The sequence below is a fragment of the Cryptomeria japonica genome, chromosome 6 (assembly GCF_030272615.1).
Source record: "Cryptomeria japonica chromosome 6, Sugi_1.0, whole genome shotgun sequence".
NCBI lineage: Eukaryota > Viridiplantae > Streptophyta > Pinopsida > Cupressales > Cupressaceae > Cryptomeria > Cryptomeria japonica.
The window spans coordinates 453487013-453631191 of record NC_081410.1 but is presented as its reverse complement, the minus strand read 5'-3'; the positions used below and the strand labels follow the sequence as shown (position 1 = coordinate 453631191).

At 36.4% G+C, this 144179-nt stretch overlaps 1 protein-coding gene across 2 annotated transcripts; it reads right to left on the bottom strand.

Moving 5' to 3' along the window:
• Positions 1-42651: 42651 nt before the first annotated feature.
• Positions 42652-130234, bottom strand: LOC131051004 (uncharacterized). 2 transcript variants are annotated; one of them, XR_009107064.2, is made up of 7 exons: positions 129394-130234; positions 72551-72710; positions 71323-71499; positions 71144-71227; positions 45669-45750; positions 45024-45545; positions 42652-42706 (listed from the first exon to the last, which is right to left on the bottom strand). XR_009107064.2 is itself a non-coding variant. In XM_057985327.2 (6 exons), the coding sequence occupies exons 1-6, from the start codon at positions 129753-129755 to the stop codon at positions 45109-45111; spliced, it is 1302 nt and encodes a 433-aa protein (XP_057841310.1). In that variant the 5' UTR covers positions 129756-130234; the 3' UTR covers positions 44893-45108. The 2 variants fall into 2 exon arrangements, 1 of the variants encoding a protein (XP_057841310.1); XM_057985327.2 differs by lacking the exon at positions 42652-42706 and having other exon boundaries at positions 44893-45545.
• Between the last annotated feature and the right edge of the window lie 13945 nt (positions 130235-144179).

Genomic DNA, 144179 nt, shown 5'->3' with positions numbered 1-144179 from the left:
CTAGTCTTCCTATCAAAGTTGACTTGTTCAGCAAATACTTTAGTGGATCGATTTTTGCTATCAGTTTCACAAAATGAGTCAGCATATAATGTCGCAGCTTCTGAGTTGCAAATACAACTGCTAGGCATGTCTTCTCTATTGATGTATAATTCAATTCATAGCTGACAAGTGTTCTACTAATGTAATATAGTGCTCTTTCTTTTCCTTCTTCATCATGTTGTGCTAGGAGAGCTCCTAATGATACATTTGTCGCTAAGATGTAAAGTAACAATGGTTTCCTTTTGATTGGTGATACAAGTACTGGAGGATTCATGAGATATTCTTTGATTTGCATAAAAGCCTCTTCACACTTCTGATCCCATTTAAAATGGAACATTCTTATGTAAAAGATGAGTGAATGGATGACATCTATCTACTAATTGAGAGACAAATCTTCTGATTGATTGTAATGTTCCTTGTAAAGAAATTAATTGACTTGTGTTCCTAGGTGACTCCATTTCCATGATAGCTTTGACCTTCTCTGGATCTACTTCAATTCCACGAGTTGATATAATGTACCCAAGAATTTTTCCAGAGGTTACTCCAAATGCACATTTCTTTGGATTTAATCTTTACTGATACTTCAAGCCTATCAAAGATCTTGCCCAAGATGTTTAAATGTTCTTTTCTTGTATGAGATTTTGCAAGTATATCATCTACATAATGTTTCATAAATGTATGCATCATATCATGAAAAATTGTTGGCATAGCTCTTTGATAAGTTTCTCCTGCATTCTTAAGCCCAAATGGCATAGCATTCCAGTAGTAAGTACCCCATGCATAGGTGAATGTTGTATTTTCTTGATCTTCAAGGGCAATTCTTATTTGATTATTTCTTGAGAATCCATCCATTAATGAAAACATCTCATGTCTTGTTGATAAGTCCACAAATATATCAATGTTGGGTAGTGGGAAATCATCTTTGGGACATGCCTTGTTCAAATCTATGAAATCAATGCAGACTCTTATGCTTTTATCTGGCTTTGACACTGACACAATGCTTGAAACCCATTCTGGATAGGCAACAGGTCTTATTAAACCCACATCTAATAGTTTCTTTAGCTCAACTTTTACAAGGAGAGCGATGTGTGGATGCATCTTCCTTAGCTTTTGTTTAATTGGTTTTGCTTTTAGATCCACATTGAGATGATGCATGATAAGATTTGGATTAAGTCCTGGCATGTTTGCATAGAACCAAGCAAAATTTATCTATCTTTGTCTGAAGAATTCTATGTATTCTTTCATCTCTTTATCTGATAATGATGCAGCAGAATGAAGTATCTTGGTATCCTTTGGTGTGTCAATGTTTATTGCTTATGTTGGTTCTATTAGAATAGCAGATCTCTCCTGAAAATATGCAAGGAGGATGTCAAACTTTCCATCTTCTGGCACCTCAAAGAGGTTTTCATCGTCAGATACGTCCTTTATTTTTTCTCTTGATTGATCTAGTGTTGCCATGAAATTGTTTTCAGCACTAGGTCTTTTTCCTTGTTTTATTTCAATTTTGCGACTGGAAAGTTTGGCATTCTCCCGACTGCATGAAATGTTACTTGATTCTACGATGGAATATATCTTAGGTGTTATGGGTTCGACAGCATGAAGATACACAGATAAGTCATGGTCATTGGAAAAGACATCCAATTCAGGGTTTTCTAGGTTATCCCAATCAATTTGTTCTGGATGAAGAAGGGGTAAGTCTTAGTCAGCGTCATTGTTAGGTGCTTCAAGGTTCATGACATAATAGTCATAATTTGGCGTAGAGTAGGTAATGTCATAGATAGAATGATTTTGAGGATAATATCTCCCAAGTGTTCTCCAATTAGTTCTAACAAAATTAGTATTAGTATTTTGTGGTTCACACTCAAGTGACTCTTCATCTGATGTTTGTCCCTCAAACGAATGGATTATATCAACACACACATATTTAATACTGCAAGTTCCTTCTTGATTAATTTCAATAGATTCATTTGTATTTTGAAGTTGACATACTTGTGCACATGATATAGAGGATTCTTTTGCTAGCTTTTATCTTCTCTCAAACTCAGCTTCTTCTGGACTAATAGTCAATCCTACTTGACTATCTCTTAATTCTTCTATGGTTCTTCCATAACTTGGTACATCTTGCTCCTCATTTGATACAAATCTGATATTTCCTAATGCTTGATCAATATATGTTTGTGCTTCTTGTGGCGTTACTTCTTGGTCTTTTTCATCCTCTTTCTTTTGTTGTCTTGTATATGCCTCTTTTCTCTGGATTATGAGTTCTCCTTGTCTTCTTTCTAATTCTATCTTTTGTTTTGTAAAAGACAAGTCTTCATTTATGATAGTTGCTTTCTCTTCATTCTTTTCTTCACTTGATACACTAGATGATATATTTGGACCCCATTCATAATCATTTGAATCTGTCTCTGAACCATTGTCTAGGATTACACCACTGTACCATACAGGAATATTGTATGGTGCAAATAGTTCTCTGATTTCTGTCATCTCTGCTTTTACTACTTATAGAATATCTTGTTCAGATTTAGCATTTGTTCTTATTCCTTGAACTTGTTTACAAGATTCTTTTTCTCTTTTGATTGCAAGTTCTTGTTGTTTCTCATATTCTTCTTGTTTTTGCTTATTGGCTACTATTTTTGTTGTTTGATGTAGCTTTTCTTGCCATTGTTCTTCTTTAGGGGCTGATTTATTTCTCCTCTTTGGTTGTTGATAATTAAGTTGCTTTTGATTTGGTTTTGAATATCCAAGTCTTGATTTATCTTCTTTAGATTGCGAGCGAGGACAAATAGGTTCTGAAATACCTTGATGTCGCTTACCAATTGGTCATTTTCCTTCATATCTCATTTTCTGCATGATCCTATAACCATTGCCATATTGCTCTATGGGAGTATTGACTTTTGCAACTATTGCTATAGTTTCATTTTCATCTTTGTACAACCAACAAAGAATGTCCTTGTCTTTAGTTTCTTCTGCAAGTGTTCCAGCTCTAACAAATGCTCCATTAAACATTTCTTTTGATTTTTCTGAGATTCGTGGTTGTACATTTGTAGGCTTTCCATATGATTTAGGTGAAAGTGGAAAATTATGCAAAGAATAGTTTCCCATTCCTTCATCATTTAATTTGATCTTTTTCTCGAAGGTTTCCCATAACTTTTCTTGAATTTCTTTGGTAGGATATACTGATTCTCTGTTATGTGGAACTCTTGTATCTTGTGTTGGCTTCAGATTATTGAAATATTGGCTAGAGTCTACAATTATAGTGACCTCTTGTCCCTCATGAGGAAACTTTACACATTGGTGATATGTAGAAGGAATTGCTTCCATGTTGTGAATCCATGGCCTTCCCAAAAGAATGTTATAATAGAGATTCAAATCTAGAACCTGACATAATGTATTCCTTTCCACAAGTCCTATTTTGATTGGTAACACCAAAATTCCTTTAGAAGAACACTCATCTTCATCATAAGCCTTAATGGTTATTTTCTTCTTTGGATCTACTGCATTTTCTAAATATCCCAAAGCCTTTATTAAACTTAATGCACAAATGTTTAAGCCAGCTCCACCATCTATGAGTACGCATTTGACATGAGTTTTGTTAATGGTGACTTCAACATGTAAAGGAGCATTGTGAGGATGTTGCAAGGATGCGTCATCATTTTCAAAAAATGATAAGCAATGAGGGGCTATAAGGTGTCCCACCATGTTTTGGAACTGATCTACATCCAAGTCTTTTGAAACTGTTGTTTCCATTAGAGCTTTTTCTAAAATTTCCTTATGCATAGGTGAAACTTTGAGAAGTTCCAAAATTGATATTTGAGCAGGTATTCTTTGCAATTGTTCCACTAATTTATATTGCCATGAAGTGGAGGTTGATTTATTTGTTATGCCTGGATATGTGACCTTCGCTTTTCTTCTCGTAATAATGTTGATTGGTTCTAAAGGTGTGTTATATTTAACGATGATGATATTTACCATATCATCATATGTATAAGTGTAGTTCACTTTGGCTTTTCCTTTGTCATCTTTTGATTTAGATTGCTCACCATTTTCATAGTTTGGAAGTGAAGTTTTGAAGGCTAGGTGGGATTCATTTGTCTTATGACTATCCACTGTGATAGTTCCATTATCAATTAAATCTTGGATAAGGTGTTTCAATCTTTGACAATCATTAGTTTGGTATCCTTTATTTCGATGGTAATTGCAAAAATGATTGTCATTCCACCAATTAGGTTTGACTTGTGGTTCACAACTTCTTATTTCTGGTAAAATAATCAGTTTGTTTGCAAGAAGAGTTTTCAAAGCTGATTCCAAGGGTTCTCCAATGTTTGTGAATTTCTTGCAAGGATTGGAGAAGAAAGACTTGGATTTATTGTTTTCTTGATTGTTATTGCTTGGGATTTGACTTGATAGATTAAAGATTGGTTGTTGTTTCATAGCATTATTGTTGTCATTTCCTCCATTGATGACATTCCTATTCTTTGACCAGAACTTGAGTTTGTCATTGTCATTGTTGTTGTTGTTGTTGTTGTTGTTGTTGTTGTTGTTGTTGTGGTTGTTGTAAGAATTATTGTAAAGCTTTAGCTCTCCTTTCTTTACCATTGTGTCTTCTATTTTTAGACCATTCTCAATCATCTTGGAGAAAGGAGGACATTGCATTTTTAGACGATAACTCATTTCACTGATAAGATTATCAATGAATATGTCCATCTTTTCTTGATCAGGTACATCTCTTGGATACCTATTAAACATTTGTTTCCATCGCTGCAAGAAGATCATGAAAGATTCACCATTCTTTTGTTTTACATTACATAAATCCAGCATTGTTATCTCATTCCTTACATTGTAGGAGTTGTGAAATGAACCTATTCATGAGTTCTTCAAAAGATTTGATTCCAGATGGTAATCTTGAAAACCATTCCATTGATTGTCCATTTAAACTCCTAGGGAATAGACACATCAGGTAAGTGTCGTTGTGTGCAAATTTCATATCTTGAGGATCAGATTTCCCATCATATTTATCATATTTAGGGATCTCTCAATGTTTGGAAATGGTATCATATTCAAACTTTTATCAAAAGGATAAGGGCAAATATCTTCCAATGAATACTTCTTGGAACTTGTTCCATTCTGCATATCTTGTATTTGTTGTTGTAGAGTTTGCATTTGTTGAGTGAGATTTAACAACGGATTATCCATACAGTTTCTCATTGTCTCTTCATAAGTTCTTCTATCACTATGCTCTCTTCTTGTGTCATCATGCTCTTTTCTTGTTTCTTCATGACTTTCTTTGTTTATATCTTCGTTATTTGGATCATCTGTGTTTTGAGTTTTACTTGTCTCTGAATCTTGTTTCAAGCCTTCTATGTTAAAGTCTTGTGACAATTTAGCTCCTGATTTTTCCAACATCAAAAGATATTTTTCTTTTTGCTTTGCTAATAATTTTTCCATTGGTCTATCAAATTTGAAATCTTGTTCAAGGTTTCTAATGGTGTTATTGATCGCTTCTTCATCAACAACCGTATACCCAAAAGTTTGGAACGTTGAATTATCTTCTTCTTCCATTTGTTTTTGTTGTTTTTTGAGTTGTTTGTATTGAGCTCTAGTCCAAACTGGCATTTGGTTGTTTTGAAATTTTTGAAGTTTTCTAAAGACAACTCAATAGGTGATTATTGGTTTAGGAAGGTATGCTTTGTTGATTTTACCACTGTTGTTTGTTCATTGTGATAAAGCGTCTCTTTGTTGAAAAGCACATCCTTGCAAAATTTCTCCGTCAAATTCTATCTCGCAGCCATGTAAATAGTGACGAAAACGGTATAGGAGTGTCCTATGTTTTAATAAGATCTTGCGATTAATATACAAGAATCTTATCTTTTTTTGAGTAGCTTTATAAGTGGGCTTTCTTTTCTTAAGGTGATACTTAAAATTCATATAAGCATGTGATGGTTTACAAGTTTGCTTGATTCCAATGTGAGTGCAATTCTGATTTTGATATAACCTAGGTTCAAAATAGGAAAGATACATCCAAGGTAATGAACACAAGGTGGATTGATCAAGTTTCGTGATAGAGGATTTGATATATCCTGATGAGAAACTGATAATGATGTTGATTTTTGCACTTAAGATGTTTGAATCAATAGTTTCTTGAATGTTTTATGCTTATGGAAACCTTTTTGGAAATAGCCTGCTGGATTGGTGACCCAGATATCAAACTAGTTTGAAAATGTGTGATAGTTTAAAGACAATTCTACTCAAGAAGTGATTTGATATTGACTTTGAAATTTTGCTTTGATATGCTTTGTCTCATATGTGAGAAAGCATTTGTGCTAACTTTTTGGTCAAAAGTGCTAACTTATGGGACAAATGTGCTATTTTGTTGCTTGAAAGCGAAGCTCTGACTATGTTTCAAGGATTTTTTTATTTTTTTTTCCAGTAAGTTGTTGGATTTTTGCTCATTTTTAGATGATGACTTTCTTCAATTTTTGACCATTCTGAGCATGTTATAGACATAGAAGACAAAGTGTTTGAAAAACAAAATGCACAAACAAGTACAAATCCTATGGCACACTGAGACAATAATTGTTGAATCTCACATGGGGTTTCCCCTGAAGCTACGCTATTCAAAGCGGATATTTAGATTCTTGACCCCACTGGCTCCACCCTCAGCACTCCCTTCTCCGAGGTAGCCAAGCACCAGTTTCCATGAAAACTCCCCATGGCAAACTTTATATCTCTACTAAGAACCGTATGTGTGTGACCCGCTTCAGAGGTCTGACCTCCGCCAACAATTAAAAGAATTTTGAAAACCAGTACAAGTGGTTTTTAGTAAAGGCTTTCAGTCATGTGGCCATTCATGCGGCACTTTCAGCTCTGTAAATACAGAAGGTTCCTAGCCTATAGAGGTTACGCTCCATAGGGTTTATGGGGAAACATAGTGTCAGTATGAACTTATCAACACATGTTGCTTGTGACTTTCGTCACAAACACGATTTATTTAGAGTGAATCGGAAGGACTCGATATTAGCCTGTTTCCACTTTGGGTCATTCCCCTCTCACTGGCCCCCTCAATACAGCTCGGGAAGGCAGACCCTCTAAAGGTTACACATAAAAGAAAGCGGGTCTAGTTTTTTTTATCACCATATGAGGGTGAGTGCATACTTACCTACTATTTCATCAAGCACGAAAAACACAAGTTTATTTTAACCCTCTACAATCTATGTGCAACTACTTTTAAAGAAGTCACTCAAAATGCAAGTTGCATGTTGTCAATTTATCCCCTTAGTTAAGCTAAATGAGCAAGATATGATGTTACTTTTCAAAATAAAACTCTTAATTAACTACGTGAGGAAATGCATGAAATTTGCTTAAAAATAATCTTGCACATAGATATGTCAATAGTTTGAAAATTTTAGTTCTTGGACATTTGGACCTGCAGGAAAAAGTTTGTTAGTTGCAAATAAAAGTGCTATCCTAACAAATGTGTTGTCTTTCACCTCAAAAGCGCTAACCTAAAGGACAGAAGCGTGAACCTGAGATACAAAAGCACTGTTCTGTAGACTAAAATGCGAGAAATCGCTGACAAAAGCGCTAACCAAAATGACACATGCGTTAACCTGTGAGACAAAAGCACTAATCTAAGGATTAAATGCGTTGATTTGCTGACAAAAGTGCTAACCTAAATGCCAAATGCGCTAACCTGCAAGACAAAAGCACTAACCTATTAAATAAAAGCATTGTCAGAACTCACACAGGCGTGAATCTAGATTACAAATGTGTTAAACTTGTTTTTGCGAGAATTAGACATGATATTAGAAAGATATATACGAGGCTCCAGCCCCACGGGGAGCGCCAAAATGTGTCGACTTGAATTTTATCATCAAAATACTACCTGCAACATGTTAGTTTCACAAAATAAAAAGGAAATGCTACAGGAAATCCAAACTCAACCAATGAAACTACATGAAATGAATATTAAAATAAAAATATTATTTTTACATTCATGATTTAAGTTTCATTGTGCCCTAACTCCACTGGTCTTGGTTGCAGATGATTTGCTCTCACACAAGCACTGGTAGCTTCCAAGATGGCATATGAAGAATGGACTAATAACTAATAGTTAACTAATACTATGATATGCAATGCAAATGCTTTAAAGCTAAAATGCTAATTGCTTCAAGATTAAAACTCACAGATGGATAAGTTTTCTCAAATTGTTAACTTGAAAACTCACTTGAAGACTAACTCTTTCTCAACTCAAACTCCTACATTTATAGCCTTTGAGAGGATAAGATGGTGTGGCCTAGATCAACGGTCATGATCAGATCTGCAAATTCGGATGGTTGTGAGCAAAGGTGAAGGTTGAGAGAAAGGGGGAAGGAGAAGACAAGTGTCACTCATCTCACCTTGACTGGGTTGCTGATTGAGAGAATCTAGGGATGGTTGGAGAAGATTTAGGCATGAGAGGACAAGTGGACTCAAGTCCTTCCTAAGATATAGGGATGTTGGAGAGAATATAGAAGAAGGTTAAGAAATATGTGTACGTACACAATATTTTATTTATTTTGGAAGTTGGAGATAAGTGGCTAATAAATGTTTTATTTATTTAATTTTGTTGAATTAATTTAGCCACATGATGGATGAGTTGGCAAAGGAAAGATGAAGTGGAGATGGAAGATGAGTTGGAAAATGAAATTAAATAATTTAAGAAATCATTTAATAATTGAGACTATAGGATAGAGGAATAACCATTAAATATTAGATATTTAATTGATTGAAGGAATAATTAAATATTTAATGTTTAATTAATTGATTAGAAGAAAAGGATAAATGAATTAATTAATAAGATATTTCAATTAAATTAATTAATAGAAAGACATGAAATGAATTAAATTAATTAATCTTTTCAAATCAACTATTTAATAGAAGAATAATTATTAAATAAATATAAAATATTTATTTAATCGCTCATAGCCATTTTTGTGTGTATACATTACCAACTATGTCGATCTGTCACCTTTGGGACTCTAGCGTGACGTGAAGACATCAGCACGACGCTCTAGTGGCTCGTGAATCTGATAGTCCGTAGGTGGTTGTTTCAGCGTTACGTCTGCGTTGGGAAGGAATCGTAACGCCACTCCATGCACCCACCAACATCGGTTTTCATCGAGGGCCTATATCTCTCTCGTTTGAAAGCATTTTGAGGATCTTTTGGCATTTTGAGATCACTTCTTGCAGGTTGGAGCTCTTGGCATTTTTTTTGAGGCATAATCATAGATTTTCCAACATTCTACAGTCCACCATTGTTGCAATCCTTCAAGCAACTCATAGTACTATCTTTGTGAATCTTAGAAGGGGAGTTGCTTTGCCTTTTCCTTGATTCGTTGTTCATTTACATTCATTTATTTTGAATCCATTATCGTTTCTATATGATCTTTATCAACACATATTTCCCTGTGGCTTTAGTTGGGTTGTTCGTGGCAGTGGAAACACCAAAACGAGGGTCTAACTTAGGAAAAATCCAAAACATAACCTCAATTTTTTCCCTTCTTGTTTGTGTGCAAGTACATAATTGTGGGAAAGCTATTTTATTGCGGGAGGCCCCAATCATGGACCGGTCATGAGTTCTTTCCATCTTTTCCTTTTTACTTTATCCTAAATATTTGTATTGTCGATCGCTAGAATTGCTCCTAAGAAAACAACCTTATGGGAAACTCAGTGATGGGGGACCTACATGTTTCCACTGAGTAACCTTTGGGGTTCTAGAAGTTGACTCTTCATTCATTTGGGGGGAGAAAAGGGGAAGAAAGAAAGATGAAAATAAATCTACTCTAAAGAGATGCGATGAATTAATTTGTCTGTCAAACTTAAAACCACAGAGACCTTCAAATACATGTCATTCTGAGGCCCATTCAACAATCTACATGCTCTTAACACTAAGCAAAATACATCAAAAAAATTCTTTAACATAAAGCAACATACACCATGCATCTACTAGACAAAGAGTATAAATACATGATTTAATTAGTAGAATCTTAAGCATATATTGAATCAATAGAAAGTGAAATCTATGTTTTAAATTTTGAAATGATGTAAACTAATAAAATGTATATTCTTTTGTGTATTGTATGTTTGTAATTTATATAAAAATTTAAAAAATTATCTGAATATTGTTTTCTATAAAGTAAACACTATAATTTAGTTGCTGATAAAATGTTGAAATTGAAGTTACACAATCCGCCACACTTTATTTAATAAATTTTACATTTTTTCTTCAAATTTTTTTGCGTATATTGATAACTTGAAACTTTAGTGCATGGATATATTTTTTAATAAATATTAAAAGTTGTGTACTGAAATATAGCTCTTTCTATTTGTCGCCACCTTTTTATTCATTATTTATCCAAATTACAAAAGAATTATATCACCTTGACATAGATTCTTTTCTCCAATGCATCATACTTTTTCCAAAAGTTTTAAATAAATTTTAGTATTTTTTCTTGTCAAGACAATCAATCTTATATTTAAGTGCTGATGACCTACTTTCAATGAAAATAAAATGTAAAATACAAAAAATAATTAAAATATTAAAGAGATATATTTTGGAATATTCACTTGTAGATCTATAAAAGGGTATTTTTACTTTCTTTTTTTAAATATTATTTATAAGAGTTGGAGTTGTTGAAACATCGATTTTTTCAAAAAAGAAGTATTTTTTGGTAATTTGATCCAAAGTGATATAAAATATACATTTAGTAAACACTTTCAATTGTCCATATATAAGTTATCTATAATAAATCTATATAGACAATATGTTTGACTAAAATTATTATTAGTTAGAAAAACTGAAATTCACTTTTGCTAATAACATGGCCTGAAATGTGACACAGTATTGTACTATTACCCCATGAAAGGTTTATGCTTTCTTGATGTTTGTTTCAAGGATTACGTTGTTGTTTTCACAGCTGACATACATCAAAATGATAACACATTCAAGGACCTGCACCATAGCAGTGTAATCCTTTAAACAAACATCAAGAAATCAGAAACCTTTCATGAGAATCAATTTTGCAAGCATGTGTATTTGAGTTGTGAGTTAACATAGCTTCATAATTGAGTAGTTGTGAATTCAATAGAAGAACAAGTCTTTTCAGTCATTGGTGCATCACCTTCTTAGTTTAGTATTTCAGTCCAAGTGCATCTTACTATCTCTTTTCTCAAGAAAAGTCATTAGTGTTTTAGGATATAAAAAGGGGAGCCAACCCATAATCTGGAGGTTCGTCTTCACTATGAGCAACCCACAGGCTCGAAGATGTTCCCCTATTTCACGGGATTGTTGAGCATCACACTTATCTCTCAAGTGCAAATCCTTGTGACAACAGCGCAATCTCAAGTGTACATCTACGCGCGACAAGGGGGATCCAACGACCAACATTCAAACTCACAAGCACGATAAAATTCAAATGGTTGTCCGAGATGGTTGTCAACTTTAATGGATGACAATTAGTTTGTCTCGTCGGCAGCCCAAATCTTATCAGAATCGTTCCCAACCACTTTCAAGCGACTGTGGATGATCGTCATTACTCCATAAATGACTCTGCAGGTTGATTTCAAATGGCACTTGTGCCCATTCAATGCGGAATGGAGACTTTTTGCCCTACAAGTGCATCATGCACAAAGATTTCCCCTTTTTGCAAGGATTCTTCTTCTTCCCAGCAGAAGGATATTTTCAAAGATTGTATACACGCCATCAGATCATTCTTTCGATCTGATCTTCTGATATTTTGTAACCTAACCCTAGTAGAGTTAGGGTTTCTAACTGTAGTTCAATCTGGGTTATGCCTGAACTACAAAGGCAATTTTGTAACCCTTTTTAGGGATCTTCTTCCTTTTCCTTTAGAGAAACTTATATTTTTCTGCAATTGTAAAAATTGTTTTGCCTTTCATTAATAGAATTAGCCTACTTTGCCTTCTTTCAGTTTGAACAACTTGTGTAATGTGTTTACCTTCTTGTTTGAATGCATTCTCTTTTTTTTCCTTATTATTAATTGACTGTGTTTATTCCTATGTGGATGTTGTATGTGAATTAAATTAATTCATTTCTTCATCGTATAGAATTCCAACCTTCACTCATACTTGGGGAGCTAATTAGGATATAAATTTGTGCATACTTGGGGTAGTTTTTTTGATGTTTTGTTCAATTATAAGACAGGAATATCAATTTCAATCGAGGTGCATCACCTTTTCCCCTTTCAAGCATTTATTCTTCCCCTTTTCCCCCTCAAATCGTTAGATTAGAATTTATATGCATTGGGTTGGTCCAACACTTGCATTTGGATTGATAAGGAAGTCGACCTTCTCCGAGGACTCAACATCACACTATGCAAGGTCCTACACTTGGAGTTTGTTTCAATGTTTCACAAGGTTGATAAGCTCAAGAGTTCATCAAGGGTACAAACTTTTGTGACAACAACTACCTCTAAACCGGATATTATGCAAGTTGTTTGTGTAGTTGCAAGATTCAAGCCAATCTGAAGAAATCACATGAGCAAGCAATAAAGAGGATTTTCAGGTATCAAAGGTACCCTAGATTTGGGTCTTTGGTATAAAAAGAATGGAGATTTCATGCTAAATGCATACACAGATGCAGATTGGGTCAGATGTGTTGATGATAGTGTAAGTACTTGAAGAATGAAAAGAAATCATGGATCGTAATAGATTAATTCCAAGCAACCATTAAACTTAGCTCTATCATGAAATTTCAAGATGCAAACCAAAAAGAATATACTACTACAATCAACAATAGAAAAATATTCAAATTAAGAAAACTAAGAAAACTCCATTGTTGACCACAAGCATTGGGACTCCTATTGTTCCTCTGTTCCTTGCAGGAAATTGGCTCTCGAAGTTGTGCTATGAAAACTTGCAATAAGTTGACAAGAATTTGAAGATAGTGGTTTCCGAAATAGAAAGATAGATGTGAAATTCATAGATTTTGAAAGGATTGATTGAACGATTGAGATCGATTTGAGAACAAGATTCATCGATAATTGAGATTCAATGTGACAAGTTGGTGAGAGAGAATTGCTCATCTTGACTGAATCTGATTGAGAGATCAATGTGATTGTTTGAGGAGTTAATAGAGTTGTTTGGGAATTGAACAAGATTAATTGATTAGTTATGAAATTTGATTGAGTAGTCAACTAACTTGAGCGAATAGAAGACTTAATTGATTAAACAGTTAAAAAAAGTTAATCTCTCGTTAATTAGAACTTAGTGGCAATTAGGAATTTTTCAATTTGATACAAGAAATTAAACTAAAATTTCATTTAATTAGATTTTCAAAAAATGAAATAAATTAGAAATTGAAATAAATTCGAATTTGGGGGAAATTTGATAAATTTGAAATGACAGGAAATTAGATTAAATAAATTTAAGAAAATTATTTCATTTGGAGGACATGATTAGATAATTAAATAATTTAAAGAAATTATCTAATTATGGGAAAATAGAAATTGAAAATTAAACAATGAAGATCATTTTATTAAATTGACAAATTGAGATTAATTAAAAAATAAAATTATTTAATTAATTTAAAAGGGAAAAAGGTTGATTGATTAAATGATTAAGAAAGAAATTGAATACTTAATTTGTGATGAAAAAAGCCGATCATTAATTCAAAAGAATAAAATTAGATTAAATAAATAATTAAAATTATTTAATTAATATAGAAGAATAATTAGCGATATTAGTAACGAGACAATTTTGAGTGTCTACATTTTGTCCCTCTTTGAGACAATGGTAAGTGGTTCGACCTATTTTGTCAAATTTTGCCTTAATTTATTAATTGAAAATTGTGTCTAATATGCAAAAAATAAAAAATTTGTATGTGTTTTATTTTTTCACATTTGTTTATTTATTACCACAACCGTTAAATATCCAGCATTTGACTATGTAACTCTGCAATTGTATGACTATTTTTTTGGATTTGTAGTTATTGATTCTGCAATTGTTGTAAATGTTTCGCAACTATTTCAAAGGTTTTGCATTTGTGTAATAGTTTTGTATGTGTATAAGTTGATTTTCGCAATTATTTTTTTTAGCATATTTTTTGCAATTAGGCATGATTTTGGACATGTACATTAGACTATTTAGGATTCTAAGTAGGTTTAGGCTTACAATGATATGGTTTTCCGGGCTATTCTTCTTGTCCTTGGTGCACGCAAGAAGAGGTCTAAGGGCCTTACATTGTGTCATCAACTTGATATTGAGGAGGGAGACTTCTTTCGACATATTGGTCTATACCACATTCTTTACATGCCTGAGGTTACGACCAACAAGGGCTTGATCATAGCGCTCGTGGAGAGGTGGCATTTAGAGATGATCTTGTTTCATTTACCCACAGGCGAGGCATCAGTGACTCTTGAGGATGTATGGCAGATTCTTCATATTTCCATTCATGGAGAGAGAGTCACCTATGATCGACGTTCAGGCATTGTCACATTGTGTCAGTTGTATTAGTGTGAGATGGATGAGCTTGTTGGCAATGGGCCAGCGTCCCTCACGGGGATTCACGACATGGTTTAACAGCCTCCTATGGATTCTATGTCTAGTGGTTGTATCGAGCATTGACAAGTCAATCTTTTGGTGCAACGGCAACCCTATCTTGTAAAAAGTGGTATCAGAGCTTGGTCACAGGTTCGAATCACACAGGTTGCGACGAGTGATGTTGGGAGGGGGATTGTTGGCAGTGGGCCAACATCCCTCGCAAGGATTCGCGACATGGTTTAACAACCTCCTGTGGATTCTATAAGTCTAGTGGTTGTATCAGGCATTGATAGGTCGATATTTTGGTGCAACGGCAACCCTAGCTTGTAACAGAGCTTGGTATGGAGGCTCTGTATGAGATTGATTGGGACACGATGATGAGAGAGTATGATCAAGTCAACATTGTTCTATGCAGCTTGATTGCAAGCCAGTAGTTTCGAATCAATAAAATCATGGATTTCCGATCAGTTAAGGTAGAGTACTAGCTAGGATGATGGATGATAATCGAGTCTATGCTTGGGGTCCTTGTGTTCTTGAGATAATACACTATCTGTTGCATACAATTTTGTATTTGGGTGCTCAGTTGATCAGCTCCGATATCACATTCTTGCAAGTTTGGACTTGGGAGCACATTGTTATGTTCGGGCCAGTAGTGCGTGTACAATTGCAAGATGAGCAGCTATATGCTTACAAGTATGTTAGTGTAGTTCGTAAGAGGTTTATGGGATACACATTATTCTGGAGACGTGATATTGAAGTATTGCAACATTTCACATAGCGGCCATATATAGATTGCATGGGTTGGTCAAATGATGTACAACACCTTTCGTATAGTAGACAATAGTGGTATCTTATTGGTCGAACGATGAGTTTATAGCATATTATAGATGTCCAGTTAGCTGATTGTGTGCTCAGGTAGTTCGAAGAGATCCAAGGTATTCCACAAGGCACAACTTATTTTGCACGATCATCTCGTGAGGTGTCATACTGAGGATCATGTATCAATCCACAGGTTGTTGCTATAGAGTTTGACAGTCTATGTCCCATATAGTGGAGTTGGGGTTTTGGAGTTGTTGATCTCAGGACAACGCCACAGTATGATGTATGGTGAGTTGCACACAGGCCCACTCCATTGACAAATCTGAATATTCCTATTGTTGGAGGGATAGGGCGTAGGTTGAAATAGAGACACGGTGGTCGGGGTGATGGTGGAGATGGTGATGGAGGAGATGAGGGTGGAGGAGGTGATAGGGGTGTTAGGAGAGGAGGGAGGAGAGCTAGGGGCAGAGGTAGGGACAAAGGCAGGGATGGAGGTAGGGATAGAGGGAAGGGGATAGGTAGGGGGAGAGGTGTTGTAGCTACAAACAAAGATTACAGTATGGGGACAAGCGATAAGAGGAGATGCCCCAATTGTGGAACCGACTAGAGGGGAAGATGAGGAGATGGACGTAGAGATCGAGAAGGTCAATGAGTTGAAGGAGGGCAGTGATGACACATCATCAGGATCCTCCAGTTCCTATGATTCAAAGGACTCAGATGGTGCGGATGATGATGATGGTGATGATGATGATAACGATGCAGGGATTGTAGGTGAGGATGTTGTTGCAGATGCGAAGGGTGTTGCAAGTGTTGCAAGTGAGGAGGGTATTGCAAGTGGGGATGTGTCTGATATTTCGATGCCTGGTTTAGAGGATGTGCCAGTTGGAGAGGATATCATGTAGATCTCAGATCCACAAGCAGTTAAGGGACAAATTTGGGCTCTTAAGGGTCAGGTTCATGATTTACAATTGGCGTTATCTGTAGCATGGCCACACAAGGACGAGGATAGAGCCACATTTATGCAGGATCAGGAGGCGTGGATGCAAGAGCATGATGCCATTATCACCAAGACAGATCGAGTAGGAGTTGGTAGTTGCAGAGAGGGATCTATTTTTGTCGTGAGAGGGATGATGCCATGAGTAGGGTACAACAGTGTATTGATTCTAATCAGAGATATTTTGTTGTTGGTATAGCTGCACAAAAGATGGAAGACAGGTTATTTGAGGTTGGTAATGAGACTTTATGAGGCAAGTTAGAGAGCTCCTAGTTACCGGGCAACCAGATCACAAATTTGGTCAAGGAGCTAATCGCAATCTTGGGCCACAACCAACAGTTGTGGTTGGTTGTGGTGGCATGGGTCCACCTCCACCACCTTCAGGATATCCAAGGGTAGGTTCTAGTGGACAACCCAGAGGGACTTATGTTGAGGATAGAGAGAGCAGTAGTTGACATTATTATTATAGACACTTGATTCAGCTTGTGGGCCATTTATATCATGATTTTGTACTCTAATACATTATATATTGTCATGTCCCCCATTTATAGAAGGAATAGTTAATATAAATTTTGTCATATAATATGTTAAAATCATGTTAAGATTATATTATACAATATTACATTGATATTTTAAAAAGATGTCATATTATTATTTTACATTTTATATTTTGGATAATATTATTATATTAATAATGTGTCGAATAATGTTATTATATTAACAATGTACATTGTATTACAATGGTGTAACAATATATATATATATATATATATATATATATATATATATATATATATATATATATATATATATATATATATATATATATATATATATATATATATATATATATATATATATATATATATATATATATATATATATTAATAATAGACATTATATACACTAACAATATGGAATGATGCATTTTATTAAAATATATATTATATTTGTCAAAGTCCAGATGCCATTGTTTAAGTACATAATGTTGGCAAACTTTCTTAAAGTTCTGATTGGCTCCCTCAATGGTATGACTCCCACATCAGCACATGGTGGGTCCCGTGGAGTAAAAAGGTAGCAACCCTTCATTGGGAGAAATTGCCACCCAATGAATCATCATGGCCTTTCACCACGATGGAGGGGGTAGGATAAATACCTCCCTCCCTGTGCCAATCGGGGGATATAAGGAACAGACCAACAATCCAGACATGAAGGAAGAATCATTGAAGCCAGAAATAAGGAAAAAGGAAGCAATTGGAACTAGCGACCAGGTACGTGGATATCTGAAATTAGTATAAAATATACTCCAGTCAATATATTACATCCAAACAGGTGTATAAATGAATATGAACTAATGATAACAGGATAATAACAGTAAATGATTAACACTGACATAATGTAATATGAACATAAATGTGATGATAATTCAATAGAGGGTACTTATGTAATATAATATAATATGGTAATTATATAACTGACTATCATAATGGAATGAATTGAATGAATATAACTTCATTGGAATATCACAAATGATTCATTATAAATGAGGGAGGGGCTCTCTCTTAAGTATGCCACTCCATAGTGGATGCCTAGCACCTGCCACATGGAGTCAAGAGGGATAAAGCATCTGTTCTTGGGCTTAAGAGAGAAAGTAATTGAGATGAGGGAAACCGTGATAGAACACCTTGTTGGGTACGCCACTCCATAACGGATGCCTAACACCTGCCACATAAAGCCAAGGGGGATATGGTATTCTGCCCTTGGACTTAGGAGGGATGGTTTCTTGGACACCCTATCCAACTAATGGACTGAAGGAATTGATTACTAACAGACTTACAAACTGACATTATATAATAATTTGATCTCATCTAAGAAGTATAATAATCTGATTATATGCAACAATTATAATTCTAGCAGTCTTTAATATAGCAGATTTAATTTCATTTAATATAATTTATATTTCATTTTTAAGTATTACTTCATATATGTTCTCTAATTTTGTTGTAGGAAAACAATATACAAAGGTACTCCCTTAAAACTTAATACCGATTTTAGATTAGGGAAAATTTAAGATAATTTAGAGTATAACTAATTAGGGGACATTATATATATATATATATATAGCAATCTACGTGTTTGTGTTTTATGTTTCGTATATACATGATGGTTCCCTTAGTGATGTTTATTAATGAAGTTGATGGGTTATGATGATGTATGATGGTTTATGATATATATGACTATATGATGTTTTCTATCATTGATGTATGCAACTATGTGATGAGCATTTTTACTATATATGCATTTTATGATGATTTGAATGCTCATGTTCCTATATGCCATGTGATTTCTAGTATGGATGCTTTTGTGGATGCAACTTATGTATATATGCGATGTGTACTAACATGAATCTACATGTAGGATGGTGTATCACTTTTGTTGCTTGTGTTTATTATGATGAAGTGGAATACAGATATATTGTCATGATACTGTTGTGATATGCTTATATTTTAACATGAATGCAAGATGAACTTCTTTTTGTGTGTCTAAGTGCTATGGCATCATAACTCGGTGTTTTGATAGAAGAATTGTTAGTGTGGAAGACCAATTAGTATGAGATTTGTAAGACTAAATGATTGATGATATGAAAAGATAGATCATCATGAATTCTTGTACCTTTGAATAGTGCAACAATTTCAGCATTGAGCCTTATTATGTATCAATGGAGTTTTGTACACCAGGGTATGAAAAATCAAGGTGTAAGTGATATCCCATTGTAGTAATAGACACATAGCAGATAAGGAGTGAATCCGTCCATTCTAAGAGTATTGTACTAAGGGTCAAGGTATGTGTGATAGTCACAAGCATAGTTATCCTTGACTTTCATTTTTCAATAGGATACTTGTCGAATGAATGTACCAACACAAACACCCAAAGTACTTGTGCCCCAAAACTTCATAGAAACACATAACAAACAGCAAAAGAAGAAAAAGGATCATGAACCATCCTAGCTTCTCTAGAAACATGATGTGTCATAAATTGATAAAGATGAGACTAACTAGAGCAAAAGTCAATAGCCATACTGATTTGTGTCAATGTTTGATTGCTTGATGTGATGATTGATAAAGATGTTTGATTTCACGGAGTTAATACCTCATATAAGACCAATTTGTTTTTTTTCAAGTGTACCCTTCTATATATAAGACAAGTTGATAACTAATTAATTGATAGGGATTGATGGACTGATTGACAAGAAAATTGATCAATTTGATAGAAGACTTTGATGATAGTTCATCTATTGTTGATTTGATTTTGATTGACAGTCTATGCTTGTTTTGTATTTGCCTAGGTACTTGTTCTGCAAGGGGTAGTTTATTACTTGAATTTTTAGATTATATGATTTTTAGGTCTTTTTTCAAGACTTAATGATTTTTAAGGATTTTTTTCAAAGAATTTTATCATTTTTTTAGATTTTTTAATGATTTTTTTTCTTTTTTTTTTGTATTATTTTCATGATTAAGGATTTTCCCCCAATCAGGACTATAGGAATATGGCACGATGATAAAAAAAAAAAAAAGGGGTGACTGACGCCATGCAATGGGTTATGCTACTGAAAATAATGGATCTCAAGCCAAGGTAGATATCTTTTTATTATCAGAATGAAGGGATATGGGTATGTGTGGCTAGGTAAAATACTAATAGATAACAAAGTTGTAGTCTCTACATATGGTGCTTGTTTGCCAAGTTTTCACCACGACACTTCCCAAATCGCATGTTTACTAGGTTTTCACTATAGGGAAAAAAAAATTCTTTACTTTCTTAATATTTTGATATTTTTTGTGGTCACACAAGATGCATGTTTGCCAGGTTTTCATCAACGTGCCTATTTTCTTGGAAAAAAAATTGATTTTTTTATTTTTCATTTTTGAATAGTTGAGACATGGGATACTATGAACACTAGGTGTATTACTTCTTCGGGTGCATGTATTGATAGGATCTAATGATGGTTCACCTTCAGTTGTAGATAGTTGATATGCACCATTGTCGAAAGCTCCTATGATCACATAGGGTCCCAACTAGTTTGGTTTAAACTTCCCTGGTCTTTCTCTTTCTACAAGGTTTCTCTAACTTTCTCTTAGGACCGGGTCTCCAATTTCGAAGAATCGAACTCTCACCCTCTTGTTGTAGCTTCTCCTTAGGTGGTTCTAATATGCTCGTAGGTGATTAAGGGCACCTTGTCACTTCTCATCAAGCGTCTCTAGTTCTTCCAATCTAACAACCTTGTAGTCTTCTTCTAGAATCAAATATTGCAGTGAAGCCCGAAGGGATGGTAACTCAACCTCAATGGGGAGAATGGCCTCAGATCCATCTGCAAGGGAATAAGGGGTAGCACCTGTGGGGGTGCGGACATAGGTTTGATAGGACCAAAGAGAAGGATTCGGTTGTCGATGCCACAGAAATTAGACTGAAATGTCATTTGATTTAAATTTAGATTTTCAAAAAATGAAATGAAATTGAAATGAATTGAAATTTGGGAAAAAATTGATTAATTTGAAATGAAAGGAAATTAGATTAAATAAATTTAAGAAATCTATTTAATTTGGAGGACATAATTAGATAATTATATAATTTAAAGTAATTATTTAATTATGAAAAAATTGAAATTGAACTTAATTAAAAAATGAAGATCGTTTAATTAAATTGAGAAATCAAGATTAATTAAATAAAACTTATTTAATTAATTTAAAGGGGAAAAGGGTTGATTGATTAAATGATTAACAAGGAAAATTAACAATTAATTTGTGATGAAAAGAAAAGATTCTTAATTCAGAAGAATAAAATTAGATTATAGAAGTATTATTAGCAATATTAGTAATGAGACAATTTTGGGTGTTTACAGATAGGAAAAGTACTAGTGGTGGTGCATTCTTCTTGGGAGACAAGTTGGTCTCGTGGTTAAGTCAGAAATAAGATTTGGTATATCTACTGTTGAACCATAATACATTGCAGCAGCATCTTGTTGCACTCTGGTTATGTGGATCAAATAGACTCTTAAGGATATTAGAGTAATATATGATAAAGCTATACCTATTATATATGATGAAGCTATACCTATTTTATGTGATAATACTAGTGTTATAAACGTTTCAAAGAATCTAGTAATGCATTCAAGAACCAAACATATCTCAATTAGGTAACATTTCTTAAGAGAGAAGGTTATAGAGAAGGAAGTCAAATTGGAGTATGTTTCTACAAAAGAACGGGTTCAGACATTTTTACTAAAGTGTTGGTGAAGGACACTTTTGAGTATCTTAGATTGAAACTAGGGGCCATTGCCCCTTCTCTCTCTAACTAGATGCATAAGTGTGGTGCATCTTTCTAGGGGGAGATTCAAAGTTTATCCCTTGTCTCTTGGATTGATGTTGTTGCTACTCTTAGGGCAAGCAATGGAGTATGTCATGTTGTGGCATTTGTATTTGATGTCAAAGGGGGAGAAATATGGGCAAGTGTTGTCATCAATAACAAAGGGAGAGATTGTTCAAAATATGGGTTGTTTGATTGATATCTAAGTTGTGTTATCATTGATGTCAAACTTGGTTGTCCAGATGGAGTTTGGTCTAGATATGGTTGTGTACTATTGCATATTTCTTTGTCTTGTGTTTGGTGTTGTTAAGTTTGATGCATTGGTGTGGTATTGGTTGTGGCAAGTTCAATATGCAAGAAAGAGTTTGTAATGTATGCAGAAATGTTTAATGCCTCATTGGTAGAATGCTTTGCAAATGGCAAAGATTATGTTTTATGGATGTTGCATCGAATGGTTTTCTAGTTTTATGGTTAGTAGATTTTAGTTGGTTATTATTGCTCTTTGATAGTAAGGGTATCTATTAAACTAGTTTGGAAAATCTTTGGTGGCCTTCGGATATGTTGAATCATATGTTACAATTTCATGGGCATGTTTATGTGGTTTGTGTAGTGTTTCAATTCAATTCTTTGGTGGTGTTTTTGTTTTGGTAGTGATTTGTGTTGGATAATGTTTGGTATGTTTAGTTTTTTGCGTATCTGATTGGATTGTTTTGTTTGGACCATATCTTTTTGGCTCGGATATGCATTGGAGGTTGAGTTAGAATATTGTTATGGGTCTCACCATGGTGTGTATCGATCCATGTTAAGTAATTTGCATTGGAAGATGTCTTTTGGTTGACTAAGTACCAAGCCTTATTATTTATCTACATGTTTCGTTTGGTGGTGACTTTGGAGGATATGTTAGTGTGTGTGATTCATTGGGTTCAACTTGAAAGGATGTATTGTGATGTTTTTGGGTCCCCTCTTTCTCTTAGGGTGGACCACTTTGAGTATTTTTGGTCTGGGTGGCTTATTTTGTGCAATAATGTTTACTCTATTTTAGGTCAACCCTTAATTAGGTTTTTGATGTTCTATCTTATATTTAAGGAGTGCATATGTATGAGTTGAGTGTGTTGGATGGGATAGAGCATGAATTGTTGAGAATCAAATGTATGCAAGCATATTTGAGATTGTGGATGTGTGAAAGTCAATTTTTGAAGAGCTTTGAAGAGGATACATTTAGTGAGACAATGTGTTGAGACAATGTTGATTATCAAAGATGTGTTTCATGATGTTTGTCACTTGACACAGTGGTTCAAAGACAATTTCATGATCAGGATATTCTTCTCATATCAATTTTGCTATTCTTCCTATTTTCGGAAGACAATGGGTCTCTTGGCAGTCTCTTTTGTATGTAGCCCCGAAGCAATGTACCTTAGTTGAGCAAGTCCATGTACCTTGCCCTAAGGTAGTGTTCCTTAGTCTTGCAAGTCCATCAAGTGCATGTTGCTCCTTGATAGTAAGCCTAAAACGTTGTAATCAATTATATTTATAGTGTGAGTATGATTCCCATCGTGGCTTTTCCCCAATTGGGTTTTCCACATAAATTTGGTGTTCATGTGTTGATGGTTGATGTTTTTAGTGTTGTTAAATATTGCTTAATAATTGTTAGATCAGATTTAAAGTGTTCTGGATTGATTCACCCCCCAACCCCCCTCTTAATCTCATTGTGGTTTAACATATACCTCTCTTCCTCTACAAAAATATGCTTTTGCAAAAGAGAACAATAAGAGGAAGTTGAATGACAGACCTAAGAATTCAAATTCTAGTAGTGAAAAGAAAATGGCAAAGAAAGGTAAAGATGACTAGATTATAAAGTGTTTTGACAAACTATAAAAGAATCAGAAAAATCTTCCCTCTGATATGTGTTGCCTTTGGATTTGATTGTGTGAGTTTTTTTGCATCAACGTTTCGGATCACACTCCATGATCCATCATCAAGATGAGAAACATCTATCTCATTTTGATGATGGATCATAGATTGTGATCCAAAACGTTGATGCAAAAACTCTCACACAATCAAATCCAAATGCAGCACATATCAGTCTCATGGATTGTGGAAATCTACTAGCATTAATCTCCCCTTTATTGACCCAAATGATTATAGAGAGAGATTAGATATGTAGAATTGGATGGTTTGGAATCTCCCTAGAGTCTCATGGGTTTGCATTGGGTATTTTAACATGATTATGAATAAACATGATAAGAAAGATGGTAAAGATATGCTATGCAAAGGAGTTGAACTCTTCTTTTGGTCAACAATGAAAAAAATTAACTATTGTTGACCCATTGGAGCAAGGTAAATCTATCTATAAGTCTATCTAGTTTACTTAGTGCAATAACTAGTCTCTTAGCAAAAGGATCTATTGTAGGTTGGATAGGATCTATGGGAACAGAGATCATATTTCATTTAGTAGAAACATTGATCGAAATATTGTTAGTGTCTACCACTCGTCCATGTTTGATCATTCCCCCATTGAAGCCTCTTTCACTCTTGACACCTTAACCCCAAGGTAGATAAATTGTTGATCCTATTCCTTTAAATTGAAAAATTCCCTGCTTGATGACCAAGATTGCCTCTCTTGCCTTAGAATTGCTACTTCTTTATCCAAAAGTTTGAACAGAATCATAAACCATGCCTAGAAATGGGATTCTTTGGTGACTATTTGGAGAAATATGTTTGAAGTGATTGGAAGAAAAAAATAATTGGACATAAATAAGTTTGAAAACCTCTTGCAATAGAAGCTATTGTTATATGAAGCTCAACTCTAGGGTTATAGTCCCAATAGCTAGTTGGAAGTGAATCTTATTAGGACTAAATCCCTTCTCAGGATGTTGCAAAACTATAAAATTCAAAGTCAAAAAGTTATAGCTAGGATAAATTGGCTTCATGAGGGAGATAGAGGTTCCAAGTTTTTTTTTAAAATTTGATCAAACAAACAAGGTTTGGAAGAGATTCGGTTGATTGTTGGTAATGGGTCAATCTCTAAGGAGCCCACATTTATGAAAGAGGCTTTCCATTCCTTTCAAAAGCTATCATCCTCAAAAGTTGTCGAACAAGCTACATAAGCCATAGGATTTTTCCTTAAAATGATCCCAAAAAAAATATGTCTTAGAGATGCCTAAAATCTTGACAAAGACATTACTATTGCAAAAATTGAATTACCATTAAGTCCTTAGAAAATGCAAAATCACCTAGTGTTGAAGGGCTTATTATTGAGTTCTATAAGGCTAACATCAATTGGATTAGGCCAGAACTTTTGTAGATCTATAATACAACCTTCCAAAATACTTCCATGGGACAAAATATGAATAGATGAATCATTAAATTGATTCCTAAAGAGGGAGACAAAACCTTGATAAAAAATTGGAGACACGGTACTCTCCTAAATGTCTCATGCAAGATATTGGCTAAAACTCTAGCTAGAAGGCAAGGAAAGATTTTGAGAAAAAATGTTTCAGCCACCCAGACAAGATTTATAAAAGGAAGATACAAACTGGAAACTTAATCACTAGTTTGGAAGGGATGCAGTGGGTTAAACATGATAGACAAAATGTTGCAATGATCCACTTTGAAAAGGCATATGATTAGAATGAATGGGCTTTGTGATTGATATGTTAAAAGCTTTTGGTTTTCCACCTAAATTTTGCAAATGGGTCGATATTTTTTTCAATGATTCTTCTACTCACATAGAGTTAAATGGAGAACTTATTCAAGCCATTATCCTCCAGAGGTCTATTAAACAAGGCTTCCCAATAGCCCCTGCCTTATTTGTGATTGTATCTAATGCCTTACATTACATCCTAAGAATCAAATCTCATCTCCCCACCAATCAATGGTATTAAACTACCCAACCGGGAGCAATTTTCTGAATGCACAATTTATTGATGACATTCCTTTATTTAGTGAATTAACTAAGAGAAATTTTGATAATATCATCATAATATTAAAAAAAATTGTGTTGCCTCATGCTCAAGAGTCTCTCCTCATTAATCAATTGTGATTGGGTAGACTAAAGAGCCACCTAATTGGCTTGCAAATAAGGGATGGCAATGGGTTGACCCCTATAGGGTCGTAAGGAATTTGGGTATACCAATTGTTGTTTATTGCTCTCTGAAAAAGCATGTGGGAATGGATATTTTAGAAGATTGAAAAAAAAAACAAGCACATCAAATAGCAAACACACCTGTTGTCTCTTGTAGGTTGTGTCCAAGTAGTACAAACAACTATTCCATCTCATGTTATCTATCATTCCTCTGCTTGGTTATTTGTCAATGTTCATTTTGGTAAAATTCAAAAGATTTCGAGAGAAATTTTATGGTCAAATGATAAGGGTAACAAGAAGAGTCACAATGTGAATTGGATTTGGTTTAAAAGTCCTTAGGATTCAAGGGCTTGCCCGAGAATCCAAATGGATATTTAAGGCTCTATATGGGGATGAGCCCTGGGAAACATTGATTAGAAATAATTTGACACGCTCTAGACCAAAGAAGGATAAATAGTGGGGTCCCATGCACATACAAGACATTTTGTTTGGCTATTTGAGGTTTGGCACTCTTTGGAAGGCTTGGACTAAGGTTGGACATACAATTTTGAATGGATTTTCACTCTCCAAGTCCCCTACATATTATGTACAAAATATATCTATTTGGTGGAATGTTTTCCTAAGTGGGAAACCTTTGGGATGGTTTGAAGGTTCCTCTGCTAAAAATTGGAACTCAATGGGGGTTAAAATGATATAGGATATTTTGGTTAATGGAAACTTGAGGACTTGGGAGTAGATGATGACTTACTTTGATATACATATAACACATAAGAAAACATATTTGATGTTGAAAAGTAGACTGGGGGACTAGTTTCCTGGCAAAGTTTTAAAAGACACAGACCTTATCATTTAGTTCGTTGGAAGGATGGATCAAATTTCAATGACATGTTAGTAAATAAATTATATATGATGCTAACTGGCTCAAGAGAGGTATAGAAATGGCTTTACGAGTCCTAGAACCTTGACTAGGTTGATGCCACTTGGTCCAATAATATTCTACATATCTGACAAAACTTTGTTGAATCAAAAAAAGCTAGTTTTCAATGGTTGATTATTCTTAAAAATCTTGTTGTTGGTCATGTTTTACACAAATATTTTGTCCACCAAAATATGGGATATTTGTGTAGTGCCTAAAACTATTGAACGTATTCTTTTTTTTTAACAATAAATATGCACTTAGTATTTGGTCTCTTTTCTTTGGCTTGCTTGTGGTTTGGATTGATAATCTTGGTTTGTCATGGCATGAGATCCTTGCTAGTTATGTTGATGATTTTAGTATTGAATTGATTAAGTTTTGGCTTGTCTTTACTAATGGGATTGTGTGATTTATTTGGAAGAAGAGGAATGAAAAGGTCTTCCAAGACAAAAGGAAGCATCTTACTAAGTTCCACAGTGAACTCACCTATCTCATTGTTATGTTTCAGGTATCAATGGCATTAGAAATTCCCAAGGACTGGTTTATGATACTACTAAAAGAAGACCTCGTGATAGTTTACAAAAAGACAAAATCAGCTCATTTTTTTTACAAGGAAGGAACAATCTGAATAAGGAAGAACTCGAGCTCATAAAGAAATTCATGGAGGAGAAGAAGATTGCAAAACCTACAAAATATGAAGATACTAACAAGGAGAAGACCAACTATTAGCCTATGTTCAAAGATGTGGAACCTAATCTAAGTGTGCCTCCTCTTGGCACATACGAACATGACAAAGAAAAATGCAGCAACAGTGTCATAGGCTCATGGGATTAATAGATCAATAACTTGAAAAACTATGGATATCGGATTTATATGCGAGTACTTTATCATACTATCCTTTGCTAGTTGATCGTTGATACAATTTGGAGTTGTTGCTCCTCATAATGTACTCTTTGTTTTGATAAACTATTTAATATAAAAAATTGGTTAGAGAACGTTTTGATTGTTTGCAAAAGCCCAAGTTCAAATCCCCAAAGGCACATCTAATGTGTTATTCTAAGGTGACTTTTGGTCCTCCATTGTTCACTTCTAGTGCACATATAGAATCTATGTAGATTTCTAAATTATCTCTTGGTATTCCTGTTAACACAAACTAGTTGCCACTACACCAAAAGTTTGAATTGTTAGTGAGAGTACCACCGAAGAGGTTAGGGTGTCAAGGAGGGTTGAGGCTCCCACATGATAATAGTTTAACCCCCTCGACCCAGGAGGTCCATACTAGACACAACCAAGCATGATGCAAGTAAATTGTTGAGGGCAGGAGTCGAACCCTCCCCAACAAAGTCACTAGTTTTGTCAACACAAACCAACTACCACTACACCAAAAGTTTGAACTATTAATGATAGCACCATCAAAGGTTAAAGTGACGAGGAGGGTTGAGGGTCTCACATGACAACAATTCTATTGTTGGCTTCTAGTATGGATATATAAGTTGTTATCTAATGTTAATGCTCAAAAGAAGCTAAGCATTGGTCTTGTTACTTCTTGTAAGGAGCTTAGTATTGATCTCATTACTAACTCTAGCTAGTTATTTCTATCATTGATTTTCGAATTTTCATTTGACTTTTGTGAATCTTTTACTTTTATGCCTCATGTGATTTGAAGTATGAAAAAACATAAATCAATCAAACTCAAAGTTCTTTTAATTTTATTTTTTTTCAAGTTTATTTTCAAATGTTAATTTTTTTGGATTAAGGCACAACAGGTTTTGAAGGGGCCCTGAAACCCTTTACAAAATGATTCTAAGAGGATTAGAATCAGAAAGCAACATCCAAAACAAAACGAGCTGCAAGGATGGGCATAGAAAGCAGCAGTCAAAGAGACAGCAAAAGCCCAGTCGGGCACAAAAAGATAGCAAAAAGACCAAACCTAGACATAGAAAGAACTAGCAACAGAAAGCAACCCAATTACATTAGGCTTCCGAGGGTCTCAGCAACCTCAGCCTCAAGGGCATTCATAGTATCAACAGCACCCTGCATAGCATTATGATCCAAGTTCTGAAAGGCCACCTTCTTCTTCATGTTCCCTCAAGTCCTTTTGCAGGGTCATTCACCACTTTGAGCCGCCTCAGCTTCCTCACCAATAACAACAACAGCCTTATCCGGTTGGTCCAGACTTTTCACCATGGTATTCATAACCATTGTAAACTGTTTAACAATTTTATGACTACTAACCATAATGGTCTTGAGGGTGTTCTGGATTTTTTTGTAGCCATCCTCAACCTGGGTGATGCATTCCTCCAGATTTTTCTTCAGTTGGTCAACCCCTTCCCCTGTTTTCTTGATACAATCCATGGCCAAATTCTTCTCAGCCTCAATCCAATTCCCTTCATTGTGCAGACCAAGAGAAGAACCAGCAGGGAGAGAATCCATTTTGCTACCCAGAGCTCTTTGGTTAATTCGGATCTCTTTAAGTTCGTGAAAAAGTCACTTGAACAAACTAAAGGTGTCGATTGCATGATCACGAGCCAAACCCAGCACATTTTCATAATCCTCCTGCTTATCATTTAGCTCATCACTTCTAAGATTAAGGTCAGCAATACCAGCCACACCCACATTACCAGTCTCCTTAAAGGAAAGAGGAGAGGTCGGGACATTAAGGTTACTAGTGTTCTTAACATCATCTGCCTTCTCAGAAGAAGAGGGGGAGCCAATCTCAGTCGAAGTAGAGGAGGACATAACAATGTTCTTATGACCTATGGAACCCTTCCTCATTTTGGGTTTAGAGCTCGAAGGAATTTCCAATTTAGCTTTTTTCAGGGGAGGGGGAGTCTCCTCAGACCCAGACCCAGACCCAGACCCAGACCCAGAAGCGTCATTCTCAGACTCTCCCGCACTAGTTTCATCATTCTCATAAGAGATATGGATAAAATCCTCAAGGGGAGGAAGAGCATGAAAGTGGGCATCAATAAGAACCAACAGGTCTTCATGCACAATGGGAAACTTAGCAGGGTTCTTATGGTGGTCACTGAAGTTAGCTCTAAGAGCAGACATGAGGTAGAACGGGAAAGATATTTTCACACCCTAGTGGAAATGATTCAGAATAACAAAATGGTGGCCACACACCCTAGTATACCAACCATCCAAAGTGAGATAACTCATAATTACCTTGAGAAGCTTCTGCCAGAAAAGCTTGATGACCGCAATATCATAGTAGCTAGTCGTCTTCTTAACAATTTTAGCCCGCTCCTCCTCCTTAGGGAAACCCTGCACAGCTTGCTCCATGTACACCCTATCTCTGTAATACTTCATGCCATCCATAGATAACCCAGTGACCTGAGCAATAAGGGCTTCATCAACCAGGACCCTCCAACTGTGAAGAATAATTGAACCATCCTTCTAGTTTTTGGCAAAATACCTAGTAACATCTTGATTTCGCCCTTGAAGCCTCTCAATGTAATTCGTGAACCCACCTTTCTTCAGAATGCGCCAAAGCTTCTTTTCATTCTTAAGTTGCACACAGCTAGGCGGCTCAATTCTCTTTTTTGCACCACCCATTTTATCAAGCTCTCTGTAATTCTCTCTGCAACGAATTTCCAGAGTTGAGGCAAACCTCCGGAAAATGTATGAAATCGCCCACAAAGCATGCGAAATAAAATCGAATCGATTCTTATGTCCTCTCCGGCCACCTCTCTCAGAACAGAAGGTATTGGCAGTTCTAAATGTTGGAATCCAATAACACTGAGAGGGGGGGTGAATCAGTGTAATACTGAATGAATAAATTGTAGCCTTATTAAAACATGCATATACCAACCAATATACCAGTACATATAGAATTGAAAGAAGTAAAGCAACCAATAAGCCAATCACATAAATGAGAATCATAACACACAAAATTATACATGGAAAACCTCAAAGAGGAAAAACCACGATGGGATTTGTGACCCACAATATCAATCCACTGGCCATATAAAGAGATACTACAAAATATAAGGGGCATGCACTTGCAGGAAGGCTTACAGCCTAGAGCACACTGCTCAATCACAAATGGAGCCTCACTGACTACATATAAATCCAAACTACAATCCAGAGAAGTGTTGAACTGCTAAGATAACATCTTTTATGCCAGAATACAGTTTTGGTTTAAGTTATGTTTGTTTCGGTTTGAAACCCTAAACCCTTTCCCAGAATAACCCTTACATAAATATCCTCACATACATAATCTCTCTGATATATTTCGCATTATATCACATTCACATAACCATCACCATATCTTATATCAAAATGATCTAATCCAATTGACCTGTATATCCTATACAACTTATCATGTCTTATGTCAGCTTACAAAGATAATTACAATATCAAATTACATGTTGGCTAGATAACATAAATGCATGAATATCAAAAACAATTGCTGATGTCAGATCCAAGAGATGTCGGCCTCCAATACCAATAACCATATTCTAAACCATGTCGGCCTGCATTGTCGGTAACGAGATAAATCCTTCTGTCCTATCGGGTACTGGTGTCCGTGTAGTGTTTGTGAAGTGCCTGTCGGTACACAACTGAACCAAAACATGAAGTCGGAACAAAATACCATGTTCCCATCAATGACAACATAGTGAAACCAACCAATTGAGTGTCAATTGCCAACAATCTCCTCCTTTGGCATTGATGGCAACACTCATGTGAAAAATGGTCAAGGTTTCATCTGTCGGTTCCATCTTGCCTACTCCCCTCAAGCTGAATATTCATTAATGCAAAATACTCCATACTCCCATATCTCCATATCTCCCCTAATGTATACAACTCCTATTCTTTTTCACATCTATATCACTCCCCCTTTGACATCAATGCCATCAAAAATTCAAACAAAATGTCAAAGATCCAAAAAAAGTTGTACAATGAATATCCCAAAGATATCTTACCGGATCTTAACAAATTTCAAAAATTTTGGATAAGCCTTCTCCAATAGCTCAAGATAAGTATCCCAACCAGATTTGAAAGTGTCGAAAAAAGATACAAGTCCATTTAATATATGTGCAAATGACTCTTTCTCACTTACCTCTGTCGGTGTGGGCTTCCCAACCATATCCATACATTCTTTCTTATGTACATTTAGTGAATCCAACGGAGGACTCACCAAGCCTCTCAGACTTCTGGCTCTTCTTATGATTTTGTCTCTTTCCTTCTCAAGAACAAAAATTTGGGCTTCCAAAATCAAAATTTGACCATCAATGGATGTAGTCAATGAAGTCAATCCATCAAAAGAATTAGCTATATTTGCAATTTTCTCCTGAAATTCTTTTATCTTCTTATCCATATTAACTGTAAGTATATATGTGTTACAACATACCCTATAAATATTTGTACACTGCTTCAAAGAATTATCTATCAGTTTCAGTTTTTCATCAATCTTCTTCTTATCAGATTCAATCACCTGATCAAATGCAGCTCTTTTAGCCTGAGTGAACCTTTCCAATGCTTGTCGGTTTGAAATATGTTGTAAGAATCCTTTGAAATGTACTCATTAATTGTCTTAAGCTTGCCGGATGGGCTCGCTTCATTGTCAATCTTGCACTCCAGGACTAGTCTATGTAAAACAGTGATTGACTGGTCAATAATCCCTTTATCTGTAGATCCCTCCTTCATTAATTTTTGTGTTGCCATCATCATGAGTTCAGTAGGACTCATCTAGGTTATGTTTTTCTTTACAACCTGCGAGGTGTCAATTGACAACAATGACGAACCAACAATGTTTAGGACTCATCTATGTAAAACAGTGATTGACTGGTCAATAATCCCTTTATCTGTAGATCCCTCCTTCATTAATTTTTGTGTTGCCATCATCATGAGTTCAGTAGGACTCATCTAGGTTATGTTTTTCTTTACAACCTGCGAGGTGTCAATTGACAACAATGACGAACCAACTACTGGTTCTTTGTCGGTTTCCCCTTTCTTCTCCTCAGATGATTTGTCCTTTATAGCTTCCTCACTTGCACTGGTGGCTTCACCACTTGGTGCAATCTCTGTAACTGTCGGTTCCTCTGTAGGAACTGTAACCTCAACCTACACATTTGTATCCAGAGGACTGTTATCCTCAATATTAGTATCATGTACATCATCAACCTTTTCACTCTCTGTATTAGCCGATATCTCAACATCTGCCTGTACATTTGTATCTACCGGGGGCTTGATTTCCACTATCTTAATGTTTTTCAAAATTGAGGGTGAAGTACCCATAATCCCTTTTCCTTTTCCTTCAATCGAGGTGTCTGCAGTGTCTGTCTTTGATTCCGGTGAAGTAAAGAAACCTTTGTTCTCTCCAAAGAACTCAACCCGTGTCTTTTGAGTCTCATTTATCATCTCATTTACCCTTCCAAGCATCAAACTGGTTATTCTATGTTTGCTATTAAAGACTTTTCTTTTTGCCACCTCAAGTGTCCTTTCCATTTCCTCTGGAGCAATAGTAACACAAATAGATAACAACTCTTGAATTTTAATATGCTTGTCTTCTTGCATTGTTGGTTGTCTTCTAGCATCTAACATATTATACAATTTTGTCGGTATTTGGTTTTCAATTTTTATTAAGGCTTTCTTATAAATATCAAAATATAATAATACCGCTTCCTCTACCTCTCTTTGTTCATCATCCTCTAAGTGTTCATAATAAAACTGTACATTCTTTAACATGCCATCCTTAGTGATTTCATCTACTAACTCTGCACAAGTTTTTGGTGGAATGATAGTCACATTACCAGATTGAATTGTCAAATCGATGTCATTCTTCTTCTTCCTTCTTGCAGTACTGGATGGAGCTGAAGTGGTTACTTTTGGTGCTTGCTTCAGTGCCAGTATTTTGAATGTAACCTTCCTAACAGGTTGCTTTTTAGCCTCTACCTTTGTTTCCTTTGTTTTCTTCCTTACAACCCTCTTGAATGCCAAGGGTGTGTCATCCTCAGATTCAGACTCTATTGTAACATGCTCAATGTGTACTTCTGGATTCTTCCTCTTCCTACCTTTCTTCGAGACAACATCAATTAATGCTTTAATGTCTTGTGAGACCTTCTCAACAAATTTGCTAGCCTTTCCTTCCTACTTTTCTCTCTTCTTCTGGTTGAGCTTTGTTTCAACCTCTTGTGATTTTTGTTTTGCAGTACCTCAGGGCTTCTCTGCCTCATCAATAGGTGCATCAATCAACATTTTTGCATAAGCCTCAAGGATCTGTGCTTCCACTTCATAGCTCATTTCCTCAATCCAAATCTTTAGGGGCTTAACTGCTTCCATAAGTGTTTCATCCTTCTTCACCATGAAGCATATGTCAGTTGAATATTTTTCAACAATATGCTTAGGAACCCTTTCCCTAGACTTCATAGATTTTTGGAACCCCTTAAAATGTCCCCATACTTTATCATCTCTCTGACTACCTAAAGTAGCAATTGATTGTTTCAATTGTCTCCCTACCAAGATATCAAATGCCCATTGCCGCTTTCCAAAATCGGGAGTGTCATTCATGAAAAATAACATTAAGCAAACAATTAAGTTGCCATACCGAAAGGTTCCTTTCTTTTCTCCATTAATCTTTCCTAGGTTTATTAACAGTTCATCTAACATCCAACCGCATAGATCCAATTTCTCATTTTCTCTCATCATTTTGTATGTTGTGAAAATGCAAGAACTGGAAACAGAGTTTAGTCGGTTTGACTGAGTTACCTTATATCTGATGATCATGCTACCGAATCTGATGTATATGTCGGTAATAGTTTATTCTCATAGATCTTCTGTCAGATGTCGCGTCAGTGATTTTATTCACATAATCATTTGAAACCTTCTTGTCTGGATGTTGCCCAACCTGTGGCAAACCAGTGATTGCCCTAATGACTTTCTTGGTGATCTTGTAAGGTCTATCCAACCAGATGAACTCCCCATGTACTCTGCTCAAAACATACCTAATTATCTCATCTTCAAATTTTGGGATGTCCAGAATGTCGGTAAACCCTAAGTCTTCAATGTGCTTGTATGTCGGTTTGATCTTTCCAGATTCTCCCATCAACTCGCTCATGTACATGCCCTTTAATTCATATGTTCTCAAGTCCTCAATGTGACAATGTATGTATGCCCTAACATCTTCAACATAGACAACTCCCTCCGGAACACGGGAAAATGTTCCAATCGAATCTTCTAGGTAGCCACATGCGGATACCGCTTGAAGATTGGCCTGGGGTGGTCCTTGACCTCTACTACAATCGGATTTGCAACAAAGATAGCAATAGATGATGATCTCGCTTCCATGTTTAAAGATAAATACCTGTTGTTCGCTTCCGGTGAAAACCCTTAACAAATTCTTCCAGTCGCCAGTGAAATCGCTCAAGAAGAAATCCGATTGCTCTGAAATGCCTCTGATTGCTCTTAATCACTCTGAAATTGCTCTGAATGCAAGGTGATCAATAATGAAGTGAATTTGACCTTTTAACCTCCGAGAAAAAACCTAATCTTCTATTGACATTAATGACTGTCGGTGAAAGATATCGGATCTCGAACAGAACATATCCATGTCGGATAAGCATCTCCAATGTCTGGAACATCTTTCAGGGGCATATGCAGCGCCTTCATGAATTTTGCCCACCTCTAAGGCATCTGCCTCAGTTATCAGATGAGCTACATGTCCGTGCAAGAGCAACCTCCTCTGTCGGATAAGCAACCGATGCATTTCCATCTAATGATTGTTCTTCAGTCTTCCTAACCCATCTTTGAGTATGATCTTGTCGGATTTCACTAACCTTCTCTTTCCCTTTCTCATTTGATCCTCCATTACCAACCGGTGGATTTGTGCTTCTACAAAATTTAGCAATATGTCCAACCTCATTACATGCATAACATGTAACATTGTTCCTTTGAATTGCTTTGCTAAAACCGGAGAAATTGTTTGACCTGCACTGATGAGCCATATGTCCAAACTTTCCACATGCATAGCATTTGACATTCATTCTACAATCTTTTGTCTTGTGACCATACTTATTGCATTTAGAACATTTATCGAGAACAGAATCAAGGTTTTGATTTGCTTTGTTTCTACATTGTCTAGCCATGTGACCAAATCTATTGCAAATGAAACATTTACCATTAAATTTATAAGCATTAAATTGCCTTATCGGTGCCTTGTGGTTTTGATCTTCATTAGCAGTACCGGAACTCTGTCCTTGCTCAAATCCAAGTCCACTAGAATCTCCAATCTGTCTTTGTCTCTTCAACAACTCATCTAACTGTGCTGAGCTAATCTTGATTTTTCTTTATCCTCACTTGCAGTAGTTAGATCTTCTCTCAGAATTATTATTTTTCTCTCAAGCTCATGTTCATTACTCTGGGATTGTACTAAATCAGTTCTCAACATATCATTCTCATGAACCAACCTACCACATTCTTCAAATTTGTTCTTCAGGGATACATCAAGATTTTCTTCCTTTTTCTTTCGGTCCTCAATCTCCTTAGACATTCTCAAAGTTATAGCTTGCATTTCATTTCTCATAACCATGTTCTCTTGACTCAATTTATGTCATTGTTCCTTAAGTGCATCTATCTCTTCATCATCCTGACTTTGCAAAAGTTCCTTCCTCCTAGCTTGAACAGATGATAACCTCTCTTCTAGGACAAGAATGAATTCCTTAGGAGAATTCAATTCATCTTGTAGCTTTAAGTTCTTCAACCTTTCAGCATCATAACCTTCAAGTGCCATCTCAAGTTGTTTCTCCAAACCCATATCCATGGATTCCGGATTCAAGATCTTCTTCAAGCTATTAAACTTCCTTCGAGGCACAAGGCTCTGATACCAATTGTTGGAATCCAATAACACTAAGAGGGGGGGTGAATCAGTGTTATACCAGATGAATTAATTTTAGCCTTATTAAAACATGCATATACCAACCAGTATACCGGTACATATACAATTGAAAGAAGTAAAGCAACCAATAAGCCAATCACATGAATGAGAATCATAACACACAGAATTATACGTGGAAAACCTCAAAGAGGAAAAACCACGGTGGGATTTGTGACCCACAATATCAATCCACTGGCCATATGAAGAGATACTACAAAATATAAGGGGCCTCCACTTGCAGGAAGGCTTACAGCCTAGAGCACACTGTTCAATCACAAATGGAGCCTCACTAACTACATATAAATGTAGACTACAATCTGGAGAAGTGTTGAACTGCTAAAATAGCATCTTCTATGTCAAAATACAATTCCGATTTAAGCTCTGTCTGGTCCGGTTTGAAACTCTAAACCCTTTATCGGAATAACCCTTACATAAATATCATCGCATACATAATCTCTCTGATATATTTCGCATTATATCACATCACATATCCATCACCATATCTTATATCAAAATGATCTAATCCAACTGACCTATATATCCTATACAACTTATCATGCCTTACTTTGGCTTACAAAGATAATTACAATATCAAATTACATGCCGCCTAGATAACATAAATGCATGAATATCAAAAACAATTGTCGATGTCGGATCCAAGAGATGCCAACCTCCAATACCGATAACCATATTCTAAACCATGTCGGCCTACATTGTCGGTAACCAAAGAAATCTTTCTGTCATGCCGATGTCGGTGCTGGTGTAGTGTATGTAAAGTGCCTGCCCGTACACAACTGAATCAAAACATGAAGCCGGAACAAAATACCATGTTGCCATCAATGACAACAAAGTGAAACCAACCAATTGAATGTCAATTGCCAACACTAAAAACATGCAAAGTCATAATAGCACTAATAATCATTAATTTTCAAATGTTAAATTTTAATGGTTATGATAAATAGTCAAATTATACTTTCATTTTTTGGGTATCCTATACTTTTGCTTTTGCAATCCATACAACGTAAAATAAGAAAAACAAAAGCGAAATTCATGATTGATGGAGGTTGAAGAACTAAGTTTCTAATTTGTATGCGTCATCTACTTCTACACACACACATCATGTAATCTGAAGTTTAAAAAATTAAAAAGAAATCCTTCTATCTCAAACCTTTTGCATCAAATTTATGCACTAAATTTAAAATATTAAAACATAAATTTCATATATTGGTGTCACTATGAATTCTCATAGCATGAGTAATGATGAGGCAAATGAGAGTCCAAACATTGCAATTGAATATAAATATCAAAGTCTAGATGTTATTTGAGGACTAAAAAACCAAAACCTATTAAGAGTGTTCCTTTTGATCATCCTTCCAAGTTGTTGGAAGAAAATTTACGATTATATACAATAAGAAGGCTCCTTTAAAACAATTTCCTCTAAAATACAATCAAATAAATCTAACACTTCAAGGGGAGACTAAGCTATAGATATAATGATTTTGTGGCTTTGAATTATAAGACAACGTTACTAGAGTTAATGCAACTCTTTCACATCCCACAAAACAATGTTGGCTTGTGTCATAAGTTGTCACTTAAACAAAGAGAAGGGATATAAAGATTATTTGATAGTGGTGAAGAGCATCTCACATCACATGTTACTATGCTACTGAATGTTGCTAGCACTTCATCTAATTGGCATAATGCCCTTCATCTGATTGGCTGCAACATGCTTACATACAAGGAAGTCCAACATGATGAGATATAGAGCCAAAGGAGCCTACACAAAACAATGATGATGCAATGCAAACATCATATGGAGGCAAATGCACAGCAAGAGTATCAACCTCACCTACTTCACAAGCACCGCACACTGATAACTCAATGATGAAAGAATAGTACCAAACCGGTACTGAGAGGGGGGGATGAATCAGTACAGGGAAAAACACACTCTTAAACCGGTTTGTCAACAGACATTGTGCATTGACAGACAAACAGTAACATCGGTCCTAAAACAGAGTACAACCGCCAAAAACCCAGAATAACTGAGACAAGCATAAACTGGTTGATACCTATCTTCTCATATACTCTAACACTTCATTTCCATTTCACCCTAATACATGAACAAATAATCTACCATCAAAAATATACATATGAGCAACTAGATCAACAAGATTTACCGCTTGACAGAAAACAACAAAGCATCACATGAGGAAGACATCACACATAACACACATTTTTCACGTGAAAACCCTAATGGGAAAAACCACGGTGGGGATGAATACCCACAAGCTTGTTTTTGAACTCTTTAGAAGTCCGCTCTATTAGGAGCCTTGTTCGGTTAAAGACTGATACAATAGGTTATGTTAGGAACCGATCCTGTTAGGGATCACCCGGTTAAGGGATCAAGAATACCCGGTTAAGGATTAAACCCTGTTAAAGGTTACCTTGTTAGAGGATTTCAAGAACTCAATTGTTTTGAGTCACCCTGTTAAAGGATTTACAGCAAGTCGATTAAAGCTATCCTATTAAGGGATTTTCCAACTGTTGAGGTGGTTAGAGATCAACAGGTATTACAGTGATCTGGTAACAGCACTCAATGCCAATGCAGATCCGCTTAAGCTCCTCTTCACCTTCTGCACTTACACTCTGCAGGTATCACTTCTCTCCTTTGGTCTGGCAAGAATCACGTATCCCTTCTCTTGGATACACACACACAACTTTTGCCAACAACCTCAGAAAGAATCACAACATCGACCTTATAGGAAAACAGATAGGTCGGTAGCATAAACCCTAAACCCTAAAACCTGTTAGGTTAAGGAATTCAAACAGTTCAATCCTGGTCGTTGAGCACACTGCATTAAATGCAACAGTCTTGATCCAATCTCCATCGTCCACCGATTTCATAGCGGCTGATAACCCATCACACGTTATCACCGTTTATAGACTTCGCACATTCCCGAGGTAGATAGGAACAATCTCCTTCATGCAAGATCCTTCACACACACAAGGCTTACGTGGCAACACGATCTGTTCTTTGTTACCATGCTAACTCATCACACAGTCACCGGTTGAGCCACACAGGCTTGAAGCACTTCAACTGGAAACCCTAAAGTTGAGACTACCAACCGGTAGTCATACAACGCTTCCATGTGTCGATTCCCATAACCATATGTCGGTTCACCTTGAACAAACACACCGCTTCACTTTGGCACAAATGTCAGTTCACAGTGTTATACCGGTTCTCACATATGTCGGTTCTCACCTCTTCAATATATTGACATCAATGACAACATACAATGTCATTATGACCTCATACCAATTCACATAATGCCAACACACACAACACATAAGAGATCAAAGGGCCCATACCACCAGCCCACTTAAGTTCAATCCACTCAAGATATTTTCATATGGAGTAAATAATTTTCTAAAGATTTGCATTACTTGGGTATGTTAATTTTCTATGTAATTATTATCTGCAATGTGTTGGGATTAAGGTCTCTCAACCTTTGCAAATAACATTGGTTATTAGATTGCGACCCCCTTAAACAATTTGGTGATGGCTCCACCTGCTCCTACTAACGGCTCTCCTGTCCATTCGCATTTGTACACCGTTGCTAACAAGGTTGTCATTGGTAGTGCCTTTGCTCCTACGTTGAAAGGTTTGGGCCCCCCTCTCCCTCCTATGGTTGTCGTTGTTGAAGGTGTTGTTGTTGCTACTGTTTTAGTGGGTGGGGTTCCCCCTGTGGGTGCCCTACATGTTGGTGTTGTGGATGCTCAAGTTGGTGATGCTTTTCTTGCCTCTACTATTGATGGTGACCTTATAGTGGGTGTTATGGCTCCTCCAAAACCTTATTTTTTAGTTGGTAGTTGCAGCTTTGCTTGTGTGGCCAAATCTGTTGCTCATCCCCCCAAGGGGATTCGTCCTCTTCCTTGTGCCAAGACCTCCCCTATGGTGGTTTGTGGACAATGTTGTTTTTGCCAACATTGTGCATTGGTGTGCAGATTTGCTAGGTTTTGGTCTTCTCTCCCGGACCTCCATCGTTGGGTGAGTGATTCTTAGAAGCCTTTGGTTGCTCACAACATTGAGCTTTTTCCTTGTGCTAAAGGCTTTTTCATTGCTTCCTTTGCTTCCTCTCTTGATCGTGACTTGGTGTTGGGCAAGTTGTGGGCTTGGGGAGTTCACTCTATTTGTCAAGCCCTGGACAACTTCTTTTAACCCTTACTAAACCACTTAATGTGCGTCTAGTATGGGTTCACCTTCTTAATCTCCCCCTTCATTTTTGGGAGCATTCTTGCTACAAGGCCATTGGTAACTCTATTGACTATTTCTTGAAGGTCGATGATGCCACATCTTACATGGGTCATTCTACATTTGCTCGCCTTTTGATTGATATTGACATCTTTTCAACTCTCCTGAGGGATGTGGTTCTTATGGTCAAGGATAGGCCGTGGACTCAATCGTTGGATTATGAGGGCCTCCCCTTTTGTTATCAAAAATGCTTCTCAACGGGTCACTTAGCTTTGGATTGTTCTCTCTCATCACAGATCATGCTACTATTGATCACTTGACAGTCAATACTTCTAATTCTAATTTGTTGACTCCTCTCAGGAGGACGATGTCTACTCCCAGGATGAGATGGTGCCTCTTACTGTTGTTGATGTCTTTGTTGACCCTCTCGTTACTATTGTTGTGGCCTCCTCTGTCCCTAAGGCTCCCACTCTGATTGAACCTGCTTTGTAGTTCTGATCTACTCCTGGTGCTTTTGCTCCTGATGTTGTTCTACAACAACAGTTTGTTGTTGTTCTGCAATAGCCTGCTACTATTGCTAATAGAAACTCTACGAGGTTTTCCCTGTTGGATTCTTCTTTTGATGGTCCTAATGACAGTATTACCTAAACTATTGTTTGTCGCAGGTGAAAAGGGAAGTCTTCCCCTCTGCCCCAAATCCCTCATTGTCAGGTTTTGGGTGTTTCTCCTCATTCTTAAGTTGAGTTTTGGGTTGTTGCAAGTTGGACAGGTTTTTCAGAGTGCCTTGTTGTTTGGCATAGCTGACCTTGTTTGTTTTGGGTTTGCACAATTGTTTTGTTGTCTCTTGTTGTTGCCTACCCTTGTTTTGTTGCTTTTTTAATGAGAAACATTGGTTATTGCATTTATTTGGTTTATTTATTTATTATTTAAATTAATTAAGTGCTTACAAATATCAAATCACCAAGTGGGACCCGTCAATTTGGTGTCATCTTACTTGGCAATGATTGTGACCCACATATGTGGCACATGTGAATGAGGCATCCCACTTTGATGATCATGTAATAATAATATGTAAGTGTTGGGTTATGACATATTTATGATGACATCTATGACATATTCTCTGACACACTTACTATGACAACCTATGGCAGATTCTCTGTTAACTTATGATAGATTTATGACAATTTGCTATTCCTAAAGGAGGGTGCCCATGCATGCAAGGTTGTTGCATGCATGAGAGCGCTTGCATGTTAAGGGAATCAATTGCATGTCAAGTAGGCACCCAAGTTGGAGATTCTTATGACAATTTATGATGATGCTTCACATGCGAACAGGTTGCACACATGCAAGTATCGTGCATGTCTTGGGATATCTTACAATTGCTAAATGCCTACCACATGGATTTAGGCTTCCGTCTTGGGCTCATTCCTCAATGCAATGTAATACATTAGAATGGTTGTCATTGTTCATTGTTTATACATTATGTTTTCCACAATTTAAGGTTACGGAATTGATCCAATTTTGTGGATCGATGTTGAAGACTCATGTTGAATAAGTTGTCTTGGCATTGTATTGCACTCATTCGGATTTATTGTAATACAAAGTATTGTGCTTTTGGAGTGTGGGGTTTTTCACCTGAAAGGGTTTTCCCCACTTAAATCTATGTTATTGTAGTAATCTTTATACATGTTTAATCTCTCTTTTCAAATGTGGTTTTTTCAGTGTAACTCTAAAGATTTGTAAGAAAAAATTGCAACATCTCACCCACCAGATTAGTATTTGGAAGCGTTTTCCACACCAGTGCTTCCATTCACAAGGAGAACCTGCCAGAGAAATTGAGTCATTAATACATTGTAGAGAAGACAAATTTTGGGTTCTAATGATTAGAAACCATAGAAATCAAAAGATAAGTAGACCCCAAAGATGTAGATGATATCTTATTGTAGTGTAATATTGTACTATTCTATTTTCCATGCATATAAGAATAAATTAATCTTTTTGTGAATCACATAAATCAATCAAGCATCTTCTGGAATGTTCTCTTAAGACTCAGACTTGTGTAAATAGAACGCCTGATGTAAACCTGCAAGAATAATTTCTCCCAACCCAAAAAAAGCAATTTCCATAACCAAAAAAAATCGAGACTTCTTATTATTGAAGAAACATAATAGGATTATAGAGGGTGGAATTATTCATCCGTTAGTCAGGTTTTTTATGAGCAAAATGTGCTTGACAATTGACACTACAAATTACAAAACCCGATGTAACTGTGCAAAAATAAATCATAACCGAAGGATGTCGAGACTTTTCATAACCAGAAAGAAACCAGACCTCTCAACCAAAAAAATAACCAGACTTCTCATGACATAAGTCAGTAAGGAAGCATGATAGGATTAAATAGAGAAGAATTCTTTTGTTGCAGTCAATTCCTTGTATGAGGAAAACATGCTTGACAGCTGAGACTCCCGAAATCTTTACAAAATGCAACAGTAACAGAAGTCTAGATGGAAAACAAGATAAATATTGCTGAGGTTCAAAGAATTAGAAAACTTAGTAACAGAAAAGTTTTCTCCACAAAAGAAACTTGAAAAAGAGGTTAAAAAACTACACCAGACATGGATCCTCTATCACAGATGCATTTGTGAATTTCTATTACAGAATATAAATGTATTGTCACGGGAATCATATTCTATCACAAAAAGCAAAATGGAAGTAAATGCTTAATATCCTTGCCAAGATTAACTAACAAGTCAACCCTCCTTTTACAACAAAAATTTAGTAACTCATATGAAAATACGCAATTGCTTAGCAACTCCTATGGGAAATAGCCGAAAGCGTAGTACCTCTATAGTATATATATTTTTTAGTTTTGTTGTACATAATACATCGGATAATTCAGATACAAGAGGCATTGTTTGTTTTTCTCTCTGAGGTTGTTTGTGCCTCTGTTCATTTTATGTGTATTGACTGACCTTAGTCCATTTTTTTCTCTCATTAGTCTTTGTGAATTATACAAACCAGTCTTCAACTTAATTTTAAGATCCATTAAGCTACAATTTTCTTCTGGTATCAGTGCTTGTAATATTGGTGAAAGTTATGTCAGTGTCTCTGCTTCTGTTAGGTTCCATTTAAGTGTGGATCGAAGGTTTCTTGTAATATTGGTGAGCTCCATTGCAGATTAAAAAGATGTGTGACATCTAATTTGGGAAGAATGAAGTTCACCTTTTACAGACACAATAAAGCCTTAAAGACATGCATGCATGAAGATTTCCAAAGGGGTGTTGTTGACTTTGTCTAGAATTAACACATCCTATCTGTCAAACAAGCAAACTTATGGCCCCAGCTTTTGGAATTGTCATTACTAGTGGTTTTGGTGCTAATAAATGCTTTCATTATTTATTTTTCGAGTACATATGAGGTGACTGAAAAGGTCATCTATGACAGAAATAGAGATTACAAATTGTGATGCTATTATCGAGGATTCAAGGGTTCATCTTAATGGAGGAAGATGACAAATTTGGTGGGTTTTTTTCTCAATCTCCAAGCAAGAACCAAATCTCATTAGTATAAGGGGAAAGTTAGATATGAAAAATCTGTGAGGGTGTGAGTGGCATAAATAAGCAAGTCGTTTCTAGTAGGGTTTGTTATTTATGAATCCTATGATGTAAGGATTAGAATAATCTCAACAACCAAGTTGAATCAGATGAGGTATTCATCCAACTATTATTGATTTCTCAGATCAACTAGAAGTTGTTTACAAAGAACCCTCAAGTCCTAGAAGTATTTTCAGTGGTTGCAAGATTTGCACATGTTTTAGTGTTTGTTATAACATTTGTGAATTATCTTAAACTGTGTTTATAACTTTATATAATAGTTAAGTTCCTTTTTTTCTTTTGTGTAGCGTCAGGGGTCAGATTTACCTCGGCAGAAACCCATTCTATTCCACTTTGTGAAAAGAAACAATTTTGTTTAATGTAACTCACAAAATCAAGGGAAATAACAACCCACAAAATCTCAACTATAAATATATTCGAGGAGCTTCACAAAAGAAATAAAATAATATCACATTTCAAGACTTCCCCACATATCAAATTAGAAGAGTGGAGATTGTGTTGCATTTGCACTTCAGATAATAATTACCTGAACTGCTGATACAATGACCAATATGCTTTACTTTACTAGCATAGAGGATACGGGTACAAACAAATTTCAAACCAAATTCTCATCATGGCCTTCTTCCAAGTATCCCAAACCTCCTTGCTACTCCAAATATCAATGCTTTACTCACAACTCCCCTATCAAGTCCGCATGCAAGAGCCACTGCCCCACCAACAATAACCCATCTCCAAGCAATCCCTTGCCTGTTTTTCTCAGAAGATTTAACCTGCTCCTCTGCATCTTCTGAGGAAATTTCCAAGGTTTTCAAGTTACTTGGATGCACCTTTGTATTAATTTGGGCCATGAATGCACTTCTTGATAATGGAGCATCTGACTTGCGAACCATCTGATAGGCACATACTCCAGGTTCTATCTTCTTGACAGCTCCCCACATGCCCTGACGAACTCCAATCTTTGCAACCTCCCTTGGGATTCCCATATCTTCATTATGAAATAATGTGACCTCACAGGCAGTGAATTGTCCATCGCCTTTTCTTGATTCCACTATTGTTTGCATACAATAAGAAGCAGCAACAAGTAAGATATGATGTCTAGGAACCTAAAAAGCATTTATAACCACTAGACATGAGAATATGTGAAAGAAAATGGATAAAGAGTCCCAGAAACCTGCTCGTATTCGCCAACTAGAATGGTATAAATCAACACGTCTTGGCTTGTTGTGCCTGGGAACTGATGGGTATGGAACTCCCTGAAAATGTACCCCAAAATGCACGCATCAGTTTGAAAGATGGCTTGACAAGGCAAGTATTTGGAGCATGAAAGAGACTAGTACTAATAAGACAAGTAGAATTGGGTTAGAATAATGCAAAGAACAAAGAGTTAATCAAACCCAAAACTGTACATATTAAATTCGTCCAGTTTCTATTGAATCTAATTTTATAGGACCAATATATAGAGTCATAAATTGCCCCACATCATAACATGCAAATAACTGAGCAGCTTAATGCTCCATGTATTGTTGTGAACTCACAAAATTTAAAAATTATACACAGACAACTCATAAATTGAATTATTAACTATATCTAGGATTTGGTTTCATTGATCAGCAGTTAATGTGGAGTAGAATTAAAACTGGGTAGCCATTGTTTGATTTGATATCATGGAAATTTTGCAATAATGAGGTTTCATTAAGTCAAGTTATATATATTTATATATGCAGTTACCCTAGAAATGTATCAGCCTATAAAAGCTTGTCAAAATCTATAGAATTTTGCAGATTTTAGCATATAATTCAATGATAATTTATTACCTTCTCATTTTTATAGATCTGTTGGCTACTTTAAGTGTTTCCTACTAGCAATTCTTTCCTATGGCATCCTCTATGGAAACTCGTTGTGTTTTGTACTCAATTACATTATTGTATAAGGATAACTGTCTTCCATTATCATCTCCTCCTCTGAGTTTTTTTTATTTTCCTCCTGATCATGATTCCTAGTCACTTAATATTGGTCATCCACTTCTTTTATTTTTCACATTTAAGTTACTAAATCAGCAGAAAAACAGTGTGTTGCTAGGTACAATTCATCCTGGAATTGGGTTCAGGATCAAATCAACTGTGGAATCAAGCAGGCTTAGAGTTTTTTGGGTCAGAATAATGCGGAATCGTTGACACACATACCCAAGCAATTCCAGGTCAAACATGGTGTTTCCAAGACATTTCCACCACAATTTAGCAGCACACAGAGTTTACACATTTTTTGGACTTTTTCACCATCTGAAACCAAAGTTGCATGTACACGGATACAGATACAAATACGGATATGGCATCGGATACAGATAGGGCCATTTTTAAAGACCACCAATACGGATATGGCTGGATACAAGATTCATAAAAAAAACACACATATTTAACACACATATATAGACACATAATTGCTACATAGATAAATATAAGTTGATTTAACAATTTTCAACATGCAAAAATAGTAGAGTTGCATTGGAAAATAACCCAAAAAAATAGGTTGCTGAAATAGAAAAACATTTCATTTGTCTTTCTCATTTGGTGTAGGTTTTGTTTATACCAAAAAAATTTAAAAGAAGCGTACGAATGAAGTTTTTTTAAATTAAATTTAGGAAGGTTTACATCAAATTTTTAAAAAAATCAAATCACATAGTATCCGACATGGTTGGAAAATCAATGTTTTTTGGACACACATGGGTACAGTATCCGACGTGTATCCAGGCCATATCAGATGCATATCCGTTTCGGACACAAGGATACGTGCACCAAGGGAGGGACAAAGGAGTATCCAGCTACTCTGTCTGAAACCCTAAATAATTGTCATTTCGTGTGCTGGACAACTCACAGGAACAGCAAAGGAACTAGAGGTTGCTCGGCTCAACAACTACGTAGAAAAAAATACCCTCTCCTGCTCAATTTACATGGAAATAAAACCACCCTCTTGCTGCTCAAACCAGACTCAGCGAATTATTCATGAAGCTTGAACCATAAATATGCAATTTGATTCATCACTTAGAGCTAACCATTGCTCATGATTTACATAAAACTTTAAGTCATAAATCAAACTTTAAGGATTAAATCAATTCAAGCTTATGTTTTTTTATTTCAAATCAACTGTTATAAGAGGTATTTATGCTTTACGGTTTAACTGTAAATAAACAAAAATCAAACTGTTTTCAATTTCAGGTTTAAACTATTTTTAAATGAGTGTTTTCTTAAAATAGAATGGGGAAAGAATTTTGTTAAAATATTAAACTACAAAACAGTGTGATATATACTAAATATTATATATTCGTGTTTTTATATTTTTAAAATATTTATGTTAATGATTTTTATATGATACTTATTACTAAATATATGGTTTTTGTATGGACATACAAAAAGCATGATCCTTATATGCCCATGGGATTTGTATTGGGCATCCTCCCATGTTCAGCAGATTTTGCAGGTAGGTAGCAAATTTGTTCAAAGTGATCTGTGCTGTATCCCTCATTTCCTTGCCTTTGACTGCTCCCATCAAGACAAACCCCTGCTCCATGATCTGGCCAACTAATGTTTTGACATCTGCTATAGCAGACAAGTGAAAGGCTGAGTTAGACGAATACTGCTTAAGTCCACCCTCATGATCTAGCTGTTGGAAGGAAGATAGCTCAACCGTTTATGATCATTTCAAGTTGCTGTGTTTGCAACTCCAGGATATTTTCTGTATCTCCAGACATTAATTTGATCTTAGTTAAACCACCAGAGCTGTAATGCAATCTCCCAGTTCTGCCACAACATTCATTCTCCATCATTCTATGAAGTCCAAAGAAAGTAGATTTTATGAATATTATATCTCATCCAAAGCTTTGTAAAGGTTAACCTTCCTGTGGTTGCCTCGAGCCTAAGAGAGACTACCAGAAGCTGCAAACATATGAATTGTTACTGCCAACAAATGTCACCATTGATTTTGTGAAATCAAAGAAGCTATTCCTTTATATGCTCCTTTGCATATTGATGCTCAATCTTAGCAATGGCAATTTTTCCTAGAGTTGCATGAGGTATGAGACAGTAAATTTGAATACTCTTTGATCCAATTCCCTATTTGATGTGATTCAGCTTTATGATAACTGTTGGTGCTCAAAGTTGTAGGTTCCCAAACCCCTAAAACCAGGCCATTATTTAAGTACCAGGGGTGTAAACTCAAGGCAGAAGACCTCTATCCTATGATCAAACAGGGCAACAATGGACCAATTGTTGAGAGTAGATAATCTCTCCTTCACTTCAGACTCAACTAGACCCAAGGGGAGCTTCCCTAGAGGTGTCCTTGAGAGGATTAGTCACAATACAAGATGAATAAATTGAAAGTGTTGCAGTAGTACCTAGTGTATGCTTGGTCTTAAAGTTTTTTGACTGGAACAAAGACTGGTGTATTGCAAATGGGACCTCTTAAAAGTTTATAAGCACGTCATTGCATAATTACAAAATGTGGGTATACAAAACATGATTCCTTAGAATGATGGCTGCTATGGCTCACTACAAATATTTCCTGCTTGAATCAGAGAATCATGAAATGCATACACACTAATTTCCTAATCCTAATCTACCAGTGAATGATGTTTTCATTTAGAGTGCATGGTGAATCATTACTCCTAGAACTGGTGCCTAATACATTGGGTTATAAAATCACATCATACCATGAGAGACGACAACATATTGAAATCGCAAAGAAATATGAGTTGTGCAAATACATATACCACAAACAATAATATCATATAAATGAGCATTCTTAGTTATCCATCCCCAAACTACAGAAATCCATATCTAATAGAGAAATAACTATTACAAAGCATGTAACAAATTAGAATGTTGCAACATTCATCAAATGTCTATTACATTCATACAAATGCATGTGGCTAGAGAGAACCTAAGCATAGAATTTCACTGAAGACCAACAAATGGAGCCGTGGAGTCATTCAATTGTGTAAACCATTTACAATACAATGACCTCCTAGTGATTTACAAAAGATGTTGTAATGGTGACTAGATTAGTAGGAGTTGAAAGCCTAGAAGCTACTTGACACTTGCAGTTACGTGGAAAGAAGAAATGAACGACCTTTTGTTCTAATAAATGAACTGGTATTTATAATGCTTTGCTCAATTGTTTAGTCGCTTTCAAGAATACAATTAAAAAATGGACATGCTGTACCCAAGAAGTGCAATCCCGCAAAATCCACAAGATGGACAATTTGGATCAGGTGTAAGGACCATCAGCATTTAGAGCTCAACAATTCCATTGATGGCATTTGAATTTGCATTTGAATCTGCACCCATAGGGTTAAACAAAGGTTTCTCGGCAATAATATCAAATTTGGTAGTTGCAAGGTCCAATTTGGTATCAATGGTGTTATGGGAGGATCATGCGAGTGCAAAAAGCAATCTAAAAAAATGTGGAAATTCAAAACAGGAGATTATGTGAGATGAGGATGGAGATCCAACTTTCCCAAGATATGTAAGGTTTCAGGTCAAGATAGGAGGTTGAAACTGGACGGGCGAATAGAAGTTCTGAAGTTGAATCCCACAAAAGAGGTGAAATGAATGAAGGAAGTATCATGAAGAAATGCAAGGAAAAGATTTGAGATTGTACATCAAGGCAAGATGTCCAAGTGGAGAACAGGATCATGTGGAGGAAAAAGTTTGGATTCACTTTGGAAGTCTACAAAAGGGAAGAGATACAAGACCACAAGGAAGGGAAATCCAAATGTCTATCAAGAGTTTGAAAGAGCTGGAAAGGAGGAAAATGGAAAGAAAAAAAGGAGGCGACAAACCATGTGAGGATTCCATGTGGGCACGAGTGTTGGAACAAGATATTGGAACAAAGGTCCCGGTGCATGGACATGTAAAGGAATCCTGCAAATGGAAAGAAATGCAAGAAAAGATCGCAGAACCGGATGTCTAAATATCCAGAGGTGAGAATGAAGAAAGGAGGGAAAGGGAGAAAGAAAATATCTAGAAAAACCTCAAAAGTACACAAAAGAATAAAATGGAAGATTGCGGACAAACTTTGCAAAAGAGGACAATGGGAAGTGGATGTTAGAACAAGAAAAGGTCTGAATCCACTTTGAAAGTCAGCAAAGGTGAAGAAAATGGGGGTTGCAACCACTGGTAGCAAAAGTGGACAAGGGAACAAGATGAGAGACAAATATTTGGATCTCCATCCTGTTGTGACCATTTCACACATCGCCCCATTGCAAATGGGGACCCCCTCTTTTTGCTTGTTTTTTGCTCGCCTTTCGCTTCGTTTTTAGGGTTTTGTTAGTCAGTCAGTTGTCTGGATTTAGGGTCAAGCCTTAGGGTTTTAATTGCCATCTTTTTAGGCCAGAATCCAATCAATTTTGAGAGCTTTTTGAGCTTCCTTTTGTAGGATGCAAATTTTGAATGCAATGATTTCGCCAAAATGGTCTATTTTCAATTGGAATTTTGAGTGCAGAGCTTAAATTTGTCTAAGTGTTGATGATGAAGTGTGAATTTTGTCCAATTGAGTAATTTTGACCAAATTTTGACTTTTTTTGATTTTTGATCTCAAGCATTGGGAATGATTTGTTTTTGGCTCATGAAGTGATTAAATGTGCAAAATCATGATATTTTGACCTGTAGGAGCAAAATCGCTCCTGTCCCTCAGTGAAGGACCGGAGCTCGTTTTCAAATATCTTACTGTCCCTGCAGAGTCAAGATGAATTTCGAATTGCAAATGATGAAGAATGGCGTGATCTTTCCATTGAATATAAATTGAAGAATTTCACGAACACGGAAGTGCCTCCAGGAGTCAAAATCACTCCTGTCCCTCAGTGAAGGACCAGGGCGAAGTTCTTTGTAGCTCCCGTCCCTCTCCCAGGGACCAGAGCGAAATCCTTCATAGGGCATGTCCTGGACGAAGAGCAAGCAAGTTTTTGGTTTGAAGGAAGGAAATGATGTGATCTACCCGTTGAAGACAAATTGAAGATTATGAAACGTCAACAAGGGACCAAAACACCCCAGTTCGCTCCTGTCCCTCAGGCAGGGACCAGAGCGATTTTTGTCTTAAATGATTTTTTTGCCAAGTTTGAGAGAATCCCAAGGCATGGGTGAATGGAATGGAACATTACGAATCCATTGAAGATAGTTTTCAAAGATGATAAAGTGAAATGAAGCCCACAAGGCCAGGATCGCTCCTGTCCCTCTCCAAGGGACCAGGGCGATATAATGATTATACTATCGTTCCTCCAAATTCAAGACTTTCTAAGACGGAGAACAAGGTGGCAAGGACGTCTTAAGGCATCTCCATCAAGCACAAAGCATCAAGGGTCGTCAACATTGAACGAATTACATCAAGACCCCCAGTTCGCTCCTGTCCCTCAGGAAGGGACCAGAGCGATATTGAATATATTGGCCAATTCATGCAAAAATCACGTTAAGTCAAGACTTTACAAGGTCGTAAAAGGTTCAAAGCGTCCTTTGAAGGTCATATACCAAGGTGTTGAACGTTAAGATGCTACCAATTTGTACAAAAGGCCCATATCGCTCCTGTCCTTTGGACAAGGACTAAAGCGATTTTTATTAAAATACCCATGTTCTCTCAAAACCAAGACAAGGCAAGGATAGGCAACGTCAAAGATGCTATTTGGAAGGTGATGAACGAAGAACCAAGATCAAAAGTTTGCAAATTTGACCAAGGACACAAGGATCGCTCTTGTCCCTCTCCAAGGGACCAGAGCGATATCTATTATATTTGCTAAATCTCTCAAAAATCACGTGAGGTCAAGGTTTTTGCGGATCACACAAGGTCTAAGGCATCATAACAAGGTGATATGCAAAAGGGTTAAACGTTAAATGATCATCAAATTGAACAAAGAGACTATATCGCTCCTATCCCTCTCCAAGGGACCAGAGCGATTTGCATGGGATCCTTCATTTTCTTTCAAATGCATGTCAGGGCAAGTTCACGCAAGATCAAGGACGTCCTTTAAAAGGCAATGAACAAGGAACCAAGGTTGAAGGATGATGCATTTTAGCTAGAGCTTCAAGATCGCTCCTGTCCCTCTCTAAGGGACAAGGGCGATGATCCTTCTAGCGTCTAAATACCTTATGGAATTCAAGCAAAATGAAAGTGGAATGAGAGAATTGCATTGTTTGTCCTTCATAAAGATGATTGAGGCTCGAATTTACAAAGGTCAAGGAGAAATTGATGGATCGCTCCTGTCCCTCTCCAAGGGACCAGGGCGATATTTGCCAAAAATACCTATTATCCTTCGAAGATCATAACAAAACAAGTTGCAAAGGGTCTAAAACGCCATTTGGAAGGCAATGAACGAAGAGTTAGAATCAAAAACGATGAATTTCAAGCTAGAAGACAAGGATCGCTCCTGTCCCTCTCCAAGGGACCAGGGCGATATTACATTTAAAGACATTCCTTCGCACAAACAAGTCAATCAAACTCGAAGGACCTAGCTAAAATGTCGATTTGAACGTGGAAATGAAGACTTTGGACGTCAAAAATGCAAAGACCAAGACCAAATTGATGGATCGCTCCTGTCCCTCAGTCAGGGACCAGGGCGATGAGGTATGTATATTTCATTTTCAAGTTTTGGCGCCCAAAGCAAGTATTTTTGAATTTATTTTAAATGCTAAAATTCGATATGTTTTGAAAATTCAATTAAATGGCATTTAAATATTGCGCTTGGTGTTAATTAATTATTTTGCCTTATAAAAAATCGAAGTTTATTAAATAATAACGATGGCATTTAATAATTAATTATTAAATTAATAAAAAATCAAAAGGAGCGCTTGGTATTTTAGAGGTCGGCCTTTATTATTTATTTAAAAATCATTTAAATTGCCTTTTTTTTTACATAAGTCGGCCTAAGGTAATTATGGTGAAAAGCGCCTATAAAGGGGAGACGAAAATCGTCATTTTCACATCATCATTTATCATCTCTCACATGCGATCTTGAAGGAGAAAGTGCGAATTGTGTTTGAGGAGTGCGAACTTAGTTTTCACTTGGGCGAATTGACAAAGGAACGATCATTTAGAGGAGATCACGTCGAGGACATACCAAAGGAGTCGAATTTGTCAAATGCATTAGAGATCACGTCAAATACTTGAAGGGTGGCAAAGTTGATAAGAAGAACGTTGGTTTGAAGATCACATCGAAGCTATCTAACGTCAATTTTGCCTAGGCGAATTTTTCTTCATTTTGCATTCTAGAGTTAGCTCTCTTTTGAGGTATGGCGATATTTGCTTTATTGTTTTATTAGTTGATCGTCATTACCTAGATTTTGAAATTTTGAATTTTGAATTCCTAGCTCAATCGTTTTATTTTAGGAAATGATAACTCAAAGACTTATCATGAAGTTTCCTAAAATTTATTCTCTAATCTATGTTATTTATTGCAAAATCTAGCTTCTCATTATGAAATGTTGTGTAGGTATGGCAACCCCGAAGACGGGAGCATCCACCAGTTGTTCAGCTCTCATGAAAGAAGATCAGAAGACCAAAGAAGTGGAGACTAAGATTGTGTCGAAGTGGAGCAACATTGGAGATACTAATTTAGGCAACTTCAGCACGAAGAAGTTTCGAGATGTCCCTTACATTGGTAAGCCATCACCTGTCGCCTGGAGGATAATTGAAAGTGGCATCATTAAGGCGGTCGGCTTTCCTCCAGCTGTTCAGTACCATGAGTTGATGATCGAGTGTGCTCGTCACTATGATCCACAGTCCAGAACGATCGTGTCCAAAGAGGGAAACACTTTGGCATACCTTTCAGAGGAAGCTATAAGTGAAGCTTTCCATCTTCCAGAGCACAGGGACATGATATACAAGAGCATAGAAGGAGCCAGATCAATGTACGAAGATGATCCAGATGCTTGTCTAAGCATAATCAATAAGAACTGGCTACTTAAGAGCCATCCCTGTCTGAGCAAGGTCCCGAACACATCGCACAGGATTGATTTCCAGGAAGAATACAGAGATTTGATTACAATACTCAACCGAGTTACAGGAGCCCCTCACGCCTTCTATTTTGAGAAATGGATGTTTTACTTCATCCAGGTGATTGTTCAAGGGAAAGGTACGATACATTGGGCTAGGATGATTAGCCATTGCTTGGACGTACAGTTGAAGAGACTCAAGGCTACTAAGTCCTTCCACATGAGTTCATATGTCATCTATGCCTTGATTAGGAGTGTTGAGTACGCAGGACTACCTCACAGAGGAGTGATTGGAAGAGGACCTGGCGAGGTCAGAGCTTGCGATTCCTATGCCTACTTGCATCATCCGCCAGGAAGTAACTACAAGTTAGTTAATGATACCTTCACGATGAACATCACAAGGACGTTGCAAGGTGGGATTCACAACAGATTATCTCAAGATGCACAGGAATTCATAAAGAGGTACGGTGTTTGGTTCATTCAGTTTCCCAAGTTCACTTATATTAGAGTGCATGGATGTCCTTTACCACCATACATGTTGCCGAGATATCCGACAGACAGAATTGTGTTACTTGAAGTAACAAGACAGTTGGCAGCATATGCGAGGGCATTCAGACACAGACATCAGAATGGAGTTCCAGTACCTATCATTTTGGGCAATTCAGTTGAGGTATGTCCTAATGCTTTAGCTATGGATGACGCAGAGAAGGAGTTAGCCTTGTATGCTTTTTCATCTTTTGCTTTGAGAGAAAGCTTTGATCCACATGGACATTTAGAGGAGACAGTCGGCAGAAAGTTTAGGCATGAGTACCAAATAGAAGATTTTATGATGAATCTCTTAGATGATCTTGAAGTGAAACGGAAAATGCATTCTAGATTGCCTTTGGATTTCATCAGGAAATGCAGGATTTATAGAGTGGCCGACCAAGCTCAGGACAGTGGCAGACATATCCAGTCATCCTATGATCGAGAAAGCAAAACAATAAGGTTGGATTGGAATGAGCCCGAGGTCGTGGATTTAGATACTTTGATGGCACCAGTCTTGTCTTGTACTCGCAGATGGGTTGACGTACAGCATCAGAAGTTGAGAGAACAAGGCATAGCTATGTCTTTCACTTTGGAAGAGAAGCCTACCGAAGGTGGAGCTAGTGTGAGTGAAGGCAATCCTAATCCTCGAAATTCAGGTGAAGGTAACCATCGATGTGCCAGTGAGGGCAATCTCCATCCAAGAGGTTCGAAGAGGAAAGAGAGACCTGGAAAGAGAGAATCTTCCAAGAAGAAACAAGAGGCTAACAGAGATCCATCGTCCGGTACTTCTTCTAGACCTGAGAAGAGAACAATTCAAGTGGAAGAATCCATGGAGTCTATGGTACAGAATGACAGGCAGGAAGGAGGACAGGCCCAGCATGGTTCACCAGATGGATCTCTCCAGGACTATGAGTTAGATGAAGATAAAGAAGACAATGAAATGACATCTCCCCCTAGACAAGAGGAAATAGTGCACAAAGAGATTCAAGTTCAAGAAACAAGATCGATTATTCCAGATTGGTTGAAGGAAAGATTAACCAAGGTGATCGTAGTAGAAGACGAGGACAGTGCAATTGATTTAGAGAGCCTTGTTGGACGTTCTCACGAAGTAACAGAGAAGAGAAAGGCTACTATGATGTCCAAGATGATTCGAGATGAGACTGGATCCAGAAAACTGCAGATAGCTACACCGGCAGCAGACAAATATGAAGGTGAGATCCTAGCAGAGGAATATGATATACAGACATTTGAGCTAGGACCATCCACAGCAGAACAAACATTGGACGATGCTACCGACTCATTTGAAGCATTAAAGGACAAGCTTAGAGAAGAAATGGAGAAGAATAGAAAGCTTGAGAGGGAGGTCGGTGCATGGAGGGCATATTTCAGTCACATCAATGAACCTTTGGGGCGTCAGGATCCAGCTAGATCACCAGTGCAAGCACTTCCACTTCAATCAATCAATGAGGCAGAAAGATTCAGGAACATGGTCCAACGTACAAGTAATTGGATGGATAGATCTCATACAGTGGCCATAGAGTTTGTAACAAGGATGATGAAGATTATTCATCAAGCTATCCAAGTTCTTGAGATAATCCACAATTTGATGATAACAGTAGCTGCATTTGCCCATACCAAAGATGTCATCATTCCTGTCTTGAAGGTAATTAGACACACATCAAGGAAAGTTTTAGCACAAGAGAAGATCTTGGATGGAGAATCTCACAGTTTGTTTCAGTGGTCAACCTTGCTCCATATGAAGAGTGTTTTCTTCGAGGACATCAGTGTTAGATGTGGCCAAATTGAGGAGGTGATCAATCCGATCCAGGACAGAGTATTTGAGGTACTTCGTACCATTCTTGGCAGAAGGATCGAGGTCGAGACAGATGTGGATATGCAGGAGTTAGAGGATAGAATCAAGGTCATCTTTTGCAAGGACGCAAATGTTACAGATGAGCAATATGATCAAATGTTTGCCACCATGCTCCTGATTGAAAGAACAAAGGAACTTGAATCTACTTGGGACACAGCTCTTCTAGATGCATTCGATCAGGTCATCCACTTGGAAGAGAGTATGAAGAATCTTCCCGAGATTCCAATTGCAGAAATCGAAGGAATCGTGACAAGATTCATTGCGTATGCCAAAAAAGAACATTGGAAAGGGAATAAGGTTCTAGATGAAAGGTTGTTATAGATGACATGGCATCTTATTTGTCATTGGTTTATGTCTCCTAGATTTTTGTGCCAAATTTAATATTTGGCTATGTATTTAATATTGTTCAGTAAAAAGGAGGCCATTTGTAACAAACCCTAATTAGGGTTTAGGTGTCATGATCTTGACCGTTGATTTACTTTCGATCTGGACCTTTCATTGTATTTGGGGATGCTATTTATACCCCCATTTTTCATTTCATTTGGTAATAGTCAATAGTTAGATATCAGAGAGTTTATTGTATTAGAGAGATTAGAGCTAGAAGTAATTTTATTTTGTAGCAAGATTGAGTTTTGAAGAGAGGAATTCAAACAATTGTTGTACATGATGACTTGGAAATCAATAAAATATTGAAGTTATGGTGTTTTGTTGCAACTTTCTTGGTTATCTTCATGGTTGTTTAATTTACTTGAATCATGCTCAATCAAAGTAGTGTGTTAATTTGAAGGACATAGTGTGAGACTTGATCTTTGGTAGGATTCGTAATCCAAACCACTAGCTTCTTGCTGATTGTAGGAACGCCTTGCGTGGTCGACTGGAGAATACCTTGAATCCCTTAATCTTCAATCATTATTGTATCTTGGATATGTACTTTCGTGGTAGTGTCCTTGATCTTTGATGCATTGAATATTATTTTGTTACCTTAGAAGATCGCACTAATTTCAATTGAGTTGTTATCTTATGGCAAAATTGAAGTTGGTTGAATCTTGCCAAGTCTTGTCCATACGAAGTCATTCTTAGGGTTAGATTAGATTAGACTTCTTGAAAACCCTACTCTTTTGTTATTTTTGAAAAGTTTCTTTAGTTTAGTAAAATCTTGAGCTTTCGGAATATGTAAGACCCCTTGAAGGAAACAGCAAATCACATCATACCGCTGGAAGCTTGTCCACACGTAGAGACCCTACTAACCAGAACCTTGGAGTCTTCCTAACTGATCCTTTATGCGAATCTTCAGCACTTAGAGGCTTTTTCTCAAGAGAGGATAAGATGCCTATTGGTATTTTATTCTGTGTATGATGGTGTATAAAATACACGTCAACACATCCCCATCTCAAAAACGACAAAATGGGAGGAAAATGGAAATAATGAAGAAAGGACCTTACAAAACTTTTAGGCAAGACTAGATACTAGAATAGAATATTGAACTTGGCAATAAAATGATCAATAGTCCTAAAAGTCCACAACTTCACAAAAGCACCAAAAAACAACCTAAAACTCCCCATACTTGGAATTATTTCAAAGATTTCCAACCTTCAATTGATGGGAAAACTGGGGGATGATGAAGGGCAACACATGCAATTTTGTCCAAGGGAGCCCATTGGAAAAACATCTCAAATCATTTATACCAATATAAGCTCTAGTTGGGGACATGTTCCTTTTGCGAGCACAATGAAAATCCAACTATCTCCAAGAAAGGACCACAAAAATGGACAAAAGGACCAAAATAAATACTTTCATCATGACCAAGGGTCATGATTGCACAAAGACAACAATATATACAACACAAACCCATTACTTACAAGAAATAATGCTAATACATAGCATCATGAAACAAAAAAATCACAAGATCTTTTGTCAAACTCAAGAGGCAATATGCACTATTAGCATACTCGACAAATTTATATGACCACGCCATTAGCGATATTCTTCTCCTTTTGAAACATTTGAGCAACAACCCACTATGACCTCCCCATATTAGCACATACCTTTGGAACTATAACTCAAATGTCTCTTGCTAGTCATTCTTTATTCCAAGGGTTCATGTCATGTTCTCGAAATGAAATAAAATGCCCCTAACTCCTAGATCACCTTTGAGGTGACAAAAGGTGGATGCATAATTGAAATCTACCCCATGGATTTCCAATGTATCCAAACTCGAACCAATATCCTCCTTGGATGTCATCTTGTCATTCCATGTCGCACACCTCTATTTGTCAACATGTGAAGACTTGTTGATTAATGCAACAAATCACTCACGCCCATCTTCATTTTCTTGAAGCACAACAACAAAAATATAAGATGAAGCAACATGGGGGAAGAGTTATAAAGCTAAGATACTGGTTCTTGGCATTTTAGGCTCGGTCCGGGTCCTGGTTCTTGCCCAGTCCTAGTCCTCTCTGGGCTCTCCCTGGATTCCACCCGAGTCCTGCCTAGGTGGACCCACAGAGAACCCATCCACCTGGGCAGGACCCGGGTGGAACCCAAGGAGAACCCGAGCCTATAGGTTCCAAAAAACGGGGCCCACGGGTCATAAAAACACAAAAAACCAATAAAACACTTTTTTAAATATATTTTTAACATGTAAACCCATGTCTCTCTGATCTTTTCCAATATGCTTCACCAATCTGCTCTGAATTTTGTTCTTATCCTCTACATAAGGCTACTCATATATTCTCTTGTTCTATCGCACCAAGTTGTTCTAGACTACTGCAGATCTGCTTTTATTTATGTCCTTATTTTGTTCATCCTTTTGTCCTAATTCTATTCTTATTCATCTCTGTCGTGCTCTAACTTAGGATCCTTTTTTCGTGGTTGAATGATGTTGTATTATATTATTCTCTGTAGACTGTAATATCTGATAAGTTTATAACTGCTGTAATATATCATTGCAGCAGTCACATTGTATATTTCATTTTTGTATGGATTGTATCATTGTAATAATCAATAATGGTAGTGATAGTTTATAAATTATATAATTATATAATTATATTTTATAAATCTTTGTGTGTGTGTGTGTACAGACGAACCCGAACCCATACCCGTACCCAAGAAAAAAAAAATTTACCAAATACGCGGATCCGTACCCGAACCGGTATCTTAGTTATAAAGACTCAAGCCTAGATTTAACAAGAGTGGTGCATCCTAAAGATCTTCCTTGAGTTGCACATATTCATTAGTTGGTTCCTTACTCATAAGACTAATTCTTCATTTGCATCCTCAACAAGAGCAAAGCAAAGGAGGAAATCAGCAATGGCTTGAAGTTTTTCATTGTGAAGGACAGCATTTCATTTGTGGTGTTGTAGTTGTCCTCTTCAATGTGCACTCCTTTCTCTTCCCTTTGTAGGTTGACCCCTTCATATGACGAGTCCATTTGATCATGTGGGAAGGTCAAGTCATTCGCGTGAAGAATGCAAAGCATGACTTAACTATGAGGAGCACTTGGTTCTGCTCATCTTCGTCTACACATTGCACTTATCATGACCTTTGGCAACTCTTTCTTCTTCACAATCCACTGCTACACCGAAATCCTCTTCTCCAGTACTTCTAGCACTTTTGTTCCTCATCTTATTCTCTACCCTTTGTTTCTCTATGTTGTTGTTCATGTTTTTCCATTTGATCTAGCAATAGCAATATTACTTAGCGAAGGCACTTGTCCATCTCTCAACTCATATCCATTTCAAACCTGTACTACTATTGCATCTACATGATCTATATGACTTCAGATGGTAGCTTGGACTTTTGGATCCAATGCATGAGTTCCCTTGGATGTTCAACATTGTGAGTGAGCAACTCATACTTATCTAGATCAACACAATGTTCACAGCAAAAACTTGGATCAGTTGCATCATAGACACTATATTCATCTTCTTCCATAAAGCCATCTTCAAATAAAACATGCTGATTATCCTCATCTTGATAGTAATTAATGTAATCTTCCTCATAAGGAAGTTCTTCCTCTTTGCTCACTAACAGGGCAGCTACACGTTCAAGTGCAGTTGCCTTGAATTTCCAACAGCTCAAGGTGTGCTAGACATTTTTCAATTTCATTTTTGTATGATATGTCAAAACAAATGAGGTATTGACCAGTGAAATGTCCTTTCACATCCTATTTTTTTATGCAAATATTTTATACATCATGGATTCTATCCACATCTCTCCTTCTAATAATTATATCATAACCTTGTATCTAAGCCTTTTGAGATTCAAGTATTGCCAGAAGCTCACATACCTCCCCTTCAAGGTAATATAGCAAGTCTTCTTGTTCCATTTCATATCTATATGCCATAGTGGGAGAGTTCGGATGATGGCCATCAAAGTATGTTACCAGATCCAATGTTGCATGTTATGACTTTGCATATATTCATCAATCATTTTATACGCCTTTCTCCTCTCAATAAGCATATCTTCTCTTTTTACCTCATAATCAGACCATTGCATTTTTCAATGTATTTTGATTATGTTATCAACTAGACGTTTAGAAGTATACAAGCATTGTTCTCTTGAATCTTTGAACAAACAATTTCTATATGATGTGCTAACTTCCGAATTTTGATAGGTAGGTCTGAATGCTTTTTCCATTATTTTGAGTTTTCCACATTCTTTGTCTCCCTGAATGAGCTATAGCTTCTTGCTTTTGCTGGTATTTGAGCTGCCTTCATGTCTCCATCTTCAAGTCTTTTGACGCATAAATTGATTTTGGGTTTGACTAAAACAGAGCCACCACTCATCACTTGGAAGAGAAAACATTTTCCTAGCAGCTAAAACTTCACAATACCAAACAAAAACTTACATTCCTGCTAACTTTTTGTGCCAGTGTGTTGGCGTAGGGGACGAGCTATCAATTTATCCACAAACAATACCCTTCACAAGATTAACAAGGTCTTCAATATGAAAACAAGAATTTATATCCTCAGCAACGACACAGCGATGTTGGCATGAGTTGATGATGTTTCAACTTACCCAATAACAAACTAATAATGCCAAATCATCAAGGTTTTTATATTATTGGCTGAATTATAATGTCCCCAGGAATGACGCCATTATGTTGGTGCTAAAAATTGTACATACCCAAATCCCTAAAGCCAGGTCATTCTATAAGCACCAAGACTGTCAACCTCAAAGGCAACGGGCCTCTAACTTATTATCTAGCATGGCAACAATGGATCAACAATGGATCAATTACTAAGTGAGGGTAATCTCTCCGCTTAGAGTTCAACTAGACCTGAGAGGGCCTTCCCTAGAGGTATCCTAATAGGAAAAATGTCATTTTCCATCCTTAACCCAATAATCAGATTAACAATTGTACATAGTTAGTAGCAGAGCAGATCTGACACATGTCAGATCTGTCTGCCTTTGCAACGATTAATTTAAAAGAAGCAGCAACAACAATTAGTATAAATACACAGAAATTAATATAAAGAATGGTTCACTCCCTTAACAAAGACATCGTTTAATATATGTTAATCAGATTAACAATTGTACATAGTTAGTGGCAGACCATGTCAGATCTGTCTGCCTTTGCAACAATTAATTTAAAAGTAAGCAGCGATAACAGATAGTACAAATACACAGCAATTAATATAAAGAATGGCTGACTCCCTTAACAAAGACATCAATTAAAATATTAAGGGAACTATTAGCATGTAAAGGAAGCGCTCGCAATTTGTGATGAGGAAATAAAGAGTATTAAATCAAAGGGGTGCGATTGGCAAGAAGTATGTTTTGTTTGTTAAAAGAAGATATTAGATATAATTTGATTTGTTTAAAAGAGGTATGTTGATGGGAAGATATGTCTCTACAACCCAAAAGTCACATACCTTGAGGGAAATGAAAGGATATAAAATCATATGAGCCCCACGAGGTGGTATTGACAGGTGTTAGTGAAACCCTTGGGCCAAGTGGTGGTATTGATGGGTGTTCATGAAACCCTTGGGACTACTTGTGGAGGTGGTTTCCAAGCACCCTATGACAGTGATTCCCCGTCCTCCATTAGGATGAGGAACGAAGTAAGGATGAGGTCTAAATATAATAATTATTCATGGTATTATGAACAATTAATTGTCTCTAGCTTAATAATCTGACTTAAGGCATAATAATGTATGATGATGCTTGTTAAACAGGCAGTCCCTAGCAAGGGACATTACAAAAAATCACAACTCACGATAAACAAATTGAAAATGTTGTAGTAACACCCAGTGTACACTTGATCTCAAACATTATCACCAGACCAAAGACTAACCTACTACACATAATACCTCTTATTAAACTAATAAGCACATCATTACACAACTGCAAGATGTGAAGAGCACTCAAATATACTGAGAGGTGGGGGTGAATCAGTATATTATAAAATTTTCTACTTCTTTTTAAGAAACTGAATTAATGATGCAACTCAATGAATCATACACATTTACAAGGAACACAATTATTTTTCTCATGGAAACCCAATGAGGGAGAAAACCACGGTAATTATGCAAGTAGTTTTATAATTGTCTTTTACAAAGATTGTAGGCACCAACCTCTAAAGTTTGTGAGCACCAACCCACTGGAAGCACCAACTCCCCAATTATAATTTAGTGAGCACCAATCCACAAGGACAAAGCACCAACTTCACCCAATTTTGATTTAGTGAGCACCAACCCACAAGGACAAAGCACCAACTTCACCCAATTCTGATTTAGTGAGCACCAACCCACAAGGATAAAGCACCAACTTCACCCAATTGAAGCACCAACTTCACCTATGCAAAGTACCAACCTCTACACAAGATTATTTCACAATTTTGCTGCAAATATCAGCATAAATCTGCAACTCCAATTTGATTCACTTCTTTTAGAAGTCTGATACAGAATTCTGATTACATCATTACACTCTCTTTAATATCTGCCCATTCATCTCAGAACACAATACTTCCACAGCACCCTTCTTATATATGTATGTATATATATATATATATATATATATATATACACCCACAAGCAATAAACAGCCCTTCCTCTTCTAAGTTCTATAATACCAGCATTATCCCCCTTTTTAAATTTCTCACACTGTGAAGATAATATCAGAACTATCTACCTTACTTCACACTTTAATCTGCCAGCATTTTATACATTAATTTTTCTTCAATATTTCTGAATTATATTCCAGAAATGTATTCCCTTTCATCTGAAAGATATTTTTCAGAATTATTTCTTTCTACTACTTTTTCTTTTATATTATCACCAGAGAAATATATATATATTTATACATCTTTACAAATGTTTGGGAGGATTCTTCAAAGAGTCGTAAATCTTTCCTTAGCTAAACCGCCGCACCCATTCATAGAACTTTGACTAATGTTAACCAAAAAAATAAAAATAAAAAAATCGCAACTAATGGAATGAAATTAACATCGCAACTACTTGGAAAGTCAATGCCTTTTGTGTTGTCGACTAAACACTTTCTGCCTAATCATCAACTTGACTGCAATCCTAGCATCGATTCCAATCAGGCCTGGAATTTGACGGCCACCCTTATTTGTCAAATGAATTTTTTGTGACAGTTTGGTTGTTTTGAAGACTTTCATTTGATATTTTTAGAAAAATATTAATTGTCAAAAAATTTAATTTATGATAAAATCTTATGATAAGTTTCTAAATTTATCTTAAAGACAATCTTACTAAAAATATGTAAAAAATAAAATTTACTAAGTTTCTAAATTCATATAAAAATAGACAAACTATTCTTAAAAATCATATTAAAATATTTTAAAATTGATTCAATTATGACAAGTTTCCAAATTCATATACGAAAATAGAAACTATTCTAAAAAATCATGTTAAAATATTTTCAAAATTAGAAACAATAATATCTTACCATTTTAAAATATTCTAAATAAATTTGTATTTTTATAAAAAAAATTCTAAAAACAATATATATCAATATTATGAATTATAATACTATATAATATATATTATCTATTATAAATTTTTAGAGTTTATTAATTATTTGAAATGTCATATATACATCTTTAGAAAAATATAGCATGTCAATACATACTGTCTGATAATTTTTTAAGCTGTCATATACAGTCCAAAAGTGAAAAAACGGCCATATAGCCTGTCAAATCCCAGGCCTGATTCCAATATATTAAATTTGATTTTGAGTTATTCTTTATCGATTTTGTTAGACACGATCATTGCTTTGACCCAATTTGACCAGATATGCCAAGTGAAAACATCTAGTGCCCCGTATATTTTGGTGATGACGATAATATATGTGCGTTGATTGTTTGAAGAGAACTACAGCCTTTGTTGTATTACTAGAATTAGAGATTTTCTATTTCATCGATTTCAAATTGATATAAATAATCCGCTATTTGCTCCAGATTTTATAGATCAACACGATACTGAAAAGTATCCCAGTTTTGTAAATCAACGGTGCTGAAAAAAATAATTTTCTCCCGATTTAATATAGTCTGGCTACTTATAGATAGAATCGTATGGTGTTTGTGCTGCATCCACCATTACATCTCTTAATATACTTCTGCTGTTATATAAACTCGATGTATGATAACCAATCTGCTGTGTAGATAGACTTCAGTTATATATTTCTGTATATACTTCAGTTATATATATGACTGTAGATAGACTTACAATATATATATATATATATATATATACATTTCTGTATACATATTCCTTCTGTTATATGTTTCTGTATATATATTGTCATCAACTACTGTATAATGTTCCATCACTGTCATTTGTGCAGATGAGTCTGAATATATATATTCTATCAGACTGTATGCATATTAGAAGACTGTATTTAGACTGGGACTGTGTGCACATCTCAATGTATGATCTTAGAAGACTGTTCAATAGATTTGGCAGTGTTCATGGTTTAGCAAATCCTCTTGTCACCAATGTTTAGCAAATCCACTTATCATCAATGACAATATGTCCATCAAGATGTGGGTATGAAGCATGACAACAAATAATGAAATCACAAAGGATAATGAGTTGTGCAAATACATACACCAGAAATAATGATATCAAAAAACTGAACATTCTTAGTTATCCATCTCCAAATTGCCAAAATCCATATAGAATTAAGAAATGGCCATTACAAAGCTTGTAATGAATTAAAATGTTGCAACATTCATCAAATACCTATTACATGCATGTAAACAAATGTTGCAAGAGAGAACCTAAGCATAGAATTCCCCTACAGATCTACAATATAATGACCTCCTAATGATTTAAAAATGATGTTGCTCTAATGACAACTAAATTTGCAGGAGTTGAAACCCTAGAAGCTCCTCAGCACTTATAATTGCATGAAAAGTAGAAATAACCAACCTTCGTTCTAAAAAATGAACTGATATTTATAATTCTTTGCTCAGTCATCAAATCACTTGCAGCAATTTGACTAAGAACTAGACATAGCGTGCCAAGCAAGTGCAATCCAACAAAATTCTCAAGATGGACAAATTGGATCAGATGTGAGGATCATTGGCATCTAACATAGTTACAAGCCTAGGACTCGCCTCGGACTCGGCAAGCTGATTTTTGACTTGGACTTGGACTCGGACTCGCGCCCAGACTCTGCCGAGACTCAACAAATTGAAAAACCCAAGAAATTCAAAGATTTTTAATGATTTTATACTTCTTTCATGCATTTTTTAATAAATAAACAGTAAAGACACAATAATCTTATCAAATAGAAGCACATACACAAGTTTACATTGATCACATAAGTATAAATGCAAATTTTAGGTTTGCGCTGAAGGAAATGAGCTAAACTAAATAACAAATTAGAAATATAGAGAGTGTCAAATGTCTACAAAATTCATGGAATATGAAAACCATGTCATCAAAAGTTCAAAACATATATCAAGTTCAAAATAACAGCTAGAGCCTAGAAGTCTAAGGCTCAGAGGAGCCAATATCAGTCGACCCCACAACTATACTACGTGTGCGCCTAAGATAGGTCCTAGAACGTTCTGTAGCCATGATCTCTACCTGTGTCTGAGGCTCAGGCTCACGCTCAGTGTCATCCATATCCTCATCCACATCATCCTCGAGGTCCTCCAATGGGTCTCCTCGTGCTCTAGACCCTTTTTTTCATTTAAAACTAATATTTTTTTTTCTTATTATTTTCTGCCTATGTGGCAGAGTCTGACCCACGAGACTCGGCGAGTCTGCCAAAACTCGGCCAGACTCGGCCGAGTCCAAGTCCAAAGGCCATGGGCCTCAGCAAGGACGACCCGCCTCTAGACTCTGCGAGTCTTGCAACACTGGCATCTAGAGCTCAACAACTGCATTAAAGGCAATATGATTGCCCTCATCCTCCATCATTGAATTTGCATTTGAATCCACACCCTTAGGATTAAACAATGGATTTTCAACAATAATATCCAATCTGGTAGATCCAAGATAAAATTTGGCATTAATGGCATTATGGGAGGATCAAGTGAGTACTAGAAGCAACTAAAAAAGAAATGCGGAAGTCCAAAGTAGAATATGTGAGAAATGGAAGGTTTTGGATGAAGACCAAAGGTCAAAACTAGATGGGAGAATACAAGTCCTAAAGTTCAATGAAACATCGCAAAAGGGGTGAAACTAATGAAGCGTCGTGGAGAAATGTGGGGAAAAGACCTAGGACTGGACATCAACACAAGATGTCCAATTGGAGAACTAGATGAAGTAGAGGCAGAAATCTAAATCCACTTTGGAAATCTGCAAAAGGGAAGAGATGGGGGACCATGGTAAAGGAAAGGAGATCTAGATGTCTATCGGGATTCCACTAGAGGTGGAAACAAGGATACTGGAAGGAACAAAAGGTGTGATGAACATTGCAAAGATGAATGTTGAAACAGGGGACGAGGGACCAAATGTTTGGATGTATGAAGGAATCCCACAAAGGGGAAAGGAAGAAAATGCAAGAAATGATACGGGAATTGAAAGTTTGAATATCCAAAAGCAGGAAAGAAGGAAAACATTTGGATGGACCTCAAAATTCTGCAAAAATAGGAAAGGGATTGTGGAGAAACTTTGCAGAAGAGGACATGAAGTAGATGCTGGAATTGGAAGAAGTCTGTATCCACTTTGGAAGTCCACAAAGGTGAAGAGAAGAGGGGGATTGCAGAGATTGGGAGCAAAAGTGGACAAGAGAACGAGACGAGAAACAAATATCCAGATTTGCATTGAAATCCCACAAGTGACGAAAAGCGAGGAAAATGTAAGGAATGAATGAATTTGTAGACCTTGTGAAACTTTTAGGAGGGATTGCATTGGAATAGGATATTAAACTCGGAGAAAAAATGTCCAATAGTTCACTAAAAGTTTGCAACCTCACAAAGGCACCATACAATAACCAAAAACACCCCATACTTGGTATTTCTTTGGATTTTTGGAAACTTGAACAGATGGATAAAATGGGGGATGATGAAGGGCAACATTCAAGCAATTTTCACCAAGGGAGCCCATTTGAAAAACATCTCAAACTGATTATACACGAAAAACATCTCAAACTGATTATACACAAGGCCAAGTGCAAAAAATGCAAAGGAGTACCAAAGACTTAGGCAAATTCATGCACTACAAAGTTGGGCACCAACACTAACCTTTGAGTAACTCAAGTTGTGCATGGGTTTTGACATCCTCCGTTTTGGAGAGAAATTTTCGCTTTGTATCTGTTTTTCCTATTGTTTTGGCCACCACTCATAGCCCAACTACAAATATTCTCAACTGCCTCACCAATATATCTAGCAAAATCTTCAATATTTAAATCTAAACACTAGCTTTGATCATGCCATTATGTGTGATAATTTTGAAGATCAGAAATGCAAGTCTTATATAAACCTTGTAATTATGTGATGTTTTATCAAGATTCAATAGCAAAGTTGAAACAAAAACTACGCAGTTGGATCCTGATAAAACATCACATAATTTGCCATTTGGTGAAAAATACCCCTACTGGAACCCTAGTAGTCAACCGTGGTATCTGTGGTAGTGACAAACTACACTGGTTCACAATTTTTCCAACAATGAGCTTCTCTTGATCCTTGCTCATCCTAACTGCATTCTAGACAATGAGTTTCTCTTGATTCTTTCATTTTTTATATGTTTTCCTATATTTACTTCCAACTTTTTCTGAATGATTATTGATTACTTTATCCGATGGCTTTAAATATTTGTTCAAGCTTCCCCAGCTTTTTCCAGCCATATGTTTCAAAATACAAGGAAAGGTATGATTCTTGCAGTTAATTGCAAATATCGTGATTAGGACTTGGTTTAGTTAAGTCTATAATTTATTCCAATTGACTATATTACGCCCTCCAATATTTGATGAACATAAAGGTACGATATGAGTAAATGTTGTGTTGTTTTCCTACATGTTTGCAAATAATGCAGATGTATGGAACCTTTAGGATTTTATTTTTTTTATTTTTTTGATCTCATTTCTTTGGTTACATAAAATAAACAGATAACTACAACATTTGAACAACAAGAATACAAGAAAGATCTCCCCCTATAATAGGTTTAGACCTGGAGACTAGTGGGTAAGGAATTAGGAACTTTACAAAAATAAGAAGTATTGTGTAATGAAACCATTTGCACAATAGAAGAATACAATAGTGAATGTGATGCAAATACTTGATAATAATATGCCACTTCGAGGGGGCAACCTCCTAATCCACTTTGAGGGAGGATATCTCCAATGGTCTTCAACAAGAACACAATACTCAACATGATGATAATAGCTAACCTCTACCTCCTATATATATCATATTTATGCCAAGGATATAACCCAAGCCAACATAGATAACAACATATAGGCCCTAGGCCGACCTAAATGACTAAATAACAATATAATAATGATAATAAGCCACAAGCACTACTCATAATCCAGTAGACACTATAGGGTTAAGGGCATAAAATTCCCCCACCCCCATTTACAAAGGCATTGTCCTCAATACTAACTTTTTCTTTTTCTCTTTCTTCATCTTCCTTTTTTGCTTTTGCTTCTTCATCTGCTGCTTCTTGTTCTTGTTCTTTCTGAGAAGTTGCAGGCAAAATCAATGTGCACTATCCTTCTGACAAAGATAATTGATACATATACATAAATATACTACTGATAAATTGAAAGAATGTGCCCATCAAAATAGCATATTCATCTTAATACCGATATGAAACCACAAATTATATATTGCAGCATATTATTACTGCTACCTTCTAGCCTGTGATTTTAAATTCTTGACCACACAAGAACCAGGTTTTCTTCAAAAGGATAGTACTTCACCAATATGATTGTAGGTGCTTGGTTTGAATTGGCACTAGGTAAGCCAATTTTTCTGTGATTTTGGTATTAGAATCATTCTTACACAATGACAGGGATATTCTAGGCAAGCTACTTAAGAAAGAATCCTTCTTTATCTTGAGAAGCACTGGCAATAGGTGAACAATACGTTCAGGGAAGCTAAGCTTGACAGCACTCTCAGGTTGCCAGGAGAGTCTAACTAAGGATCCAAATATTCCCTTGAGGAGATCAATACAGACTTTAAACCATATCCTTCTGATGGATTCTTTGAAGTGTTACCATACCTTTCCAACCATTGACAATGTTTCAATTTACATGTCACAACTTGTGCACTGGTCAAGAAGAATGAATATTCTTAGAAATCCTTTTCCTGCAAACAGATTGATATTTCCTTGTTCATAAGAAGATGAATGTCTTAGGATACATTTTTGCTGATTAGAGGAAAAGATCATGTCTTTCAAAAACTATAAAATACAATCAAAACAGTCCTCTTTACCAGGTATTGGTAATCTTATTCACTAACCAGAATTTATGTTTGTAATGATTATGGATTAGGAAAAAACATCACAACCTTCAATTATCCACACTTCATGGATTAGTAAGTAGATCAACCAAATTTTAGTCATACATGTGTCGATCTCAAGGATAATGTCGAACAAATAGATCATAAAATAAATTGAGATTTCAATGTCTGGCAGAATACTAAGATAAAGCTCTAAGAACAAGGCATTTATCTTGGATTGTTCTTTTCTCTTGTTAAAGTCCCAATCCATTTGTCTGCAGATTGAATACCAAACAACCGCAGAGAAGACAGTTTCTCAAAACTTTAACGCAGTAATAAAGGTAACATAAACCAGAAAAGAAATAAAATAAGACATTTTTTGGGACAAGAAAAAATTCAGCCAGTTGTACCTTTGTCACACAGAAGTATGTCCTTCCAGACTCCCAAATTCGACGGCCAATGATATATTCTCTATCGCTACAGAAAAAAGGAAACTACAATATACAGCATAAATCAATATCAGAAACCAACATATAAATAAAAATATATAAAGAGATTTCAGTTTATATTTAAAGAAGACAAAAGTTACCTTTCTAATCCAGTGGACAATCATGGTTCCTGTAACAGGGCACTCCTCCAGAGTCTTGAAATAAATAAGCATGTTATCCCACCTGGGTCGGAAATCATCATCCCAGAAGAAATCTCTCATTATCTCTGGAGTCACATCATCAATTACCGTTCTGCTACAGTATGCTGTAGGACCAATCTAGGTAATGGAATTGTGGTTGGCACATAATAGGTAGTCAGAATGCATATTATTCAATAGAATCAATTGATAAATCTACCTAAAAATCGTTAACAAGCATATACACGATGTTTAAAAAAGAATTGTAACTACAAGATTTCAAAATCTTAAGTTGACAGCTCCAAACTCAAATGAATTAACATAAGCAAGTTGTTTTAAACCATAAATTCAACCCCCGCCTACCCTACTAAATCCTAACCACATAAAGAGATGATCTGCATGAAGATGCAAATTGCTATCATGCAATACTTTGCAAACAATTATATGCAACTGACTTATCAAACAGAATTTAGTTAATGAAATGACAACTCAAATCTGTTACCCCATATATTGGGATCTTACCTCACAAGTGCTGAGTGAACCACAAAATCCAAGGGATGTCTTTATGATTTTCAATTGATCCCATCTTACAGTTCCTTTTCTCTCTTTTGGAAGACAAACGGAACTGAAAAGATTTTCCGGCAAACTGAATTGTGGGATTTTTCAGGCGATTCCAGGTACAAAACGTACCAGAATCAGATTCTGAAACGAATCCCATGTGGGTACATCTGGTGTTCGTGTTTCTGGATGCCAAAATGTTTAGTGATTCTAGTTTGATCTTTTTGATATTCTTACGACCTACAATGTTGATTAGTGAACTCAGAACTTATCTATCATGAGATTCTAGTTTGATCTTTTTGATATTGAAAACTGAATTTAAATTAGTATGTTATGTTTCAAAATTTGATATTTGTAATGGTTTTGTTTAGCAAATGTATTGTATATGACATTCTAAACTTAATTCTATTTTCTAGCTGTGTGTGTGTGTGTGCGCGCGCGTATATACATATATGTATATAGATATGTACGTATATACATATATCTATATAGATATGTGTATGAACGTACCGAAAACGTATCCAACCCCAAAAAATATTCTGCTGTGCTGATATTTTGTACCCATACCCGATTCGGCAAGGATGTCCAAAAGAACAGAGAAATACTACAATTTTATAAAGAGATGAAGAGATACCTCTGGTTCATAACGCCATGCTTGGTAGGTCATTTTTGGTGTTGATCGGTTCATTATTTCTTGCCATGCAGGACCTCCATCTTTTATTTCCAGCAAATGGCACAGGTTATCTAAGTCCTCATGAGTGACAACTACCTCCTCCTTTCCAACAAAAGACGTGCTGCAAGTGCATATCAATCATCAGATGCCAATGAGTGGATCTATGTGCCAGTAAACATATTAAAAAGTGGCCAGTAAACTTATTAAAAAGTGGAGATAGATGTGAACATACTTTGGAAAATGAAATTTAGTACGAGCATCAGACGGCATAACTTCTAACCAGCCATTGATACATAATTTTTTTAGTATGAAGAGGGTGGAAAAAACTTGCTTCCAATAACATAAAATCCTATTCAAGGAAGGAAGCACAATAATATCTGTGTTTTACGATTATCTCATGCTCAGAAATTTCAAGATTTAAATCCTAACCAGATTAACAGCAGAACTTTACTATGCATCCCTTAACAATTCAGAGAGCAAATAGATGTAAAAGATAACACGTTCAGACTAGCCGGGACTATAGCAAATGCATAATAGCAGTAAAAACTTTGAAAATTCCAAGTATGTCAACATAATTTCAAATTTGTTAGATATGGAGAACTATTCCAGCAATAAGGAGTCTCTAAAGGTATATTAGTTGGGTTATCTCAAAAGTTTGTTGTCGTACTCTTTACCATAATTTGCAACCCATACACATCCAAAGTCTAAATAAGATAGGTTTAGAGAAACACCCTTCTCATGGGTATTTACTATTTGTAGTAATGATAATCATCAATCAAAATCTCATAAGTAACCATACAAAGGGGTCAAATATGTTCTATAGTTATTGGCAGAACCATATACGTGATACGTGAACTTCAGAATAGTAACAAAGTTCTTCAATATACCTTCACTACTTAGCTCGCCAAAGATTTACTCAACAAGCCAATATATTAAGAACTTCAACATTAAAATTAACACATGCAACATTTGCCAAAATATCAATAACATGGGCATTAAGGTACTGAAACCTTAATCAGACTCATATGATCAGCTTTCCCAGCTGGATCATATTTTATATTTGTTATCACAGCTTCATATGACAAATGATTTCTGAACAGCCAACCCTTTTTGCTCACAAAAAAGCAAGCTCAACGAGGCAGCTCTACAATTACTGGTATGTTTTACATATAGAGAAAATATATGTACAAATTTAACCCAGAAAAATGAACAAGCTTCAAAAACTACAAATTTCAAACTAGGTGAAAACAATTGCCCAAAGGATGTATTAGAGAAAAATCATGCATCTGTATCCAACCCCAATAAGATGAAAAAAAGGTGAGGATCGAAACATAATTTTCCACCGGCAACAGCAACTTAAGGGAATCCTGATCTGCAATTGCTTAGGATTTCCCACAACAATTCACCAATGCACATCTTATCAAGAATAAAATGTATTAGTGCTCTTTACCACAGTTGCACCAAGGAATATGCTTAGTGTGTGTGGAGAAAAATAAGCTAAAATTATGCTCCAATTCATAGTAACACAAGCTGAAGCAATGGAAACATACACGAACAAAAATCAGTTATAGAAAATATAAACCAAAACACATGCCTAAAAGAACATAGATCATGGCGATACTTAGTTTGGGAAGACTCTGGGAAGAAAACAACTGTGCCTCATCTTTCCATCAAATAACTGCCATTACAAAGCAAAATACAGGAGCATCTCTTCAATGGAATAATAAACCAGTGTGACCCTCCCCATCAACAATCTCAAACCTGCTGCTTTTGTCCTACTACGAAGCAACTTTGTATACTAATGAAATACTTCTGCAACCGCTAAAAAGAATCCCTATACTGTGAAAGACGTCGTTTTTATTCAAAATGCCAAAACCAGCATTGCGATGGAGATGAAACATTCGTTCAAGTGGAGAATCTTACTAACCAAATTTGGGAGCCACACAATCACTCCTATACAGATTTACTCACCAAGAAAATCCATTCTGCTAAATTTTCACCCCATATCACTGCTGAAAACGATAGTAATATGATTTGACATTACACTGACAGATAATCAATCCATCCTACATTATTTCTTCCAGCTTATGAAAGTTGGCACATCTTCCTGGAGTATGCTGCTCACACCAACATATTTGGTTTGCTGTCCTCAGGGTTGATGATGCAGGATTGGACTCACTCAAAAGAGCTTCTCTGTAATAAATCTTGTCAAGCCAAACTAGTGTCTTGTGGTGATTGGTGACTAGAGATCTCATGTCTAATATCCAAACATCTTTCTATCTGATCCATTTTAGATCAAAGCAAAAATTGGATTATCTCTAAACATTGTGAATCGATGCCTAACATAATTTCTGTACATAAAAATATTGTGTAAGCACACAACATGGACTCCCACCAAAAAATTGTTTGTCCCCAAAACTTCACACCAACTACATGCCAGAACTTATGCCTTTTTCTGCTACTTATAAACTTATGTGTTTTTTTGCTACTTATTAACATGAGCCACTTGTCACCTATGCTGATTACCTTGGGCCAAGTATGTAACTCCTTGGAATGCTCTACCATGTGGTAACTTTAGGGTACAGTATGTCCCCTAAAAAGCCCTAAACCTTATGAAAATTGGCCCTTACATCAGAACAACTTTCTTTCTTTTACTCTTTTTCGCCTATACATATTATGTCAACCGCCCAAGAGTCTTCCCTCAACCCTTCAAGATATTGTTTATAATAGATCTGTATTGTTTAGAAGCAAATACAACTATACATGAGCTTTGAAGTGTGATATAGCTACCCAGGAATTTAATCTATGAAATGCAGGATACTCAGGTATAAACAACCAGCTGCTTATAAGAATAGATCAATCCATCAAGCAGCACAGGCTACACTCATTTTCTGAAAAGCAGACCTGCCATAAAGATTGAAAACATGCACAAGGAAGGCTGGCCGTTTATGACTCTTTGTGATGCCATGAAGGAGAAAAGCCAGCGAACAAGAACTTGAAATAAGTACTCAATGACCCATCACATAAAGCACGATGAAACAAACACTATATCTGGATAATTAACTTGTTTCGTAGAAAGCATGCATTGGTCAAGCTGGTAGATGATGGCAATACAGATGCAGAGATAATTCCACTAAAGCCCCTTTTACAATTTCAAAATTTAACATATCTTTGCTTGAGCTAGAGTATTCTGAACCATTGGACCTATAATTTGTTGGAGTTTGTAATCCAAATGTGTTTGTAATTGTGTTAGTACATAGGTTACAAATATATTATATAATTATAACCTATCGTTCTATATGGTTAGTGATAGCTTAATAATCTTTTTATATGTTAGTTTGGGTGCTTACGTTAGTTTAATGTCAGTTTGCTAGTTGAGTAGTAATTTGAGTAGTTTTTCGTTAGATGGTTGCTCACTGGAATAGTTTTTTGTTAGATGGTTACTCACTGGAATACGAAGGGCTTTGAAAAGCCCTGAATGCAATATAATCAAACATAACATTACTTATAATTGCTGCTATTTTGTTGATCATTATATGTTTATTATCTTCATGTGCTTCCAACACAACATAATCTATGATAAAAGAATTTAAAATCTTCAATGAACTATCGAGCGTATTTCATCTTCTATTCAAGTGTCATTCCAGTCCATACAAGAGCAAATATAAAGTGCACATTATTTAGGGGCCTTATTTTTTCAGGCAGGAAATAACAAATTCTACAAAGGATGACAAAGCCACGAGAACCATCTCTCAAGGGTTAGTCCTACAACATTGATTTGGCAAACTGAAATCACTCATTAAACATCCACATATAAAAGCAATTATGGGAGAAGAAATCAATGTGGGAAAGTAGCAGCTTATTATCCTATGTGAAATGTTCAATTTCCAACCTGCTACCAATAACTTATAGGAAGTTAAGAATTTCTATGCTCAAAGTTTGCTGGGAGGATGGCCAACAAACAAAAGAATAAATCATTCCCTCCTTCACTTCATACACTACAAAACCTAGGTGGGTAGCCCTATTAACACACTAGATTCTGTATGGATACAATAGACTTATCATAGTGTGCAGCAGATAAAATGTTTGTGCACACAAGGAAAGGGCTCTAGGAATATTGCAAGATCCTATACATCCCTTGTACCCTTAACACTCAGGCATGAACATGGAAAATAAATAGAAAATAAATTACACACCAAAAGATTTCTCTTCTTTAATGTATGAGTTGGCTGGGAGGATGGGCAACTCAAAAAAGTGCTTAAATTTCATTAGAAACACATCTTTTTTGCAAAAACAATGACAAGATGTATCCAATGAGTACAAAAGTGTTTTCTATTAAATTAAAAACTTGATTGATTTGAATGCAAATTGAGTACAAAATTGCATACTCATGCGGAATCCTGATATGATAGTTAGCTGACAACTATTATTAATCTATGATGATTGCTTTTGAACATCACCATGATTTATCATAATTCATAAATAGCATATTACAACATTTTACATATTCCTCTTCCCTAGTCTAGTGAAAACTTTGGGAGAGGTTCTAAATTTCTAATAATCACATTTGAATATGTAATGCTGATTGTATGATATTTCATCATTGATCAATGATATTATGATAGTGATAAAATTAGTTGTCTAAGTTCTCAATTTTGGTCTCTACTCCCAGACCCGCCTCATTGTAATCAAATTTCTTGTATGACAAGAGACCCCAATAACTAGTCGGGGTTTGGCAGTGGAGACCCCAAAGGGTTTGAGGGACAGCGACAGCAAGTTGCACAAGGTGTTAGATGTGAGAAAAACCCAACTATCAAGGGGGTGCAAGGGAACATTCCGTTCCTCTGTGGTTGGAAGTGAGGGTTTGGGAGTGGAGAACCCATTGGGTTTAAGTGGCAGCGATGGCAAGCTGCACAAGGTGTTAGATGTGAGAATAACCCAACGATTAAGGGGGTGTCATGGAACATTTCATTTCCCCACGGGCTAGAAGTGGGGGTTAAAAAAATTTAGATGATTTTTTGACATGTATGGACCATTTTTATTGATTTTGCCAGACTCGCCAAGATTTTTGTGAAAAAACAATGAGTTTTCAGGCAAAACTCGACAAGTTTTTCTTGGGAGTTTTAGCTTAAAAAACTCGGCAGGCCAAAAAACGCACCAATTATACCTCAAGTCTTGCATTTATGGTTTTGCCCACAACTCTTCTAGTGGTTCTGAACATAAAGCATTGCCATGCAGTGATTGTTATTGCCTTAGAATAAAATGAACTTCCAAATATAATTCGAATACAAATTTCTACTTAATAATCACTTTCTTAATATTGCAATTCCACTTGCTTCCAAGAGATATTTCTCACCCTCCTTGAAGATCTACTAACTAGAATAACAAATCCTGTAGCGAATGAATAAGCAAAGATTTTTTAACCTCCTTGAAGGTAAACTTCTCTTCAAAAATAAACAATACAACAAAAGATATAGCAATGCAAATTTGACCATCATTCGCATTAAAATCAACCAAACACTTGTATCACTACAAATTGTATAGCCAATAACAAATTTGTTGAATTTTCTGAAACAATAAGACTGGTTTACATACAGAATGTTTTCCCTCTTTTTCCAACCTCTTACGAATGATAAATACACTCCATATATAGAAAAGATGCACTGAGGTAGTCCCTTATCAATTCAAGATAACAAGATGAATCACCAAAAAAACTGCCTAAAAACGGATCACATGAAACCCTCATTGGGAAATCATGATTATGTTCTTGTAATTGTTGTAGTGCTCATCGTAAATTGTTACCATTCACAATTTCACAATAGATTTAGCACTCACTTTGGCATATGTGATTGATCATGAGAAAATGTGCATGTCTTGAGACCAGATTGGCAATATTGGTCACATCTACTAGTGCCTAGCCATTTGAAATTTTTTACAACCAAATATGGCAGGACACTAGTGCCCAACATTACAATCCTCCCAATTTTGCCCCAAATTTGAATGTTTGAATGTCAGCCTCGAGCCCTTAACAATCAATACCTTGTTGTTGGGCTCTCTCGAATAGTTATTTGTGAAAAGGTGTTAATTGTGTATAAAAGTAACTCCCTTTCTCATTTGCAACTCCCTTTGACAATCTCTCATCAATCAAGCTAAAAACTCTGAAGGTATTATCAAGTATGCAAGGATCTGCTATCAAGTATCATCTATTGTTTATGATTTATCATTATTATCATGTTGTACTAACCTCTTGCAAGACTTCATGAGAGCAAGTCATCGTCACCTTACATGAGATTCAAGCAAGGGTTTCATGCCTAAAGTAATAATTATTCATTTATGTTATTTATTTTGCCTCTACTCCTGAGGGAGCACACGATTGTTATCATCATCATCATTGTTGTTGTGGAGGTGGGAACACCAACATGAAGTTTGACTAAGGCAAGCCCACATACAGCACAACCTTTTCCACTCAAATGCAAATTCAAAGGAATTCAATCGCAATAGTGGTACAAACAGACAAAGCAGACAATGACAGACACTCTCAGATTTCATACAACTAAAAACCTTAGGACACTAGTGCAGGGTGCTAGCATCCAAACACTTCTTCCTCAATTTTTGAGGATAGCAACCCAAATCCATGTTGACTTTGTTTCCTGCACTAGCTTTCATCAAAACAACCTTTGGTACACTAGCGCCTAGCATTTTAGTCATGCCCAGTCAAATCCAAATTTCAGCAACACGTTCTTCTTTATACCTCATTTCCAGATATGCTTTCCTTTTTTCTATTTTTGTTCTGTATCTTCTGCACTCAGTTAAACTTCTTCAATTTAGCCTTCTTTAGCCTAGTTCATTGCACACACTGAACAAATCCCTATTGCATAAAATATCAACAAAAGCCAAGCCCACTCACATCTCTAATGTTGCATGGGAGGACTGACCTGGGTTAATGCACATGTTAGTCTAAGATCTATTTTCCCATATTACAGTTGCATCTCTTTGTTCAAACTATATTTTGTCTTTGCACCAAAAGCCACCGGAGACCTATTGTGAAGTTCAAGAATTGTTAGAATGGTGCTAGTAGGTTGCCTAAAAACCATAAAGTCTTGGAAACTTGATTGCTAGAAAAGCAAGAAAAACCACTCCTTTCAATTAAACAATTGTTTTTGGAATGAAAAAATCTGTTTTGGCAATTATAGGATCAAATCAGATCATTAAATGCATCGTGAGATAGGCAAGGAAGTCAGCAAGAACAAACCTTAAAAAACCTGAGAGTTTCAAAGTTTTGGGGATCGGGTGTCAAGCATAACTCATGACTTTGTCAGAGATCAGAGTTCGAGGATATTGCATACTTGGTAGTTGGTACCATGTGAATAGGATGCATGCACCTCTAATTCTAATAGGACATATGCAGGAAGTTATTGAGTGTTGAGCATCAAAGATGCTTAAAAAGAAGTATGTGGATAAGGGGATGAACAAATTTCCAACTCCAAAAAAAATTACATACGAAAAAATCAAAAGTTGGGGATTAAGGACACCAAGGAAAATATACCCAAATAAGGGCAAATCCAAACCTCTGGCAAAATGAGGGAAGCAAGGCAAGGAATCAGATGGTTTTGGCAGCATAATATTTAGGAATTAATGGCAAGAGATTTGGAGTATCAAGGTTTGACAATTGAAGATACCAAATAACGAGTATTTGAGAAAAGGGATAGTCGAAACTTCGATTTCAATACAGAGTCCAACATGACCTATTGTCAATTGTCATGATGGCATAAATGAAGCAGACAAAAATAGAAGTAAATCAGAATTTCATTGGAAGAAATTTGTGACTACAATGATCGATGTTAAAGGAACACTTTGAGGAGGATTAAGTAATAAGGTTAAATTTCTCTGCAGGTACATCTCAAAAAAGTCAACAAAATAAAAAGCTTCACTGCTAGCATTTATTTGCAGCCAAGGACAACAAGACACCTTGTGTTGAACATGGCAAGAACAATTTGGATAAGCACAAAGATATTTGGTCCTCTAGGTTTAAGGACAAAGCCCCCTAAAATGATGGAGGTCAACATATATTACTATTGTGCTATTTTGTCATTTCAAATATGCTAGGTAGGTTGAGTTAGTGTTGTAGTATCTAGTTGCTTTGTTTGTAGAGGACGTACCCCCTTTATCTTCATAATGTCAACCACTTTACCATTGATGTAAACTAAATAACATGTGCATAATACCATTGTGACTTAGGGTTAGGGGTGAAGATAGTTGCTATATATACCAGATTCTCTCATTGTGTGCATCAATCTTATCACTCATTAATACAACAAAGGTGATGATAACTTTGAATGGAGATGTCTTCCTCCATTATAATTTAGATCGACAAATTAAAATTAAAGGAGAAGAAAATTTAGAACAGACTAAGCACCGTTCTGGACTGGACTTGAAGCATTTGGCATTTCAGCTGCAGTGATAAATTCACTTTGATATTCTAACAGCTAGAAGACCAAAGAAAAAAGAAGCTAAGAGCTACATATTACAATTCAGTGTTACAATCGTCCAAAAAGAAACCCCAGTATCAGTTACAGAACTCATATTTCAAGAAAGCATAGAATGCTATTACAATCTAAGCTATACAAAATGAAGGCAGGCATTGCGTATGCCACCTCCACACCAAGCCTGACATATTTCCAGTAACAATCTCCTGCTATGCATTGAAATTCTAAATACAGTTTGTTAACTCACTGGAACTTTCAAACAATAACAGAGGGTGATGAATTTGGGAGGATCTGGAATGTAACGAATTAGAAAACCGTTGAAATCTACAATATTGCCTTTAGATGAACAATTTATCAAATCCATCTTCAACAGGTATCCAATCTAACTTTACTACATTTGCCCTGCTGTAACATTTTTTATTGCTCACCATAGTTATCACAATATATATATACCACTGGTAATCCTGTCTAAGTTGCTAGTGTTGGACAAAAAACCTTAATAAGATCTAGAGCCAAATCCATTCCTTTTCTTCTCAATGTTTCCCTGAAGTTGTATGGCTAGCTTCAAATGCCATTCCTTCAGAAACATTTTATGGATAAGGTTGAGATTCTATTTCATCAATGAGAGTCAAGAGGAAATTACATGACAACTGTATATAGTGAGGCATGAGGCATATAAAGTATTTTCTGTAGGAATGTATGGCTCAATGTTCTTGACATTTATGCATGATTATGTCCCTTTGGGTGTGTTTAGTGTTAGTGAAGCCTACAATTTGATTTTTTATCGTATCCATAAGATGGGACCAATGAAGTTGTATGCAATTCACGAGTGAAACTTGGAGAACAGAATATGTATGTTTGCAACAAAGGAATACTGATTCTAATGGATAAAATCTGTCTTTGGCACTAAATTTATTGTTATAAATGAATTGGTGACATGGTGAGTCTCTTTCTTTGGACATGATGAGGGAAAAGGGCAGCTACACACAAGGCATATTAGACAACAAAACTTTAAATTGTTTGTCACAAGAAAGAAAATTGGTGATTGAACGAGTTAATTTACAGTTCCAACTCATGATAACACAAGAGGTTGCAAATTGACTCAAAATACACAAGTCCATGGTTTCGGTGCCAAGTTCCTCCTTACTTTAATGTAGGTTGTTGCAAGCTTGGGAGTATTAACATGACCATGTGATTTGAGACAAAATCCTACAATAACAGTGGGTTTGATACTCAGAAATGAAAAAAAAAAATAATACTTAATGTGTTAGTTCATTTGTGAGACTGGTTGACAATCAATTAGTAGATCAAATTGCCTAAATATGCTTCTGAAGAGAATCTACGTCCTCATACACTTGGAGCTAACCACAGTTCCTTGATGTAAGTGTTGTTGTTGCCAATAAATCAGTGATAGTATTGTACTATATGCAGCTCTGTTGGAAAAAGAAACTTTTGAACTAACCCAAAAAAACCTGAATTCAATCAAAATATGCTTTGTTTTTAAGTTGTGATATGAGCTGATCACGGCAGCGAAAGTTGTTGAAAGTGAAGGTGACACCATTCTATTAATTAGGTAGATGACAATTTGTGGACCCCCTATATTACTATGTGTGTTATTATTTGTCATCCAGCTATTTGTATTCATGTTCTAAGTGCTAGAAACTATGGCCTATTGTTGATCCAATGGCCAATATAATGCTGGTAAGAGAGGATGTGATTACCTATTGCCATTTAAATGAGGCCCCTTGGTCGAGCCTCTCTCGGACTGTGTTTGGATGAACCGTCAAAACTTATCTTGACCCATCCATCTGGTTTGGGTTTCCATCTAGCTTTGGCCTAGACCCAAATGTGGTGGGATTTGTGATGTATCATGGTTTCCACTAAACAGTTATCACCAGGTCCATCATATGGTGTATTTTTAGAGATACATATATATTGTACTGTCAAAATATCTGATATATTTGGTGATTACTTATAGAGCATATTGCTGACTTCAAGTTCAAGCATATGCCTATCAAATGCCTTCCAAATGTTCTAAATAATATAACCCATGGGTTAGATGATATATAATTTTGATGCACATGATTTTGGTGCCCAATTCGGTCCATCACCTTAGCATGAGTAATTGCACTTCATTGTATGACAACACAATAAAATTGGTTGGTTATCGTTACCCTATCAATACTGAGCAGGTGTGGTATTGATTCTTAATCTTGTCAACAATTAGGATAGACTAATAGCCAAATCCAACAATTGATAAATTTTGGCTTGACATGGAAAGGTCCATAGCCATCTCTTGGTCCTATTGTGACATTTTCACACATTGCCTCATTGCAAATAGGGACCCCCACTTTTTCCGCTAGCCCCCACTTTTTCCGCTTTTTAGAGTAGATGTTTTGCTTAGGTTGTCTTAGTTTAGCAATAATTTCCTAGTGTTTGTCTTTGCTTATGAGAGGGTGTCATGTCAAAATGCAAAAATGTTAAAATTGCAAGGGAATGATCCTTCAAAATGCAGAAGTGTTAAAATTGCAAGGAAATGATCCTAAGTGTCAAATTGCCTTAGCTTGTCAATTTATTTTTCGTAAGTGTTGAATTTCAATTTTGCCTTGAAATGTGAGAGAAAATGATGAAAATGTTGCAAATTGATGTGAATTTTGTGCGAAACTACTAAAAGTCCCTATTGGAGTCATTTTTCTACTCCTAGAAGGTGAAATAAATCAAAAATGCACAAAGTTTCTATTGATTGTAACTAGGCTTATAGGGGGGCAACATCCAAACCCCCTTTAGGACCGGGTCCTATCCTAGGGTAACGTGACCCTTTCTCATTCACATTGCCACGCTACATGCCATTTAACTATTGGCGCCAAAAACCAAGGAGGCCGACTTACATTTCAAAGTGCAAAAGATGCATATAAATAAATGACAATTTGTAAGTCAATAAACATATAATCAAGTTCACTGTAATGGGCACCCCCTGTTCGGTACTAAATTTATGTCCTTTTTACTTAGTGTAATTTTGTCAAACAGTTGGCGTGCAAGCTGACTACTGGATTTTTTGGTTCTTGATTTGCTATAGGATAAATTTGGTAAACTGATATTTATTGTAAAGCTTTCAAAGTTTATTCAATATAAAAATAACCAGACATATCAAATACCAAAAAACAAGAGGATTAATGCTGATGGTATTTATTTAATTCCAACTCCAAGCATACAAATCAGATTTGAAGAATATTACAGACCATATGATAATAAACAAATTCAAACCTAGACTCCACAAGTATAGAACCTGCTGAAAACACTGTTCATGCACTGTAGCTGCACTATTCACGGCACTGTAGCATTTTTACTATTCACGCAGCACTGTAGCAAAAACACTGTTCACGCGGTATTGTAGCAAAACACTGTTCACGCGGTACTGTAGCAAAAACACTGTTCACGCGGTACTGTAGCAAAAACACTATTTTCAAATCTGCACTTTCAAACCCCTGTAAAAACATCATGCGAGAGCACCAAATGAAGCCCAATGTGTTTCCTGAATGAAAACACCATTAATCCTCCTGACTGTGTCTTTCAACAGCGAAGAGAATGCTAGCAAAGAGGGATTCCGTCCTCCAAGCCCAATAATCAGATTTCTACGAAATCCAACAGCATAACATTAATTCATCCCAGCATATCCCAAAAGAGAGCTCTCAACCTCCATTTATATCTTCTCCCTGGATGCAAACACTTCATTTCCTAAATGTGGGATAATACAATTAGAATAAAATATTATTTCCCACAATGTACCATTAAAGGGAACTTTTAATATTTTAAACATTACTTTATATTCCCAACCTTATAAAATAACGATAAAGTTAAATATTTAATTTAACTTTACACTTTATCGTTAAATATTAAAACATTGTTGATAATCCCTTTAAATCATTGTCGCCTTCAAATATTTTTACTGATAGTTATGCCAACCAGGGAAACACTAAAAATTTCAAGTCACTGCTTGGAGACTAACTTACTATAAATAGTAAGTGTCTAGAAACCCTGTCAAAGCAGCACCGATTGCCCTGAAATCGAAAACACCTAGGCCAAAACACCTCAGGATCCCATCCATGTCCTTGTTAGCCTTCGGGACCATGTCAGAATAGGCTAACGACACCCCATATCATGTTGCGCTAAAAAGGGGACATTACATTCACATACAAAGGCGATTTAGCTCTGCTGTGCGAATTCAAGGAAGAGTGCGAACTATTTCAGATTGGTGCGAAATTGTCCAAGAGGACATAGTGGTTTTTATGCAAGGCTTTGAAGCATACAAGGGACAGATCTGATATGTGAAGATCAGATTCAAGCTAGGTATTGTACTTATATTTAGAGGAGAATATATAATCTGACCTGTGGGTCTTTCAGGCTGGGTTTTTCCTCTTTGAAGGTTTTCCCAGGGTATGCTTGTTTGTCTACTGTTTTATTTCTGATTTATGTTGGCTTATTAAATACTGCAAATCTGATTACAATCTAGGGCATAATTAATCGAAGTTTGGTTTACTAAAATACTGCAAATCTGATTACAACCTAGGGCACAAACAATTATATAAATCTGATTAATATACCTAGGGTTTAAAATTACATGGTATCAGAGCTATAGGTGTCATTAACTTCTGATTTTAGCAGATCGTTTGTTGCATATAGCTGTTGTTTGTGTTCAGATTAAAGATGTCAGGTTTGAAGGTTGAAGATAGGCTTGAGGGAGCCATTGATTTTGCTGCTTGGAAAGTTCGTATTCTATTGGTCCTTGAAGAAAATGACCTACTGAAATTTGTAGAAGAAGAAAGGCTGTCTCCTCCAGAAGATGTTGAAGAGCTGAAACTGTTCAAGAAAGATTCCCTCAAAGCTAGAAGGATCATAATTGAGTCCGTCAAGAATCATCTTGTCACTGTCATATCAAAGTTTGTATCTGCCAGAGAACTGATCAAACACTTGGAAGGGATGTATGAAGTCAACAATCTCAGCAGGGCTCTTGCCCTAAGACAGCAACTTCTACACATGAAAATGAAAGAAGAAGACTCGATCATTGCCTACTTCATGAAGATCAATGAACTAAAGGACAAGCTAAGCACTCTTGATTGCCAAATCTCAAATAAAGACCTTGTTATGATTGCATTAAATGGTCTACCTGATGAATGGGAACCATTCATTCGTAGCATTGGTGGAAGAGCCGATCGTCCCAACTTTGAACGTCTTCAATCTGATTGCATCGAAGAGGAATCTCGAATTGAGGTAAGAGGAAAACTCAAGAACTCTCTCAAAGATAATCATGTTCTCTTATCTAAATCTAGGAAAGGTGGTCATTGGAAGAAAGAGAAGAGAAGCAAAGATTTTAGATCCTCCTCCTATGATCCAAGGAAAAAGTCAAGAGATTCCTCTCACATTCATTGCTTCAGATGTGACAAGTATGGTCACTATGCCAGAGATTGTCAGAATGACCCAAAGGAAAGGGAAGCCAACTTAAATGAAGTTGTCGAACAAAGTGAAGACTATCTTCTTATCTCTGCTCTTTCCAGCAATGTTCCTACGGACAGCAATACGTGGATACTTGACAGTGGTGCCTCCAGACACATCTCAGGATTTCGTGAGCATCTCTCAGATCTGATTGAAAAAGACACCAATCTCCATGTAGTAATCGGTGATGATGCTCGATACTTGGTAAAAGGTTCTGGCACTACCTCTTTAAAACTAGATTCTGGTATCTCCTTACAACTCTGTGATATTCTCTTTGTACCTGGTATTAAAAGAAATCTTATTTCCATTTCGGCTTTAGAAGATAAGGGTTTGCAAATAGCATTTTCTAAAGGGAAAGTACTCGCTTGGCCTAAGAAATCTAATTTCAAATCTGCTCGTATTATTGGAAATAGATGTGATAGTTTATATAAGCTTGCAGCTAATCCAATTCAAGCTCTCATTCATGGGACCCCTGAATCATGCGAACTATGGCATAGAAGATTAGGTCATGTTCACTTTCAAGCTCTTCCCACTCTCGGTAAAATGGTCAAAGGTATGCCTAAACTCAGTTTATCTCATGATGATGCTTGTAAAGGTTGTGCAATGGGTAAGAATGTAAAGAATCCCTTTCATAAAAGCGATAGTAGGGCTAAAGAAAGGTTAGAGCTTATTCATTCAGATTTATGTGGTCCTATGTCTGTAACATCTCCTAGCAGTTTCCTATATTATGTTATCTTCATAGATGATTTGTCTAGGAAAACATGAATCTATTTTCTTAAAACTAAAGAGTCTGAAGAAGTCCTAAACAGATTTAAAGAATTCAAAGCATTAGTTGAAAATACTACAGGAAATCAAATTAAATGTTTGAGGTCTGACAATGGAGGTGAATACACCTCAAGAAGCTTCTATGACTTTTGTGTTAAAGCAGGAATTAAGAGGGAGTTTTGTGTTCCCTACAACCCTCAGCAAAATGGAGTTGCTAAAAGAAAGAACAGGACCATTGTTGAAGCTGCAAGAGCCATGATACATGATCAGGACTTGCAACCTTTTCTATGGGCAGAAGCATCCAAAACCGCAATTTATATTCAGAAATAGATGTCCTCAACGAGTCCTAAAGGATGTGACACCTGAAGAAGCCTTTTCTGGAATCAAACCAGACATCAGTCACCTAAGAATATTCGGAAGCCCTGTGTATGTTCATGTGCCTAAAGAAAAACGAACCAAGCTGGATCCATCTGGGAAGAAAGGCATCCTAGTAGGATACAGCGAATCTTCCAAAGCCTTCAAGATCTACATTTCAGGTCAAAGGTATGTTGAGGTAAGTAGAGATGTAACTTTTGAAGAAGATATTGCTTTCAAAAGATCTAAAGGTTCATTAACCAACAATAATGATATGGTGATGGAAAATCAAGATTCAATTGTTGATGCTAACCCTGAGTTACAGGAGGAGTCTATTGATCTTCCAAGTCAGGAAGTTTAGAATGACTCATCAGAACCCATGCAATCTACCGATATACCTCAAGATATTGTGGTCTGCAAGAAGAGACCACTTTGGGTTAGAAATACGATTCAAGATGTTGAAGGGTTTGCTGCTCCCAGAGGAACCTTCAGAAATAGCAAGAGTGTCCAAAATCACGCCAACTACATTTTTGTGATGTGCAATATAATTGAGTCTGAACCCCACGATATCGGAGAAGCTATGTCCCATCATGCTTGGAAATTAGCCATGGATGAAGAGTACGGATCTATCATCAAGAATGATGTCTGAGACATTGTACCCAGACCCAAAGGTAAGTCTGTCGTTTCCTCTAAATGGTTGTTTAAAATTAAACATAATGCTGATGGTAGTATTAAAAAATATAAAGCTAGGTTTGTAGCCCGTGGTTTTTCTCAAAAGGAAGGGATAGATTATGAAGAAACCTTTGCCCCTGTTGCTAGATATACCTCTATTAGGTCTATAATAGCTATTGTTGCAGCCAAAGGTTGGGAGCTGCATCAAATGGACGTTAAGACAGCCTTCCTTAATGGTGTCATTGAGAAGGAAGTCTATATTGAGCAACCAGAAGGTTATGTAATCCATAAAAGAGATTCTCATGTTTGCAAGTTGAAGAAAGCTTTATATGGGCTCAAACAGGCTCCTCGCGCTTGGTATGAAAGAATTGATAAGTACTTACTAAGTTTAGGGTTTTCCAAGAATGATGTTGATGCTAACATTTACTTGAAAATTTATAATGATGAGAAGCTTATTTTAGTTTTGTATGTAGATGATTTATTTCTCACGGGTGAAAATAAATCAATCATGAGATGTAAAAAGGAATTAGCCTCAGAATTTGAAATGAAGGATTTAGGTCTAATGCAGTACTTTCTAGGGTTAGAGGTATGGCAAAGAGCTAATGAAATCTTTCTAAGTCAGGGAAAATACACTATTGATATTTTGAAAAGATTTAGGATGATAGATTGTAAACCTATGCGTACTCCTATGGAATCTAACTTAAAGAAATTAAGTGTTTCCGCAGCTAACTCTGATTTTGCAGATCCCTCTGAGTACAGGCAGTTGATTGGCTCCCTGATGTACCTAGTCAACACTAGGCCAGATATCTGTTATGCTGTTAATGCTCTCGGTCAGTTCATGAGCTCACCTAAACATGTTCACCTGGTTGCTGCCAAGCACATTCTAAGATACCTACGTGGCACGATTGGTTATGGGCTGAAGTATTCACTTAATACCCCAATTCTCCTGAAAGGCTACTCAGATTCAGATTGGGCAGGAAGTGTCAAGGACAGGAAAAGCACTTCAGGCATCTGCTTCAACTTGGGCTCCGCAGTAATCTCTTGGGCATGCAGAAAGCAATCTTCGGTAGCATTAAGCACTGCAGAAGCTGAGTACATTGCCGCATCTGTTGCATCCAGAGAAGCAATGTGGCTTCGTAAGCTCCTTGTTGGATTATTTGGTCAAGTCAATGATCCTACCACCATTCATTGTGATAATCAAAGCTGTATAAAGATGTCAGTAAATCTTGTATTTCATGATCGGTCCAAACATGTGGAAACACACTATCATTACATTCGGGATATGGTGCAGAGAGGCGCCATTCATCTAAAATACATTAGCACAAATGAACAGATTGCTGACATCCTCACCAAACCTTTATCCAGAGTGAAGTTGGAGTACTTCAGAGATAGACTTGGTGTCATGGAAAACGAAACCCTGATTGAGAGGGAGCTTCAATCTCAGTGACTATGTGTAGCACTTTGAATCATTCCTTGTGTGTGTGCAAGAATGAATTACATCCAATCTATGCTTGTGTGCTAGATGGATAATTGTAATAACGTAAAGACCCACTGGTGTATTACACTTTCTATGCTTGTGTGCTAGAACCATCCTATGCTTGTGTGCTAGGTGGAAGATGTAATTCTATGCTTGTGTGCTGGATCCACTCTATGCTTGTGTGCTAGATGGAACTTAAAGGTTCAGATTATGTATTCTCCTCCTCCCTAGTTAAGAGGGAGTGTTGATTGTAACTAGGCTTATAGGGGTTCAGATTGCCTTAAGGCAACATCCGAACCCCCTTTAGGACCGGGTCCTATCCTAGGGTAACGTGACCCTTTCTCATTCACATTGCCACGCTACATGCCATTTAACTATTGGCGCCAAAAACCAAGGAGGCCGACTTACATTTCAAAGTGCAAAAGATGCATATAAATAAATGACAATTTGTAAGTCAATAAACATATAATCAAGTTCACATACAAAGGCGATTTAGCTCTGCTGTGCGAATTCAAGGAAGAGTGCGAACTATTTCAGATTAGTGCGAAATTGTCCAAGAGGACATAGTGGTTTTTATGTAAGGCTTTGAAGCATACAAGGGACAGATCTGATATGTGAAGATCAGATTCAAGCTAAGTATTGTACCTATATTTAGTGGAGAATATATAATCTGACCTGTGGGTCTTTCAAGCTGGGTTTTTCCTCTTTGGAGGTTTTCCCAGAGTATGCTTGTTTGTCTACTGTTTTTTTTCTGATTTATGTTGGCTTATTAAATACTGCAAATCTGATTACAATCTAGGGCATAATTAATCTAAGTTGGTTTACTAAAATACTGCAAATCTGATTACAACCTAGGGCACAATCAATTATATAAATCTGATTAATATACCTAGGGTTTAAAATTACAGTTTCAACGGACTTCTATTTTCCACCCTTTAAATCTTGGGGAAATTCATAAAGTCCCAATGAAAATAGAATTTCACTACATAAATTGATGAAATTGGGTAAGTTTGGACTTCAAAAGCATGAAAATCAAGAAAATCCCGAGGGAGGACGTTTTTCCACTCCATTTTGAGCATGAAGGCACCAATACAATGTTAAGGATCAAGAAAATCCTTATGGAGGTTGAATTTCCAATCCAGGACTATGTTTACAAGCAAATGAAAGTGAAATTGTGGAAGTCCTGATGACTAGAAAATTTTCACTCGGGACAAAACAAAGGACATTATGAGTCTCAATGAAGGCCGTTTTCCCATTGGGTTCACAAAGGAGAAAATGCATAAGGAATTAAGAGTCCAAATGACCCACGATTTTCCACTTGAGGGAAAATGACCAAGGTGAGGTGAATTTAATGTGTCCTGATGGGATTCAATTCTCCACTTGAAGTAAAAATAGTTGAGACAATGCAAAATAACATGATTTGAGTGTTCTGATGGAAGTCGATTCTCCACTTGAGGCTGATTTACAAAGATTTGACCAAATTTATGAGTCCAAATGAGCATCGCTTTTCCACTTGAGGTGTATAATTACAAGGTGATGGCCGAATTTCATTGAAAATAAATTCCCAATGGTCATCGATTTTCAACCAAGGGGCTGGAAATCAACATAACCTGAGAATTTTTAGGGGAAAGTCAGTCCTAATGAGGAGCGATTTTCCATCATTTCATTTGGTGGACGAAATTAAAGAGAAATGTGGCTAACTTTGAATGTCCCCATGCATATCGATTTTCCACCTTGCTGGGTTAACATGTTATTTAACCCACATTAGCTATGTGGTAACAATGAACAGTGAAATGCTGAATAAAAGTACAGGCCAGCAAGCAATAAAATATTATTAAGTGGCTGATTAGACTCCAAGTGAGCTGGAAGAGAGGAAGGTTGAGATCGCCTAGGGTGTTGAAGGAGATTGTGCCACTATTGAAGAGGGTATTGCGCACCCATTGGAAGTGTTTTGTAGCACCATTGAAGGGGCCATTGCTGGCTGAGACCACCATTTCCAGCCATTGTCCAAGGGAAAAACGTACCACCTCCAGCTACAACAAACACATATCGCATGAACTACATGAATGGCACCATGAAAGGGATGATTTCCAGCTGATACAATACGATTTTCAGAGATATTTTCAGACCTCCATACTCAGAAATCAAACCTGAGACAGCGAACTGGGTTGCAATATCTTTCATCTTCTGAGTTTGAAAGGGAATTTTCAGACTTACACATTAAAACCAAACCTATCCTAAGTCTGAAAATCAGGTTTTCTTGGAGCAAAATTTCCAGATTTTGATTAAATCGTTTGCATTTTCCAGAATTATGTTACATAATTTCGAATTTCTGATTTAGAAAACTAACAAGTCTGAAAATTAATTGAAATCAGAACCTAAGTTAGTTCTGATAAATTATTTGTTCAAATTACCTATCACAAGTTGGGGCAAAGGTTGGGAAAAAAGTCCCTATGAGGTTCTATTTTCCACTCAAGGATCAATGAGGAGTTGCAACAAGGATAAGGACTAAATAGTCCCTATGGAGGCCGATTCTCCACTTGGGGACTAAATCGCAAAATGCTTTGTCCCTATACCCTAAGTCACAAGGTTCGAATTCAAATTCAAAATCGACGGCCATGAAATTCGGATTAAATTCGACAAGGAAAAATTCGAAAAAAAAAATCGGATAAAATTCGCCTTATATAATTTTGTTTATTTTTTAAATATATGTATACTTCTAATAAATCCGACTACCTGATGAAGCAGTTGCAGAGTGCAACCCAGAAGTTGCAGAGAATACCCGTGAGTGCGACACAGCAGTTGCAGAGAATACCTGCGAATCACAACCCAGCAGTTGCAGATACAGAGAATACCTGCGACCCAGCAGTTGCAGTCTTGCATATACAAAGAATAGCAGCACTTTATAGAGAAAATCCACCGAAAATCTTACAAAAAAACCCTAAACGCTTTTCAGAAACCTAGAAAAACGCTTTTTAAGTTTTAACTTTAATAATAAAAAAATGACATCAAGGCCGTATGAATTTATGGCCGAATTTCAACGAATTTTTCATAGAAGTTTGGAATTCGATAAAAATCGAGCTTCATCCTTGAAAATCGCCGATTTATGTGACTTAGCCTATACCCATCGATTCTCCACCAAGGGACAAATCAATTCAAATAAGGATCAATGACAAAGTAGTCCCTATAGGTATCGAATTTCCACCAAGTAAAGAAATGGACAAAGGTAATGCAAATGTTTTAAGAACTTATTTGTCCCTATGACTACTGAATTCCCACCGATAAAGACTCAGTTTAACATGAAATTGATCCCCGTAGGATTCGATTTTCTATTAAGGGTTCAAAGCTATTAAAGATCAAAAGGAATTAAGGAGTCCCTAAGGGAATCGAGTTACCATTCTCATGTGGTAAAAGATTGATGGTGCTCTCATTCATTTCATACGTGTTTGATTCACTATTTGTTTATTTCGCATGTCTACTACAAGGAAGGGAAGCATGATGATCAAGGCTTGAGGTGAAAGAGGATGCAACTTACAAGGATACGAAGGGCTCAACACTTCAAAGCAACAAATGATGTAGTATCAGCTCCAAGATGACGAGCAAGTGAAATGCAAGAATGAAGAAACTCAAACAATGCTATGAGGAATCAAGGTTCAAATTCAAGAAAGGATAAAGGTACGATTTAGAGAAAGGACTCTACAAGCATATTGCAAGGACAACATCACAAATGCAAATGAGGAAGATCAACATTTCAAGGATTGGAAGAGGATTTCAGGAAAAGGATTTCCAAAAGCAAGGATGAGGACTAGCTCAAACATGAAGAAAACTTGACCATGAGGGGATCTCAAAGTCAAAGAACGTTAAGGAGGAAATAGATCAAGGAAAATTCCCTAACATAAGGATGGAATGCAAGGTATCGCAAGAAATTCCAAACATAATTAAGTATGTTCAAGAGTTGATCAAGTCTACAAGGCAAGCCGAGGTGACATCCCAGTCACCATTCGTTCAATCAAAGGTACCAAGTCAACATTCATTCAGGGATGGAGTAAGTGACACATGGCACTGCATCAAATATTATTTCTTACCCATCCTCATCTCTCACTAGCCAGTGTAATGGTGGTTGTAACAAACCTTAATTAGGGTTTCTATCTTTTGATCTTGGCCATTGATCTTGAATCAATCTAAGCCACTCATTGTAATGAGACCCCTATATAAGGCTCGGCTCTCATTTGTAAAAGCTAATGTTAGAAGAGTAGAAGAAAAGTTGCGAAGGCAATTAGGAATTAGAAGTTAGAGTAGGATAGGAGAAGAAGAAATTGTTGCTAAGACTTGTAAATGAATATACTCTTTTCATTGAAGATATTGTGAAATGTGTTGTTTCAACAAGTTGCATGGTTTCTACTTCTCATTTTGTAATGTCCCTTTTCCTAAATTACTCTATTCTGACCTAGATTACAATTTTTCAGCTATCAAGAGGATTTTAGGAAGGGAATCTACTTACCTCCTTGGCAAGGATAACCTGCAACACAAGTTAGAGAAAAAAAATCTAATTACAACATATGAATGATTACCAGTTATGAAAGATAAATAAAGGAGAAAAAGGAAAAAAAACTAATTATGATCGATAAATCAGAAGAATTGCAACTAAAGAACTACTATAATAGAAATTAATCAATTATGGAAACATCACTGTAGTGAAAGAATCAGAAAGTTCTGGATTATAATTCTAAGAAATCTCATTGCCTTGATAGGGTGTCTTAATGTATGGTTCTCCCAAATCAAGACATTATGTTCTCCCAAATCAAGACATTCAGTGAGGGTGTCTTAATGACTGTTCTCCCTCATTCTTAAAGAGGGTGCCTTAATCAACGGTTCCCCCTTAGACTGAAAGGGTGCCTTATTCAGCGGTTCTCCCTCTGACTGAGAGGGTGCCTTACTCAGGGATTCTCCCTCTGATAGTATTCAGCATGTAACAAAGGTATATTTATACACATAGATCGATTAAATAACAGGAAATATAGGATCATATGTATACAACATATTCATACTGTAGACAGAGAAATTATCATGCTTACAATACCTTAAGGCATCTATATTCTACTGACGTATCTAACTTACAGAGTTTTTATAGTTCGAATCTCCGGCTGATCGTATTGGTGACAAAATGTAGGCTTCCCATGTTACTCTCTTACCTCCCCTTTTCCCACGATTGCTGGGGTATTTAACCCATCCATCGTGGATGGAGAGTTGTGCACTTCCAGCCATGTCTATTGGTGGCAGCGACCCCCTGGAAAGGTCGCTGCCCTCCCTTAACCTGCATCAGGACCTTTCGGAAAAATAATAATAACAAGTGCACCCCTTTCAATGATCGCTTAACGTTCAGTAATCATTTAGTTAGTATCCAATATTATTAGCAATACTTGATTGGTCAATTAGATATTATAATGATACCGATAAGAATACAATCAACCCCCTTCTATATATATATATATATATATATATATATATATATATATATATATATATATATATTATGGACTGTGATCTAACAACAGTTCTGATCTGGACTGATCGATGGTGATGTTAGTGGATGCTTTGATTCCTTTCTTTTATATCTCTCAATGTGAGGGAGGGGTCATACCCTTTCATCATGAATGCCCTTTGGCAAGAGACACACCCTTCCACCATCAGCACCCCTTCGAAAGGGTGCAACTCTTAATTATTTCAACCCTTGGAAAGGGACACAACCTTTCACAATCAGATCTGCACATTTTATTTAAATAGATCTGCACCTCTGATTCCCCATTATTCCCCCTCTCAAATGAGGTTCTCTTCTCCCTTTTATATCTCTTGATTGAGGGAGTCACAACTTTTCATTCCATGTCTTTTGACCATTCATTAACTTGATTAAAATTTAGTTATATTTTATTTTATCTTTTTTTATTTAAATGTTAGTTTTAATCTTTTGAATTTTAATTTTATTATTATTATATATTATTAAATCATATTCAAAGTGGGGACATTACACGTTTGTTTTTATGTTGATTAGATGAATGAAAGATTTTGTGGATGGTTAATGGTGAAATTCGCATATCCATACTACTAGCAGTTTGCTGCTTGTAAACTTGCCTTGCGTGGTAAACCGGAATCCTTATTCAAGCTCAACTTCCATTGCTATTCACACATTGATATGCATTGCCTTGATGGTGTCTATGTTGTTGGTGGTAATTTGAACATCATATATTTTACCTTAGAAGATTGCACTAGCTTTGTGGAGTTGTTCATTGATGTCAAAGCAAAGTCTAGTAGAGTCTCACCAAGTCAGTCATTACATCCTACATTCCTAGGATTAGATTAGACTCTCTAAACCTTTTCCATTTGTTTTTTCTTTGTTAGATGAGTTAGTCCCAAGTCCTAGTAACGTCCAAGTATCCAAACATTCATTCATTCAACGTAAGTCCCCTTGTGATTCCAGCAATATCACATCAAACCATTGAGCTTATCCACACGTCAAGACTTGACATTTCGGAATCTTGGAGTCTTCTAATTGATCAAATAGTTTACATTTGGGAAGATTTTGTTCAAGAGAGGATAAGATACCTTAGTATTTTATTTTGTGTTTGAGGTGCATAAAAAACACATCAAACAAGTCCAAATAGAGAGTTTTTTTTGTCATTCTCTGTTTGATAGTTTCCCACTGTCCCATTTGCTTTCAAGCATATTAGAAACTCAAGAAAATGATTGGAAGTGGCCATCCTGGGAACCCAACATCTTAAGGTCTTCCATTTCCTCAACCTTTTGATACTGGCAAAGACAACTACAGATTTGGTTTCCTTGGCAGCTGATATGCTTGTAGAATAGATTTATGATATGTCATTGCCTTCATCAAAAGTGTGGAAAGGAAAATGGTATACTCTGCAAAGTGATATCTTGTATATCTACAAACACCTTACACAGCAAAGAGATGAAAAAAATGGTGCTCTCTTCTTATGGGGCCCAAACACGCTTAAGAGATTTTTGCCCCTTTAAAATGAAGAGACAAGGACTTATGGGATCTCCCTGCCACAACCCTTTCGAGGATTTAAACCATCTGACCATATGTGCATTATAGCAACTAAAACTGAAAAAGTTGATATACATTTATAGATCCACTCAATTATCTAGATTTGAAATGTATTATTTCCTTTTTCAAAGTGAAAAACGAAGTGGCATCATCAGATAACTGACATCTTGCATACCTACAGCCACCATCCATATCAAGGAGCCTAAACATTTTGCCCTCCTTTTATGAGGCCTGAAGAAGGTGAACAAGATTTTCCCCCAATAAAAAAGATGCAAAGGCTTAAGGGATCTCTTTGTGCCAACCCTTGGTTGATTAAACCAACTACACATTACCATTAATAGCTATCGAAAATGAAAGAGTTGATGTACAGTTGTTAATCTAGTTAATTAATTACTTACTGAAACCAGATGCTTACAGTGTCTAAGTTAGGAAAGACCTTTGATATCAACCAAAACCTTTTGAAATATCAAATTTGATGAAAATTCATAGTTAGATCTGGAATCTGGCAGAGCGGTTTGTTCCCTAGTGGCCATAATGTTGTCTAAGATCTACCGTCCCTGGATCAAAGTTAATTGGGCTTTTGACTTAGTCACGAGAGAGTAGCTTTTATCCTTCTAGCTATTACCTTGGATACAATTTCATGCACCATATTACAATGTTAAAGAGGTCAATATTAATCCATTGTGTTTGCTTTCACAACCTTCAAGATTATAGCAAATGCAGTGGTATGACTTTGTTGAGCATTTTTTAATTTCTTCATGATCCCTCCACCACTTCAATCAGTTTGGATTTGACAAGATCCAAAAAGGACTAAGAGCTTATGTCAAAGATGTCATCTGGAAAAAACTAATTCCCTCTATTCTTATTCAACTTTTTGCATTAATGTTGTATTTTCCGAAATTCTGAGAGCCTTGGGGAGACACTTGACCATTCCCTACTGGGCATGATATGCTGATAAGAAGATCTTCAGCTGTAAGAAGATACTTTAAGAATCTAATAACATAGTCAATTATATAAGCTTTGGTTGCAAAACCCATGCCACCCTAGATTGTTGATGTCAAAGGCTTTCTTTGCACTGCCGGAATGTAGCTAAATTGTTGAAAAGTGTTGTTTCTCAACAAACTGCATTTATGAACCCTTGTTCAAGATGAAGCAACTCAATGTCTACCTTTTTGGATTCAATAAATATGTTACAAAATCCCTTTGCTTCCATTATTTGATTCAAATTATTAGGAATTCAAGTTTTTTTAAAGTCTTGTAATTTTGGGAGTCTTTAACCACTAGTAAGCAACTTTGGCTAAAAACTCCAAATGGAATCACTACATGCTTTCGAATCTGAAATGAAACTTGCAACATGTCTATGCTTTAAATATCCAGAATATTGGACAATAGTCGGAGAAAGTAGAATCACTTAACATTTATTTGTGTTGATGGACACCCATTGATTGGCAATCATGATTTCATCTATACTATTTGTATGATGTGATTCTGTCCCTCTCTGATTTACCACATGAAATGCCTAGTCCTTTAGTCCAAATCAAGCAAGCTTAATGTTTCAATCAAGTGCATCAGTACATTTGTTTTTTGTGTGTTAAACCTGTTGGCCTCCCTTTTACCTTAAGTGGCTTGATAATGTTAACATCCCCTTCACAATGAGAGCTTGAGCATCATTGGCTCAGTCCAATCTTTTATATTTGCTCAAATTAAGTGAGCATCCAGTTGCCATAAGTGGGATGAAGACATTTACAATAGTGAAAGCCATCTACATTTCATATGAATGGAAACATGAAGTGATTCCCCACAGATGTGAGACATGAGAGGGGGATGCATACTAGTGGAGTCCAGTAACTGCAACTTTTGTGATTTAACAATGCTGAAAGAGTTTGCTGCCCTGCCCCATATTCCTACATATTTGATCATGTGCATGTTGCTAACTCATGTTTTCTTTCACGTGAGGAAAAAAGCAATCCGGTTTGCATTGTCTTTAAGCAGATGTTTATTGGGAACATCCCACAGATATTCCAATATAGGATCTGTATTGTAATCAAGATAGGATACAGGAGTATTCCCCCGAAGGCAAACCCTGGGTGTTGAGATCTGCATGATTTTGGTCAAAGCACTTCTGTTTTGGATCCTCATCATCATCTATAGCCTCAATAAAGGATTTTTTCCTTTCTTCTTAATATCTGGTTCTGGTTGTGGATTCTAGAAAAGCAAAACTTTTGGGACAAGATCTTTTGGAATGGTTTTTGGGAGTTTTGAGCTGTCCTACCCTGATTTTTGACTTTAAGAATAGCAATGAACTGAAAGGCTTGCCTTTGAGTAAATTGTCATTTCTTTTCTGGTTCTACTGGGATACATGTGGACGATGGAGTAAGCTCCAAGGCCATCCTTTGCCTCTTATGATTCATGTGTTGTAACTTGTAAGTGATGAGAAGGGATTTTTTAAGCAATTTGACTCTTTATTGCTCTTATTTTCTTCTTTTGTGCATAATCTTTTTGCACTTATTGTTGTTGCTATGTTTGTTTTGTTGTTTTTGCAAATTGGGGATGTCTTGACGCATATCTGATAACACAAGAGCAAGCACTTCGTTTCCTTGTTGGGGTCGGTGATTGAGTTGCTCTTCTTAAAGCCTTTCTGATAGGCACATTTTGGCAAAATGAACACATTCATGACATATCCAGCATCAGAAGGGGGTATATTGACTATTTTCACAATCCAAGGTTGCTCCCATTCCAAGGATCAATCTGTCAAACTACAACTTGTCAAAATTCACACTAATGTAGATTCTTGAATAGGATTTCTGAGTTTCTCATGTGTTCTAACTTCTGAAGCAACTACATATTCTCCAAAATGTCCTCCAATAACTTTTGAAAGAGAAATTCCTACCCGCATTTGAAGGGAGTAGTAGCAATCTGACCCAAACAGGGCCTGCGTTTAGCAAGTCCTCTATCAAGTTGAGGTCTTGGGACCAGTGCTTCATGAGAGACGTGAATTTTTTCATGAACCAAGGTCATCCTTGGAACACTTGATCCCTGTCTTTCTCAAGAAGACCGTCAGGAAATATCCCTTTAGTATCATAAGGAACACTACAGATCCAAAGGATTTACATATCTCCATAACCTAGATCCATAAAGTCTTTGCTCCAGGGAAAGCCCCAATGAATCTGATGTTTCTTTGAGCAACCAGCTTCTTTGTTCCATTTCTTCCACAGAGAATGAAAGCTTTAGTGTGATTTCCATTTTGAGATGAAACCCATTTTCCTTTCTATCTAGGTTGGAGGGTTCACCCCCACTAGGCCCCTGGTACTGGTCCAGTCCAGTCCTAGTCTGGGTCCTAGTCCAATCCGCCTGTGGTCCAGATAGGGTCCGTGATTCACAGTGCTGGTTTGGACCAAGTCGAACTTGGATGGACCTAGTTCGAACCCAGGCAAACCCAAGTCGAACCCAAGCGTCCAACGGCCCAAAAAGCAATTTTTTTTTGCAAAATTTTATATATTTTTCAAATCCACCACTTAAAAAAAATGAAACCCTAAAAGTGAGTTTTAAAACATAAATGTGGCTCATTTCTCCTCATTTGTGTTCCAAACAACAGTTTTTTCTAGAACGTTGAAGAAAGGATGAAGAAAGTTTGGCTTCCAAAATCAAATAGGAGTTGAAGACTGATTTTTGAAGCGTCAACAAGTGTTGCGGCATCATTTCCACACATTTGAAAGCTACCATTGGCTGAAAGATATGTTTTTGAACATTTTTTTCAACTATTTTTGTTTTACAAATTGTCAAACATGAAACATTAATTGTTTTTTATTATTTTGTTTTTGTTTTTGAATGTGTTCATATTATTTCTTGCCATAGGAACTAGAATGGCATCTACCTCTTCCTCCATTGGCACAAATGAACAATCAAAACAAAGAAATGATCCAAACTCTCCCCTATGGAAGTATGTTGACATTATAAGACCACTTCTAGGAGGTGGGGGATTCTATTGGAGATGCCAAGGATGCGGTCAAGAACGTAATAGTTCATATTTTCGGGTGGTAGGTCATTTGTGTGCAATACCAAGAAGAGGCATCAAAAAATGCCTTGGAAAAGATGGTGCACCTATCCCAGATGAGACAGTGTTGAAATATATTAGGGAGCATGAGGCAATAGAAGAGAGAGAAGCCCGCAAATTGAATCAAACTGCACCAAAAAAAAACGAATGCAACCCCCATCTAATCCCAATGTTGTAGTAGAAAACCACCCCTTCTTTTCCACAATTGAGCCTCAAAGTGAAGCACCCTTTACATGCAAAAGAACAAAGGGGCCTTTAAAGGCCGCATTTCAAAATGAGAGTCGAGACATTGCTGACCAAGATGTAGCAAGGTGCATATATGCAAATGGGTTGGCTTTCAATATTGTTCGCTCCCCATATTGGAAGAAAATGTTAAGAAGTGTTGATGAAGCTCCAAGAGGGTATAAGGGCCCAGGTTATGAGAAGATAGGTGGAACCTTATTTAATCCTAAGACAACCATTCAGACTTAAAGTGAGAACTGGAATATAAAATTGGCCCAAACTGAAGACATTTCATTATGATATTTAATTTAAATCTTTAAGAATAATTCAAAAGAATAGAACTTATCTTGATAGCTTTCCTGATTTATATACTTACGAATAGTTCTTTTATATCATAAACTTTTGTTCTACCCCAAAGAGATCCAAACCAAGAACAATGATGTTACTGCTTGTCACTTAATAACAGTATTGATCTGATCTGCTGTTCTTATTGAGTGCTTTCCTATGCATTAAGAACATATATCTAAGATCTTCCTGCGATATAATACTCTCATTGCCAACCCTCTTACAATTAGATGTATATAATGATTGTCTTTCCACACATATAGCACCCCATTTTTACCTTCTCCTCTTCTAACTGGAATAAGAAAATAAAATATATATATATATATATCCTCCCCAAAGTGTTCCCATTCAATCCATAATATATATCTTGTAACCTGAATGGTTGCATCTCTTGACTATAAGAGACATGTATTTCCCTATTTGTGACTCTTCACAGTTCACACAAATCGCATCTGATAATGATTATTGTATTCCCCTAATCATGATCGATATCATCATTTAGATGGAAATCGATAATCCATACTTCAAGATTATTAATTGAGCCTTGACTATATCCTTATCATTATCGTAGCTGTGTTTAAACACTTCATTATTATAACGATTCAAGTTGAGGATTCATTGTTTGCCCTTAATCTTTAATAACTGCTTGGGTATTGCGTTCTGGTTCGATTTGGTAGATGATGTTTTGTATTTGCCTTTATCATTAGTATCGTGCCAATTCATTATTATTGATGAATATAATAACTTTCATTGCTATCAATATATGCCTGAACCGAAAACGATCATATTCGATTCTTGGAAGCATTGTTATCACCGATTCTCCTTAATCATTATTTTAAGTCCTAATCGATCTTCATACTAGGTCTCAGTTTGCCTCCTTGTATGTAATAACTTAATTGCCATTCAATATAGAGTCGATGTTCCCTTGGTAGACTCTTTCTTTATATACGATCTCTACATAGCTGATTGTATTGCCAAGTATGAAGATTATGTGTCAATATGATTAATGGTATTAATACCGTATTTGCCCTCACATAATATCAGAATCTCTTAAGAAATTATCACTGACTATGGTCAACGGAATTGGCACCCTTAAAACAGTATTTGTGTAGCGTATCTTTTGTATAATGGGTCGTTCAAAGGCAGACAAATCTGGCAGGTGTCAAATTTGGTCTGCCACTGTGTTTCTTTAATAATTATTTAATAGTAATTAATATTGATTGCAAATTAATATTTTATTTAATAATTTATTATCATGGAGATAAATAGTATTTAATAATATATTAATTTGCAATCAATATTAATTACTATTAAATAATTATTAAAGAAACACAGTGGCAGACCAAATTTGACACCTGCCAGATTTGTCTGCCTTTGAACGACCCATTATACAAAAGATACGCTACACAAATACTGTTTTAAGGGTGCCAATTCCGTTGACCATAGTCAGTGATAATTTCTTAAGAGATTCTGATATTATGTGAGGGCAAATACGGTATTAATACCATTAATCATATTGACACATAATCTTCATACTTGGCAATACAATCAGCTATGTAGAGATCGTATATAAAGAAAGAGTCTACCAAGGGAACATCGACTCTATATTGAATGGCAATTAAGTTATTACATACAAGGAGGCAAACTGAGACCTAGTATGAAGATCGATTAGGACTTAAAATAATGATTAAGGAGAATCGGTGATAACAATGCTTCCAAGAATCGAATATGATCGTTTTCGGTTCAGGCATATATTGATAGCAATGAAAGTTATTATATTCATCAATAATAATGAATTGGCACGATACTAATGATAAAGGCAAATACAAATATTATTATAGATATAAATGATTATCCATTATTCAATAATAGATTGCTAATAGAAATAAATGGAGGATTAATCAGTATTAAATAAGTGTATTGATATTAATTTAATTTTTATGTTTATTATTTTGTATTTCAATTTTATTATCATTATTTATTATTATATTTCAAAGTGGGGACATCACAGAAACCCATAAGGGATTCATGGGCTGAGATTGTATTTCAATTTTATTATCATTATTTATTATTATATTTCAAAGTGGGGACATCACAGAAACAGGGATTCATGGGCTGAGACATGTGTATCAATTGTTTCAGATGGGTGGAAAAATTCTAAAAATTGTCCCTTGATCAATGTCATGGCGGTGTCCCCTAAAGGGGCAATGTTTTTTAAAGTTGTGGATTGTGAGGGCCAAGTAAAAGATGGCCAATTTATTGCAGATATTCTCATCTCCGCCATTGAGTCAGTGGAACCCCACAATGTTGTCCAAGTCATAACGGACAACGCAAAAAATTGTAGAGTTGTTGGTTCACATCTTTTGGACACCTTGTGGGGTCCATTCACTCAATCATATGCTACAAAAGATTGGGAATAAAATTGATTGGATTAAAGATGTGTATGCAGAAGCTGAGGACATCCAAATGTTCATCATAAATCACCAATATATCGCAAGGGATTTTTAGATCCTTTTCGAATTTGGAGCTATTGAAGGTAAGTGAAATAGTAATTTAATTTTACATTTTCTGATTTTTTAAATTTTCAATGTTCATTGTGTAAGCTATATTGTGCATTCTTCTTTAAAGTTTGGCTTTATTTTTTAATCATTTTGGCATTAATTTGTGTTATAGGTTGCTGAGACCCGTTTTGCATCAAAAACAATCATCTTGAGACAACTTGTGAAAGTTAAAGTGGCACTTTGCAATATGGTGATCAGCCCAAATTGGACTATATGGAAGCAGAGCAGCAGTGAAAGGGCAGCAAGAATTAGGGTGAGGATATTGAATGAGTCATGGTGGGATCTTGTGACATATCTCCTTAGTTTCACTGGGCCCATTATGAGCATGACTCGCTATACTGACATGGATAGGCCTTGCATTGGCGAGATTTATGATGGCATTGACTCAACGCTTGAAAAAATGAAGTGCATTATTAATGCAAGAGAGCAAGGCCCCGAGGAGAAATTCTTCAAACAAGTGAAAGCAATTGTTGTAGAAAGGTGGAATAAGATGACCACTCCTTTGCATCTTCTTGCCTATGCCTTGACACCAAAGTACTATAGCAATCAATTTCTTGATGAACCGGGAAGGCTTGCACCATGGAGAGATCTAGAAGTGTCTGATGGGTACAAGGCAGCATTCCTTAGACTCTATCCTAATGATGATTTGCAAGATATTATTACAAATGAGTTCATAGAATTTGCAAATGGAAATGGTCTAAGTGTTGGTGCTCTTCGTCATAGAGATTCAAGAAGAATGCTCATAGTTGGTGGTACTTCCATGGCGCATGCTTCCAAAACCTACAACACCTCATTGTCAAAGTTATATCACAAGTTTAATTTTAATTAATTAAATTTATCACAAGTTTTATTTATAGTTTACTTTGTCTTCATAGGTTGCTCGTAATTTTTTATTTTATAAATTTATCTTTAATTGATTACTTTTTCTTCATAGGTTGCTAGTACATCTACATCAAAAAGAAATTGGAGCACATACTCTTTCATCCACTCAATAAAGCGCAATAGATTGCAATCAAAAAGAGCGGAGAATTTAGTATATGTGCATTCCAACCTACGTCTTCTTTCACACAAGCAACATGGCTACAACCAAGGAGAAATGATGATGTCGGATATAGAGCCAGAGCATACTGATTTGGATGCTTTTGCTTCTCAGCTTGTTGCATTTGATGACTCGGATAGCGAGCAAACTTATAGTGCAAGTGCAAGCAGCATTGGCATTGGTTCATCTAATGTCAATGAGGATGAGGATGAGGATGATGATGAATGATGATGAATTAGAGAATCCATTTGATGATTAAACATTAAATTGTTGAAAGTTGAAACAATGATACTTGAATATTTTGTCATTTTAATATTAAACTTGATGTATATGATGGTATGATCATGACGCTATGATTACATGTTTATGTTGGTTTTGTTGTTTATATGATGCTATTTGAAAGTTGGGCCTTGTGATTGTTCTACTAGCCTAACATTTCATAAAACCTTGTAAATCTTCCTAAAAATTTTGGGCTTATTGTAAAACAGCAATTGCATAAGCTTTGGTTTGGATTTTGAGGGATATTTAGGAAGGAGATCGTGACCTACTTGAAAAGAATAGCTCTAGATCGAATCAACCTTACACGTTTGCCAGTTCTAATGGCTTGTAGTGCATGATTTAGTGGATAGAACTTAGAAGAGCATAGGCCGATGGAATATATAAGTTGGTCTCGCTCGGCACTACTTCACTATCAAGTAAAAACTACTTAACAATTGCAAGTTTTGGAATTTGGCTCTTTATTTAATCATATGTTATGGGTATCCTTGTGGAATAGCCTACGACATGCCACTAATATCTAGCCCACCATATTATTATGCCAGTGGTGTATGCTCACACTAAAGTAAGCTATAAAATGACAATGGCCTTTCAAAGACCTAGAAACCAATACTTGTGTGTGACCTGAAGAATTCTTCGTGCCCCCTTCCTCCATAAGTAGTTCTTTGTCATCATTACAAAAAGAAGTTCAAACATCTTTTAACCTTATTTTAAGACCACTACTTGTAGATTTTCGCATAGATGTTGGTCGTCAAGAGATGTTTCAATGTATTCCTCTTACCATTCCTCAATTTCATCTTCCATCTCTCTATTTCATTATGCACAAAGCTTGGTTATAAAAAGATGTTTCAAGATTATCCACATACCATTCCTAAATGCCACATTTTGTGACTATAATTCCTCTCTATATTCTCATTTTACATAAACATAACACAATTGATATCAAACTATTTGTGACATCCTTTTCTAAAATTTATTGAGACCCTTCCTCAAATATGGCATGTTCCCCTTTTACTGTAAGCTAAGCAAAGAAGTGTAGCAATGCTCCAAGGAATGACCAAGGAGGAGGAGAGGAATTGGAGTTATTTCCTTCTACACAGCTCAGCCAGAAAATTTGCTCCCCAAAGCCTTCCAATTCGTTAAAACATAAGCAAAGAAGTAGTGTACTAGGTAAATGAGCTCAACTATATTAAATGAACCAAAAGATGGATTGCACTTACACTTGCAAGCCCTAGGTGAGAGAAAACACTCTTCATTAAAGAAATTTAATGAACACATAATATAGAATTGAGATGAGAATTGATTCTCTGCGTAGAGAATAAATCTTTATTTATAACAAAGTCAGTAGCTTTGCACTCAAACTACCTATAGAAATACATTGTCTAGATTCAATGAATTTACTAGTAGATTCTCACACAAACTACCTACATAACCACATTAAGAGTGGTGGTAACTTACCCTATATCAGTAATCTATCTAATACCAATATCTACCACTACTTGCATAGTTAATGGAATAGCCCTATCTACCACTACTTGCATAGTTAATGGAATAGCCCTATCTACCACTACTCGCATGGTTAATGGAATACCACTATCTACCACTACTTGCATAGTTAATGGACTTATGGCAAAATATGCGATTAACAACAATTTATCTCATTTATACAAAAAATACAGGGACGGCGTGGAGGGCATCCAAAGGCAACGCATGGAAGTGAGTGGGAACAGTGGGAGATAGCGCGCAGTTTAAGGGCTTTCTGGGGTCTTTGTCGGGCTTAGTGGAGTAGTTCAGCCAAAGTTAACACCACGAGGTGAGCTTGGAAGGAGACAAGGGTCCCACAGGCAACAATAGAAGACACACGACACCTTTCTCACGCGTGCTTTCCAGGTTTTCTCTGCGAGGCGATAACTATTGTGGAGCCCACACGACTAGGCCAGGGTTTCTTGGTAACATCGAGTGCTCTTTACAGCATTTTTCTATTCTGGCTGCCTCCAATAGGCAGACAGGTATTTAGTTGTTTCTTATTCTGTTTTTTGTTTCTCTTGTATTTTGGAAATGGAAACAAATGTACGATTAAACATGTAAAATGGACTAAACACACAAAATGGGCAAAACACATCTGGTTGGGTTGAATCAAACCATCTACGCCAAGTCAAAATTGCTTCCTCACTCAAAGCAGGAAAATGGGTTTGGGTTAATGCCAAACAATTTCAGGGCATATTAAGACTCAGACGTGCACGCTTAAAACATAAGGAAACAAAGAAGCAAAACATTTTGGTTTTCCGCAATAAACAACACATACAAAAATCCCCTTTGCAGAGAGGTGGATGTAGCACACCTAAAGGTCACAAAGACTTTGCGAAATCTATTTTTTACAGCCCCACTACCACACCTCTCACTTGGTCATCTGAACACAATGTGCAAGAACTTTTAAATGTCAAGGAGAGGTTAGAGGCTCTAGAATTCAAGGCACAAGAAAGAGATCACAGAATCCATTCCTTAATAGTATTAAATCAATCTCTGGCAGAAACCTTTTGGTCAGAAAAATTGAATGGCAGAACATGAAAACTGAATGGAACAACATGAAAGAATATGTAATAGAAAGTTCTAAAACACCTCAAACCGTAGAGATATTGGTTGGCCAAGCAAACAAGCTTGTAACAAAAGAAAGAGCAAGAGAGGATGGGGGTGGTGCAAACAATTCCAAAACTGGGGCACAAGTTGTTAATAATGCTGCTACCAAAGTAGCAAAACCAGACTTTCGAGTTGGCAATTTGCAAGACAAAAAATCCAAAGAAAGACAAAATAGAGCAGCAAATCTGATTATTAAAGGTGAAAAAGACTGCGGAAGGAATGAACATACTCTTGATCTTGTAAACGACTTTTTAAAAGACAAGTTGTTTTGGCAAGGGCAGATCTGTCAAGCTTAGAGGATGGGTAAGCCTAACGAGGAAAAGGCAAGACCTATTAGAATTATTTTACCATGCATCCAGGACAAACAAGTGCTCTTAAGCAAGAAGCAACTCCTTAGGGGTTCTTGCTTCTTTTTAGACGAAGATTTAACTACTACACAACAAGAAGAAAGGAGGGAAGAAATATCTAAAGTCAGAACAGAAAGAGATGAAGGTAAAAGAGCATGGTTGCACAATGGCAAAGCGGTCATTGCCTCATTTGGGCCCTACTCTAAAATGGCGCAGCAGGTTGGTAGCAAAGAAATGACAATAGAAGCTTCAGCGGAAAACATAGCAGCAGGGTCATTATGGGCTAATAGGGGTGTAGACTCAAATTTGAGTCTCACATGCCAAAACAAATAGCAATCAAGGCCTGCCTGGGTTTCTTTAAGTTTAGTTTGTTGGAATTGTAGAGGATATCCTTGGAGGCATGGACCTGGGTTAGGGCCTATTGCAGGGAACAGAGACATTATTGGTCTCATTGAAACTCACGAGCATGAAGGGTGCAAGACACCTTGGTTTGAAGGGTACTCGAAGATGGCAGTGTGGAACAAGGCAGTAGGGAATGGTAAAGGGCATGGTGGTATCATGGTCTTGGTAAGGGAAAAGGAAGGTCGTTTGGTTCAGCTAGAAAGAGAAGACACAAATAAACAATTTTTTTGATTTAAAATCTCCGAAAATGGGAATCTCATCAGAATTGCAGCATGTTACTTCGCCCCTCAAGTGTCAAAAATTTACAAGGGTAGGGGGCTTGACCACAAAGTCCCTTTTGCAGCCTTGAAAAAGGATATCGCAATCTATTCTCAACTAGGAGAAGTTCTTTTGGTAGGTGATTTTAATGCTAGAACTGCAAATGAACAAGCTAGCATTCTCTGTTATAAAGAAAATTGCAACCCTATTTGGCTTACAGAAGAAAGTGACCGTCAGTGGGATAGAGTCTCAAAAGACAGCAAAGGCTGGAATCTTTTTGGGGAGCAGTTGCATGCTTTATGTGGGACATTTAATTTAGTCATTTGCAATGGGTTGGCTAGATGGATGAAGTCTGGTAGTTTCACTTGCAACACTTACAATGTGGCAAGTGTTGTGGATTATATTATGTGTTCACATGGCCTCTTTGAGAGAATGGAGTCAATCCTTGTTGGGGAACAACACTGGGATTCAAAATCTGATCATAAACCGATTTATTTAAGTTTTTCTTGGACTAGGCAGCAGCAGCTTGGGAAGAAAACTATTCATATTAAGCAACCTCTATCAAAAGGCAGAATTTTATTAACTCAAAAAAACTGTGATACTTTCCAAATGGCTTTAGAGAGGTCTCTCAAGAACAAGAAAATCCCTTTCCATGGTCTTCATAGCTCCGAACTAACAAACATTATTCAAGGAGCACTTAATAAATGCAAGAGAGCTAAGAATAAGAAGTCCGATACAAATTGCTTTCTGGTTAATGCTTGGTTTGATGAAGAATGCAAAAAAGCTAGAAGGGTCATGAAAGAAACCAGCAATAATGAAACAAATCACAAAGCCTACAAGCAGATTTTAAGAAAGAAAAAACTGATTTTATGGTCACAAGAAGAGAAGAGTTAATCTCCCTTGGGAAAAACAACCCCAAGCTATTTAGCTCCAATTGAGAAATAAACAAACTGAAAATACTATTACTGCATCTCAATGGTTCGATTATGCTAGACAACTCTATGAGCATGATTCTCAGGTTGACCCGCCACCCTTGGTCAACACCAACACTAAGCTTTTCACTGTTTAAGAGATTGAAATGGGTATTAAAAAGATGGGTATTGGCAAAGCAAAGGACTTAGTTGAGCTTCAAGTGGAATATCTAAAGTGGGGTATAAAAATCCTTGCTCCTCATATCACAAATATTTTCAACAGTATCATTCAACAGGGCTTACCCACAGATTGGAATACTAGCTTAGCAATACCTCTTTTCAAGAGTGGTGATATCAACAATCCCTCCAATTATAGAACCATTATGATCAATCCTTTATTTGCAAAATTGTTTGGGAGTATGATAGAAAGCAGGATCAGCAATTGGGCGGAACAAGGCAATAAACGTGCTAAAGGTCAAGCTGGTTTTAGAGCTAAACATTCCACAGTTGATCATGGTGTCACTCTAAGGCACATCATTGAAAAAGTTTGAGATCATAAGGATGAAATCTTTTGCTGTTTTGTAGATTTCAAAAAAGCATTTGACACGATCCCTAGGGACAAACTTTGGCACAAAATGGAGGAACTTGGAGTTCCTAGTCATCTCAAGGCAATTGTTCATAGGTTGTATGAAGAGGTCAAAGTTAAAATCAGAACTTCGGCTGGCATCTTAGAAAGTTTAAGGAGTGACATTGGGGTCAAGCAGGGCTGCCCACTATCCCCTACACTTTTTGGTTTATACATCGATAAACTCGAAGATTGGATAAACTTACAAAATGGGGATGGTGTTCACTTGGGCCAGTTTGTCATTAGACTCCTTTTATATGCAGATGACCTTATCATTATTGCTAAGTCTGCTATTGGTTTACAAGAACTACTACTCTCCCTTGAGCAATTTTGTAGAACTATGGGGATGCAAGTTAACATCAGCAAAACTAAAGTGATGATTTTCTCTACCAAAAGAAAACATAACCAGCATGTGTTCCATTTTGAAGGTAATACTCTTGAAGAAGTAACGGATTACAAGTACCTTGGTATTGACTTCAACAAAAACTTAAGTTGGGAAGGGTGCAGAAACAAGAGAGTTTTGGGAGGGTAGAAAGCGTTTTATGCCTTTCAAAATAGGTGTAGAGAGGCTGAGTTATGGGACCAGAAGACTTTTCAAACTCTTTTTGATCTTTTAGTGCTTCCGGTTGTCCTTTATGGCTGTGAAGTGTGGGGCAGCAGTGCTTCTGTCTTGCAATGGAAACAAATTCAGAAACGTTTGATTACAAACAAGTTCAAGCTTAAAAATTCAGTATCTTATGACATTATGTTGAGTGAAGTGGGGGCAATACCCATTGAAGCTATTGCTATGACGAGACTCATTAGTTATTTAAAAAGAATCGAGAGAATGGATGAGGACCGATGGCCTAGGATTGTCTTTAATGATACTCTATGCAAAAGAAAGAAGACTTGGATGCAACAAAATAACGAATGGTTAAGTAAATGGAATAGCTACTTGAACACGTGCCCCACCAATAGCAAGGAGATAAAAGCATTTGTTATAGACAAGTTTCGCAAGTGCACTTGGGATAAAAACCTTGGGAGAAAGAAAAAATACTATATTGAAGAGTTCAACCCCACTTGTAATTATAAGCAAAAGACGTACATAGGGGCCAATATTCCTTGGAGAGCCAAAATCCTTACTGCTCAATTAAGAACTAATTCTCACCAACTTCGTAGTGAAACCGGTCATTGGAAAAGACCTAAAAAAAGATTGGGAGGAGAGAGTGTGCATTTTCTGCTCAACGGGTAAAGTGGAAACGGAAAAACACTTCATTTTAGAATGTGAAACTTTCAAGGACAGAAGGGACAGCTATATTAACATCTTGACAGCTAACTCTTGGGACAATCTTTTCAGTGAGGGAATTGTTGAGAAGCTGGGAGCACTTATCATCATGCTACATAAGAAGAGAGCTGAAATGCAGAAGGCAATCAGTGCTTAATCCAGTGCGGTTGGCAGTTTTGTCCCATAGGCTATATTTAGTCTCATTGACGTTAAAATAATCTCTTTCTTCTTTCTTTCTTTCTACATATAAATATATGTTAACAAGATGAGTTGTGTTTTGGCGCACAAAATTCCATCCCCTTGGAAATCTTTACTCCTAAAGCTTGAGGGCAAAATGCAATTTTCACCATGAATCTTCTTCTTCTTTCACTTCCTTTTACTTTGCTTGAAAATGATGCAGCAAATTAAATGGGTAGAAAGTTTTACAATACTCTATTTTGACCATTTCTGAAATTATTTATTACACTCTGATGTAGATGCACAATGATATCATGCAGGTCAGTCAATAGCTCAACCAAGATTATCCTAAACACTCTTAGGCATGTGCAGAATTTTTCGCAGAAGCTTGTGGAGCCAATTCAAGCAACAAAAGATCAAAGAAATTATAGTCAGCAGAAAAAAAAAATTATCGATTGGAGGAAAACTGTAGGATCTCATTTGTCTCGTATGCATCATCTTTACTGGTAAACTCATTGTACAAATGAGTGGAATCATCAAATATAGCTGAATAATAAATTTAATCATCATAGAGAGATGGATCCATAAAAATCAAGCTTAAATAAGTTATCCTCATTTAGGCAGAAAATTTGTCTGTACCACTCACAGCAACCATCTTCCAAATATACATGCTTCTATTTCTTTTTTTTATATTCTATATTATAGAAATTAAAAATGCATCTATCAGCTGCATTATTAATGCATTCATTATTTCCCAGCTTTGTTTGAAGATGTGATCTCTTTCCTAAACATGTTTTTTATTTCTGCTAGGGTTTGAATGATGAATTGGTCCTCCTTTTACTATTAAAACTGGAGCTACTATTAGAAACTAAAATAGATCTAAACGTCTCCTTGCCAATGCCCAAAAAAAAACATTTGATATGCTTGCACTTATCTAAATTACTGATTTCCTTTTTACAGCAACAAGGATTTTAATACTGAAAACAAATGTCAGATTGAACAGCTTTTTCTTTCTCAATACTTCATTAATCTCTTATATACCACTCATTTGAAAGCTTGATGAAAACAATACCTCGGTTAGACACTTGATTTGAAAGATATGCTTGTCTCATGTCACGAGAGACAAACCTAGCACAGTACTTGCAGCATCTGTATATCCCCATTAATAATGCTCCAGAAGTTATGATTTACCACTACTTAAAATCGTCTCTGAATCTATTTTTCAGCCAAAAAAAATTCCATTTCAACATGAAACTCTCGCAGAGTTATACCATTGCCCTATACAATTCTGTAAGAGCCCCTGTCCCTTTTGCCCTTAATTTTTCAGTTTAGGTTGTCTGACATTTTGTCAAACACTTGACATGTATTCCTCTTGAAGTCTGATTTTCTGAGTTTGGTGTTTGATTTATATTGATTATTCCAATCACAAAGACCACAACATAGATATAGATAACAGCATATACTAATTGAGGAAAATCATTCAACTCAGAAATGATATAATAATGTTCTAAGGAATCTCAGGACAAATCTGAAAATGGCAATGGCTTCCCTTAATCTTAGCTTCACTTCAATCTTATTGTGTTTACAACTAGTTTCGGACGAACCAGTTGAGCTATAATGCTAAGAATGAAGTATCTCAGACTTTCATCAGCAAATACCTTTTAACATCAATTTTCTATACTTGTTCGATCAATTACAATGAAATGGCATACCATGTATCGCTGCTCCAATCAAGATGTTGAGCTCTAAGTGCATCAACAGCAATATTATCCCTTCAAAACTCTTGATGTCTCACCCAAGGGGGCTTCCAGACGATGTACAGCACCTTCCAAGCATGTACAACACTCCCTAGATGGCTGCAGACTTGTACGAACCACCCTTCCTCCCTCCTCCTCCACTTATGACTTTCAGATCTGTACGGCCCTGCTATAGATGTTTTTCAGACATCTACAACTTGCTGCGATTATTTCCAGACTGGTTCGGCTCTGTCCTGGGCATTCACAGACTTGTACGGCACTCATAAACTCACCCAAACAGATATACCAGCATTACCAGCATAGGCAGTTCGATTCACAGCAGTTTAGTCACAAATACAATCTTCAACCTCCTCAATTCGAACTCAGAAATGAATATTGGAATGATGCAATCAGATTTACCTTAGGACAAGCACCAGACTGAACCTCCAAACTTACAACAGCAGTAGCTTTATTTTCCAAATTGTGAAACACAAGTGAGATACCTGAATGATATCCCACTGCTTCCAAGCTCGAGGGTTTCCGTCCTCAAACCTGCTGAAAGCCAAAGCTCCCAAATTCTCCAAGAGAAAATAATAAACCAAGCATGTCCATAAATGAGCTCTTAAGAGCCTTTTATAACATTCCTGGGAGAGCTCACACACTTTCCAGCCAATGTGGAATAGAAGATATATTTTTTCCCTTTTAACATTCATGTCTCCACATACTTTAATAAAGGGAACTTTTGATATTTAAATTACTTCCCCTTTTAACTTCAGTTTCCACATCAATAGAGTTAAATATTTTAATTTAACTTTATAACTTAACTTTATTGATAAATTAATTAATAATTGCAAATGATTATTAAAATCTCAAACCAATATCATCAATAACCATTGACAAGATATTATTCATGAACCATTGATGATCCTGACCTAGCCCAATTGACTTACTATGAATAGTAAGTATCCCAGAAACACATCAAAACACCACAAAATCGCCTGAAACTAAAACTGCCTAGGCCAAATATCCTCAAGATCCTTTAAATGTCCTGCTTAGCCTACGGGACCATGGAGAAATAGGCTAACGACAACCTCATACAACATGTGCTAGAAAGGGGGCATTACAAATTCAATCATTTTCTTACCCTATATATCAAAAGCTAGCTTTGCTGCAACATATAATCTACTTGCAACTTTAACAAACACAACAACACAAAAATAAGAACAACAGGAGCAGCTGCATACCCAAAATATAGATTGCACTCACACTTGCAAGCATTCAAATAATGATATGTTGGCAAAGGTTTCAGTAAGCTAAAGAAATTTACCTACTGCTTTAAGCCTTGTCTCTAATGCCAAGCAAAGTGGATTTTGAGTCAAATGGATATGAAATTGTTTTCATCTGTCATTAGGATCCACATTTGCTACAATTTTCTTATCTAAAAGCATAAGCATTTTAGGATGAATTACAACAGTTATATCTGATTGATATATAAAAAATTTGGTTTAGGAAGCGTCTAATCTGGCTCCAAAACCACGTTATTGTATGACCAATAACTTTCGTGTTATGCGGACACAAAAACTGTGGAATAGGCACAGAATGGTTGCGGGGCTCGGCAGAAGCTCTATGGCCGCCATCCCCTACTATAGTATAACACGAAAGTTATCGGTGTACAACAGGGCATTTTTGGAGCCAGAATAGCTACAGCCCTTGAAACTTGATTAATGTCAAAATAAAAAATAATAATAATTTAAAAGAAACATGAATATCTTATGGAAAATCAATTTCTAATCAACAATAACCTTCACAACTCCATGTTGTCATTTCAGTTTTCTCTTCTCAACTATGGTAACAATGCTCACACCTATGTTTGTTGCTCATTTTTTAGTGAGAAAGATTTGAAATGGCAGAAAAGCATATTGTTGTCCCAAGCACAACACATTCACTCATTTTTGTTGTATTATGTAATTGCATTTAACAGTTTATTTGTGTAATAGGTGGTGTTATGTAAGTGTGTAGCTGCAGTAAGTGAAGTGAATACCACTCTCAATGCAATACCTTGGATCACAAACCATCATGGTTTCAAATCTAGGAAATTTGCTGTCCAAAGAGAATCTTCCTCCCATTTTGTGGTCAATATATATTTTTCCATTTCCATATAAATCTGTGGTTATTATATCTCTTGTAGGAAGAGTACTTCCTTTCACCTAGGAATTTAAGGTGCAAAATGCAGTCCAACTCCAGGTATGCTAGGTGTTCCTCTTTTGTTGTGTTTTATCACAGTTGTGCTTGCTACGGGTGCAAGTACACCAGCCACATCTATCAGCATTCCATTGTCAGGGGTAATGCTAACGGATCCACCAGCAGAACAAGGACATCTTCCCAATGCTTTTGTTTGGAATGCCCATGTATCATTTTACCATACTTGAGGTGCCTACATGTGCCTCACGAGGTCAGGGTAAAAAGGGTTACAGGAAAATAAGGATGTTAAAATCAAACATAAAGAATGAAATTTTGAAGATTAAATTACAAAATGCATTAAATCAGATGTTTAAGATTTTGCCCCCTGTTGATGTGGCAATGGAAAAACAAGACTTAAGAATGTCTACCTCATGGAGAAATCCTCATGACAGCTTCATGACGCTCAAATTTGAAGGAGCTTTCAGGGCAGGTGGGTGTTGGTGCCTTAATTAGAACCTTTTTTCGGCAGTTCATCAGTAGAGGATCTTTTTTCCTAGGGAACTTAGAAAAACAATGAAGAAGAGATGAGAGGCCCTGTTTGAAGGAATCAAGCTTGTGTTTCTATAGGATGCACAAAGTTAATTACAAGAAAAAAATATCAGGTGATAATTGCTGGTCTAGTCAAAGAGGATACAAATAACTTGAACTCATGAACTTGCGAATTGAGACAAATTCAAGGAAGATGGGTTTTTCCACTGTTTCAGGGAATACTACAAGGCAGTAGATTATCTAGATAATGCTAGTATTAATCGGTTCCCCTTCTCAGGCTTGGTGGTCAATAAGGTGGATGAGCGGGAAGACCTCTTCCCAATTCTAAATATAGATCTTTCCTCTCACCCTCAAGGGAATTGACCTCCCAATTTTTTATCCCTGTCTAGTAAAGGTGTAGATTTGATTAAAGTCACAACAATGAGACAATATTGTGTTCCACTCACAAGGGAAAATCTTTATAATTGGACCTCATACATCCAAGATTTTTATTACTCCCATGCTGTGGCAGCTGCGTATTCTTGTCCGACAACAGTGAGAAAAGGCTCTTGCCTTTTCCGTCAAATGGCATGTTTAAAAAGGATTCTGATTTGTGATGGAATGTAGGCTACTACATTCTTTTTTCCTCATTGTTCTGGTGGCCTTCTCTTTGCAATTTTTTGTGCAAAATTTTTTATTAAGCCTTTGCCAAAGATAGAGATGCAGACACACGGAGGTGGCATGTGGGACTCTCTATATGGGGAAGTCATTTCAGATTGGCAGCTGAAAAAATCTCTCAATTCTGGAACTTGCAAATGTCCAAGTTTTATCAAATAAAGCATGAGCCAGGATGGCACTGGAAAAATGGGAGTTTTAGAACCTGTATTTCATCAAATTTCAAGGACAAACTAAAGAATTAATTGTGCCCTAAACAAACTAAAGGACTAATTGAGCTCTAGACCTTGCAGTTAGGGAATAGATTTTTCACGGAGTGCTCTCAGAGGTGGAAGTTGTTTGCAACAGTTCAGATGAGGAGGCTGTTAATAATGAGGAGGCTCAAATAAGATGTGTTGCAGAGAAGACTTGCATCCTCTGGCAGGAAACTGGTTTTTCCTGAGATGGACAATTTGTCTTCCTTCTGTAAGGATTTGACAATGTCATGTTGATGACATGAAACTCATCCATCAAAATGACTCATTGGGGTTGTTCATGCTGCATGCATTGTCAAGGGGTGGCTTGTTTCATTCTCAAAACAGATCTTCTTTCAATCCAGGGGTACAATTTCACTTTGCAGACAAATCTAAGGCTAAATGTGTTGCTATGGAGGATAGTTGTACTGATGGACCTGCAGTTTGTTGGGATGGATTGGGGGCTTGCACTAGCCAAAGACCCAGGAAAGCGCCGATGCTTATAAAAAAAAATTCTGTGGTTATACCTCTACAGCTGGTCATTTTTGGTGCATGTTATTGCTAGTGTGGTGGCTGGGTTTTTTGAATTACCAGTTTTTACCGTTAATATGGTTGACAAGTTGTGCAGTTAAGTTCAGCAAATTAGCATGTTGGGTTTTTTGTAAATGTTCAAAAACTGTCCATTGGTAATCAGATAATGTTTTTGGTGATTTTGCAATACATTTAGTTTGAGTTTTAATCTTTCAAGGGTGAGAACCCCAATAAAACCCCTAAACTTATTGATCAAAAAACAGATAAAGATTTTGATCATGTGATTCCCTGTACTTTTAACGTTAGTAGTTAATTTAATTCCAATATTATACTATATTATCACATTAGATTTAATCAATTATTGGATTTTCCTAATTATATATGATGTGCAAATTATAATACATCAATTAATAAAAGCAAAAGTGTTTCTAAAATTATCGATGATTAAATTAATTCAAGAGGTTTGCTTTTGCTTTCTATAGTTGAAATATGTTGAAGAGTGTAAGAAAAGTGTTTTTCTTTTAATTGATGGTCTAAATTAAGCATTTTAAAAGTAGGAAAAGTGCAGAGTTAAAATAAATAGTAGATAAACTTATTTTGCCCTAAAAACCGTAGAGAAGAGTTAAGCATTAGGAAACTCTGGTAAAAAAAATTAAAATTAAAAAGTTCCGAGTTGTTTAGAAGTGTTAACCATCAGCTTAAATTTGACAGGTAAACTATAGTGTTGATTTTAGCTTTTGGTTGTTGCCCTTTATAAATAAACAGCCATGCATGGAAATGGGTAGATATATATAGTTTTAATTAACAAAAGTTTGTTTATTCAAATTTAGCCACCAAATCCTTATTTAGGTGCATGCAACGCACCTCCTTGGGGATTTTTGAGGATCATAAATAAGGGAGAGGCGAGATAAAATACATTGTTTTACATAAATTGAGGAAGAAAAGAAGGGAAAATCAAAAAAGAAAATAAAAATTTAAGAAAAGCGAAGGAAAAAAGAAAACTCAACCAGCATCTTTCAATTAGCCTATACAATTCCTTTAAACATATTAGCAGATCTTCCTCAAATTCATGAGCTAACTTCTATGGTAGCATTGAAGTTTTCATGCTAGATTAGTTAATTTTATGGGAATCATTGACTAGGCGTGGAACCTGGTTAACTATATGGTTATTTGCTCCTTAAGCTGGCCATCAAAATTAAAGCCTACATTGTTGTAAAGAATTCTTGTTTTAAAGAAAAATTTCAGTCCTTTGTCAAAAAAAGTAGACCAGCAGTTTTTTATAACCCTTTGAAGCACTGCCAGACCAATACTTTTTCCAGAAACCCATGGTCAAACCAGTACCTTTTCTGAAAAGTGATGGTCCAGAAATCAGCATCTCAAACCATGATTGTTTTGATAACCTGTAGTCCAATGTGCTCAAAACCATAGTCCCATAGTATCTTGGACCACGGAATTTTCAAAAAAACCCAGTCCTCATATTTGGTGAAATTAGGAATTGTGACTTTCCAATATTGATTAGTTTGCATATCAAACTATGTTTATGCTATTCTATGATGTGTATGATGCTTTTATGAGTCAATTGTATTGAGAAAAGTGTAGTTGAAAACTTGAATAGAAGAAATACATTGAGCCTTATTCCCACCAAATATGTAGACAGTCCAAACTAATGGATCCAAACCTTCTACCATTACACTTTATGTGCTATTCTTTGTATGCAATATTACTTCTAGTCATTTTCCAATCTAAGCATAATCTGAGACTAAACCGAATCAAAAACGCCAAATTGTGTAAACCAAAATTGGATTATGTGAGAATTCTAGTTGATAATTGTTGAATAGCGATGAATGAATGGAATTAATGGAATGTGATAAAAAGCAAATTAGTGACATTGTGTGTAAATGATTGAACGAATTAATGTTTGGACAATATCGTATTCTGTTTTCTAAGCATTTTCAACAAACGGAATGTTGAATGACTTTTGTTGGTTATTTAACAATTTTATATGTTTTAGCTAATGTTGAAATGGAAATATGTGTGTGAGAATATTGAGACTGTGAGTCGGCTCTTATCTATCATGTATGAGCCAAAGCATATCCAAATCTATCTGGATTGAATCGATCAGTAGACCTTTTATTTGGTTGTGGATATCTATAGTATATAATTCTCTGTCTTTGTAAAAGATGACAACATAAACCCCCAACTCTGATGATGGGAATCAAACTGTAAAAGTCTCTAGCCAGAGCATTTATTTTATTGGTTCTGACTGTAGGTGGTTATGTAAAATATTCTGTTAGGTTACATAAAACTTTTGTAGTGTAAAAGATTCCGTTAAACTATAACCAAAGGAATTGTACAAAAGTCACATCAGATTAGATCCCATCAGGTTACATAAAAGATCCTCTCATGCCATCTTTCTGGATCATGGAGATCCATAGATTGCAGATATCCTAGTGGCAAATATTGCCAACAAATATTTGGAATGAGCTTGATGCTCTATGGTAAATGTCATGCCCCCACCACAGGGAAGATATCAATAAAATGGTTATATTGATAAGACTCCATCATTTTCTGCTTCTCCTAAATCTGTATCAATGCATAAGTGCACGGCAATCCATAGGCAAATGATCAAATCAACTGAGCACCGAACAAATTAAGAAGGGTTAAGGATTGTGTTACATTAACACGTGTCATCAACAATTATTAATGAGGTGAGATTATGTCAAAAAGCCGCAGGTTATGAATGAAGAGGCATGGATGTTAGGGTGGTTTCGATATATCAGTCGAGGAGCAATTTACCTATTGGGATAGGTCACCCAATATGAACAGAACTGAGATATAGAATTCATCTTGAGATCCAATCCTAATAAGGATTATCCATTATTTACTGATATCAAAAACGTATATTTTATCAATCTTATCACTCCTTGGCAATTGCATTGTGAGATCATGGAAATGATGTAGGTAGGTCCACATGAGGAGATTCATGGGCAGCAAGGTGGGGTTAGTCACCCTTCCAAGCCCTAAATAGCATTTAAGAGCAGAAAATGTGGGGTTAGGCCCCCTTCTCGGTTCTAAGTGGCTTATGAGCAGCAAGGCACGGTTAGGCCCCCTTCCCAGCTCACAGGAGCAGCAAGGCGGGGTTAGACACCCTTCCCAGCTCCTGACAAACCCTTCATGATGCGCTCCAAGGGCAGCAAGCTGGGGTTGATCCCCCTTCTTGACTCTAGGGCAATATTGGGGAGGATTGACCTCAATATTGTTACCTGCAATCCTCCCTAGTGTTAATGTTCGCATATGCTGCAGGAGATTTTAGTTTTTCCTGTGATGGTTGTATAACCATTTTGTTGATATCAGTTTGTTTCCATTCGAAGATATTGATCTCTGCATATATGAGTTCCTTCTTAGCTGGAAGAGTTTCCGGTTTCTTGTTAACTGTCATCAAACTGCATGTATGACTTGCGGCTTCATGGAAGCCTCATGCGTGCTAGCAGCGGTTTCTTTCCTCTTCGCATTTCATCCGATATAAAGATTGTCTATGTGGCTTATGTAACGGCATATATCTAACTGCTGATAAACTTATGATGTCTTTTGGCCTTCCGTCTACCTTTGGCAAGATATATTTCGAGCCTTGTCTCCTCTCTAAAAAGGTAATGTGGCTGTTTGTGCTTGAGTGAGGGGTGAAGTTCTCAAGAGAGAGTCTATATTAATATGTGATCATCCATGCTGACTGTAGTGTATAAGCTTTCAGTTGTTCTGGGATGTTATCGACTAATAGTGTTGATTGTTAAGTGTTAACAATCTTACTTAATCATTGCTTGATTAAGCTTGAGAGAATTGTATCAGATTTGTATCTTTAATAAAGGTTGATTTTTGGTGTGGCTGGGTTTTTCACCCTCAAGTGGAGGGTTTTCCCAGGATAAAATTCTGTGTATCTTGTTCTTGTGATATTTTTTTAAGTTTCCGATTTTTGTGTCTTACTTTTCTGGTTCTAACATTAACATGATATCAGAGCCAGGTTTGAGGTCGTCTCCCTCATAGGAGGTCTCAGGATTCTGGGAGGGTTGCTTGTTTATTGCTTGGTGTTATTCAAACTATGTTTTTCTGAAGACTACACCTTTCTCTAAGCTGCGACTTCATTACTTCCTATTTTAGATTTCTTGAGCGGCTCTAAAAACTCGACGGGATCTCTGCAATGCGACTAATCTTTGCATTTGCATCCTATCAGCTTGTATTTGCTGTGATCATTTATCAAATTGTTGTCATTGCTATAATCTGCAATCTTTGTTTTGTTCAAAGGAGAGAACACTCAGTATGTGGTGTATTTCCTTAATGCATACCAAAAGATTCCCGATATAAAGAACAGTGCTAGAGGAGTCTTATGAGAAGATAAGACTCGGCTACAAGACTCACTCAATAGGAACTGGCAATAAAGAGATAAGTTTCTTTTATGTTTGAATGATGTTCATGAATTTTCATAACATTGGAATAGTGAATCATTATTTATATTTGTGCTTGTTATTATAGGTGGAGGCTACACATGTTCTAGGTGCATAGCATGTGTTTGTGAACTTCCAACTGAAAACTATATTTGAGCATCATCTGAGCTATCATTATGTTTCATAATACTGGAAGTGTTGGTCACTCTACTGATGGGGGATTTGGAATTGGGGTATGCTCTAATATACTTCTTGACCACTACAACACTGAGAATATTAAAATTGAGACAAGAGGGATCTCCCAGTGAGAGGGAGTCTGACATTTCAGCTTCAGAGGGAGCTTGTCTTTTCAGCTCCAGAGGGAGTCTGACATTTCAGATTCAGAGGGAGCCTGACATCCAACTTCAAAAGGAACCTGACATTTCATTAGAGGCAACCTTGGACGAGGAGGTCAAAAGGGTGAGATCAAGTTCAGAAGAAGCCACATCACCACGAAGATTTTGTTAATGCATTCTTCTCTGTGAGAGAAGTTTGAGGTGCAAGCCCTTGTAATGCATTTTTCTCTGTGACGGAGAAATTTGAGGTGTAAGCTCTTGTATTGCATTTTTCTCTATGACGGAGAAATTTGAGGTGAAAGACCTTGTAATGCATTATCTCTGTGACTGAGAAATTTGAGGTGAAAGCCCTTGTAATGCATTTTTCTCTATGGCGGAGAAATTTGAGGTGAAAGCCCTTGTAATGCATTTTTCTCTATGACGGAGAAATTTGAGGTGAAAACCCTTGTTGCTCTTTCCACTCATCGGAGTAGCCATAGTGGATGTCATGTCGACAGACTCCATGACAACATCACATTGAGTGACTCCATGATGAGAGCTTGCGTTTATTTCACTCATGGGAGTAGCCATGATGAACATCATGTTGAGTGAATCCATGATGCTATCACGTTGAGAGAATCCGTGATAAAATGTTGCTTTTTACACACATGGGTGTAGCCATTGTGTTTGTCATGTTGAGAGACTCCATGACTTGAAAATCAGAAAATAATATCTCCTTTGCTAAGAGGGAGCGTTAATGTTTGCATACACTGCAGGATATTTTATTTTTTCCTACGATGGTTGTATAACCATTTTGTTGATATCAGTTCGTCTCTATTTGAAGATAATGATCTCTGCATATATGAGTTCCTTCTTAGCTGGAAGAGTTTCCGGTTTCTTGTTAACTGTCATCAACCTGCATGTATGACTCGCAGCTTCGTGGGAGCCTCGTGCATGCTGGCAGCGGTTTCTTTCCTCTTTGCATTTCATCCGATATAAAGATTGTCTAAGTGGCTTATGTAGTGGCATATATCTAACTGCTGATAAGCTTATGATGTCTTTTGGCCTTCCATCTACCTTCGGCAAGATATATTTCGAGCCTTGTCTTCTCTTTAAAAAGGCAATGTTGCTGTTTGTGCTTGAGTGAGGGGTGAAGTTCTCAAGAGAGAGTCTATATTAATATGTGATCATCCATGCTGACTGTAGTGTAGAAGCTTTCAGTTGTTCTGAGATGTTATCAACTTACAGTGCTGATTGTTAAGTGTTAACAATCTTGCTCAAATCATTGCTTGATTAAGCTTGAGAGCATTGTATCAGATTTGTGTCTTTAATAAAGGTTGATTTTTGGTGTGGCTGGGTTTTTCACCCTCAGGTGGAGGGTTTTCCCAAGATAAGATTCTGTGTATCTTGCTTGTGAGATTTTTTTCTAAGTTTCAGATTTCTGTGTCTTACTTTTCTGGTTCTATTATTAACACCTAGAGGCTCACTGTACGATTGACTTAGGAGATGTTGTTATTATGGATTGAAACAATTATTGTCCATGCTATGATGATCTCATTATTAATGTTGTTATAATGTATGAATTGAATATGAATAGTACTATGTTTTGAATATTGTTATGATTTGTTAATCATTAATGATTCTAACATCTATTTCAAGAGTTAATACTGTTTGCAGGTAAAGAAATCGAGGTAATCCCAAAAGAGGACATTACAGTGAAAATTTTATCAAGAATAATTATTGCTTATCATTGTAAGGATTACATTAATGATGCATGTCATAAAATTATTGTTGAGATTGATCATTTGTTGTTAAGACTCATTACTCCTTAGGGATTAATGGTTCTAGTTGACTGCCAAGAAGTTCTTTTATTCCCTGAGACTTACCTTTTTCTACTGTAAAAATAGACCATTGCTTGTCAATTAAGCTTGACCTCCTGTCATGTCCCAACTTTGAACTATAATTAAAGAAATGATAATATCATAATAATAATTAAAAAACGCAAAAGAATAAAAATATAAAAGAATATAATTAAATATAATTAAAATTTGATTGAAGTTAATGAATGATCGAAAGGCATGAAATGATAAGTTGTGACTGCCCCAAATATGAGGTATAAAAGGGAGAAGAGAACTTGTTTGAAGGGGGATAATTGGGGAAGGAGAAGTACAGATCAGATTTAAATAAGAAGTGCAGACCTGATCTTGCAAGGTTATGTCCCTTACAAAGGGTAGTTATCATGAAGAGTTGCACTCCTTCAAAGGGTGCTAATGGTGAAAGGGTGTGTTTCTTGCCAAGGGGCATACATGATGAAGAGGTGTGACCTCTCCCTCACATTGAGAGATATTAAAGAAAGGAATCAAAGCATGCAGAGGGAATAGCCATCGATCAGATCAGATCAGATCAGAACTGCTCTTAAGTTCAAGGCAGTAACATCTTTGTTCTTGGTGATATGCATGGGGGATGTGCTTAATATGTATGCTTAATATATGAAGCCTAATAACATTCTTATGCAGAATTTCATAGTAATATTAATATGATCTGCAATATGTATCATAGTAATACTTAATTACGTAATCAGAAGATCTCACGATAACCAGTCAGCAATCATGATAAGCGATAAAGTTCTACAGGGAGATTAGGTTGGTGATAACCGACCAATATAATTGTTGAGTGCATTCATTATGGTGAGCCATGTTAACATCGTGAGGGGATTATTTCCTTTCTTACTTCTCTTCCATACTTGGATCACTCTATCGAGCAGTGGCCTTCTCAAGGCAACTCAGTTAGCTACATCTAAACAACGAATCTCCAAGATAGCAACAAACAAAATAAAATAAGGAATGATTCATTATAAGGCAAGGCAATAATCAACAAAGACAGTAATTACAGTCTGAGATATCGCTTAAGGGAAACAATTACGGTGATAGTGATCATTGGTAGTGATCACAATTGGAAGCAATGCCTTATGTAAGTAACAGAGATTAATTGTAAAATAAAGAAGTAAGTATATTAAGAAAGCAATCAACATCAAGTAAGGATGACGATCATATGCATTGTATGCCGACTAAATGGAGGAAAGCGACTTGCAAAGTTTATAATTCAAAAGAACTGATTTGTAATTAAGGATCTCAGTATTAGCAATTCAAACAAATATTAATCCGATACTGTGATGACAACTGGCTTAAGGTGGTGGTTCATTTAGGAGTTACAATTCACATTGAAAAGGGCTCAGTTCAGAAATACAATTTGTGAAGGGATCGTTTAATATTCTAATCAATAAACACAATGTGGTAATGATTAAATGATGCATGTTAATAAAGCAGTAAAAAAACAACAGTTATCATAAAAACAATAATGTTTATAAAAAGGAAACAACAATTAATTTGTGAAAGGTTATGAACCTTTCACAAAGATAATATAAGTGGTTTACCTCCTTTCATGAAGAGGCACTTGAAACATATAAAAGGAAGAAGGATTCAAGTTAGAAAGGGGGAGGAGTGTTTGAGTATATGGTGTGCTTTAATAGGCAAAAATATATGCACCACGGGCCACTAATCAGAAGATGGGTTGCAGAAATAATGAAGAAAAGTATGAGATCATTATTTCCGATTTATCAAGAAGAATGTGAGGAGTTCATAACAGATTTCTATGAGGGATCATGGCTGATTTATAAATAAAATATAACAGATCTAAGAAGAAAGTATTGTTGCAGACTTATACTAGATTTGTAGAGCGACTTGAAGAGGAAAGTTGGTAGCATTAAAGATAAGATTTACCTTCTTAAGCTAAAAATTGTAATAAAATATCTTTAGTTTTGATAAATCATAAAGTTACATTTATTAATGGATTACAATTCTCACTTTACGTTAGAATTGTTGCCTCAGGACTAAATTAAGGCAAACCCCAAACAGGGACATTACACCTCCATTTATGTTTGAGTGTTGCACCTTGGTTGAATGGATTTTGTGTTTGAGAAGTGCTCAATTGTCAATGATTTTATTGTTACAGATTTGAGTTTCCTTTTATTTGAAAGGACTTGAAGAGAACTTGGCACGTGTTCATGGGCAAGTATATGAAACTATTAATGTGCATGGAACGTGGTATTGATTATCATTCTAGAGATATGCTTTCTATTAAACTAATATTCTAATATTTAGTCTATAATGGTCAACTAAGTGTTTAGGATAGACTTTAGGAATATTCTTTATTCTCTACTTTCTTAGCTGTCAATCTTATCCTTTACAAATAAATCCTTTGTATCTCTTATCAAGTAATTTAAGGAGACTTGCACTCCATTGTTAATATCGACTATCTTGTAATCATTTTGTGTTCTTATTTTCCGATATGTGTTACTAGTGAAAACAGGAAGGTTTTATGAGTTTAAGGAAAGTATCAAAATTAAGTATAGTAACCATATTGCTATGAGAACTGAGAAATTATGCGGATGAAATTTAAAAATAATATTGTTCACATCCTTTCTTATTATGTCATGTACTATGCTTTTGAATTACGTCTACAAAAGAAATATATGTTGCATATTTGTGGTTCATTGTGTGGTTAGTCAGGCACTCGTTGGGTTGGGTCATTACAGATCATCATAAATATATTTTAATTTAAAATGATAAGAGATCGTAATTTCAAAAGCATGTTAACATTGTCAAGAGTTAATCTTGCCCTTGCCACTTACATTTCTTGCTTGAGTTCCCATTATTTGGTTTCCAATAAAATAGCGTAGAGCAAAGCAATTAGTCGATGATATTGTTGTGGGAAACCTATTTTTGCTAAATGGTATTCCCTCCAATGAAAAGCCCCTATCATTCCACTGAGGAAATCAACAACTTTGGAAAAAGTGAGAAACCTCCTTCCCAAACCTTGAGGAGCCCAACTTTATAGAGGTCATAACAAATATTAACAGATAAAACGACCTCAACCAATGAGTCATATAAAAAATTTGCCCTCATAGAATTCAGTGCTTCACAAGAGTGAACAGTTAGTTTTCCCTTCATTTTTTTTTTGCCAAATTGTTGTCCCCTATACCATTTCCTATTTCTAAGGAGAATCCCTATACCATGACCCCAACTGCCCCCTGAAATAAGGGAATTTCTCCAGCCATCCCCAAAGTTTGATCATCCATCCTCAACAACTGATCCTCTGTCCCATATAGTTGTCATCCCTTCAACTTGGTGGAACATGGGAAGAATCCAAATTTTGTTTTTTGCAAGGTGTGATCCACATCTGGTTGGATGAGGTAGCCAATCACAGATAACTATTGATGCTAACTGCACAATTTGAATGGCCATCCACTGCGGGTGGATACTCTTGGAGCATCTCTCAAGTTACTTTGCCTCTAGAACTGATTATAGAATTTAAGCTCTATATTGCAAATACTTTTTGCCTGTCTAAAACCAGTTTTCAAATAAGCACCATTTATAATGAGGAGAAAGCATTTTACAGGCCCAGCTTCCTTTTTTCTAATTTTTTATTAACTTCAAAAACAAGTAAATTGATCCATTTGCCCATCACTTTATTCAATCGAATGGAAAGCAAGTTTCTTGATTTACAGTAGGTCTTGCAAAAATTCAATAGACAGGTAACTCCCTCTGCAATTTGACCCATGTCTACCTCATATGCTCTATGATTAATTAACACTTTTTGTCCAAAATATTATTGAACATATTGTTTGAATATGCTTCAGAATTTAGATTTCCGATCTGTTTCCTTTGCACCCTAATTTTCTGAAAATAAAGCATGTGGAGTCTACTGTCAAACTGCTAATGTTAAGCAATCAGATTTTCATGAACTAAATGCTGGTGAATCCATTGTGCTCATACTTCATACACAACACAGGCTTAGATGCCCATCATTGAACATTCCAGGAAATGGAAGGAAGCAAAACCTCAAAATAAAACTGCAGGCTGGATTTCTTGTTTCCTATGGTTCTATAGCCCATTGCTCGTTATGAATGTATCTTATTCCAATTGAATATGGTCTTGTTAGTATTCTATGAGAAAAACAACCCCCAACCAGACCTAGCAGCCATATAACTTAAGGTGCATTTTGTTGAAGGATAAAATCTCAAAAAGGTTTGAATCCCCAATAAGTATTTTGGTTTAGGTATGGGCCTTGAATAAATCTCGAGCCTCGCATAATAAAACGTAAAAATCGAAATGAAGCTCCCCTGTTGCATTGTATATTACAAAACGTCCTTATGCCTAAAGGATAAGGAAAAACTTAAAAGGCTCAATCTTTTTGTCTTCCTATATTTCCAATTAATCTTACACCTGACAAACACAGTCAGAAACCTAAAACAACCCAATCTGATGCAATAGTTAGATATTAGTGCACGAAGAGTTTCACCGAGGAATATGCCAACTGTATTTTATTGAAATTTGAAATAATCAAAATGATGCTCAAGCACTGCTAAGCCATGTTAATCCAATTGAAGGGTAGGTTTCTAAAACATCAAACCTAACGATCTGGGTTTGCACCCTAAAATCTGGTTCCAGATTAGCAACGCTGTGGGTTCAAAAAAGTGCCTAATGAACCTTCCAGGCCTCACAGTTATTATCCATGTGAAGTCAACTCCTACATCCAACAGTTTTTTCCCATTTTCACGTTCTTCATAATAAACATAAATTATAAACAGCAAGAGTTAGGTGCTCTTCTCACGTTTCCCTAATAAACGTTCATTGCAAGTACCAATATAAACATGGAAAACAACAAGTAGGTGCACTGTGATTACCTTTCCTCGGGACTAAAGTCCGGGGATTTTGAATCGGACGTAATAGGGTCTTCATCCTTGGCCTTAGCATCGTTGAAATTAGACCATAACTTTTTCAAGACAGGGTAAGCCGAGAGTGCAGTAATAGCAAACCAGAGGCGGCGAGCACCGAAACCGGGAGGAGCAGTCCAGGCGAATCGAACCTTAGACCTCATTCCAAGACAAATCAAGCCAGCCCACTTGGGTTTCCACGACCAACCCACAATAAGACCTATCATGACGGCCAGCCATAAGGGCATTAGACCTAGTATCACATCCAGAAATGTCTCCAAAACTGCAGGTTTTCGGAAAAAATTATATACGCCAACACCCATTTGATCCATCTCCACTATCCAATTCTCTAATTCTGCTATTATCGCACGGTTCGGATACCGAGCTCTGTCTCAGACTATTCAACCCCTTTTAATTCCTTTGAATTTTGGCACCTTGTGTCTGTGGGGTGCTGAGATTTGGTCACAGGCGAGAAGATTCGGATCCAACAAAAGAAGTTTGCTATATCCTCTCTGTCCACTGCTAACAGACAAACTCGTAAATACCTTCTCTTGATGACATGGCCTCTGGTGAGGACAGAAAGGTCACATGGTCAGGAGCCGGAACCGAAGCCCCGCGTGTTGGTGACAGGTAGCGAAGTGTGATTGGTCAATTGTTCTGAAAGAAAGTTCGTCCGTTGATGGAGTAGTCAAGCCAAGTCTCTAGCCTCTGATAGTTACATTCTTCGGTGACGGCTTCTGAGTACTAACATTTAGGGCGATAGGGCGAGAGATCTATTTTTTAGTGGGTGCTCTGAGGAAATATATAAATTGATAGTTGAGATTGAAAATTACCATCAAATAAGTTTAAACCGTCGAATCTGTAAGGAATATATGATTGTGATCAAAAAGCTTATTATTATTTTATAATAGATTTATAATTAAATTAGCATATTTATCTTTAAAAAAATTATGTAAAATATGTGAGACGATGAGAGAGATTTAATTAAGTTTATTTGAAAGCTTTCTTTTAACAATTAAAATTAAAAAAATAGTGAAAAAGATGATTTCAAATTCTATTAAGATTGTCCTAATGAAGAGAATACCTACTTTCATATTGCTACATATCAAATATTAATTGTACGATAAATTAATTAAACATTAATAAATTTGATCAAATATTATAAAAGAAAGTTGGGACACTTTTCAATCATTATTTTTATTTTATTATTTGAATTACGTGAAAGACATCAAATTTTACAAGCATTAAAATGATTTCAAAACTTTAAAAAAAAACCATTCTATATAAGTGGAAACAAGCAGTAGGTATGGAGGCTTAAATCTTCTTCTTTTTTTTATCGATGAAACGCTGAAGCCAAGAATATTACATATTAATATATAAGTTTTAAAAGTAAACATAGCATGAAATAACGAATTCTGCCATTACAAACATAAACCCAAAAAAACCCTAAAGTCCCATATTGGTTCAATCTATTACAAATGTATATAAATATTGTGCTTAAGATTTTGCTAGAAGTATTGCTAGAAATTAACTGGAGACCAAAATTTGAAGGATCTGCCTAAAACAAAACATAGGATATCTTCATCTGTATTCTTTTTCATAAAAAGGGAGAATAGAAAGCATTATCTCAAACCCGAACATTTGAAGAAGATGAACCTACTCCTACAAGAGCCCCATGATGGCCTGTGGACGCATTTCCTAGCTGGATGAAAATAATGTGTGGCTGGATAGGGATGCACTCCTCTGCATCACATGGTTTTGGTCCTTGCTCTTCAAATATCTCCTAAAGCTCATCCACCCACCCATCAACCCTATCTTGATCATCAAATGAAGTTATTCCATCGGTTGCCAAGTAGTCCCTTATCCAGTTCTCTCCTTCATTTTTCCTAAGCTAGAATAATTTCATTAAGATATCCACATTTTTGTTGATTCCAAACTTCCTTGCTTGAAAGGGCTTCATATCTTCTATAACCAAAATAGGAAATCAAGGTGGTGGTTTGTCGTCCCAAATTGTACCCATGTAATCTTTAGGTAGAGGAATGGATATGTTTTCGTCTATATTTCTTAAAACCCTTTCCGAGTCACCCAACAAGCCTTCCTTAAAGACCTTTCTACAAAGCTTCTTTGTTTTTCTTTTGCCAATCCAACATGAAGGAGAGTGGCTATAAACATAGCTAAAATTTCCATGTTTACTTTGTATTTATGTTCCACTGAAATAAAATCTTCTCCTAGAATCCTCTTAACCACCCTAATGACCAAAAAATGGGAATAATTCATGACTTCTTGTATTCTTCTTTCCTTTATTTCGCCAAAGAAGACCATCTGCCTTTTGGAGGCTAGTAGACGATTAGAGGATTCCATCATCACTACTAAATTCTCTTACTCTTCCATAAACGTATGATTCCCTCCTTGACAACTTGAGTAGAATAATTTTGAAGTTTTTAAAAATAGTGAAGCAAATTGGTTTAAAATCTTGGAAGGAAAGCTAATAAATGTATTAACTCTTACTTGCATTTGTATCCATCACTCTCTTGCCAAGTTTTAAATTTTAGTTGCTCCAATTAAAGTTCATTGACTTGATAGCTAAGGAGATGGAACAATTAATCACCACCTCTGCTGACTTGAAACATTTACTTGGCTAAAATAGATACAGTTATCCATCACTTCCATCAAATGCCAACCTATACTCCAACCTTGAGGAAAATCTGATGCAATCAACTCATCTGCTAACAATTTCAACTAACTTTGCTTTTGCTTGTGGGATGACATTTTCAAGATATAAAAAATTTAGATAGTCTAGCCACCTAGGGACTACTATCTATCTCAACCACCTTGGCTAAAGCATTTTTGTACAAGTAGTCTCGATTCGTTGTCATTCACTAGCCTAAACTCCACCTCAATTTTGAATATAATGTGATCGATCTCAGAACATGTTGACATCCAACTGGCAATGTTTTAGTCTGAGAAAATTCAAATTCCAAATATTCAAAAATATTACCACTTGGGAAGCCTGCCCAGAATGTCCTTTAACCTAACTCTTTCCTAGGATTACCATACTCTAGACTTTCATTAATTTGAAGAATTTGACATAAATAAATTGGGCATAGTCTTCAAATATTAATCAACTCAGATTTTAAAATGCTTTCCGAGCTTTACTTTACTTCCCTAACTTCTTATTTTATAATAAAATAAGATGAGTTGATTGAATTCCAAATGTTGGATCCAGCTTCAATGACCTTGTTTTCCATACAAATCCTATGATCTATATATAATCTATGAGCTATATTAGCCATCTTGGTAATATGGCTATGAAGGAACCCGCTAACTTGTTTGTTGTTTATTCCATCAGCTCCCATATTCGCCAATTGATCCGCTAGTCCATTTGATTCTCTATAGATATGATTAATTGTTAAAGCTTCAAAAAAAACTAAAAGATATAATGCCCTACCTAGGAATGAGTTCAACCTCCAATTTGGGGTTACTCCAGTTCTAAGGGCATTTATGATTATTGTTGAATCTCCTTCAATTTCCACCTTCTTGATTCCTAATTCTCTACAAATTAAAAGACCTTCTATCACTGCTTTAAATTCTACTATATTATTTGTATCAATTTCTAAAGATTTAGCCTGCTTAGCAACTAAAATTCCTTCCCAAGAATGAACTATGCAGCCTGCTCCTAAAGCTCTCGGGTTTCCTCAAAAGGCTCCATTAAAGTTTAACTTATGCCATCCTACTTTAGGAAGAGTCCACATGCATTGCCTTATGTTTATCTTGGATATTTCTCCCCACTTACCAACATAGGGTAGTTTCTTTGGCCCAAACCATCTACCCCTCATCTTGTCATCCCAATTGGAGAACTAAGTTGATTTTGAAACATAGGTTGATAGTTTACTATTAACCACCTCGACTACAGTTGCTTCCATCTTGTTTAATAGGGCCTCCCAATACATTCTTTTATCCTGAAATATCCTATGGTTTCTTTCCTTCCATATTTCCCAAATTAAAATAGAAAGAGAAGAAATCCACATAATTCCATATAAAATTGATGAGAATAATCTAGGCCACCCTTGAAACATACTCATAATGTCATTGGGAAGAGCAGTTATCCAACCCAATCCTGCACATAACCATTTCCAACATCTAAAGGCAAAGGGGTAGCTTAGTAAAATATGATCAGCTATCTCTTCACTCTGTTCACATAAGATACAGATGGATGGACCAGTAAACCAGGTAACATCCTAAACCATTCTATAGTTAAACTCTTCCTTGAAGGGTTGCCCAAGTGAAAATACTTGCCTTTGGTAAACACATTTATCCCAACATAGTTGAATTGAAATCTCAGTCTTTTAAAAAAGTTATTTTTCAACTATTACTCTATATCCATCTTTGGGGTTATAGTTTCTTGATTTTGCTCATTTCCAAATCATAATGTATGATCCATTATAAAAAGAGATTGATATGTTCTTCAAAATCTTCTTGAGTTGGGATATATCTTCTCTCCTAACAGGGATATCTTGGAGCTTTCTCCACCACCATCCCAAAGAGGGATCTTTGTAATAAAATTCAATGTAGTCTCTGACATGAATTCCCTAATTTCTTTCACAAATTTCTCTGATATTGTTGACATCCATCATTTTGTCAATAGTTGGGTAACCCCCCCAAGAGTTTGACCAGAAAAGGGCCCTTCGACCATCTACTACATCCTAGGAGATATGTTATGTAAACAATTCTTTGCATTTTAATATAAAGTTTCAAACCCTAGACCCTTTTGGGGGGTTTTGAGTCCTAAAGAAACCTTCCAGACAGACTATCTTCTAAGTATTTACTTTTAAGAATTTTGACCAATTTCAACTGAGAATCCTTATACAATTTCCAAACTAACTTGGCTCCCAATGCTTTATTTTTCCACAACTAATTTCTCAAACCAACTCCTCCTAATTTTGTAGGTCTATAAATCTTTTCCCATGCACTCAACACTGTTGTTTTCTTCTCCACCATACCCTACTATTAAAAGGATATCATCTTCTTCACTAACTTTACATATGCTCCTATTGAGAGAGATAAACAAGACATCGAGGAAATTGGAAGAGCGGAAAGAACAACCTTCAACATAGTGATTCTCCCTGGCCACAAAAGCCACTTAGTCTTCCATGATTCCATTTTTCTATCCATTTTTTCACCAATTGGATCCCATACTTTGGTAGTCCTCAATCCTTTGTCTAAGGGCAATCCTAGATATGAACAAGGGAGTTTTCCAGCCTTGAAACCCAAAAGAGCTAATCTCTCTCTCTCTCTCTCTCTCTCTCTCTCTCTCTCTCTCTCTCTCTCTCTCTCTCTCTCTCTCTCTCTCTCTCTCTTCTCTCTCTCTCTCTCTCTCTCTCTCTCTCTCTCTCTCTTTGTGTTAGTCTTTACATTAAAGAAGACTGATTTACCTGTTGGCTTGATGCAATTGAATAAATTTGAATAATTTTCCTTAATTTGTTTGTCTCTTTTCTATCAGCAAATCCAAAAAGTATAGTATCATCTGCAAATTGTTGATGAGAAACTACCTCAACCACAATAGTTATCTTGATACCTCCAAGAAGACCATCTTGTTGAGCTCTTCTCGGAGACCTCCCTAGTGCCTTTGCCATTATTATAAAGAGGAAGGGGGATATAGGATCCCCTTGGCGAAGACCTCTAGAAATTTCAAAAAAAATTGTTGGAGTTCCATTAAATAGAACTAAAAACCAAAGACTAGAGATTTTGTAAACAATTAGATTTATCCATTCTCTCGAGAATCCAAAAGCTTCTAGACATTTACATAAAAACCTTCAATCAACCCGTTGGTTGAAAAAATTTCAAACTAGAATAGTTTGTAAAATTGTGGTTTCAACCATAGCAACACGAGATTGAATCTCTCCTAATTCTTAAGGGAAGGCTCCCCCTGTGATTCACTACTCTATTCTAATAAAATAAGATACAAAATTTTAACTCCTATTCTAACATGGGTGGTACATCATCCTATCTTCTTTTTTTAAGATAGATGTTATTATTTTCCTCTCTTTTCAGGAAAGAATTTACAATATAGAGCAACAATAATTCTTACAATTTCTCTGTTACAAACTAACTTGGAAAGAAAGAACAATATAATATAGATAAATAAAGAAGCAAAGTGTCCATAAAGGTGCATAGTCCTTTGTTGCTTCTTCAGGACAAGAAAGAATGCTTAAGCTCGAAGTCTTAAATTCATTGTTGTCCTATCAACCTCTTCCAAATTCTTTTGTAACCCAATGAGTTAACTAAGAAAATAAAGACAAATCTCAAAGTCTCTAAACTAATTCTTAGCTTCACATTCGATAATGCTTTTGTGGAATGATAATATGAAGCGCAAAGTCTTCAAGTTACTATTTCCTTTTCCAAGATGACACAATAAAGCACAAAGTCTTTAAAGTGTAACCTTAATACATATATCTCAGCTAACTTTAACTTGAAAATACCAAAATGAAGCACAAAGTCTTCAAAATGATATTACGATCACCAATTCCTAATTCTAACAACAATAGTCAAGATATGACACAAATTTCACAAGTTAACAATTGTCTCTACACTTTAACAATATTCTCTCAACACACCTTTACTTGAATAAAATAAGAATTTATAACGAAAATGACATAAGAAAACTCTCACCATAAACACAAATGAATCCAACACAAAGTCTAGATGCCAAATCTTTCTTCTTATTTCATCAAGTTTGTAAAATCACAAGAGGAACACAAAGTTTCACTCATTCTCTTCACTTCGGTAGAGTTTCAACATATTGATTAAAGATAATAGATAGAAATTATAATAAGCAACCTCATATATATAGGAGAGAGGTGCAACATGAAACTAGGTAAAAACTATAACTAGTTCAAGGAAGAGTCCATATTGACTTTGGGATCTTGCATTGCCTAAGTGCGAAAACTAAATACAAAATTTACACTTCAAGTGTCAATGTCTTATCCAAAAATGCATCTACTGTGAAAATTACTAAGTGTCACCAGACACTCCATTATGATCCTTCTTCATGAATTCCTCGAACTTTTGAAGAACTACTTTCATCTATTCCTGGTTTGGTCCTTTAGTGTGACTTGTGATGACCTTGACCCGGGTGATAGAATCTCCAAGGCTCATGCAACATTTGTTGTGCTTCTTCGGAAGCGAGGCTAGATCATCCAGATTTACTTGGATATCCACCAGCTTATCAATAGAGGATAATGAGAAATCTTTCTTAACAATCTCTTCACCAATTAGCAAATTGAACTCTTTCACAATGACATCTTCATGAAGGGGCTTATGGTTCTCATCGAGGAAAGTGCAAGGAAGAGTTGATATCTTCTCAATGATGTCTTGCCCTTTGTCATTACATTCTTTTTGTGCTTTCCTCAAATTCTTGATAAGCACCTCTATTGTGTTCGTTTGATGTTCCAGAATCTCTCTTTGATCAATGTATGTATCCCTTGAAGGGATCACTCCATTATCAACTAAAACATCCAACCAAAAATCCCCTAACTTAGACCAAGAGTCAAAGTCCTTCTCATGTGCCTCCAATTCATTAGAAACAAATTCAAAGTTTTATCAATTTCAACTTTTACCTCCTACAAGTTATTAACAAGAGTAACTGTTGAACATAGGAGATGTGTTCCTTGGCTTAGCAGTTTATCCATCCACTCGCCAGCTGTCCTCCTGTGAGAATTTACCTGTTCATCTTGCTTAACAATTTTCTCATCCATTGAAGAAGTGATCGGCTCGATTACCTCTGCTAATTTGGTAATCTTGATCAGGACCTTTGTGAGTTGAACAACTTGTTTCTTCAAGTTATCTTTCTTAACTTTCTCCTCATTGAACATTGCTACAAGATGTTGGAAAGAAGTTTGAGAATCTTCAATTGTACCCTCATGTGTTTGTTTGCCCAAATCAATTCTTTTAATGACAAAATCAGTAGCCTGTACTCTATCCAAGTTTGTGTCTAGAGGAGGAATTATCATTTCTACATACTTGTTCTTGGATGAGTCTATTTTCAACCTAGACAAAGTCTTGGCCTTCTTTGTGACCTTGGGCTTAGCTGGTACCAATTGACTGAAACCAAAGTCATCTAGTGAGATGGCTTGTTTCTTCCTCTTAAGAGTGTTAGACACTATCCAGGGTGGAAAAGAAGCATCTTCATCCACTCCAATAGTCAAAACTTGTGTTGCCAACTCCTGAGACTGAATACTGGTAGTAACAATGGGTGGAGTTGAGGTAACAATGGGAGGTGGATCTGGAGTAGTATAAACCTCAAGAGGAACTTGGGTTTCTGACATGATTTTATCAAAATATTCGAACATGGAAGAAGTAACCTCAGACAAATTGGGAATGAAAACAATATCAAGGTTGTCATGAGGTGTATCAAGGGAAGATTCACTCGTGGAAGTGGAAGGAATGACATGTATTTCTGGAGCTTGGGATGAAAATGACACAACAAAATCCAAAGGAATAGTATTAGTAACATAGACTAAAGTAGTACCTGTGATATCACATGATACAGGAGGAATACCTTCATGTGTCTCTTGAGACTCGGGAGTACTTGGGATTTTTGGTAAACCTTCCTCATCAAATTCCCCTTCTTCTTTTTTTGCTCATTGTCTGGTTCATTCTCTTCTTGGAGATGTTCACCTTCATTTTCTTCTTCTTCTCCTTCAACCTCATCATAGACTTGAGTCTCTTAAGTTGAAGACTCACCTTGACTCTTACCTTTTCCAATAGTGAACTTGAATTTTGGCCCTTTAGAAGACATGGGATCCTGTTTATTTTTGGTTCTTAATTCGAAAGTCTTTCCCTTGGGGCCTGCAATATCATCTTCAAATGACTCAGTGACGCAGTCAAGGTAGGGAGATCCAATGAAGGACATCCCCACCTTGCAACCTATAACACAAAACACCATGCAAGATATCGACAACCGGTAGATACAGCACAAGAGATAACCAGTAAATAGATAAATCAATCATTACAACCATTTAATGAATTACATATGCCTTCAGCGACTACACATTTTGGACCTGTTGGTGGTACATATAAAAATTTTCATTCTATATGTCGCCTTATTGAGTCATGTCCCCATCTGGTCCTTTGGTCACGTTGTGTGCTTTGAATTCCCCATGTAATCTAGTCTTCGCTGATTTCTTTAAGTTTCACTATGTTGAACTTGAACCTTGAACTTGAACCTTTTTTTTTGTTCAAGGTTCAAAATTCAATGAGCGTCATATTAAAAGTTTGTCTTCTCGCGCGACTTTAAGTCTTCTTTAGTTTTTGTCGGTGTTTAGCATTGGTTGAACCTTGAACTTGAACCTTTTAGGTTCAAGGTTCAGAGTCCAATGTTTTGATTTCTTAGAAATCATGTGACTTTTCATGAGGTGGTGGCGCGGATTTTAAGATATGATTGACAGCGGTAGAGAAAAGGAATATTCTTTCTTTTAATGATTTGAAAGTTGTCATTTATAGCAAGTATGGCGTGAAAATCCGTATTTTCAGATATGAAGTGACTTGTTATTAAATGCATGCTCAATTGCGATCATTTCAGAGTGATGTCGCACGAGTGAAGAGTAATGATGACAATTTATGGCAATCATGGGTAAGATTTTCTTGACTTTTTTAATTGAGCAGTTGCCTTATCGAGATTGTCATTTGTGAATTAGTTTTAAGAAGAGTTTTTGGAGCGGGAAGAAAATAGACTGTGACAGGGGTTTTGTAGATGACAGAGGAAGGTATGTTCAACGACTTTCCTAATTGCTACAGTTTTTAGAAAAAGATTTGGGTATTTTGTTTAGCTGTTTGTTTCCGTTTTACCTTTTCTTCTTTGTCTGGGTTGATTGGGGAAATATCACGAGTTACGCATGAGGCCTACTCTGCCTAAATTAATGAAATATTCTTCCCTTGTAAGTTCCTTACTAGAGCTGGGTGATACAACCTTAGTTCAATTAGATTTAGATGTTTTCTTAGAAAGAGTAAGGAACCCAACCGCTGATTCTATGATGAAAGACATTACACAAAGTGGTTTATTGGAAGTAGCCGCATTCCCCACAGCTACCCCTTGTCCTGAGTTGGTTTTAGAGTGTATGAATCACTATGATAAAGCTAACAGATGCATTAGGAAAAATAATGGTGAGGTTTTGTTGTCCATTGATAGACAGACATTAATGGCTGCTATGGGTATCCCACATCGGGAACCTTATGAGGATTGGACTATTGGAAAGTCTTATGGAGTTTATTCTGAGAAAAAGCAGTATTACAGAACCGTTATTGCGCAAAATTGGCTTTTGAGGTTTCAAAAGGGCGGTTCAAGGTTGCTGAGACCGTTAACCTGAGAGCATTTGATTCCTGGAATCAGGGATTTGGTAATAATGTTGAGCAGGGTTAGGGGAAATTCATACTCCTTCTATTGGGAAGACTGGATGTATTTCTTCATTCAGGTTACTCTCGACAAAAACTGATTCATTGACTGGGGAACTGTTATTGCAGAAAGGTTGCATGAGGGTTTGAGTAATTATCTTGGGATGTCAAATTTCTATATGTCTTCATATCTGTTATATATGTTAGCTTGTGTGAGGGAGTGGCCTGGACTGTTCCATGCAAAATGGGTTCAATGTATTAAAATTTCAGAGTATCACCCCCATTTGACCCAAAAAGGACATGTTGATAATTACCTTCGCTGGAATGACATTTTTGCTGGGAGGTTGACTTTTGAGTTACAAGATAACTTGCATAGGAGAATGTCTGCAGAAGCGGTTAAACTAATTAACATCTATGGTAGTTTCTTTACACAATTTAATCACTTCACTTATACAAGGGTTGGAGGTTTTAAGGTGAACCCTTTAGGCTACCTAGATATGTTTCAGACTCCTGTGTTTTGATTGAAGTTTCCAGGCAGTTAGCCTATGTTGCAAAGGATTATGGTGAAGATTATGGCACAAGTGGAATTTTTCCTATTGATTTAGGTCATTACAATTGTAGGTCTGTTTTTTATGCACTAAATCTTGAGTTAGAATTTAAGAGATTTCATTAGAAAACCTTTGTGAAAAGAGATAATTTTGATAGTAAAGGTTTTATTGCCCAGTATGTGAAAAAGATAATGCCTGATCAACATGTGCCCCAGTTGGAGGATTATTGGGAAGACTGCCCAGATGAATTTGAAGTGAGAAAGAGGAGTTGGTCCAGGTTAACTCTAAAACAGATTCATGACATGAAATTGTAAATGGTTACCTCTGGTGTCACTATTGATAATGAAGATGTACTAGATCCAAAATTTATGAGACGGGTACACAATGAACCCCTTCCAAAAGTTGACTAGAGTAGAAAGATGGAAGATAGCATACAGGCACACACTTTCAATATAATTCGCAAAACAAAAAATTGGCTTAGGAGTTGTCGATTTCATCCGGCGAAGGCAGCCAGTTCAAGAAACAAAAATGGAAAAAGGAAGATTGCAAACAAAACCACTATTTTAACTAACATCCCTATTTTTGTTGCAAGAAAGAAGCGAGCTAAGATTAAAGAAGAAAAACTTGACTCTGAAGCTACACATTCCATTGGTGGCCGAGTGACCAGGTCAAGATACAAGAAGAATTTTCAGCCACCTGCCACTCATCTCATTCTTGATTTGGATGTCGAGGAAGTACAGGGCAATATGGCAACCCCTGTTTCTGATGCTGACAAGGTCTTAACTATTTCAAATGCTACTATCTAGGATTCACAGGTGCTTTATATCCGGTCTAACTCAGACAATGCTACACTGCCGCCTTCAGGAGGACCTTCCCCTATGCAATCTAAGGAACTGACTTTGGCTCCTAAATGGCTAAGTGATTCAATTACCAAGAAAATAAATGTGGTGCCTATTTTGGTGTCGATGGAAGATGCTATGAGTAAATGCCTGGGAATATACACGAAGCCTAAGCGGCTAAAAATGGAGACCATGATTGGTTTTGATGAAGGCACGAAACATTAGACTGCAGACATTGCCAAACCTACATCTGATAAGGATGTTGCCACCACTTTAGAGGCTGATTATACTATTGAGCGAGTTGATTTGGGGGTAGGAACCAGAGCAGTTGATGTGAAACATTTGGAGACTTTGACCAAAAGGATTATCTCTCGCACTTGGAAGGACGAAAAGGATAAGGTGGATTTGAAGTAGAATTTAATGCAAATGGCTCAATACATTCATGCTCTGCAGAACAGTCCACTACCATTGTCCCAAAGCTTTGTTCCCTTTAGTTCAAAATCCCCTGGTAATCAGAAGTTTTTTGACGAGGTTCAACTAAACAAGATGATTGCAGAGATTTTCTCTGAGTGGCTCACATCGATTATGCATCAAGGAACCAATTACATATCTGATTTAGTTCAAATTTTTAAAGATGCTAATGAAGTTACCAAGGAATTGGATGCTGACTTAATTTCATGGCATAAAGAAAAGACTAAATGGGTGGTGATTTCAAAGCAAATGCACGACATTCAGCGCTATGGCTTAATGAATTTTCTTGTCGAAAGACAAGTGTCAAGGTTAAATGAAGATATAATGTTTATATGCAAAGAAAACATAGAGTGGCATAACCAAATCATCGAACAAGGTCATAGTGAATCTGCCAGTCTACGAGGCGAACTAACAACCTTGAGAACGACCATGCAAAAGGATTTGCGTTGCGTAGATGTCTAGTTGCTTAAGGAGGATAGCCAAACTTTGGAAGATACAACATAAATGATCAATCAATTCAACAACCACATTAAACAAATTAAAGTGGAGAAATCCTTGGCTATGGAAGATTTTACAAAGATTTCCAAAGTGGAGTCAATGCTCACGGTTTGCCAGGATCATTTGGATTCACACAAAGACAAAGTACAGATGGTGAAGAGGAAGAAAGAACTCTGGAAGCAAAGGGTAATACACATCAGCCTACCGCATGTAACAGTAATTCAGGAGATCTCAAAGGTTCATTGAGAGTGGAGTGCGACAAAAGCGGTTATGGTGTCTGTCCAAAATAACAACCCGGGCAATCCGACTGAGACAAAATCGACAACATGACTAGCACTGCTGGCAATTGTTTGCCAGCGAGTCTAGTCGTTTCTTAGTTTCAGTTATGCAGTTAGGGTAGTTTCTCATTAACTCTTTCGAGTTAATTTTGCCTTTGGTTAAAGCTATTGGTCTAGCGACCTATTTATAAGTTTTGTAATGACTTTGATGGGGTTCACTAAGTTTTTGAAAAATGATCTCTTTAATTTTGCTGAAAGACTTTGTGTATGTGGAAGGTTGATGATCATCTATGAATGAAAATCAAAATGACAGTTATCTTTGACTTCGAATATGTGTGTTTGATGTTTGAAATTTGATTTATGTGAGAATCTATTTCAAGAAAAGATTTGTTATAGCTTTCTATGTGCGCATAAAATTATCAGTGAAATTCATCTTTTAAGCTTTTCATTTTGTTTTAGTGTACATGTGAAGTATGTCGGCTTTATACAAAGAGTTATATATGAATCAGTGCTTGCGTTCATTTGGTGTTGATTGGTGAATGCAATTACCTTTATGTGCTTTCTGGTGAAAAGTATAATATTGGTTGTGTGTAATTTGGAGCTGATTAAGTACCTATTAAAGGGAGTTGTACCTTAATTCAGAGGTTAATCAATATAATGATTTTCCAATTGTTTGGTGAAATTTGTCTTTCATTTCTCGAGCTATAGAGTATAAAAATTAAATTAATTGTGAGAGACAAATCTATTTACCAACAAGACTGCAACCCAATATTACAAAACAATGCTTACAACACAAATTTAAGATCCGCATATCTTCTACTCATCGATTCGGCCTCCGGTAACAGTTTGCCCAGTTCAACACTAATTCGGACCTTAGCCCCTCCGGGCTTCAGTCCCCCAAGACCAAAATCTCTTTGGTAACTACATCTTCACTCGATCTCTTCTTCTTCTGACCTCTTCTCCTAAAATGAATCCCAAAACTTTCCTTTATACCAACCGCAAGCACTAACAACTCGATCAAGTCGGCCAAAGACCAACCGGTTCACGATGAAATGTGTAAACAATAACATGTCGGCCCAAAATCACCAAGAACATCTTCAAAATGCATAGAACTTCATGCGAACCTCCATAAACATCAGTCAAGGCCCAAAACAACATCGCTCAACGATCCACAAGTTACGAAAACCACCCGCAACCCAATTCATCTTCACTTTACTCACTGCAAGACCAACCGGTAAGAACATACCAACACCAAACCAATACTAAAATTGATATCTCACCGGAATAAAACTCAAATGCCACGAATCTCAAACATGATAAAGACAAGGAAATCAAGGTGATAAATCCAAATCTATAATGTTAAACTCTCAAACATGAAGAAATGCAATGATCTCCAAGCAACTCCACTGCAAACGACTCCAACTAGTTTGAGCTACTCTGGTGCTCCTACATCAATAGGATGAACTACTCAGGTGCTCCTGTATCAAACTCTCAGGGTTAATTGAAAAGTGAGTCCCATCACTTGATCTGGTTCGATAATTTGTCAACAGGTACTTGCAATTGCCTCAGTGGTTCAGCGGTCTGACTACAGATTTTGGTTGCCTCTCCTCGGCGATCTACCAGACCAACCTGCAACCTGCCTCAATCGACGATCTATTCAAGTCTCCACCTACCAATTGCCTCAAGCTCAAGCGCCTAGGCTCGACGGTCTGCTTGCAAGCCTTACACTGCCT

Coding starts and splice junctions, on each gene's coding strand:
- LOC131051004 (XM_057985327.2), bottom strand. CDS start 129,755: ATGGATCAAATGGGTGTTGGCGTATATAATTTTTTCCGAAAACCTGCA. Junction 71,228..71,322: donor TTGTCCACTGGATTAGAAAG/GTAACTTTTGTC, acceptor TGTATATTGTAG/TTTCCTTTTTTCTGTAGCGA. Junction 45,751..71,143: donor CATACTTCTGTGTGACAAAG/GTACAACTGGCT, acceptor GTACATTTTCAG/GGAGTTCCATACCCATCAGT.